General features: G+C 63.2%; 5 protein-coding genes across 11 annotated transcripts; 1 reads left to right on the forward strand and 4 right to left on the reverse strand.

Annotated features, from left to right (window-relative positions):
* Positions 1 to 14,009: 14,009 nt before the first annotated feature.
* On the reverse strand, positions 14,010 to 34,577 carry MICALL2 (MICAL like 2; the record flags this gene model as incomplete). 4 transcript variants are annotated; one of them, XM_082669987.1, is made up of 17 exons in its annotated part: positions 14,010 to 14,208; positions 14,561 to 14,607; positions 15,163 to 15,277; positions 15,828 to 15,901; positions 16,015 to 16,105; positions 16,217 to 16,316; positions 16,426 to 16,490; positions 17,052 to 17,216; positions 17,640 to 17,794; positions 18,645 to 18,738; positions 19,596 to 19,861; positions 21,501 to 22,274; positions 22,493 to 22,605; positions 23,266 to 23,423; positions 24,243 to 24,384; positions 26,543 to 26,591; positions 34,435 to 34,577. In XM_082669987.1, the coding sequence occupies 17 exons, from the start codon at positions 34,575 to 34,577 to the stop codon at positions 14,114 to 14,116; spliced, it is 2,646 nt and encodes an 881-aa protein (XP_082526113.1). In that variant the 3' UTR covers positions 14,010 to 14,113. The 4 variants fall into 4 exon arrangements, 2 of the variants coding, with proteins under 2 accessions (XP_082526113.1, XP_082526112.1); XM_082669986.1 differs by having other exon boundaries at positions 16,217 to 16,340; XR_014297676.1 differs by lacking the exons at positions 14,010 to 14,208; positions 14,561 to 14,607 and having other exon boundaries at positions 15,212 to 15,277; positions 17,052 to 17,137.
* A 9,343-nt stretch (positions 34,578 to 43,920) lies between these two features.
* On the reverse strand, positions 43,921 to 72,703 carry INTS1 (integrator complex subunit 1). 2 transcript variants are annotated; one of them, XM_082670259.1, is made up of 47 exons: positions 72,372 to 72,703; positions 71,500 to 71,790; positions 69,061 to 69,257; positions 68,835 to 68,972; positions 68,428 to 68,587; positions 68,177 to 68,282; positions 67,893 to 68,079; positions 67,663 to 67,808; positions 67,425 to 67,566; positions 66,992 to 67,168; positions 66,319 to 66,427; positions 65,617 to 65,737; positions 65,116 to 65,193; positions 64,355 to 64,512; positions 63,623 to 63,719; positions 61,286 to 61,377; positions 61,046 to 61,106; positions 59,792 to 59,989; positions 59,402 to 59,531; positions 58,966 to 59,145; positions 58,726 to 58,875; positions 58,159 to 58,338; positions 57,977 to 58,081; positions 56,794 to 56,961; positions 56,606 to 56,717; positions 55,548 to 55,709; positions 54,697 to 54,843; positions 54,299 to 54,397; positions 53,930 to 54,054; positions 53,307 to 53,561; positions 52,676 to 52,835; positions 52,295 to 52,435; positions 51,955 to 52,129; positions 51,739 to 51,865; positions 50,883 to 51,013; positions 50,302 to 50,389; positions 49,983 to 50,209; positions 49,641 to 49,764; positions 48,566 to 48,699; positions 47,986 to 48,178; positions 47,340 to 47,467; positions 46,947 to 47,059; positions 46,103 to 46,153; positions 45,162 to 45,232; positions 44,702 to 44,793; positions 44,430 to 44,539; positions 43,921 to 44,251 (listed from the first exon to the last, which is right to left on the reverse strand). In XM_082670259.1, the coding sequence occupies exons 1-47, from the start codon at positions 72,427 to 72,429 to the stop codon at positions 44,136 to 44,138; spliced, it is 6,510 nt and encodes a 2,169-aa protein (XP_082526385.1). In that variant the 5' UTR covers positions 72,430 to 72,703; the 3' UTR covers positions 43,921 to 44,135. The 2 variants fall into 2 exon arrangements, with proteins under 2 accessions (XP_082526385.1, XP_082526384.1); XM_082670258.1 differs by having other exon boundaries at positions 46,103 to 46,216.
* A 16,572-nt stretch (positions 72,704 to 89,275) lies between these two features.
* Positions 89,276 to 100,535, forward strand: MAFK (MAF bZIP transcription factor K). Of its 2 annotated transcripts, none has more exons than XM_082671249.1 (3): positions 89,276 to 89,359; positions 97,092 to 97,171; positions 98,008 to 100,535. In XM_082671249.1, the coding sequence occupies exons 2-3, from the start codon at positions 97,136 to 97,138 to the stop codon at positions 98,440 to 98,442; spliced, it is 471 nt and encodes a 156-aa protein (XP_082527375.1). In that variant the 5' UTR covers positions 89,276 to 89,359; positions 97,092 to 97,135; the 3' UTR covers positions 98,443 to 100,535. The 2 variants fall into 2 exon arrangements, with proteins under 2 accessions (XP_082527375.1, XP_082527376.1); XM_082671250.1 differs by lacking the exon at positions 89,276 to 89,359 and adding an exon at positions 96,350 to 96,441.
* Positions 100,536 to 103,079: 2,544 nt separating this feature from the next.
* Positions 103,080 to 110,928, reverse strand: TMEM184A (transmembrane protein 184A). The gene is made up of 9 exons (XM_082671590.1): positions 110,699 to 110,928; positions 109,860 to 110,147; positions 107,152 to 107,317; positions 106,553 to 106,643; positions 106,371 to 106,446; positions 106,171 to 106,262; positions 105,246 to 105,415; positions 104,577 to 104,774; positions 103,080 to 103,849 (listed from the first exon to the last, which is right to left on the reverse strand). Exons 2-9 carry the CDS (start codon positions 110,067 to 110,069, stop codon positions 103,590 to 103,592), a joined length of 1,263 nt encoding a protein of 420 aa, XP_082527716.1. The 5' UTR covers positions 110,070 to 110,147; positions 110,699 to 110,928; the 3' UTR covers positions 103,080 to 103,589.
* Positions 110,929 to 118,396: 7,468 nt separating this feature from the next.
* PSMG3 (proteasome assembly chaperone 3) lies at positions 118,397 to 120,344 on the reverse strand. 2 transcript variants are annotated; one of them, XM_082670369.1, is made up of 3 exons: positions 120,330 to 120,344; positions 119,445 to 119,682; positions 118,397 to 118,887 (listed from the first exon to the last, which is right to left on the reverse strand). In XM_082670369.1, the coding sequence occupies exons 2-3, from the start codon at positions 119,658 to 119,660 to the stop codon at positions 118,735 to 118,737; spliced, it is 369 nt and encodes a 122-aa protein (XP_082526495.1). In that variant the 5' UTR covers positions 119,661 to 119,682; positions 120,330 to 120,344; the 3' UTR covers positions 118,397 to 118,734. The 2 variants fall into 2 exon arrangements, with proteins under 2 accessions (XP_082526495.1, XP_082526494.1); XM_082670368.1 differs by lacking the exon at positions 120,330 to 120,344 and adding an exon at positions 120,292 to 120,321.
* Between the last annotated feature and the right edge of the window lie 15,237 nt (positions 120,345 to 135,581).

Consider the following 135,581-nt stretch of genomic DNA (forward strand, 5'->3'; position numbering starts at 1 on the left):
TGGCCTAAGTGGCACAGGTGGTGTCAGCACCACAGCCACGCAGATCCCCTGAGACCACAGATGGGCACCCACTCTGGCACCTCCGGCAGTCCTGTCCCGGCGGGCCACCTCCTCCCGTGGGCCTGCATGTCGGGCCTCAGTGACCTGAGGACCTGCCCCACCCACGTCTCTAGAGCCCCTCTCACAACATGGGCCAGACACGAGGGGCTCAGAATCAGAGCACGGTGGGCTGAAGCCCGGGAGCTCTGCCTGCCCACGGCAATCACAGCTCAGCGTTACGCGGGAGCTGGTAACTAAACACTTGGGCGTCGTCAGACACCCCAGCACCGTGCCTGATGAATTAATTACGGGAACACTACACCCCCCACTTCTCAGCCTCCCCACTGAGTGTGGAGTGGTAGCCCTGAGCTCTCAAGTGGGGGAGACATTCTAGGACAGCAGATCCCACCCTCACGTCCTCCACAGCCCTCCGCAGGCCCCCTCCCGCCCCCAGCTCCATCAGCCACCCACGCCCATTCCAGCGCCCAGGCCAGAAACCGAGGTCCTCCTGGCCCCGCTCCCCATCTGCTCCAGACTCAGCTCCGGAGCCGCCCACCTGCCCCTCCCCTCACCGTCCTCTGGCCACCCCAGCCCCTCTCCCCGTCCCCTCCCGCGCCCGAGTCCCGTCCACCCCACCCTAAAGGGCCGGGACGCAGCCACTGCCCGCACTGGCTTCCTGCTCTCCCCCACACCTCCTCCCCAGACAGCCAGACTCATGTTCTCAAAGCCCAGATCTGATGGTGGGAACCTTCCTCCAGAAACCCAGAGCCGCAGTCTAACCACGGGAAAATAGACAAACCCAGATCGAGGGGCGCCCTGAAAAATACCCGACTAGCACCCCTCAAACCTGCCAAGGTCCTCAAAAGCAACGACAGTCACAAAACAAAGGAGGCCAAGGAGACGTGAGGACGAGATGCACGTGGGACCCTGGAATAGAAAAGGGATTAGCGAAAACGAGGAAACCTAAGTAGAGCGTGGGATTAGCTACCAGGAAGGTACCAGCCTGTGTGTCTCAGCGCTGGCACCCACCGGAGGGACGTACGGTGTTAACATGGGGGGAACGGCGTGCGTGCGCAGGGACCCTCCGTGCTGTCTTTGCAACTGCTCTGTAAACCTAAACTACTGTAAAATAAAAGTTTGTTTCAAAATGAGAGAGTGTACGTACAAGGGATCTGATGAAAGTGAGGTGAAGTGTTCACAGTTGTTTAATCTTGGGGTTGGGTCAATAAGGATCTATTGTTTCCCGTGTGCTTGAAATGTCTCATAATCAAACATGTAAGAAAAAACAAACCCAGATCCAATCTGTCACCCTGGCCTGACACCCTCCAAAGTCTCCCTTGAACTTTAGGATTAAGTGCAAAATTCTTAATCCCGCCCACAAGACAGACCAGGACCCTCCCGTCCGCCACTCTGCCCCTGACATCACACAGGGCCTGGCCAGTCCCAGTGTCTGGCCACCTGAGGTCATGTGGGACCCGGTGCCTTCCCTTCCGCCCAGTTCTGGCCCCTGGACCAGGCTCCCCATCTACAACTCTGGCAGGTTCAGCCTTGGCAGGGAGAGGTCACCTCACTGGACATCACTGGTTGAGGTTCACGAAGCCCTCCCCACCCCCAGGCCTGGGTCTGGGGGCCACCTGTGAGGCAGGCATCGTTCTCCCATTTCACAGATGGGGAAGCTGAGGCTGCCCAGTGATCAGAGGGATGTGGGCTAGAGTCCAGAGTCTGTCCCCCGGACCAGGGCTCTCCACCACGCTACCCTCCCAACGTGGTTTCCCACCTGTGAAATGTTCCAGGGGCCATGAACACAGCCTCCCGCCCAGCCTGGGTGGAAGAAATTGTCGGGCCCTCGTGTTCTGGGCCCTGTTACCTCTCCCCTCTCGGGTGAAGGACACCGTATTAATCAATCGATCCATCAACTGATTAATTAAGCAAAAACTTCCTGCGCACCTAGTACGGGCCCAGCCCTGGGGATACGGCAGCAGCAGATCAAGGCCCTGCCATCGCAGGCCTTGTGTTCTGTGTCAGGGCGGCGGGGGACAGTATGCAAGCACGCACATGATGTACTGACTGGAGGAGTGTGACCGGACACAGGAGGGAGAGGGGATGCGACGTCATGGGAGGGTTCCTGGGAGACCCCCCCGAAAAACCAAGACCTCCCTGGGGAGGTGAGGGAGCCAAGCAACGACTCCAGGAGGGACATCCCGGGCTGGCAAGAGCAGATGCAAAGGCCCTGAGGCAGGAGCTCACCTGCCCTCGCTGAGAACAGCAGAGAGGCTGGAGCTGCTGGAGCAGAATGAGGGGACACGAGGAGAGTGGTGAGGGCGGCTACTAACCCCAGGGCCTCCTGGGTGAAAAGCCCCCCAGGAGGACAGCGGTGGTCACAGGCCACAAAAGACCAGGCTGCTGGAGTCTAAGGACTGGCCAGCTGGTGAACCCTGGGTGTCATGGGCACCAGCCGCACCAGGCCCATCCACCAACTTCAGAGGTGCCTCCGGTCTGGTGAATGTCCCCCCCTCCACCAACCCCACCACAGGACTGGCAGGGAAATGGAGGCCGGCAGGGGTGGGACAGGAGGGGCAGCCAATAGTCTTCAGAGTCTGCACAGCCCAACTCCCGTCGTACCAAAGGGAAACCGAGGCCCAGAGGCATAAGACCTGGCTCAGATCCCTCAGAAACTCAGAACAAGCTGCTGGGACTAGCTCTTGGGTCCCCTGCTTCCTTGGCCAGGTGTGTACAGGTTGGTAGGCAGGTGCGTGGCTTACCTGGTGGGCGGGTGTCCCAAGGCACAGCAGAGTGTTTTGGTGGGAGAACTTGGCCCTGTGAGGCCAGCTGGGCCCACCTACTTGGCTTCAAGAAAGGGACACTGAGACCCCAAGAGGGCCTGCCCCTTCCTAAGATGCTCCAGTGCACCTGGGTCAGCTGGTCCCCCATCTTCCTGCTCTACCGCCCGGGCCTGGGGCTGCGGCCCACCCTGGACTCACCCTGCCCCGGCCTCCAAGGAACAATTTACCTTTCAGAGCCAGTCCAAGATATTAATTAAGATAAATCTACCTCAATTTTGAGATTCTCTTATCATGTAATTTATCAAAATTATGTTAATTATTTCTGTAGGGCAGCAAAATTATTACCTCTTTTGTGTCTGATTTGTATTAATATTCATAATTTAATAATTCAGCATCCTGGCCATCTGGTCCTGGAGCAGCTCCCTCCCCTCCCTCAGTCCCAGTCGAAGGGTCCCCACCGCACCCGCCCAGTGTCCCTGGGACTAGACCTGCCCCTCCCCGCGCCTTCCGCCTCCAGCCCGGTGGCCACTGCCCCCCCACGCACACTGCCCCCGGCCCGCCCGCCCCCAGCGCCCGCAGGTTGGAGCGCAGGTACTGCGCACACGCCGCCACCCTCGCCTGGCAGGTGAGCCAAGCTGAATTGACATTTTCCACACTTTGTGAGTTTTACACTGTAATTTGACATAATTAATGCCTACATTACTGCTGATAATTTAGCTAGTTAATTAAACTCGGAGGAGATAATTAAGGAAAGGCCACTGCTTGGATTGCTAATTGTTTTTGTCATTATTTCAGGGGCCGACAGCTGCCGGCTGAGTCATCCTGTTTTGTCAGCTGACGGGTCATGTGACACAGGGGTCCCCGGGGGGACCCCACTTCCAGGGGAGGGAGGCACGCAGCCGGCTACCTGGCTGCTTCCCCCTCCTCCCCTCCCCCTTCCCCCTCCTCCCCTCCCCCTTCCCCCTCCTCCCCTCCCCCTTCCCCCTCCTCCCCTCCCCCTTCCCCCTCCTCCCCTCCCCCTTCCCCCCTCCTCCCCTCCCCCTTCCCTCTCCTCCCCCCCTCCACCTCCCCCCTCCCTCTTCCCCCCTCCCCCGCTCCTGTCGGTAGTGACAGCCACCCCCCACACCGAGCCCCTGCCTGAGAGCTGGCCTGGGGTCACTCGAAGGTCAGCCTGAGCAAGCCGGAGGAGGTTGGGGGGACCCCTCGCAGCCCCACATCCGAGCCCAAGGGCTGAAGTGGCCCTGGCAGCACCCCAGCCTTCTGCAATGGTCAGATAGGAGGTAGGACTTCCTGGGCCCACTGGAAGTCAGAGTAGATTATCCCACATGGCAGAGAATGACGGGGGATTGTGGGAGCAGGGGAGCGGGAGAGAGGACGGTGGGGAGGGGCTGTGAGCCCAGCTCTTTGACATTGATGGGGTGGACGGAGCTGGGTCTGGAGAAGTTCTCTGACTCTGCTCCAACCCTCCCAAGGCCCCATGCCACCCACCCACCTGGTGGCAGGTAGGTCTGAGACCAGAGGAAAGGGGGAGCTGCTGAGCTCCCCACCCCGCCACGGGCCACACTCCCTGGGACCAGCCGACAGCACCTCCTGCATACGGTCACCTGCACACAGAACAGCATGGGGTGTATCACTGTCACCCGGGGTCTCCATTTTCCAGGGAACCCAGGGCCCTGCTCGAGGCCACACCACAGACCAGATACGGGCCCTGTGGAGGGCGGGAAGCAGGACAGACGTCGAGCCCAGAACCACACTGTCCCGGATGGGCTGGGACAGCTCTGCCGCCTGAGCGGGCCCTGAGGGAGTGTGTGAGTGTGCATTCAGGACCAGGTCCTCATCTTCCCGGGCTCACAGTCTGGGTGGGAGCACACACACGCAAGGGGAAAGGGCAGCTCCACGCAGCTGGGCACCCCTAGGGTGCTCAACTTGGCTACCAGAACATGCAAGACAGAGGCTCAAACAATCCTGGTTTATTATCCCTCAGAACAAGAAGTCTACACGTAAGAAGGTTCTAGATTGGCTAATTCAGGGCTCAGCGACAGCCACGGGACGTCAGCTAAGACCCAGGACGCTTCCCTGTTTCTGCCCTGCCAGTCCCTGCTTGGTGGCCATATCTTCCCGCATGGTCCCAAGCTGGCTGCTGTGGCAGCGTGAACCTCAAGTCCCACCACGGCGCCCCACATCCCAGAAGACATCCAGCAAAGATGGGAGGGGAGCAGTGTCCCCTCCCTAAGATGCTCCAGTGCACCTGGGTCAGGTGCCCACCCTGGGTCAGGAGGCCCATTAAGACAATGATTTGTCTCTTAATTGCGGAGAGGCCTAGACACTCGAGGTTTTCTGCTGAGCCTCCTACTTCCTTTCCGCTATTGGCAAGAGCTGTAACTTGGACCAAAGGAACTGGCTTTCCTCTCACAGCGAAGCTCCTCTGTGCAGTGCTTAAGCAGTTTAGACGCCTCGCCTTGGACAGAAGTGCTCTTTTAGCAAATCCAGAACGTCCTCCCTTCGCTTTCAGGTTGGCCGCCTTCACCCCAAACTCACCTCTCTCGTATGACTTACCAAAAGCCACAAGAAGTAGTCCATTAATACCGATATTCTGAATATTTTCCTACTATTTTCACAGCCTTGATGAATTTGTGGTCTGGGATCCAAGGTACCACAGGTAACAGCTGTATCTAATTTTACGTGAGACCATCACCACGATCACCAGCTTCCCAACCGGCACAGGAGCCTCACTGCCCGGTGCGCGCTGGCCCTCCCTTAGACAATTCCACATTTGAGGTTCTGTTAGTTGTCACACCCCCACTCCTGGAAACAAATTCCAAATCATCCACAAATATCAGAAAATCTGAGTAAAAGTTTAAACAGAAAGGGGATTATTTTCCCATATGTGGTGGGTTGAATGGTGCCCCACCCCCCGCAAAACATCATGTCCACCCAGGACCTCAAAATGTGACTTTATTTGGAAACGGGGTCATTAGGGCACACCCTATGCATTGTGACGGGTGTCCTTGTGAAAAGGAGGCATCTGGACACAGATGCAGACGGGCTGACGGCCACAAGAAGCAACTGGAGGGAGACAGCCACAAACGAAGAACACCAAGGATTGCTGGCAACACCAGGAGCTGAAGAGAGGCCTGGGACAGACTCTCCCTCACAGCCTTGGAAGGAGCCAACCCCACCGACACCTTGGTTTCAGACTTCTAGCCTCCAGGGCTGCAAGAAAATTAATTTCTGGGTTTTTTTGGCCGTGCCGCACGGCTCGTGGGATCTTAGTTCCCCGACCAGGGATCGAACCCGGGCCCTCGGCAGTGGAAGTGCAGAGTCCTAACCACAGGACAGCTGGGGAATTCCCAAATTTCTGTTTTTTTAAGCTACCAAGTTTGGGGTATCTTGTTTTGGCAGCCCTAGGAAATTCATACACCATAAGAAATCCAGAGGTAGGGAGGTTCTAGGACTAGCTAATTCAATGATGTCGTGAAAGACCCAGGTGTCTTCAATGTTTCTGCCCTGTCATCCTCAACATATCAGCCATGTTCCCCCTCATGGTCACAAAACAGCTGCTGTAGCACCATGCATCCAGACAGGTATCATCCAGCAAAAAAGAGGGTGTGTCCTCCTGGTGGTGCCTCCTTTACTGGGGATGAGAAGGGCCGTGATTGGCTTGTATTAAATATGATTCATTTCCTAGGGTTGGGGAGGGGGCCATTTCTCCTGAGCCTACAGGACGGGGTGGGGTTGGGGGAATGACATCCAAACAATATAGGGAAAACCAGCAATGTCTGCCATCATGCACACCCAGGGTCCCGGGAGTGAGTGGCAGACGAGACTGCAGCACACAGAGGCAGGAGGGGAATGTTGTGGGGTCTCTGGGGGGTGGGGAGAAGGGGGTAGAAATAGGTCCCCTGTGGGTGACTGGGCAGCAGACCCTCAGCCCTGCCCACTGCAGCCTAGTCAGAGCTCGGCTTTGGGCACTGGCCACCCTCGCTGCCAGACAGCGTGGCCCCTGGACCCCCGGCACCATCACTCACACCCGCCCGAGGGAACCACGAAATCATCCGTGTGTGTCTCTGGCTCACCTTCAGGACTCAGGGCCCATCTGGGTCCCACAACTGCCCCCGGGTGCCGGAGAAGGCGGGGAGGGCCTGTGGCCTCAGCAAGCCTGGAAATTATCCTGTTAGGGGTTGCCTCGCCTCCCAAAAGATATGCTGAAGTCCCAACCCCCAGAAGCTATGAAATGGGGTCTTTGCAGGTGTGATTGGTCAAGATGGGCACACGCTGGACGGGGCTGGGCTGCAGTCCGATGACCGGGGTCCTTAGAAGAAGAGGGGAGTCTGGACGCAGACCCGCAGGGAGAAGAGGGCCGCGCGAGGACACAGGCGGACGGGAGCGAGGTGGCCGTGAGCCCTCAGGCAGAGGCAGCCCTGCCCACACCTCAACCCTGGACTCCTGGCCCCCAGAACTGGGAAAGGATAAACTTTCCCTCTTGTAAGCCCCCCAGCCTAGGGTGCTTGGTTACAGCTGCCCCCCACCCCGGGACACTCAGAATCCCAGGACCCTGCGGCCTGCGTGGAGGCCTGGATGCAGACGTCACTCCCCAGTGCCTTTGCAGCCCGGTGCGGCCACGCCGCGAAATTCTGAGTAGAGAGCACGTCACGCTGAGCAGCCCTGGGTGGGGTGGGGGTGACCGGAGCTGCCCCCATGTGTTCCCCCTTTCGCTGATCACGGGGTTCCCACCTAAAACTGCTCCCCAGCCGGGTCTGAGCTGCAGCCTGAACCCCGCTCCTGACCCAGGGCCCCGCACAGCTGCCGCCGCATCCGTCCCGACCCCACTCACCCTGCTCGCCTCTCCTGGGCTGTCCTTTCCCGCGGAGCCCCCTCTGGGACTGCAGCTCCCCGAGCTCGCCCTCCGTGCGCCGAGCCCTCAAGGCAGGAGCTGGCCTCTGGTCTGCGGGTGAAGCCCGGTGCACGGACGGACGTGCCCGTGACCTGCTGCTGGATGAGCAGGGCATGGCGGCGCGAGCCCCACACGGAGTCTCCCCCGCAGCAGGCGGAGGTTTCTCCCCCCGGGGCAGGGGTCTCGGCACGAGGGTGGACTCCCTGGAGGGTAGCGGGGAGACCCCGAGGGTTTCAGCATCTGGGGCAAGCTGGGAGCGCGGGGAGACGCCCAGAGGACCAGGGGAGAAGAAAGCTCAGAGTCGGGACACATTTTGAGAGAAAATGGACAGGGAGTGGACAGAGCGGGGTGGGGGCGGGGGCGATGGCAGCGCCCACACCCCCAGAAGCGATGAGGAATGAGGGGACACGGAGCTGGCACAGGCGGACACCCCAAAACTGGCAAACAAGATCGTGATGAGCCGCTGACGTGGTCAGTAGCCCTGCCCACCAGAGAGAGAATGCAAGCCACGATCGCAAGGGCCGTGTGTATGATTTTGAATTTTCTAGTAGTTGCATTTAAAAGAAAAGTAAGAGGGACTTCCCTGGTGGTCCAGTAGCTAAGACTCCACGCTCCCAATGCAGGGGGCCCAGGTTGGATCCCTGGTCAGGGAACCAGATCCCACATGCCGCAACTAAGGATCCTGCGTGTAGCCAACCAAATAAATAAAAAAAAAATAAGAGACGAGATTAGTCTTGATCACATACCTTAGCGAACCCGATATATGTGAAACGTGTCCATCTCAACATGTGATCAATATATGATTCTACAAGCGCGCTGTCACATCCTTTCTGGGGGCTCAGTGTTGGAAATCCGCGTATCCCCCACTCTGAGGACGCGTCTTACCTCGGACCGGCCGCACCGCAGGTGCCCGATGGCCGCACGTGTTGCGCCCGCTGTCACCATCCCCCAGGGCCATCTGAACGCCCCCTCTTCCACGGACTGACAGGGAGGGGCTCTGGCGGAACTCAAGGCTGCAGCAGAGCATCTTTTGCTCCCAGGAAGCCCAGCAGACCAGGCCCCGTCCTCAACGTCACACCTATGTTCGCCCACCAGCCCACCCTCTGTCCCCCAGCCCTGGCGACCTTCCTTCCTGGACTTCTGCCCTCCTCCCTGTGCCCTCGCTGGCCCCTCGGCTTGTCCCTCACTGTGCCACCGATTCCTGCATCTTCCCACCCCCCGCCCCCGTCCTAGACACAGCATTTTACAGCTAAAACTGCCCCCATCCCGAGCGGAGCCTCGGGCCCTGACCCCAGCCCCCCTCACACCCGCCACGTGCTCACAGAGGGGGTGGGTCCACCCCAGGCGCTGGCCCCAGAGCCTGACGCCTCCGCGCACCCGTCCTATCACCTCATTCCAGAAAGTTCTCCCTCATCAATAAATGAGAATAGAAATGGCCCATATGGAAATATTGTCAAAACCACTGATTAAGTTTCACACAACCAGTGCGAGAGCAAACGAAAAGGTTTAACTTTTTCATTTAAGGAAAGAGGAATCTGATATAATTTCAATTTGTGATGAGATAAGATGTCCTCGAGTCTGTGTTTCGATTGGAGTTTACATTCTCGCGGACTCCGTGAAGTGTCAGCTGCAGGTGAAGGTGGGGGGACGCTCGTTATTAACAGCGTAACGGCCGGGCGTTCACGCCATCGCCTTCATCGGCATCTCCTGGGCCCACCCGAGAGACCTCGTTAGCGCAGAGCCTGGAACTCCGGCCTGGGACGGGAGGGCTTGGGGAGGCACCTAGGTGGACCCGCAGAGGGGCTCTCAGGACCTGCCCCGGCCACCTGGGCACAGGCCGCTGCTGGGGGGGAAGGTAGAGGGCGGAGGCCCAGGGTAGGGGGAGCCCAGAAATCAGAGCTCCTGACTTGGGGGTGGGTGGGAGCCGAAGCACCCTGGGGGGTGGGGGGAGGTCCCAGTTTGCAGAGGCAGCGCGCAGGAGGGCGGGGTCTGCAGCGCAAGCCTGGTAGGAGGAGGGGCTGAGAGCCCTGTCCTCTGGCTGCACCCCTCCCGGGGGGTTGGGGGCCTGCTGGGCCGAGGGGATGCAACCACCCCGAGCTCACGTCCACCACCCACTGCACAGCTCCGGGTACGCGGGCTCCAGAATGCCGTGACCTGACCGCACGGCCCCAACGCCCCCTTTGGGGCTTCATGAGCCCCCAACCACTTGTGTGCACGCCCCTGGGCCTACCCCGCGTCCACCACGGGCAGGGACGTCCCTCCCAGGGCAGGACAGGCCCAGCTCGACCCCTGGGCGCCCTCTGTGGTTCGGCTAGGAAGGCACAGCAGCCCTGGGCTCAGTGGCCCAGGAGGGACCTGGTGGGTGGGAGGAAGCCGGGTCACACCTCGATGTGTCACGTAGAGACCTGGGCAGCCCTTTCTTTCCGGGCCCCCGAGAGATGCTGGGATGTGAAGACATAAGACCACACAGAGATTCTGTTTGTGGGGCGACTGTGGCTCCCGCCCGCACTCAGCCACACAGGGCTCCTCCCCTGGGGAGCTCCCAAACCGGAGGGGGCCCTCGCTGGGGGAGTCCAGGCTCTGCTCCCCGCACCTCCCAGACGGAGGCCAATGACACCAAAACCCAGGCCCCGCCCATGCCCCTGCTTCCCGGGGGGCCAACCCCTGCATCCCCAACCCAGTGGCCCCCCTCTGCCAGCTCTACCCAGCCAAGGACAGCCCTGCTGTCCCCTCCTCCTCCTGCATCTGTCCTTTGTGCTGTGTGACCCAGGGAAAGCCCTTGCCCTCTCTGGGCCTCAACCCTTTCCTCTGGGAAAGGAGGGGAGTTGGCTGGAGTGTGGGCACAGGGAGCTCAGGTGCCATCCATGGGAAGGGCCAGGCCAGCCTCAGTTGTCACAGACCGAGACCACTGCCCTGTGCACACCCCCTGGCCTCCCCCCAGGCCCTGGCTGAGGGGGGAGGCTGGGACCAGCCAGTGGGGAATGCAGGGGTGAAGGAGGCAGGTGGGGACACCCCCCGGGGTCTCACAATTACTTACAGCCGCTGGGGCCTCCTGTGCCCGCTAATCCCCGCTCCTGGCCAGGGGCCGTGTCAGATGGGGGTCGCCTAAGGGAGCCCCTCTCTCTGACGCTCTGGGGGTGGGGGCCCACAGGCTGTGCAGACCCCTGCACAGGTGCGGGGTTGACAGCAGGTGGAAACTGAGGCCGGGGACGGGGTCGCGGCATCCCGCGGGCCAAGCTCCCTCTGGGCCTGGGAGGCAGGGCCACCAGCTTTGAGATGTCCCAGAAAGCCCCGGAGCTCTTGAACCCCTTCCCGCATCCTTCCCGTCTCTCTCAGGTCCAAGTGGGGTGGGAGGGGCCTGCTGTGTGCCCTCCCACACCCCGTGGGCGCTCTGCCCACCTGAGCCCACGTACTTCTCCAGCCCCGGTGGGCCCCAACCACAGCAGGTCTGCGCCCAGCCCGGGGTTCAGGCAGGCTCTGTCCCCGGGGTCTATGGACACCCAGCAGCATCGCTATCCTCCTTCCCAGGTGAGAAAACTCGCGGCCGGAAAGGCCGGCCGAGTGGTCCAGCGTCACAGCTTGAGATGCAGGGTTTCATTCATTCACTCAGTCACTCGCCGGACAGTGTGCTGAGCTCCACCGCATGCCAGGCCCCGTCCCGCGAGTGGGGGACACAGCCCAGCTCCCTGACTGGGGGACGTGGGGTATCCATCTCCAAAGACAAAACCCCAAAATTCCGAAGGTGACCTCCAAGTGCTGCAAGCGGCCCAGGCGACGGGCAGTCCGGGGCTCAGGGGAGCCTCTCCGAGGACAGGCCTGTCTAAGGAGCCAGGCTTGTGGACGGCGGGGTTCCAGGCGGAGGGGCAGCGAGGGCAGGGCCTGCGGCACGTCTTCCTGGACCGCGGTGGGCCGCAGAGCAGAGGCAGCAGTGGGAGGCCAGGGTGGAGGGACGGCGGGAAGCCCGCCAGCTTCCCCGGGGCAGCCAGGGTTCCCAGCACCCTGAGTTCCCAGCAGCCCAGACCCTCCACACGGCCAGGCCTTAGTCCGAGGGTCGCCTCTGCCCTGAATGTCCTTCAGTTCAGGCCCCAGGCCCTCGGGGCTGCAGGGTTTGTGTGGGCGTGAGGGGCGCTGCCCAGGGAACGGCCCTCCCTGAACCCCCGCCCGGACCCCGTCCACAGATGGGAACATGGCTCCTCTGGGCCATGTCTGGGGAAAGGCCCTGATACATATTAAGCACCACCTGTGCGCACAGGCGGGCTCTCAAAGCCCCAGGAACCACTCAGCAGACAGGGGCTTGCGTCCGGCCGGGCCCCCACTCGGTGCTGTGCCCTGCTGTGCCCGGCACCCCTCTGGGGTGTGGACCCCCTTGCAGTTGTCGGGGTCCCTGGGGTGGGTGAGCACTGGCTGATTCTCTTCCAAGTTGGGGGGCAGCAGTGAAGCCAGGCCCCACCTGTACCCTCAAGGGTGGTCCCATGGTCCCCCCTGCCCTGCCCCCTGGCTGAATGGACGTTGCACGACCTGGGAACTCCCCTGCCCCTGAGGACACCTCCGTGCTTGTCTTGCCGTGACAGGGTTGTACGGGGCGTGAAGGCGCTGGGCCCCCGGTGGACAGCAAGGACACCCTGCTGGCGGCTTGGGGCCTGAGAATGTGACCCCCAGAAGGGGCTCTGCTACCCTAAGCCCACCCAGCACCCCCGGGGCGGCCTCTGGGGTCTCAGGGAGCAGCCGTGATGGAGGGCAGCGTGCGTGTCCCCAGCAGGACCAGCCCCAGTTGCCCACAGCCTAATGGGCTGGACAATACACGGTCGGTGGAATCCTCCCTGCCCTGTCTTTAAGATGCCTCGCACACCCCAGCCCACCCGGGCTCCCAGGACCACGTGGAGGGCGCAGCCCTGGGAGTGCTGCAGGCGGCCTCGTGCTCCAGTCCCATGCCACAGCTAACTTGCTGTGTGACTCCAAGGGGGTTGCCTTGCCTCTCTGAGCCTCAGTTTCCTGATCAGTAAAATGGAGCTCCTTTCCTTAGTGGCCCTCTGCTTCCCCCTTGTGGTGAAGAGGCCACATTGCCGCAGGTCCCAGGTGGGGCATGCCTGGAAGGACAGCGTGTGGTGGGGGGCCGGGGTCTCAGCTAAAGGGTCAGGCAGGCTGGTCCAGGCCGCCCTCCACGGCCCTCCTCCTAACACGCAAGTCCCACCAGGGCCTCTGCTCAGAACCGCCTGAGGAAGGAACCCAAGCTGCCCCACCTGGCCAAGTCCCTGCACGGTCCAGGCCCCCTGACCACTCAGGGCCACCCATCTCCCTCTATCACCCCATCCTCTGGGGGAGGCTCACTGTGATGGAGGGCAGCAGGCAGTTTCTGAGCTCCTCCACCATCACTGCTGGTCCAGACACAGCCACGTGACCCCATCAACCTCACAGGCAACAAGCAACCCACCGGTCACCAAAGGCTCAGAGAGGGCAGGGCCCTAGCCCAAGGCCACACAGCCGAGCAGCACAGCCATGACTGTGAATCCATCCCCACACCAGGCAGCTGCCCTCCTTGCCCCAGATCACACCCTGACCTCAAGTTCCAAAAATCCCCACCTGAGCCCCTCCAACACCCAGTAAAGGAAGCAGGAGTAGTGAGAGCTCCTGGGGCCCAACACACTCGGCCAGGACCTCCCAGCTCTGTCCCTAGCAGGCCCCCCGGGTCAGGACCCAACGGGACCACCACGAAGGGCTCTGCAGTGCAGACAGCACAGGAAGACACAGCGACAGCCGCCGTACACATGTGAGGAAGCTGGCGCCCGGAGGGGAGATTACTCTGCAGGTCTCCCGAGGGTGGGGGGCAGCGCTGCTGAGGACTCAGGGCTGGGCCGCAAGGAGACTCTGCTCCCTCAGTCCTTCCCTGCACGGCTGTGGGCCCCCACCAGAAGTCGGGAAGGGCGGTGGGCCCCATTCCCTTGCTGGACGCCAGGAACTCGGTCCCAGGGCCCAGCTGGCCTCCGTCCTAAAGGTCAAAGTCACAGATCTTGACTGCGATCCCCACATGGGGGCAGGGCCAGCACCGACTGCAGCTTCCACAGACCCGCCCTGTCCCAGTTCCTGGAAGGCTCATGTCCAGCCTGTCCATGCAGCCAGGTCAGGAACGGCTAAAATGCCCGTGTCGGAGGGCCCGAGCCAAGCCCAGAGGGTCAGCGTCTTCTCAAGGCCAGGGGCACATCCATGCTGGTGCAGAAATGGAACGTGGCCAAGACCCCTGGGCTGCCCAGGAGCACGTGACCACATGGGAGAGGGAACCCAGGCCACATGGTCAGTTTCTTTATTGAGGCTGCTCTGACCCCACAGAGAGGGTGGTGCAGGTCCCACCACCCACGTTCCTACCCCACCCGCGTGAGGGTCCTGGAGCCCCACCAGGCAGCTACTCGGGGGTCCTGCTTCTGCTCTTCGGGGACCAGATGCTGGACAAGCGGAACCTGGGCTTCTTCCTCTGCTCCCCACCACTCCTCTGCAGGTCTGGGGGACAGACACAGATGGGTCACTCGCCCACCTGATGGCCAGTGCCCTGCGGCCTTCCCTGCCACCCACAGAGCCTCCCGGGCCCCAGCAGAGCCCAACCCTCTGCCCTCCCCGGGGGAACCACCGTGCGCCTGCCCTTAGAGTGTCCACTGGGCTGGGCACGGCTGGAGAGCAAAGCAGTCCCCTCACCCTGACCACAGGGCCATCCGTGCTTCTTGGATCCCTCAAGCAATGGGGAACTCACTCCCCTAGGGTGAGCCTGCCATGTGGGTCCCAGCACCCACTCCTACAGGAGGCCCAACTCCCCCGGGGTCCAGCCCAGCCCCGACCTCCCACGCCACCCAGTCACCCATCTTCCGGATCATGTTCTGCAGCATCTCGTCCTCCTGCTGCTCCCTGAAAGAGAACGGGCCGTGAGGACCACGCCCGCGGTGGGCCTGAGCCCACCCAACACCGGGGCACCTGCCCGCTCACCCGCCCATGAGCCACACACTGGCACCACCCTCTCCCCTCCCAGGGCAGGTGCCTGCCCCCTCGGGGCCCAGCCCCTCAGCAGTGGCCTGGGGACAGGAGGGGACTGGGTGCACAAGAGGCTGCCGGGCAGGGCCTGCCCTCGGTCTCTGGCCCCACCTGCAAGGTGTACGTGGCGGGGAACCCCCCTCCCGATGGGCTCCGCCCTCCCCTGGGCCCCAAGGCCCTGCCCTCCCCCGGGCTCCGCCCTCCCCCGGACTCCGCCCTCCCCTGGGCCCCAAGGCCCTGCCCTCCCCCAGGCTCCGCCCTCCCCTGGGCCCCAAGGCCCTGCCCTCCCCCGGGCTCCGCCCTCCCCTGGGCCCCAAGGCCCTGCCCTCCCCCGGGCTCCGCCCTCCCCTGGGCCCCAAGGCCCTGCCCTCCCCCGGGCTCCGCCCTCCCCTGGGCCCCAAGGCCCTGCCCTCCCCTGGGCTCCACCCTCACCTGAGCCGGTCCTCATCCAGGAGGTCGATGATGTCACTGCGGTCATTGACGGTGTTCACGTACTGGTTCAGCAGGTCCTGCTCCCGCTGCCGATCCTGGGGGGACTTCAGAGCCTCTGCAGGGACAGCTGGCATCAGCCGGAGCCCTGCTGTCCCCACCCTGCTCAGGGACACAGTGACCCCACTCCCCAAGGGTCAGGCTCCTCCACTGGAGGAGGGGGTGGGGACTTGGGGCCTATGGTGGGCTCTTGGCAACGCCGGTTGAATGAATAAGTGAATGTATGAATAAGTGAGTGAATGAATGAATGAGTGAGTAAACGAACAGCCGTATCAGAGACTGGGCACTCGCTACCCGCCCCCTGCACACATTAACTCAGTCCTCACAACAGCTGAAGGAGGCGGCGCTAGAACTGCCCCCCCTTTGCAGGGATGAAACCCAAGCACAGAGAGGTTGAGTGACTCAGCCAAGGACACACAGCCAGGAAGTGGAGGAGCTGAAACTCCACCGCGGCTCGAGAGAGTGTGCCATGATCGCCTCCTCCTGGCAGCCACCCGTGAGAGGGCCTTGGAAAGCCGCACCCGTACCCGCCTCCTGGGACTGAGCCCCCCTCACACTCCCTCCCACCTCCGCCGGCCTGGGCTCCACACTGGGTGCGGGGGACGCACCCGGCTTGGCCATCAGCCGGCGCAGCTCCCCCTCGATGTCCAGCTGCTGCTCCTCCAGGCGCTGGTCCCTGGCCCTGCCGAGGTGACACGGATGTGAGCCCGGCCCGGCCCGGCCACTGGCCTCCCCGCGCCAGACAGGCCCATGCGGGGAGGAGCGCTTTCCGGAGGCCTCAGGGGAACCACTCACTTGTACATCAGCTCAGACTCCAGCCTCAGCAGCAGCTGCTTCTCGTGGATGAGCCGGAACCAGTCCACCATGAGGGCGTCCTCCGAGGCGTCTGCGGAGAGGGGCTGGCTGGGCACGGGGGGGCGGGCCTGCGCGGGGGCGGGGCCGGGCCCAGGGTGGAGCTGGCAGAGGGGTTTGCGGAGGGGGTCCGCCCGGGGCTCACCCTCCTCGGCCGCACGCAGGCGCTTCTCCAGCTCCACACCCCGGAGCTCCAGGGCATCCAGCTGCCTCTCGATGTCCTGCACCTGCCGCTGGATCTCCTCCTGGGGCACGTAGTCAGGGTGCAGCTGGCGATGAGGGCGTGGTGAGGGGGTGGGGGCGGGGGGCCCCCGGGGCTGAGCCCCTCACCCACCTGCACCCTAGCCTACTCACCCTGACCGGGGAGGGCACTGACTTGCCAGGCGGAACAGGGATGCCGGCCGGGCCCGAGGGCCTCCCTGGAGAAGGGGCAGGACAGGCCTCTTCAGGCACCGGGCCCAACGTGACCCAGGCGTGGTCTGGAAGGGGGCCCGACCCCCCACCCAGCCCCATCCTCCCGAGACAGCCCCTGCACCCCGGCTCCCCTGCTGCACCCGGCAGGCCCCTGGGCAGCCCCGGCTGGTGTCCAAGGGGCGAGAGCCCACAGACAGACCCAGGCCCCGTCCCCGAAGTCCCTGTGCCCACCTGGGCCCCTGCCCTCCTCCAGGTCACAGCATCGGACACCCTGCCAGCACCCCGGCCACCCTTCCCACCAGCTGCCCGGAGCAAATGCGCCATCGTCGCCGAGCGGCTGCGGACTCGGGCACCCGGAGGCAGGTGAGGCCTCTGCTCACCCTGAAAGGGCCCGGGGCGCAGCCTCCTCCAGGTGTGCGAGGCTGCTCGCCCCCAGGCTCGTCTTCCCTCCATTCTAGGCTCCGTGGGCTCCTATACATCCTGCAAATCCCCGCCGGGCACATCCTCCTAGAGGAGCCCCCTTCATCTGCACTCCAAGCAGGAACCGGGTGGCGTGCTGGGCTGACCTGGTTCACCCTGGGGAGGGGCTTTCTCCTCCTTCTTCCGGCTCCAGGCAGGGGCTTCCTTCCCCGAGGGCTCCGGCTGAAGCCAGCTGCCAGAAATGTCTAGGCTGGCAGGGACCGCCAGCTTCCTGCGGTGGGATGGGGACTGGAAGGGGGAGGGGGATGCAGCTGCCCACGGGTGGGGGACAGAGTCACATGTCAGGTCAGCAGGCCCGGCGCCCTCCCCCCACTGCTTCCCTGAGCTGGGCCCCCCCAGAGGGGCACCAACACGGGGGTCAGCCCTCACAGCCACATCCTGCCCGACGGGAGGGGTCACGTCCACGGGCGGGGGAAGGGGCAGAATCCTGACCCTCAACAGCACACGGGGAAACGAGCCCGGTAGGTTGGTGACCTGTGCAAGGACGGCTGAGTGCTAAGAACAGACACGCACAGTCACGCACGTGCACAGGCATGCACACACGCATTACACACACACACCCGCCAGGACCACCAGCTCCCCTGGCCAAGCAGGGCCACTGCCCCCAAGGAGAGGACCACCTAGACCCGGGCTGTCTGGCTGGGGACGGCTGGGGGGCTTCTGTCTGGCATTACCTAGGAGGCTGGCCCCGGCCGGGCCTGGTGTCCTGTCCACTCGCACAGGGGTCAGGGTGATGCGGACGCCCCCCTCGGAGCTCCCAGAGACCTTCTGGGGTGCATGACCCGCCCTCGGCTCTCCCAGGACCTGAGGCTCCTTCAGCTCCAGAGCCCTGAATGGAAGGCAAGAGGTCGGGGGAGGGGGGACAGGCCGCCCAGCACCCCGGCGCAGACAAGCCTGGGGGACGCATGCCAGCCCGAAGGAGGGGCCTCGTGGTGCCCCTCGGGCTCATGTCCCTGACTCTCCCACCTCCTGGAGCACAGGTGCATGTTGACAGATGCACCTACATCACAGGGTGAGCATGTGTTCAGGTACCCACAGCCGATGCACACATGGGCACCGGCCCCACCCCCGCCTGGGACCCCGCGCATGCGTGACGGACCCCCGCGGGGCACACAGGGCAGCCGCCACGCACAGCGGACCCGGACCAACGTGGGCTCAGTCGCCTGTGTGACCCCAGCGGCTGTGACCTCATCCACGGAAGGCTGCAGTGGCCTTCTCTCCCTCTCCATCCTGAGCTTTCTGGGGGGGCTGTCCCCTCCCCACAGCGAATGGGGGTCCCAGCCCAGCACCGGGGTCAGGCCTGGTGGGCGCACACCAGCGACCGTGCTCGCATTCCCCAGGGCCTCCAGACTGGTTCAGAGCAAGGATACCGAGGGTCCTGATGGACCCTCCCTGACTTGCAAGTCCAGTTACACGAGGGCGCTTGGCCTGGGTCACTCAGGCCGGCACGAGCTGGTTTCTGCTTCTACAGCTGACACGCACGGCGAGACGTGCACACAGCCCTGCTGTGGATGTCAGTTGGTGTGTGTGTGTGTGTGTGTGCTGTCACTCACCTGCAAGCACGTGTGAAGCGCCTACTGTGTGCCAGGCCCTGTGCTTGCCCCGGACACAGGCTCCTGTGTGTACAAACCCACGGCACGGGCATAGGTCCAGCGCCCAGCAGACCACCCACCGCTCACCTCTCAGCGGGGCTTTTCTTCTCCACGGGCTTCAGGCGGGCCCTCCATCCGGCTGGCCCGTCCTCCTGGCCCTCCTGGGGGCTGGCACTCGGGCCTGGGTGGGGGTGAGGGGGGGGTGGTCTGCTGGGAAAGGCTGCACCTCCCCCACCCGTTCTTCCTGCTGCCATCCCACCCTCAGGTACCCCTGTGGCCAGCCCGGCTCCCGGGAAGGAGCCACTGGCTGAGCTGGGGACAGGACTCCCCCCTGTGCTGTGTGTGCCTGGGGGATTCAATTCACTGTCCCTCTCTGGGCCCCAACGTCCCCTGCTGCCAAACAGGCAAGGGTACGGCGGTGAGCCCCAGGGATGCAGACCAGCTGTGCGTGGGGCGGTGACGGGCCAGGGGAGAGTGGCCTCCAGGCTGGAGGCTCAGCCACGGAGAGCGGGAAGAGCGCTTTGCGTGCTGCGTGCTGCCAGCTCGGTGATGCCACGGGTGCCCCTAAGAGACAGCCCCAGCACCCAGCAAGGACCAACTCTGCAGTTCCTCAGAAAGTGTCCGAAACAGCCCAGGGCCCAAGGCCAGGGCAGTCAGGGGGCTTCAGGGCCTTCAGAGCACAGGGCCACCGTCGCCAGGACAGGGCAGTGACGACAGACGCACACGGACAGCGGCGGCAAACCCCGCAGGAGAGGGGGGACTCCACAGAGTGCGGCAAAGCGGGAGGGCAGCACGCGTGGGCACCGGCCCCACCCCTACCGGGCGCCGTCACCAGGGAACAGCGGCGTGGCAGGGGCCGGGCCACGGGGCGTCCGGCGGGCGGGTGATGGTGACACAGGGTGACGCATCCCCAGGCGGGACCCCGGGAGCCAGACTGTGCGACAGCAAACCGCAGGCCGGGGAGCAGAGCGGCCGCGACGCACGGCGACAGCCTGGGTGCGGTGACCCCAGCTCCGCCCGTGACGTGGGGGCCCTTACCCTCGGCCCGCGGGGCCTCCGGCTTCAGCCTGGAGCCAGCACCTGCCCCGACGGCCCCTGAGGGTGCACAGGCTTTCCTGCCCGCCTGGGGCGGCGCCGACACCCGCGAGATGCTGCCTGCGCTCCGGGGGGCCGGCGGCGCGCTCCTCGCGGCGGGGCTAAGGGCCTGCGGAGACGCCGACTGTGGCCGCGTGGCTGCTGGACTTGCTCCTGGCCCTTCGGACCTGGGATGGAAGTTGGGCGCAGGGCCGGTGGCGAGGGAGGGCCTGTGGGTGAGGGCGCAGGTGTCGGGCATGGCTGCATCCGGAAGCCCCCCCACGACCCCCAGGCAGAAGCCCCTCGGCCTCCCCTGGCAACTGCTCCCCAGTGCCCACCCTCCCCTCCCGGGGGATGAGACGGGCTGTAGGCAGACGTCACCCTCCTGTTCAAGCCCAGTATCGGCTGACATTAACACCCCCCCAGACCCACCGCGCCCAGGGCGCTGCCGTGGGGTCTGCCCCCCGGGGCCTCCCTCCTCCACCCACCCGCCTGCCCAGGAGCAGCTGGGCCTTCAGCATGGAGGCCGAGCTCCATCCTGAGCCACATCCAGGAGGCCCGCACACGGCCACCCTGCGTCCCCCCACGTGCACACGGCCACCCTGTGTCCCCCCACATGCACAGGTGCAGGAAGTAAGGCTGTCAACAGGGCCCCCGGGCACCTCCACGAGCCAGGGCAGCTCCTCCGGGTGCCCCGGGCCCCTTATGCGACCAAGTTCTCTCCCCCTGCTCCTCCCCCATTCCAGGCTGGGCTCCTAGGAGGGGTTGGGCTCCCAGGGGGAGCTGGGCCAGATGCGCCCCCAGGGAGCACTCCCAGCAGAGTCCTTACACACCCTCACTCTCGACAGCCTCGGACAGCCCTCAGCGCTGGGGTGGCAGGCGGGCCCGCTGTCCCCCGCCCTGTGCCCTCCCTGGGAGCCCCTGGCACCACCCGCTGGCCCGGCAGGGGTCACAGCATCAGCAGCTCCTCGCCGGGAGGCCCCCCACAGGACAGGCAGCACGAGGCAGCGGGCGCAGCCCTGTCGCCAGCCCGGTGTGGAAACGTGCTGGGCGACTGTAGCAGGGCCAGTGGTGTCCCCCCAGATCCCCACCCCCCGGAAGCTCAGGGTGTGACCTGATCTGGAAGCAGGCTCTTGGCAGGTAAAATCAAGTTAGGACGAGGTCACCCTGGACTAGGGAGGCCCTGACACCGGAAACAAGCACGAAAAGGAGAGGACAGACGCACAGAGAGGAGGCCGTGAAGACAGAGGAGACGCGAGTCGAGGGCCGCGGGCGCCCCCAGGAGCTGGAAGAGGCAGAGGGAGCCCCCGCGGGCCTGTGGAGGGAGTGGCCCTGCCCACACCTGGAGCTCCGACTTTGGGCCTCCAGCTCTGTGAAGGAATAAGGTCCGCTGTTCCAGCCACCCAGGCTCCGTGCTGTGTCCGGCAGCCCCAGGACAGCAGCACGGCGACCCGCCTTCACCCCGTCACCCCGTCAGCTCCGTGTCCATTGTGCAGAAGGCACGAGGCCCTGGGCAGCCCCACCTGGGGGGCTCGGCCCACCCCCAGCCTCAGTTTCCTCATCTGTGAAATGTGTCCTCACGTAGGACTGGGTGTGGCCAGGCCCCGGGCGGCAGCGTCACTGCACCCGTGCCCCCAAGCACGTCAGGCCGGCTCTACAGTGTACAGCCGTGTCCCCGTCCTGCCGGCCACCTGGCACTCCGCTCCCTTGTCTACGTCGCCACATCTCCCAGATGAGGACACTGTGGCAGGGCACAGGCAGCCCCGCCGTCACACAGCCCCGCAGGGCCAGAGCCCAGAAGCCCTCCCCGGCCGCCCCAGCCCCTCTGGCCTCCGGGCTCGCACCCCCTGCCCCTCCTTCTCCACCCACCTGCCGGGCGCCCGAGCGCCAGCTGCCCCCAGCTCGTGGAGGGCCTTGCGGAGGAGGGTCAGTGCCTGTTCCTTGCTGCCGTCCCTGGAAGGAGCGTCCGCCACAGCTGGGGCCCCGCCAGCCGGGCCAGCGCGGGGGGCGGCTCCAGGCGTCTGGAAGAACCTCTCCCGGGCCTGCTGCGTCCTGGAGGACGATGGGGTCCAGGCCGGGGCGCTCGCTGGGACCGGAGACGCTGGCCCTGAGCTGAGCTTGGTCTGAGGGGCTGCCCCTCGGGGGGCTACCCGGCCTTGTGGTGTGGCCGGGCGAGAGTTCCGGGCACTCGGGGTCACGGCGGAACGAGGGCTGCCTGCCGGCGACGACCACCCCGTCGGAGAGCTGTTGGTCACGTGAGTGCTGGCCTTGCCACCCACGGGGCCCACCGAGAGCCTGGCCCCGGCTGGGCTCCCCGCGTGGACGTGGGAGCAGGCGGTGGCTGGAGGGTCAGCTGCAGCCAGCGGGTAACCTTTGGCAGCCGGGCTGCCCACCGCGGGCTCCCACGCGGGCGGCCTGGCCTTTGGCCCTGCGTCTCTCTGCCCGCTCGCCTCCTGGGCCTTCTTCGGGGAGCCAGGGGTCTTGGAGTCCATGGACAGGGCTCCAGGCCGCCTGGGGGCCAAGCCCGGCAACGTGGGGCCAGCAGAGGCGGTTCCAGGGTCGTGGCTGGAGCAGACGAAGACGCCGGGCTCTGCTGTGGCCTTGTAGGCCCCCGAGTGCAGCGTGTTGGAGCACTGCTTACACCTGGGGTGGGCGGGGAAACCGGAGGGGCTCCAGCCACAGGCATGTTCACTCCCGCCTCCCCAGGGCAGGCACATGCGGATCCCGGGTGCCCTCGTGCGGGTGGCGCTCACTCAACGAACACCTCTTGTCCCAGGCTCCCCCGGGGCCCTCGTCAGGGCTGCTCAGCCCATCAGCACGCACACGGGTGCACGCTCGCGCGCACGCACACACGGGCCCACCTGAAGCAGCTCCGGTGGTACAGCCTCCCATCTGCCAGGTGCCGCTGCACAAGGTGCACGTGCTGCCCGCAGACGCCACAGGTGCTGCTGACGGAGCCGACCGCGGCCTGGCCCTGCCGGGGGGAGCCATTGACAGGCCTGCCGCACCTTCCCTCCTCACAGCCACCCCGTCAGATTCCACCGTACGGACCGGAGAGCGTTGGTCCCAGAGGAGGCCCGTGCCCAGGCTGCCGGACTCTGCGTGCAGGGTCTCCAGCCTGGCCCAAGGGCAGGGGGCTGGGGGCTGACTTTGGGGGTCTCCGGGGGCCAGGAGACAGATCCTGGCCCCTCCTATTCCCACCCCAAGGTGCAGAAATCCTACCCAATCCCCAGCGCCCCGCCCCAAGTAATCACCCTGTCCCATCTCCACCTCTGAAAAGTGGGGCGACCGTACCTCATTTTGCAGGGCTGGCCTGGGAGTGAAAGACATGCCCACATGCTCTCCTGGCCCTACGGGGTGGGGGGTGGCCTAGGCAAGACACCCGCTCGGGGCCCTACTTGGCCTTCGGGGCCTCCCTGGCCTCGGTTTACCTGTCTGTACAACGGGGATCATATCCTGACCACCACTTGGGGAGCCAGTCCAGGGGGCAGCTGAGGCTGTGTCTGGGACCCGAGGGGACCCCACCCCACCCTGGGCACTGTGGGTTAGGGACATACTCAGGCCCAAGAGCCCCACTCAGTAGAAGCTGGTGGAAAACCCAAGAACCAGAGGGAGGGCGGGCCAGGGCGCTTACAGCCTTCCGCTGGACGGTGGGGTTTGTGCTGACCGGAGACAGCGGCTGCCCCTGGGCTGGGGTGGGCGAAGGCCTGGCAGGTTGGGACGGGGCCTTCTTTCCAGACGGTTCCTCACTGGCGTCTGACAGGGGCCTCTTCACGCCGGCCATGCCCCCAACTGGCACGAGACATACAGGGTCAGGGGCCCCGGCCCCGCAGGCTGGCTCTGAAAGACTCGGGGGCCACCCCTGGTCCAGGTTCCCTGGAGGCGCCAGTGCCCAGCCTGGGACCTGGAGCAGGGGGTGGGTATGGGCGGCCCCTGCTCTCTGGGGGCCGGGGAGGGGGGAGGGGTAGCCCCAGCGAGCATCCATTCCCAGCAGGGGCCTGGCCTGCCCCACCTCCTCCCGTCCCCTCCCCTCCCCTCCCCTCCCCTCCGAGAGCCCTGATCAGAGGTCAGGGAAAAGGCACTTTGTTTCTCCACCAAGTAGGGCTCTAAGGCAGGCTGGCCGTGTGCCCAGAGCGATTCCGGGGATTTCTAAGCCCGGGTGAGGCGTGTTGGGCCGGGGCGGGGGGCTGGCGCTCAGCTGCTGGTACACAAAGTGGCTGGAATCATGAAGCCAGGCCGGCCCCTCCCCTGCCCGGCCTGCTCTCAGCCACACCCCGCCAGGGCCAGCTGGCCATCAGCACCACGTGGGGGCCCCTGTGGCAGGGCCTGGGAGCCCACACGGGTCAGCCACGCCGCCCGAGGCAAGAGCTGTGCGCACAGAGAGGGAAAGGCGGGGAGCTGGCTGTCTGCCCAGCGGACAGGGAGGCGGACGGCTGAGCCTGCTCCAGCGGGGGCAATGGGAGGCCTGGGGCCTGGACCCCGCTTTTCACTTGCAGCTTTTCACCTGCAGCAGGACGTGGAGGAGGTGGCGGCACCCGGCACCCGGGGCAGTGCTGGGTGCGGGCTGGGGGGCCGGGCGCGGACCGAGAGGGAGGGCCATGCAGGACTCACTGGGGGAGCGCCCGTGGAAGTAGTTGTAGTACTGGGACACGTAGGTCAGGATGCTCAGCCGGTCGGGCACCTTCAGGGCCACCATGTCCTCGGCGTCCAGCAAGGCCGGGATGCCCAGCTGCTCCTCAGCCACGCGGAAGGCCTGGGGGGGCGTGGTCAGCGGGTGGGCTGGGAGGCCCCTCCCCACATCGGCCAGGCCACCAGCTCCCACCCCACGCCCGGAGGGAAGGTGGGAGGGGCCCGAGGCAACAGAGCCACTTGGAGCCCAGAAAGGTCTGGGTTCAAGGTTCGAGTTCTGCTCGGCCCGCATGGCCTCCCTGGCCTCGGTTTACCCGTCTGTACCACGGAGAGTACAGCCCAATCACAGGACTGAAGGAGCTCTGGGGCCCGTCCCGGTGGGTCCTCGGTAACAGCAGCTGAGGCCGCGGCCCGGTCCTGAGGGGACCTTGCCCAGCTCGGGCTATTTGCTCTGGGACTTCGGCCCCAGGTCACCGTGGAGACCCCCTCAATGGCCCCCACACCCGTAAATCTGTACGGCCCCGGCCGACACCGACCTTACAGGTCAGGGGGCAGCTTTCTCCATGGGAGGAGCCTTCCCCAGCCCAGGGGGACACCTGTGTCCTAGGAGACAAAGCCTGGCGAGGGACACTCACTGGGCAGGGGGTGGGGGTGGGGGCGGGGGTGGGCTCCCCGCCCCGGGGGAGGATGCAGATCTCTGCTGCTGCTTCTTCCCCGCCCCCGACACAGCTGATTCCTCTGCCCCGACTCTGCAGTGGCCTGTGGAGGCTCCTCCCCGCTCCCCTCCCTCCCTCCCCTCCCTCCCACCCATCCCCTCCCTTCCCTCCCTCCCTCCTTCCCTCCTCTCCCTCCCTCCCCTCCTCTCCCTCCCTCCCCTCCTCTCTCCTCCCCTCCCTCCCCTCCCCTCCTCTCCCTCCTTCCCCCCCCCCCGTCCCTCCCCTCCCTCCCTTCCCCTGCCCTGCCAGCCCAGCAGGGCTCCTGCCTTCACACTCTAGCCCTCCCCTAAACTACCACGACCCCCACCTCAATCTTTGTGCGTCTAAGACGAGGCCCCTGGGCTCCCAGACCCGCAGGCCCCAGCAGTGACCACCCCGCCACACTAGAATCAAAGCCCTCCTATTGCCTCTGACTCCTTCAAAATATCGACTTGGCCAAAAAGTTCATTTGGGCTTTTCTGTAGGATCTTATAGTAAAACCTGAACGAACTTTTCGGCCAACGCAATATACCCAGAAGCTGGCCACTCCGGCTGCCAGCGCCGGCCCCCTAACCCCACCCTGCTCTCTGCACAGAGCCTGTGGAACCGGAGCGCTCCTATAGCACAGCAGCCTTCAGAGAAGAAACCAAGTCCCCCCACACCCCAGCCTCCTCTCTCTGTCCCAGCCTCCCCGCCGCCCATCCACCCTCTGTCCCAGCCTCCACCCCAGCCACCCGCCCCTCTGCTCCTGCCTCACCCACAAGCTTGGTGCCCTCCAGCCCGAGGCTTCACCCCTGCAGCCCCCTCTCCTTGTCTTCACCCAGCGTCCCTGCCCCTCACCACGCCCCCACCCCACCTCTTCCCTGCGGCTCCCGTTCCTGCCCACACGCTAGCCGTGCTCAGCGTGGTCCGACGACCCTGTCACGGTGGACGCATCCTACTCTGAGCCATCCACGCGTGGCTCGCGAGTGCCTGAAACGCGGCCAGTGCAGCTGCGGAACTGAATGTGTCATTTTATTTCATCTCAGTTAAGTTAAATTGAACTTCCACTCGTCAGCGCGGCGGGTGCTGCCCCCAGACTCGCAGACCTGACGGGGGTGGGCATCCTGCTCACGGCTGCACCCCAGCAGGGACCACAACGGAAGCGCAGAGAACACGGGCCAAGTTTCTGGGCATCAGCCCCGTGGGGTCATGGAGCTCATTTTGCAGGGAAGCAGGGGCCGACTAGGACTTGAACCCAGCCAGCCTGAGAGCGGGTCCATCCCAGGACCCACCCGGGGGCCCTGCCGCAGAGCCACCTCTGAGCCTGCTCTGCCTTGGGTGGGAAGGAGGGTCCGGCCCTCCCCTCCCCTCCCCACCGAGAGAAAGAGGGACCAGGAGGCCTGGCTACGAGATCTGGGGCTATTCTGGGGAGCTGGGGTTGCCCAGCTCGGGACAGGCTGTAGAGCCCAGCGGCGAGTGCCCGGCCTCCCCCTGCCCATCTGTGGGCAGCAGTGACTCCGCGGCTACCCCGGGGGAGGTTGTGCCCACTCGGGTCCCTGGGACACGGGCTGGGGATGGCGCAAACCGGGCTGAGAAGGCACTCACCAGTTTGTTGTTCTCGTAAATGTTTTCCTTCCTGAGGGCATCGAAGTTTCTGGAAAATTAAAATACAAGTGTTCAAAGTAGCTCAGGGTCCAAGAAGGGAGGGGCCACAAGGGCCTCAGAGGTCATCTTGCCCAAAGGGGGAAACCGAGGCCAGGGGTGGAGCAGTGAAGGTACGAGGTCACACAACGACCAAGAGGAGGGTAGGGCTGGGCACCAGGCCTCAGGTTCTGGCCTGGCTCTGGGCCCGGGGATGCCGTCCAGCACCTCCCGAGACCTGGACCCCAACGGCCCCCACAGGCCCCCAGCTGCAGACTCCACCCCTCGCCCTGCAGAGGCCGAGCCCCACCTCTGCGCCGCCCAGTTAGGTGTAGCTGGAAGCAGGCCCTGGGTGGCCAGCTCAGGGTGGGCTGCTTCCCCCTGGGCAGCTCACGGGCCTGGTGGGTCACGGGAGGCCGACGTCCTGGGGTTGAGGGGCTCCTGTGGGCGGAGCTCCACGCTGCCCACCGGTCAGGGCGAGCCGGGCCCTCGTTCCACTTCCTGGTTCCCACTACTTGCTTTATTTACATGAGGCGCTGCTGTGCTCAGCTCCTTAAAGATACCAACTCGCACCCGCGGGCGCCGTCAATGCCCGCCTCTCGCAGATGAGGCGATGTGGCACAGAGAGGCTCCGTGACTTGCCTGAGGCCACACGGTGGGAAAACAGGACCAGAGCAGGGCCTCGGCCCCAGCGTCCAGGCGTTTGGGGGTCGAACGTGCCCACCAGGTGCCCAGCCGTCCTCCCGAGGGGGCAGACCCTCAAGGCTGAGAATATTAGAGCCCCCGGTGCCTCCCACACACGCTTGGCCATAGGGGTGCAGGGGCCCCCGGCCCGGCCAGAATGGTAGGCCTCCCCGGAGAGGCCAGGAGCACAGCGAGCGTTCCGAAAGGAGAAGCCCAGCGCCAGCTCCAGGCCGGTCCCGGCACTCCACACACACGCCCCGCACAGCACACCCTGGAGGACGCTCTGACCGGAAAACACAGCCAGACCCCAGCAGGCGGCCGGCTCGGCGCGGGACGTCCGGCTACACGGCCCAACGCCTTCGGGTGGGCTGGTTAGATACAGATCTGTCTGTCTGTTCATGTGCTGGGCGGCAGCCTTGCCGCTTTGGGGTCAGCTGGCTTGTTCCGGAAGCCTCGTGAGACAGGAGAGAGCTGGGGGCGGGGCAGGGGGGCCACATCCGACTCAGCCCGGCCGTGCTGTCTGACCCGGGCGGGCCCCCTCTTCTCTTGGGGCCTCAGGGGCCCCGTCTTACGAGGGTGACCACAGCTTCTCGTGGTGAACTCGAGGGCGCTGGCTCAAGGCCGGGCAGGTGGCAGGCAGAGGGGGAAGGGGAGACCTTGCGGCCACCTGGCCTAGGATGGCCCGGCTCCCAGCCCTGACCGTGCACTGACCCCACCTCCCTGACTCTGCGACACCCCCGGGAGGCCTATTACACAGATGAGCAAACTGAGGCTGGGGCAGCGGCTGGCCCCTGGCCACACATTGGGGGTGGGAGGAGGACAGGGGCTGCGGTTTGCCCACCTCCCGCCTCAGGGGCCCCATCGGCCTCCAGCTGCTGTCCATCAACCTGCCCAGCTCTTCGGGAAACCTCCCAGTTTCCGCCTGGACCACCTCCCAGGTAACGTGTTCCAGATGTGAGACCACCCCAGGAGAACAGAGGGTGCTTTGTGCCCGGGACAGGACGGCGGACAGACCCGTCTGCGGGGGACAAATGACCGGAGGAGTGGGCGGGTGGGCGTGGCAGCCCGACACCCAGCGACGGCCTTGGGCACGTGGAGTGGCTGGGCTCCGTCCGCCGCCCCGGGGGCTCTCAGCCGTGCAGGCCCCTCCCTCCTCAGCGACTGGGGTCTCGGGAGCGCCTCTCCCTCCCTCCCCCACCACCCCTTTGAAAGCTCAATCTCTTCTCCAGACCTGCCCAGGGTCACTGACCGCAACGGCCGTGTCCTCAGCAAGATGCCGGCGCTGGAGGGCAGGATAACAAGGTCTGTTTTGTCTCCAAACAAGGAGGAGAAGGAAGCCCTCTGCCCCCCGCGGTGGCCTCGGTCCCCCCGGGGGCCGCAAGATCTTGCGATCTGGGGCAGCCAGCTGCCCCCAGCGCCCTCTCCGCCTGCAGACCCAGAGTGAGGGCCTCAGGGCTCAGTGTAAACTGGGGCACCCACGACGCGGTGCCAGCCCCCCGAGCAGGGTCACAGGCACGATGGCCAGAGGGTGCAGAACTGCCCTTCCACTCAAGTTCAAGGAACACAACCCTCAGCACCAAAGCCAAGCCGCCTCCCAGGACCCGCAAGGCGCCACGGATGGGCCGGGCTGCCCTGGCCGGTCCCAGGACTACCACGCCCCTCCCAGCCTGAGCTCCCTCCGCGCGCCCCGGGGCCTTGGCTCGCTGCTCCCTGTGCCCAGAGTGGCCCTGCCCATCTCCCGAGGCCGGAGCTCTGAGGTCAGCGGAGACGGGCGAGGGGTCAGAGCTGCCTGGCAAATCCCTTCTGAGCGCCAAGGAGGGGCCCGCCCGTCCCCGTCAGGAAGTCCACAGGACCAGGTTTCCGCCAGCAGGCGACCCCCCGGTGGGATGGGCTGAAGTGTCCCCCAAAAGAGGCCCGATGGAGTCCTAACCCCCACGACTTCAGGACGTGACCTTATTTGGAAACAGGGACTTTACAGGATCAAGTTAAAGTGGGCCACTGGGGGGCCCTAATCCAAAATGACTGGTGTCCTCACACACAGGGGAAATTTGGACGCAGAGATGTGCAGAGAGAGAGGACGAGGCAGAGGCCTGGGGAGCAGGCAGCGTCTGCACACCCAGGGCGGAGGCCCCAGAAGGAACCAGCCCTGCTGACACCCGCCCTGGGCTCCTGGACGGAACGGGTGGAAGACTCCTTCTGTCGTCTCAGATGCCCATTTGCAGGACCGTGATCAGCAGGCCTCGCGGGCTGACACCTCGGGCTGACCTCAGGGAGGTGGCCGGCTTGCGTTTAAGGCCTCGCGGGATCAAACTGCGTCAGCACCTTCATCCAAGAACCTGCGCACCGGCGGGCGGGGACCCCGGGCACCTGCCCCAGGTAGATCATTTTTTTAGGTGAACTCCTGTATTTAAAATCAGGTGTGCTCTGCTCCGACCCCACGGTACCTGCCTGGGGCCAGGCACACGGCTGGCACTCGGAACGCTGCTGAGGAGGTAGTCTGTCCAGGGCTTGCTGAGTAGGGGGCCGTCGGGGCCATCTGTTTACCCTTTCGGCACCGGCCTAATGAATGAGCTCACTGGGTCTGTGCGCCCTGCCCTGGCCGGCGCCGGGCCTGGCTGACAGAGCCCGAGGCACGCACGGCCCCTCCCGGCCTGCTTCCCGCCGGCCACAGCTGACCAGGGCTGCTGACCTCCTCCTGCCCCCAACGCCTCGGGGGCTCTTGGGAATGTGTACCCCCTTCCAAATTCCTGGAGAGCTGACCTCACGCTGTTTATTTCCTGGAACTAAATGCAACTACATGGGGGTGGGTGCTGGGACTGGGGGCGGAGTGGGGTGCGGGGGGAGATGACAGAAGCCCAGCCCCTTTTCCGGGCATCCCCAGCACATCTGGAGTTAATCCCACCGGGAAGGGCAGCAGAGAGGGAGAGGGAGAGACAGACAGACAGACAGAGAGGCTGAAATACAGATGGAGGGAGACATGGGTACCAAAGTGCCCAGAGATGAGACGGGAGAGCCCACAGGGCAGAAGTGCGAGGGCGGGGGGGGGGGGGAGGCGGGGCTCAGGGACAGAGACACCAAGGCAGACACCCTGCAAGAGGCCAGGGGAGAGGGAGGACAGAGCCAGGGAGGAGTGGACGGAGGAGGTACCCGAGGCGAGGCGGGGAGGAAAGGGCCCCCCTGCTGTAGGCCTTCCTCAGGCTGGCGCAGACCCCGACCCCGACCCCAGGGCCCAGCCAGGAGGGGTCAGCCTGGGGCTCCTGCCGTGGCCTAAGGGGGAGTCATGGGGGCGCCGGGCCCGAGCCCCTTCGCAGCCACAGGCCCTCAGGCCAAGAACAGAGGCCTCTGTCCCCAGGCGGCTTCCTGCTGGCCACGAAGCCAGCGTCGGGGGGAGGCCAGCCTGTATCTGGGGCCCAGCCCCCTCTGCTCTGGCCCAGAAAGCAGCTTCTGGGTGCGGGCCTCCGGGGGTGAGTCTCCCACGACGGGTGCGTCTCCAAGAGCTGCCAGGGAGCCACCCCCAACTTGTGGCCCAGCCTGGCGGGGGCCCCAGAGCTGCAGGGAAAGGTCAGGTCACCCCCCACAGGACTGAGGAGTGGGGGAGGCCCAGCGAGTTTACACAGAACCCACTTCCTAAGCCCCGACCCCTCCGCGGCTCCCACAGAGGGCCGGGCTCCAGCACCCCTCCCGCCCCAACGGCCCTGGAGAAGGAAGCCCAGCCCCTGCCTCTGGGAAGGGCTGCGGCCCTGGCCCTGGCGTCTGGCCTGCCCACCCTCCTCCCACCCTCCCGGCCTCCTGGAGCTTCAGTCCCTCCTGGTCTGGCTAGAGGGGAAGGAACACTCCAGCCCCACAGGTTTACTGCCGGGAGCAGGAAGGCTGTGTTTGTTTTGAGCGGTTCCTGCTCTCACCTGGCTGCTGGGCTGCTCAGGCGGATGTGGCGTCACTGGGGAAACAGACCCTGCGGGCGGGTGGGCACCTCCAGGCCCATCTGAGAAACCTACAGCTATGGGGTGGGCCCCTACAGCTCTGGGGTGGGCCCCTACAGCTCTGGGGTGGGCCTGGCGGGCCAGCCAGGGGTGGGGATGGGCCAGGCGGATCCCTGGGTGAGCCTAAGACCCGCACACCTGTCCGTGTCCCCGGTGGTGTGGGGCAGGGGGGGCGACCACTGCAGGGCGCAGGTGAACTCGCAGATCCCGGTGGACAGAGCCATTAGGAGGACAGCCAGGCAGCTGGAGCTCCCACCCGGCGGGCTCAGCGCCCAGCTCTTCCTTTCACGGCCGCTCCCCTCCACTGGGGGCCAGGAGGAAACAGGCTCACAGGAGCAGAGAAAGGGAAGGACTTCCTGGTGGCGAAGCTAGGAGACAGGGAGACAGGATGTCCACTTTCCTGCTGCCGGAGGGTCTTCACAGGATGGGGGGGTGGGGTGAGTGTCGCCGGGTCTGAGCTCGGGGGCTCCCCCCGGGAGCACGGCCACCCCACGAGGTTCCTGCGTGTTTCCTCCCCCCGCGCAGCACTGGGGGCCGGTGGGGTGGCTCAGGCTTCTCGGTGTGACCACCCCTCCCCCAGCCACCAACTTGCCCAGAGGCATCGCCGGGACCAGAGGTGGCGGAGGGGTATCTAAGGCATAGACACAGGCCCGTGACATGGGCCCACACGCACGGGATTCGATCAGCCAGCATCTGAGGAGCCCCTTCTGGGCCCCGCCACGTATGGGAGCCTGACTGGTTCTCCGCAAACTGAGCGCCTTAGAATAACAGACGTTTATTCTGTCCCTCCCAGCCTGGAGACCAGAAGTCTGACATCAAGGTGTGAGCAGGGCCAAGCTCCCTGCGGAAGCTCAGGGGCAGACTGTGTTCCTTGTCCCTCCCAGCCTCTGGTGGCCTTCCCTGACTGTGGCCACGTGCCTCCATGTCCGCCCCCGTGGCCTCCTCCTCCCCTTGCCTGCCGCTCCCAGGCACCTGCAGAGCCCTCACCTGGCAGCAGCGGCCGTACTTGCTGGGCCCCAAGCAGACCTCCCTTATCCACAGACCTCCGACTGCGTGCTGTCAACTACCGAGCACTTGTCACGAGCCAGACGTCATCCAGGCACCGGGGACACAGCAGTGAACAAAGCAGGCAGACGTCCCCACCCTCTGGAGCCGAAAGTCCAGTGGGGGCAGGTGACCAATGGCCAAGCCGGCAGTGAGTGCGATAGCTCACTGCCGTGTGCGAGGGTGCGGCCGCCTCCTCCCGAGTCTTCCCTGCCCAGCCTTCACCACCTCGGGAGCTGCCTGGAGCTTCTGTTCCTTCATCTGTTTGCTGTCTGTACCCAAAGCGTCACTCCCTGAGGCAGGGGCCAAGGCCACCTGGTACAGCACACAGTGCTGCGTATACAGCAGGCACTCAATAATGGTTATGTGAACTGCTGTAAGACACCAGCTTGTGCCAACATGTGGACACACCCACATGTGCGTGCCTGTGATCACCCGCGGGCAGTGCGTGCTGGGACAGGTGCGCGCGCGCGCGCACACACACACACACACACACACACACACACACACACACACGCCTCTAACCCCAGCACAGCTGGGGACAGATGGAAGCTCCCAGGGCTCGGAAAGGCCCCCAGTCTCCACTTACACCCGCGCGGCGTCCCGAGGTGCTGGCCTGGCAGAGGGCGGCGCCCTCCTTCCCGCCCACGGCAGGCTTCTCCCGCTGACCCGGTGCGGGCTGCCTGGGGTCAGCCACCAGCCAGCCTCCCGGGGACCCTGCCTGCCCCAGGCTCCGCTGCCAGTCCGTCTCCCAGTCTCCATGACCCCGCGCCCCGGCCCCCCACAATCAAAGCTCAGCTTCGGGTGTCCAGAGGGGAAGCGCGTGCTGCCCCGACATCTGGCTCTGAGGGCAGCTGAGGCAAATCGAGGCAGGGAGCAGAGAGGGCTCCCCACACACATTTCACCACCCCAGGCGGGAGGAGGAAAACCCTGCAGGCCTCTTTCTTAAGACTAGCTTCCCCGTAGAGGGCGGTGCTTGGGGACAGTCCCTGGGGGTACAGCGGACATCTGGGTGCAGGGGAGGAGCCCCATGTGCCAGCCCTGGCTCTGCCGGACATGCTCTGTGTCCTGAACAAGGCTGTCTCCTCTCTGGGCCTCAGTTTCCCCGTCTGTACAGCAAGAGGCCCAAGGGCAGCATTGAGAAGGTGCTGCCTCTGGCTGCTCCCAGCCAAAGCCCTCCCTGGCAAACACGCTCCACCCACCCCTGGTTCCAGCCAGGACTTCTCAGGGGAACACTTTTAACATTTAACAAACAGCATACTTTTTCCAGGAGGCGTCTTCCAAGGACACCCTTCCTGAGCGTCCATCCGCCCAGCCCAGGCACCCTCCCTGGCAGCTTTACTCATTGTGAATTCTCACGAGGCAGGGGTGCCAGGGCCTCACAGCACAGAGCTGTCCCAGCAAGCCGGGTCCCAGTCACAGCCAAAGAGCGTTTGCTGAGTGAATAACAGACGGAGCGGGTCCAGGGCGGGGACAAGATCTGGCAACAAGGCAGAGCCAAGCTCCCAGCCTCGACCCCTAGACCCTCCGGGGGGAGACGACCTAGCCCCCTCCCCTCCCCACCTCCCAAGGCTCCCATCTTATGCCCCATCACCCTAGGGTAAGGAGGCCCGGCCAAGAGGACCTGGGGGGTGGGTGTCTCAAGCTTCCTGCTCTGCATTGGCCCCTCCCCCACAGTGACCCTGGGCTGCATTCCTAAAGGTGCCGGAACAGGCTGGGGGACGGCCAGTAAGTACCACACAGTAAGACCCGCGTGCCCCCCAGCCCCTGATCTGGCAGGAGGTCCCAGGACAGTGGGGATCTCAGAGGGCCCAGAATATGCTGGCCCTTTCCCAGGGAGACCGACGGGGAGGGCTGGCTGTGGCCGGAGCCCAGGACGCTGGCCTGAGTCATGGACTGACTAAGCCAGCGGGGGCGGCCGGACGTCCTGGCTCCGGCCCAGCTCCACTTGGTGGCCGGGCAAACTGAGGCCCTGCAGGGGCCACGGGGCGGGCGTGCCTGCAGGGTCCGGCTCCGCTCGGCCCCGGAGCGTCCCACCAGGCCCGGGCCGGGAGTTCTGACCGCGGCCCATTGCCCCGCCCCCCGTCCGAGCAGCCCGGCCTCAGTTTCCCCGCCGGAGGCCGGCGCGCGGGGAGCGGGCGCACTCACATGAGGTCGGGCCGGTGGCGGTGCAGGATGGCGCAGAAGGCCAGGCCGTCGCGGAACGACGTGGTCATGTTGGTGATGCTCACGTCCCGGTAGCCCTCGCACTGCTGCCGGCACCACTGCTGCAGCGCTGTGATGGCCGCCATGAGGGCAGCGGCGTCCGCCCGGCCGGCGCCGGCGCTCCGAAAGTGCGCCCGGGGGCTGCGGCCCGGCCCGAGCCCGGGGCAGACGAGGAGCCCGCCTCAGAGCGCCGGGAGGACTACGAGCCGGCGTGAGCGCGCCGGGAGTCAGCCCGCCAGCCCCTGCCCCCGGCAAGGCCGCGCCTCCGCCACCGCAAGGCCCCGCCCTCCAGGCGCCGCTCCTCCCTGCCACGCCCCCGCCACACAAGGCCCCGCCCCATCAGGTCCCACTCCTCCTGGCCAGGCTCCGCCCCGGAAAGGCCCCGCTCCCGAGCCAGGGCCGGCCCAGGCCCCACCAGGCCAGGGGAAGGCTCCCGCCTCGAACAGGCCCCGCCCCCTATAGACCACGCCCAAGGCCCCGCCCGCCACTCGCCTCCCTCCCTCCCAGGGGTCCGCGGGAGGCTTCAAGACTGACTTTCTTTTCAAAGCCTGCGCCACCCCACCCTCCTGGAGCAGTGCGGTCAAGGCCACTTTACAGACGGGGAAACTGAGATCTGCCCGAGGTGCAGCCGGGCAGGCCGGCCGGTGGCCCCCACCCCCGCCCGGAGCGCAGCAGTAACGCCCGTCGCATTTCTGGGCTTTGAAAGGACTTTCCCATCCGCCCTCTCTTGCCGGCGGGCATGTGAATCTCCCGGATTCACGGAAGAGGCGGCGGAGGCTGGGGAAGGGGCACGGTGCCCGAGGTGGCCCTGCGGCTGGGGCAACTCCCTCCAGGAGTCTCCCCGCCTGCGGCCTGTGCGCACGGGCTGCTCCCTGGGCCTGAGGCCCCTCGTGGTTCTTGGTGTCCCGATCTGTTCCCGTTTTCCACTTTGAGCATGTGACCCAAGTCATTACAGAAGAGTACCTCTTGTGGGAACCCCAGTTATTGGGCTGCTCCCCTCCACATTCTCGGGGAAACCTGTCTGTGGGCATGGGACAGACAGCCAGAAACACTGACACCAGACAAGTGAAGTGACCCCGCCCACCCGGCCGCAGGCGCAGGGCTTGTCCAGACAGGGCCTGGCAGGAGGGAAGGTGGGCCTGGCAGGGGGACAGGATGGCTTCTGTGCCCACTTGCAGGAGTGGAGACAGTCTTCCAGTCCAGAACCAGCTCTTTCCTGCAGCTGGACCCTGTGGTGGCGAGCTCCCCGTCACAGGGGGCAAGCAGGTGCTAGACAGGGAGCCGCTGTGACCTGGGACTGTCACTGGATGCTGCCCTGACCTGCTGGGGTTTCCCAGCTAGAGGACAAAGGGCAATGTCCTGCCAGGTCAGTTGGACTGGTGGCTAGTCCCAGAACCAGGAGCCAAGTGGGTTTTCCTGACCCCCAGGGCAGCATTTAGGAGAACTGGAAAAGCTGGTGAGGTCGGGTAAGGCCAAGGTCAAGAAGGGTGGGGGGGTCGGTGGTCACAGGGCTGGACGAGAGGCAGACAGGGCGGGGGGCTCAGAGTGAAGAGGACGAGGTGGCCAGAGCTCTGATTCTGAGGAGTTTAAGCTGCACGCTTGCCCCCACTGGCCACCACGTGGCCACCTCTGGGGACAGTGACTTGGGAGGCGGCATTTGTGGTGATGTCCCCATCAGCACCTCACACATAGCACATCCTCTGCCGGCCCTGCTCCTCTCCAGGGCCCCCCAATCCAGGACACCCCCAGCCTGCCCACTTCTCCCCACTGCGGCCACCAACATCTTGCCCCTGGCCACTGGCCAGTCTCCCTCGGCTCCCTCCCGCCCTCTGACCACCAGAGTCCACCCCTCCCCAGCAGCCAAGGGATCTTTCTAGAAAGCCAGTTGGACAAGCCCTTCCTTGCTTGGCCTCTGCAGCGCTCTGAATGAAGTCGTCTGGGCCCCTTATCACATCTCCAGCTGCTCCCTGGCCTGCCCTGCCCTGCTGGCCTCAGAGCCTCCACCCCTCTTGCCTCCTGCACTCAGCCACTCCTGGTCCTCCCAGACCTCCAACCAGCCCCACCCACAGCCGGCCCATGGCATCCTGCCAGCTGCTGGGGCCACAAGCCTGGGCAAGCTCCTTGGCCCCTGTCCTCTCACTGCCCACATCCCATCCTGCAGGAAGCTGACCACTGCCACCACCTCCACAGCCACCAGCTGCTGTGAGCCTGGGTTTCTACAGGAATCTTCTAACCATGGCTCTGCCTCTGGCTTGCCACCTGCAGTCTATTCTCAACACAAAATCTTTGATGACCACGGGAGCCAGAACTTGCCCTGCCACTTCTCCAGCCCCTCCTCCTCACAAGGAAAGCACTGTCCTCAGCATGGGCCATTGTTACCTCTCCCATCTCCCCTCCTATGGCCGCCCCAGGACCTCAGCACTCGCCATTTCCTATGCCTGGTCCGATGTTTCCAGCCTCCCTTGCAGGTCAGTGGGGCTGTTGTGGCTGAGTTCTGGCCAATGGAGGTGACGGATGCACCTCACACTCTAAATCTTCCCCAGTCTGCTGGCCGGAGGCAAAGGACCTACTAGATGATGGGGCCACAGGTGGACGAGCTTGGACACTGCAGGGTCAGGCAGAAGGTCATCACTGACCGGGGACATCCAGATTGGCCTCTGGGTGAGTGAGAAATGCAGGCTGGGTCCAGTTGCTGGAACTTTGGGACCTGTTTGTTACAGCAGCTAGCATTCTTACCCTGACTGATACACATATACAGATAAACGCAAAATTGCCCCTGTGACAGTGCTCCAAGGGACACGCCATGCCATTAGATGGTGAAGAAGGGGCCCTTGTCTTGGTCCAGAGGCCGGAGATGGCTTCCCTGGGGAGGGGACATGAGAACTGAGACCTGAAGGGTAAGTGGGAATTGGCTTGTCACAGAGGAAAGGGAAGAGTGTCCCAGGCAGAGGCCCTGCAGCAGGAGTATCCGAGGAATGGAGGAACTGGGCAGGAGGCGGGGTGCGGCTGGAGAAAGGGTCGGGAGGGCTTCTAGCATTTTCACACCCATTTTCTCACTTAATGCTTAAAGCCACTCTTTAAAAGTGGGTTGACGCTACCCATTCTGCAACTCAAAAAATGAGGTTCTGAGGAGAGAGGAGACCAGTGGATCAGCCAGGCAGAGCTGGGACCTAGGACCCGGCATGGTGGAGGGCCCGAGAAAGCCGGGTCAGCCGTGGGCCGCTGCCCTGCCCGAGTGGCTGCCGTTGTCTGGGTCAGAGCTTCCAGGCCGGGTGGTCTCAATTTCCCCCGCTCCTGCTTTCCAGCACGTGTTCAGACCCCTCGGTGATGATGGGGGCCCCTCCCCGGGAGGAAGGCTGGCAAGGACATTGCTGGGGACCCAAGGGAGGATCCGGACCAGGGCAGCACTGATTTGCATCCAAAAAGCCAGCTCCTGGAGGATGCGCCGCCTACTGGGCCCCTAGGATGGTTCTTGGTGGTGGGAATGGGCACGACACCTTGGAGTGGTGGGGTGGGGTCTGTAGACCCTTTAACTGGTAGACTGAACCCCAAGTAACAGATTTGACCAAGGCTGATGGCCTGAGCTGGAACATAATCGGAGGCGCTTGTCCAAACACAGCAGACCTGGCGGTGCCCTGAGCCTTCAAGGCAGAGCAGGGAAACCAGGAGAGGCAGTGGGGGGGGTGAGAGAAAGAAGTGGGGAGGCATCCACCCATGCGGCCCTTCCCACAGGACTTCTCAGAGCCTTCATGCCCTCCCGTGCACCGTGACTCCCAAGGGAGCGGCCACGCTACACAGGGGTTCCCAAACTGACTTGCCCACAGAACCTCTGCTGCAGGGGTGTCTCGGGAAACGAGTGCCACACAGAACAGAACCGGAAGCCCTGGCTTGTGCAAAAGACATGCTCGGACTCCAGCGGGCAGGTCCGGGTTGGCAGCCTCGCTCAGCAGCTTCGCCCTGTCACCCTCACTTCTCTGAGCCTTCACAGCAAGGTGGGGGCCCTCATCCCCAGCAGCACCAGGCTGAGCTGTGGAAAGGCGGCTCCCTGCCGCAGTAACAGTGTTACCTAGCCAGGTAATTGGGATCGATGCCGCCTGTCTTTACATTGATTGGTCTGGACCAGTTAAGGATATCATTCACGTCCCCACCGCACCCTGAGCACCTCACCTTTAATAAGTAAGGGAAAAAGGTAAATAGTGCTATCTAGGTTTGGTTTTCCTCAAGCTCTATCCATGAAAAACAATTAATTTTCATGGCCACTGTGGTTGTGAGAGGCGGATGCTGGAGGGTGGTAAGCAGAGCCCCCCTGAGGGATGCCAGCCCCTTGCCGCCTGCAGCGGAACCAACTTGGGGGGTCACGCTGGCTTCACAGCAGAGCATACGAGGGGGGTCCCCTCATTCCCCGGTTCCCAAGGCCATGGTTGGGTCAGCCAACGGCTCACGCAGGCGGCTGTGGGCGCCCGCACCGCAGGCAGGAGGGAGCTGGGAGCTGCGACGCCCCATTTTAAGGGGCCACCCGTTAATTAATTAGGCCCAATGAATAATGCATGCCGCCTCGTGCATATGTATACGGCGCGCTATGGATGGTATACGTTCTAGTCCGAACACCTCACAAATAATTCACAACCCACCCCTTCCCCGGGCTCCGGGGGAGCCTGGCCGGTGCTTCGGCTGGGGCTCGTGGGTTGCTTCCAACAGCCAAATTTTACCTTTCATTATAAATGGCTTTGCTGGGCATGTCGGTAACTTTTACATTTCCATCCACTTTATTATTAATGGCTTTCCCGGACTGTAGCAGCCCAACGCTGCACGCAAGGCGTTATAAATATTTGATCCGGCATCTATGGTCGGCCATTTATCATTTATAACGGGTTACAGAAACATTATAAAACATTTACTGCACACTTACAGATCATTTTCGGCTACCATGACGATGTGTTACAGATACATTATTAATCCTTCTCACGCCATTTATAGGAACCTTTGTCATGGGGCCTGGCCCTCCTGTCCCATTACCAGCGCGCAGGGGCTGGCAGGGGCGCCAGGGAGCAGGACCAGGGCGGAAGGAAGCCTGGCCCTGCCTCCAGTAGCTGTGTGTCCTTGGCCAGATCACAGCACCTCTCTGTTCATAAAGCAGGTCACATGACAGGCACCCTTCACTGAGCACTTCCTCCGTGCTCACGGTCCCCTGAGACTCAGGCGTTATTTTCACACCCCTTTTACAGATATGGAAGCAGAGGCGAGTGGTTTGCCCAAGGCCACAGTCAGGGAGCACTGAGCTGGCCTCAGAGCCCTGGGGTGCCTCCAGAGTTACCTGCCCCAGGTCCGGGGGTGAGAGGTCGGTCAAGGCTGCCCCTGGCCTTGAAAGGAGCAGGACTGGCAGCCTCCAGGGGTGGAACACAGAGACTCGGGGTGAGGGCACCCGGAGTGGGAGGACCCAGGGTGGGTGGCCTGGGGCGGGGGGACCTGCGCTCTGGCCTCTGACCTGGTAGCTCCCCAGCTCCTGCCGCCATGTGCTTTGCCATCCCAAAGGTTCTCCTGGCTCCCGCTCTAGCCTGTGGGCGCCTGGAGCGGCGTCTGTGATGTGGACCCGGGATGAAGGGGTCCAGGGGGTCTTTGGGACCCAGCGTCTCGGGAGGCCCCCAGGAGTCTGGCCCAGATGTGCCAAGCAGCTGGCAGTCAGCAGCTGCTTCCTCCATCACAGGGGTCAGTGGGGCCCTGGGCTCTGCAGCCAGGAGTCCCGCCCCATCCCACTCCTCTCCCTGCATGTGGCCTGTGACCACTCACTGGACAAACGGCCGCTGAGCCCCCCAGTCCCCTCCAGGCCACACTTTATACCCAGAGGGCACAGACAGGAGACCGGGGCTGTGGGCCCACCACCCACACGTGATGAGAGCCCTGGGCCCCGACGTAAGCTGACAAGCTGAGTCCTCACCTGGAAAACTCCTGCTCACCCTCCAGCTCCTCCTCGATCCTCCACCTTCTTGAAATAGCCCTTCCCAACTCCCCCAGGCACGAGCCTTGTGGGGTCTGACCTCTGGTCCCCCTGGGGGCCCAGCCTGGGCCTGGACTGGGGAGAGGGCTCCAGGGTGAGACCCGGACTCCAGTTCTGTCCACCTGTCCTCCTTCCCCAGGGAGGGATGGGGCGGGCAGGCTCTGGGAGAGCCCTCAAGCCACACCTCTGCCTGCCAAGACACCCGAAGTAACCCCACCGTGGCCTGGGTCAGAGTTTTAAGTGGCTCTGAGGGAGGAAACCGGGGAGAGGGGAGGGTCCTGGTTCAGGACCCCTGGGCAGTTCTACCCTATGTGACCTTGGACAACTAACTGGGCCTTACTGCCTTCATCTGTGAATTGGGGCCATAAGCCAGCCCTCCCAGGGCGAACGTGGGGGCCCTGGTGCTGGGAACCCTCATGGGGAGACCTGGGGGCCCTGGGGCCCCAGCTGCCCACGCCTCTCTGGCCCTCTGCCCGGCTGCTGGCTGTCTGGCCTGTTTGAAGGTCAGGGTTCACCCCTTCCCAGGACTGAAAGTGAAGGAAACAGGCGCGCTCATCACCATGGCAACGCCGCACCTGGTCCCACCCTTCCCCACCTGCTGACGCTGGTTGATGGGGTGCCCTTTGATCCTCCCTGGGGGGCCTCCCCTCCCCCAGAGCAAAGGGGACTGTGGGGTCCGGGCGGGACGCCTCGTTTTGTCAGTGGGTGAGCGCAGTCCCTCTTAACAAGAGGGAGGCTGAGGCCCAGAGAGGGGAGCTCGGCTGCCAGGGTCACGTGCCAGGACAGGAGCCTAGGTGGGCTCCGCCCCGCCCCCTCCACCTGTCCTCCTTCCTGACACTCAAGGAGCCCCTTCCCCAACCTGACCTTGGACGGGTCAACTTCCCAGGCCTCGCAGGCTGTGAGCCAGGCGAGAGCAGCCCCTGTGGAGAGCCTGGGGCTGGGGGCTGGGGAGGGACACACGGCTGACCTCACGTCTTCGCCCCGGCCCCCCCACCCGACCCCACCCCGCTCCCGCCAGGTCCGGGGCTTTGGGCTCCTGGAGATTGGACTTCGCTTCCTCCCTCGCCTGCTCTGCACACCCCAGGCCAGGCAGACCCCGGCTGGATTGACAACTCCAACCTCCCAGCGTGGCATAGAGCGACAAACTGAGAACACACAGCGCCTGCGGGGAGAAGGCACCTGACCCTGAGTGCCAGAAGCTTCCTGGAGGAGGTGCCACAGGAGCTGAGAGCCGAGGGAGTGGGAGCTGGCACAGGGGGCAGGGAGGGGGGAGAGCAAAGACCCTGTGCAAAGGCCGTGTGGCAGGAGAGAAGTGGCAAGCTTGGGCTTCGCAGTGGACGTGGCTGGGTGCTGAGCTGAGGCAGAAGAGTTGGGATCCAGAAGGTTCTACCTGCTGTGCTCCTGTACCTTGGGCCTCCCCGCCCAGCAGCCCAGCCCCACTGCGCTCTGCGGGGCACAGGCTCCGGGTCAGGCCCACACAGGGAGCTGGCACTCCAGCTCCCCACTCACGCTGTATAGACAGGAGCAGGTCAGGTGGCCTTGACCCCGAGGGGGCTCACCCGGCCTCCACAAGCCCACACTCACCCCACACACATGCACACCCACGCCCCTGCCCGCCATCCACTGGGCCCCCTGGGCCCCTTCTCTCCGAGGCCCTGGGCTGGGCGCACCTGTGTAAGATGGAGCCGGCCGGATGGTGTTCACGGCAACGGACACCATCCGAGGAGCGCTGCCCTGCACGCCCGCTCTGCCCGCGCCCTCCACGCACCACCGCCCATTCCCACGGGCCGTCCCCAAGGGTCCCGCTGCGTCCCCCCACCTGCCTGGCAATGCTGCAGCGCCCAGGCTGGCAAGGGCGGGTTCCGTGGGTACCGCCCGCAGCCCTGCCAGGATGTCTGCCTTTGCCCGCAGAAAGGTGGAGGGTGGTTGGCATCCCCACTCCCCCAGAGCCAGGCCGCGGCCCACCCCCAGGTTCCCCCAGGCCTCGGCCCTGACACGGGTGGGACTGGGCAGGAAGGTGGTCCAAGGGCTCTCCCAGAGCCTGCCTCTCTGCCTGCTGGGCCCTCACACAGCCCAGTGTCACGGGTGAACTGCCCCAGCCCCCAGCCTCCCAAACCCCAGGGGGCTTGTGCGCCCCTAGCTCTGGGTGAGGCAGTGGCACTTTGGGGCATGCGGGTGTCCCAACAGCTGTCACCCAAGCCCAGATGGGCAGGGCCGTGGCTTCCTACGAGTGGCATAGCACTTCCTGGTAGGGCACCCAGGGCAGGAGGCAGGAGGGGGCCCTTCGGCTGCACGTCCCTCTCTGCAGGGACTGCAGTGGGGCAGGAGGTGCCAAAGGCCAGTTCCACGTGCCCCTGAGCAGGAGCCACACGACGGGGGCCAAGAAACAAGCCAGGCGGGACAGGAGGGCCTGGGGCTCCACCACGGAACCGGCAGGATCTGGGTACCGAAGGGCTGTCGTGCGGGCAGCGGCGTGGTGGCCGACCCGTCGGGCTCAGGGGAGCAGGGAGGCTGGCAAGGCCGGGGCCGACCAGGGGCCTGTGGGGCTAGGGGCACAGCGCTGCCCCTGGTGGGCATGGAAGCAGTGACCACCCCCCACCCAAGGGTCTGTCCAGCCTCAAGCAGGCGGGACTGAAGAGCCTGGGTCTGTCTTTAGCCTCAGCGCCCCCTGGTGGCCCCAGCTGAGGAGCCGGGTAGACAGGGACCCTGCGGGGGGAGGGGGGGCGCGCACCGGAACCCGGGCGCCAACGGGAGCAACGGGAGGGAGGGGTGGGATGCCATCTGCATCCAGCCTGGATGGGGCTGGGACGGCATTGCCCCGAGAGACGAGGACACTGGCCTGGAGAAACCAGTGCCGCCTGGGGGGACCCCGGGGCCCTCACTGGAGGGAGCACTGCCCCCTGCCCTCCGAGTCCCCAGGCCAAGTTCTGGGGCAGAGCCCCGCCCCTGTCCCCTGCCCCAGCACCGCAGCTCCGCGGGGGATGCGCCCCTCAGTGGCTGCACTGAGCCAGCCCTCACCCCGCGGCCAGCACGCGGGGGGCTTCCTGGAGCGATGCCCGAAGCTGAGGGTCTCGGGGAGCTGAGGTCCTTTCTGACTGCTCTGCCGACACCCAGCGAGCCCCACTCCCTTCGGGAGTTGACGAGGCCGAGCCCGTGGGCAGAGAACTCAAGGGCAGGGGGCACCCGGGCACTGTCAGCTCTCCCCCAACCCCGATGCTGCCTGAAAGTGGGGAGCTGGGTGGAGGGCAGGGAGGAAAGGCCGAGACTGTGCCCAGCAGGCGGGCGCCCTCCTGTCTCCAGATGGACACTGCCACATGCCTGCCCAGGAGCAGGCAGGCTGGCCGGGCCCTGGGGGCAGGGCTCCAAGCTCCCAGGTCCCACTCACTCCCGGGGTCTCCAAGGAGGCAAACCACACAGGCAGCAGCATCGCGGAGTTCAAAACGTTTCATTTAAACCCAGCCCCTCGTCTCGACCCGCTAGGATGTCAACATCCCCTCCCAGCTGGTCTGTGCCCCCCGTCACTCCGCAGGTGGGACAGCTTCTGGGGCAGACGGCGCCCACACTGCTGGCCGGGGTGGCTGGGCGTGGGCTCTGAGTACTGGCCCTGCCTGCCTTGGTGCTCCCGGAGGAGACCACCAGTGGACCCGGCTCACATCACAGCCTCCATGTGCAGGATCCTCAGGGCCTCAGAGATCTGGGCGCTGGTGTCCATCTGGCCATACATGCCCACCAGGAAGGCCCGGTGCAGCAGCACGGCTGCGTGCTCTGGGGACAGACGAAGACCCTGTCAGGCTGTGCTGCCCTGACATCCTGGCCGCGGCGGCCAGGTCGTCAGGCAGCTCTCAGAAGTGGAGCCTCTGGTCTTTCCCCAAGAGCCCGGCCCCGGGTACCGAGGCCTCCGGGGGCACCGGGGCCTGGGTGGGTGGGGTCGGGGCAGACTCACCCTGGCAGAGGAGGGTGTACTCCGGCAGGTTCCGGAGGGCCGTCTGCGCTACTTCGAAGTCCCGGCTGCCCAGGCAGTACATGAATGTGGGCAGGAAGTCGGCTGCGATGCTGGAAGAGCCACGTGCTCAGGTTGGCACCTCCCCCCGTGCCAAGACGGCCAAGGCCCCGACGCCTCCCCAGAGCCCCGCGCCGGGCCCCACCGGACAGGAGGAGTGGGAGGCCTGGCCCAGGGCACCGGGCGGCCCGTGGTGGCAGGTGACGCCGGCTCACCTGGGGTTGCTCTGGATGGAGCGCAGGGCCAGGCTGAAGGCCAGGCTGCGGCAGGACTCCTCAGCTGAGCTCATCAGCCGCTGCAGACTGGTCTGCGGGGGCGGGGGCGGTGTCAGCAGGGCCACCCTCCCGTCAGGGGACCCCGCTCCCTAAGCCTCCAGCCCCCTCAACACCCCCGTCGCTGGGCCCTGGGACCTCGGGACCCATGAAGCACACAGGAGGCCCAGCGCAGAGCGGAGGAGCGGCCGCCTCAGTTCTGGGCGGGACTGAGCATCTGGGACGGGGCCGCAGTCAGACGTGGCACCCGCCCCAAAGCCCAGCCGCTGCGGGCTGAGCTGGGTGCCCAGCAGGAAGGAGTGTGGGGGCGGCGTCCCTGTTCGGGGCCCAGCGTGCCTTTGCCCTCCCGCCCCAGCCCCTGACACGTGTCCCAGTTCCTCCGGGCACATGGCAGCTCCCGCACCGAGAAGAAGCCCAGGATCTCGGGTCTCCGCCGGGACATCTCGTCCACGTCGCTCAGAACCTCCAACAGATCTAAGACGGGTAGAAAGCGTGTTGTTGAGGGCCGGGCTGCAGCTGCTGGGCTCGGGGGCGAACCTGTCCCCCACACAGCCCAGAGGTAGGAGTGGTGGAGTCCTGGGGCCAGAGCCCGCTGCCCCACAGCACACCTGCCGGGCAGGGACCCTGGCCCGGCCTCAGCACAGGCTCTGGTGGAGGGACCTGGTTCTACAGGTGTAGCACGGCTGCTCGTAACGTCAGCGCCACTGCCTCCTGGAGCTTCCACAGCATCCCTAGTGCTTGCTCAGGCCAGGGGGCCCCCAGCACCTTGGGACAGAAATCACTGGGGGTTCCGCTGCCTTCCCAACTACCGAGCCAGCGACCCCAAACCGGAGGTGCTGGTCGACCAGGCTTTCAGAGGTTTCTGAGGGGCCCAGGGATCTGTATTTGCACCACGCTCCCCGGATGTCTGCCCCGGCTGCCCCGAAGCCACACTGCAGAAACATGGCCCTGCCCCTCCCCGCAGGTGGCCACCCAGGCCCTCGGCTCCCCCGTAGGGGACCAGGGGCTGTCGGCCAGCTCCCCGCCAGGCCCCTCTTCCTCGGTATCTACGGGGACTCCAGGGGGCTCCCCAGCGCCAATGGCCAGCAGAGGAGCCGCCCCCAGTCTCCAGCCCCGCTTCTCCCTCCGACCCCCTCTCTACCCACCCCTATTCCCACTCTGAGGAAAGAGTCCAGCCCCTCCCGGGACCTGGCAGGGGCCCTGCTGTCTTCTGGATGCCCCCCCACCCCCAGGAGAAGCCTGGACGGCCAAGGGCCGCTGTGGGACCCAGGATGCTGCAGGGACAGAAAGGGAGGCCACCACCCACCGCGGGGCCGACTGGGGGAGCCAAACCCCCAGACTTACCCTCGACCGTCTGGCCCCGGGAAAGCCTCTTCACATAGGGGGCCACTTCAGCTGCGGTCAGAGGGGTAAAGAGGGAGACGCTGAGCAGAGGCAGGGGGCCAGCCGAGCCCTCGTCTGCAAGACAGGAGGCCAGTGCTGTCGGGTGGAGACGAGGACGGCCCGCCCCAGGCCACCGTCCAGAGGGCCCCAGAGCCCCGGACACACTCGACACCGAGGCCGTGGGATCCACGTGCGTAAGCGAGGGGCAGCCTCGCTGAGCAGCGCCCGGAATCACACCAGACCCCCGAAGATGCGGCCCCTGCCCTGGGCTGAGCACGGTGCCTGGTACACAACGGGCGCTCAATAAATGTGCTGGAACGACGAGCTGCTGGGAGCTGCCCGGGAGGCGCGGCACTGCTCGCTCGAGCCTCTCATCCACCAGACGGCGCGTGGCCTTCCCTGCTGCCCCGGCACACGGCAGGTGTTCAATAAAGGCGCCTGCGTGCCGAGCGCTGTGCTAGGCGCGTCCGTGGACGGCCCAGAGTCACACTCGACGCCAGCGACTTGGCAAAAGCAGGGCGAATGGCCGTGAAGGGCCCTGGGCCCCGGGCACTCGGCCCGCTCACAATCCACCGCACGCCCGCTAGACACAATGCTGCAGGCGCCGGGTCGCCCCACTGCAGGGGCCCCCGGGTGGGCACGGGGACAGAGAGCAGAGGGGCCTGGTTGGTCCCACAGAGGGCAGGTGCTGTAGGTCTCGCTGGCCACAACACGACTCGGTGCTTTGCGCGTGTCACGGCCCCAGGGCCAACGATGCCCGAGGGACGCCCAGGGCAGTGCAGCCCGCAGCCCCGGCCCCACTCACCCTCGCCCTCTTCGTCCAGGCCGCGGTCGGCCCTGCCGTCCCTGCTGGGAAGGCTCAGCCCCGCCAGGAGCGACTTGAGCATCACCAGGTCACTGCTGTCGAAGGACAGGTCACTGGGGGAGCAAGGTTCTCCGTGAGCACCATGCCACAGGTGGGAGGCAGGCAGGGCCCCGTGGGCAGGGGCTCAGGAGGTGCCCCGGGGGCCGAGGGAGGAGGAAGCCAGCTCAGAATGACCCCGGCGCAGACCCAGCATCAACAGCCCTGCCGCCCCGGGCCCCGGCGCCGTGGGCAGTGTCCACCCCCGCCAGCACGCCCCTTGGGAGCTCTCAGCCCTGAGCACCGCCACGACGGGACCCTGGCCGGAGAGGAGCCGTGCCAGACGCGCACACTCACTGGAGCGCGTCGGAGTGTTTCTGCAGGAAGGCGATGGCGGCCGGGGCATTGCAGGTGATGTACTTGTGGGTGAACTGCACGAACTTGCTGATGAAGGGGGCCAGGTGGCGGGAGGACTTCCTGTAGTTCTGCAAAGGGAAGCGCGAGGGGGAAAGCATCCAGGGCCTGAAGCATCCCGTCTTGCCCGCGTCGCTCCCCCTGGAGCCCCACAGTACACCCTGGACACCGCCAGCACGCCGCCCTCGCCGGGCGCATGTTAAGGTCCCTAAGGGTCAGGAGCGGCCTTGTCCCTCCTGAACCCTGAGGAGCGTGGGGTCTCCCCAGGCACGTGAGCAGCTGGGGGCCTTCCCCGGGTGAAGGTACCAGACAGGCAGGTGGCCTGGCCGTGCCCGATGCAGCCAAGGGCTGTGCCCTCACCCAGCCGCCTCAGGTGGACAAGGGGACGGACCCTCAGTCCTGGTCAGGAAGACCGGGGCTGCCAGAGTCGTGGGACCAGAAGGGGCACGAGCTGAATGGGGAGAGCTCAGAATGGTGGAGGGAGCAGGCAGGGCGAGCAGGGGCACCGGCTGACAGGGGCACAGGGAGAGGGACCGGGCACCCGACCCCTGGGGACGCCCGGGCCCCCGAGGGTGGGTGGGGCACCCACCAGCAGCAGGCGGAGAAAGGAGAGCAGGCAGTCCCATAGCGCCCCCTGGTGCTCGCTCTGGAACACGTGCGGCTGCAGCAGCTCCAGGATGCCCAGCACGTGCAGGAAGAAGGTCAGGTGGCTCTGCTGCCGGAACTCCTGGAAGTTGAGGTGGCTGCGGCCGTGCAGGAGGGCGGCGATCATGGGCAGGTGCCTGGGGGCGACGTGTGCGCTCGGTGGTCCTGGGCCATCTCCCCCGGCCCCCCTCCCCGCCCCCCGCTCCAAGGGCCGACATCAACTTGCACTTGGAGACCACCCGGAGCCCGCTAACCGCCACCGTGATGTCCTGGGCCACTCACCTGACCCACCCTCTCCCGCGTCCACCAGGCCCCTACCCCCGAGACTCAGCTCAGTCAGGAAGCAGCCGAGGCCCTGGCTGCCCGTGGCGACACCACCACGGTGTCCGTCCACCCGCTCTTAGCCGCAGAGCCCGCCTTACAGGAACGCCTGGTGTGGGAGCCGCTCCAGGCTGGGGCGGGGAGGGCACCCTGACAGCGAGCTGTGCCCACTCGGGCTGCAGGTGGGACAGGCCAGGCGGTACCTGAGCAACAGGATGGGGTGGGCCACAGCCAGCTTCCGACAGGCCACGTTGGCATCGGCCACTCGGTTCTCGGCCGCCCGGGAGTCACTGGTGTCCGCGAGGAGGGTGACGAAGCGGTGAATGAGGCCGTCCAGCTGGGAGGGACGGGGGTGGTCAGAGCCGGGGCCGCCTGCAGCCCTCGCACCCTACCTGTCCGCCCCCCGCCGAGTCCGCCGCCCACCGCCGCAGGGGCTACGATGGGGCTCCCCGGGCAGTGTGCGGGCACCTGCTCCAAGGCCCCCGGACCCCAAGGCCCTGGTGTGGCCCCTAAGGACCTGTGCAGCGACCCAGAGTGTTCCCCCAGTGCCTTCTGCTGCTCCTGGGGCTCAAGAGGCTGTGGCCAGAGCTCCCAGCCAAGCTCAGCACGTGGTGTGTGAGGTCACCCTCTCCACACAAACAGGATAAAAGCCCCGTGTTAGCTTGGACGAGAAAAACCAACCTTACTGATATAGCATAATTCCAGGTGTGCAAAACAAGTAACACACGAAAGTGGAAGGAAGCACAACTGGAAAAACATCAACTTCCCTCCCCGTCCCGGGAAGCAGGGCAGGCGGCAGATCCGACTCCAGGGTCCAGCCCAGGGAACACGGGCAGGGGGCCCACCAGACCCCCCTTCCCCCGCCATCACCCAAGGGAGGTGAAGGCAGATGCCACGCAGACCCGCGCACGGAGGCCCCACGCTGGGCCAAAGGCCAGCGCCACGGCAGGCAGCCAGGAAGGGATGGGGGTGCTGGGCCGCATGCAACACCGTCACACACGCACCACGCGGCCTGCTGTAGTCAACGGTCCCTTATTAGGGAACGAGGGGGGACACCCACTCTCCTCTGCTCCACACCCAGAGGACTTCTTGGAGCAGGAAAAGATCGTTTCCAGGCCCTTCGAGAGGTCGGACAGGCGAGGGTGGCAGGGCAGGCTCTGCCCTCAGACGTGCCATCGGCACTCACCAGGGGCCTCTTCTGTCTTTCGGTCCGAGAAAAGGCATTTCTACCTCCCAGTGAAGGACAAAGGCGGCCCCGATGACCCCGTAGGGCTTTACCCTGCAGACGCTGCTGCCGGCGGCCCCTTCGCTGTGCAGCAGGACGTCAGGCACAGGCACCCGGAGGTCTGGCCGCTGCAGGTAGAGGTGCACGAGCAGGTCTCGGCAACGCCTGCCCAGCACGCTGCGAGAGACCAGAGACCAGACTCGGGGTGGCCGCGGGACCGGGGAGCCGCTGTTGCCACTGCGTGCAGAGCTGGCGTGCCAGGCCCCTCAGCCCTACCGCACCCCCACTGGCGGCCTGGGCTCGCTCCCACGGTGCTCACGTCTGAGCCGCGGCCTCCCACCACAAGGGCAAGGGGACGGGCGGGGGCCCCGGAGCCCGGCGTCCAGCACCCTCACCTGTCAGCCCACTGCGGGATGCAGCTCGTCAGGTGCGCCGTCACCTTCCTGACGCCCTCGTCGTCACCGCGGCAGCAGCTGAGCAGCAGGGGCAGCCGGGCCTGGAGAAGGCTGCAGGCGCTGGCATCCCCGTCCTGGCTCCTGGCCTCTGCCTCCGCCAGGATCAGCTCCGCCAGGCCGATGAGCTCCGGGGCCTGGACGCGCAGCACCAACTCCTCCCGCCGCTTCTGCAGCCGCACACCGCCAGTCAGGCCCGGGCGCGTCTCGCCACGCCCGCCCGCCACCCCACCCTGCGGGCAGGGGACGCCCCAACACCTGCCTGAGGGGTGCGCTGGTCCCTGCCCTGCCAGATGCGAGGCATGTGGATGCAGGCCCAGAGGAAGTCCAGGGAGGCCGAGGGGTCGAACCTGGAGGCGGCGGGGCGGCCTGGCTGAGCACCAGGCGCGTCTCCAGGCGGAGGGGGGGTGGGGTGGAGGGTGCCCAGGTCAGCCGTCAGGGGACGCGGGCCGCCCCACCCGACCTCTCTGCAGCTCACAGTGGCAAAGCTAAGGTTGGCCCCGCCCCGCCCCACGCTTGCAGCCGCGCACAGAGGCCCCTGGCACCCCCGCAGCACAGCACGGACGCCAGCCATTCACACGACCGGAGGACAGTGAAGCCGACTGTCTGCCTGCTGGTCACCCGGGGAAGGGACACCGGGCCAGGCAGGAGGGCCTCGGTCCCTGAGGACGCCGGGGGAAGGCTGCTGGATCAGAGCCCCCCACCGAGGCCCCCGACACTGCCCTCCAAACTCGGCTCCCGGAGGAGTCTGGGCAGGGCGGCTGCCGCGGGGCACCCCAAGGCCCACGCTGCCTGTGGCAGGAACAGACCTGCCGGTGGGGGACAGAGGTCTGGGGGACTCACCTCTGCTCCCGGTTCTTGCCCAGCAGGATGTGGATACACTGGTGCAGCGTGGACCAGTTGGACTGGTGCGTGAGCAGGGCTAAGAGGTAGGGTCGGAAAGACGGCACCTGCGGGCCAGGATGGCCTTTGCCCTGGGAAGGGAGGAAACCTGGGATGGTCCCTGCCGGGCTGACGGCTCTGCCGGGTAGCGTCAGCAGGTGACAGCCCACGTGTGCCAGCACAGAGCAGAGGAAGGTGTCCGTTTTGGGGCAGATCCGAGGCTCCCGCCCGGGAAGCCACCCAGCCCGGCCGGTCACTCTGCAGATTAAGCACGGGCTGAATCGAATCCACTCCTCAGAGACCAGGAGACACGCGAGCAAAACCCTGGGTGTGGGAACACCTGGGCAGGCGGGGGGCGCGGGAGCGTGACCGCCGCTCTCAGAAGCGCAGACCCACCAGCGTGCGGCGGGACCACGGGCAGGGGATGCCCAGCCCCTCCCCGGCCATCTGGTCAGTGTTTCCTCACCTTCCCCACAGCCAGATGAGCTGGGGGACCCCGCCACCCCCGCAGAGCCCTGACATGGGCTCCGACCCCTCTGAGGACCCCACCCCCCGTCAGGGGGTGCTGAGCTCCACTCCCCCCACCACCTCGTGCCCTGTGAGGACCTGAGCCCACAAAGGACCCATCCACCCACCCCCCGCCCGCCTCCGTGGCCAGATCTGGCCAGCTGTGGTGACCCACTCAGAGGAAACATGGGACCCGTCTGGCCACTGAGACTCCGGCATCGGATCTGCTGGAACTGACAGAGAGCCAGCCCCACCCTGGGGCTGCCGGGCGGACTGTGGGCCCAGGGCGCCGTGCGCGAACGAGGCCCACCTTGCTGCTCTGGGAGAACAGCAGCCGCTGCTGCAGGTCAGGGCAGCTGCTGATCACCTCGGGGTCCAGCATCTCCAGCCAGTCGACAAGGAGCCCCGAGCAGGGTCCCAGCCACACAGCCTCCAGGCTGCAGGGAAGGTGGGGTGGGCTCAGACGCGGCCGGCCAGGGCCGCCCCCCGCTCCCCCTCCCAGCCGGCCCCCGCCCCGCCGGCTCACCTGCAGCCGTCAGAGTCCTGCTTCCCCAGGGCCGGGGGCTCCCCCTTCTCCTGCAGCAGCAGTGAGCTCACCACGGACACGGGCCCCGAGGCCGGGAAGGCGGAGGCAGCGGAGAAGATCGCGGCCAGCAGCTCCTCCAGGTGAGGCGACCTCATGGCAACCAGACCCCGGAGGACTGAGGGTGGGGCAGAGAGGGCCCCTGTGTCACTCCAGCTCGGGGGGCCACCAGACGTGAGGACAGAGAGCCCCGCCCCTGGGCCCTGTTCTGGGGGCGCCCAGAAGAGGGACCTGCGTGCGAGGCAGCGAGGCGGGGTCTTTGTGGCGCCCGGGGCCCGAGTACCTTTGCTGATAAGCTCGGGCTCCACGTCACACCCCTCCCCAGACTTGAGGGTGGCCGCGATGGCGCGGATGGTGGAGCTGACCACTTCCGGGTCCCCGCGGAACGTCAGGGCCTCTGCCAGGTGCAGGAACCCGCTCCGCACTGCAGGGGAGCGCTGTGTGACCCACGGGACTCCTGCCAGGGGTGCCGGGCAGGCGACTCCCCTCGGTTCCCACACGTACGCTCCCCCCTGGGGGGCCTTCCCAGTGCCCCGACCCCCAAACCGCTGGGCCCCACTCACCCTGACGCCACCCGGGGCCCATCTGGGAACAAGGCCCCGGTCCCCCCGACGCGATGGCAGAGAGCCCAGGACCCCCGCCGGCACCATTGACCCTGCCTCACCATCGCTGATCCGGCGCCGTGCCGAGTACTGGGCGGCAAACAGCTTGAGCTGGGCCTGCAGAGGCCCGGCCTCCACGGCGGGGCTGTCCAGCCACTGCAGGGTCTGCACGAGCACTTTGAGGAAGCGCGACGAGAAGCCGGTGTCCTGGGGCACACAGCGCTGGGGACAGCGCAGCACAGCTCAGACAGGGCCAGGGCCGGGCGGAACCATCCCGCCTGCCACAGCGGGGGCCCCTCCAGCGCCCATAACCACAGCCCATGAGGGGTCTGCTGTCGCCTGTCCTCACAGGGCTCAGAGAGAAACGACCAAGGAGGTAGCACACACGTGGGCACGCACGGGGGCAAGTAAGGCGAATGTGGCAAAACTACCGAAACCAGGTGGCGGACGTGCTGAAAGCCCAGCACGCTCCTGCCCTGCTCCCGGGAAGCTTCTGTCACAGAAGCGGGGGACGTACCCCCAGCTCCGCAGCAAAAGCTGCGTCTCTTCACTTAGGGGCAAGAGCCGGGGCCCGAGCAGGCCTGGCCACAGGAGCCCCGAGCCTGGGGGGCGGGACGGGGGCCTTGGCCACGCGAGGCAGAGCCCAGGCGCGGGGACTCGGGGAGTGAGGCGCAGGGCTGTGCCGGGGCCTACCTGGTACTGGCAGAGCTGGCGCATCAGAGGGCAGGCGAGGAAGTGGTTCTGGTGCATGACCATGACCAGGGCGCCGCCGTGCGGGGAGTTCAGCAGGGTGGCGAGGGCCTGCAGGAGGCGCACCGCGACGCCTGGCACCTCGGGGCTCCCCTGGCGGACTCGCGCCAGCTCCCGGCCCAGGGCCTGCTGCAGCGCCAGGGCTACAGGGCGCGCACTGGAGCTCTGCCACCGCGGGCTGGGGCTCAGCGGGAAGATCTGGAGAAAGGCATCCATCAGGACCACGCGGCTGGCAGGTGGGGCCTTCCCCAGAGCCCACACCCCGACCCCACAGAGGCTGCCGGCAGTTGGCACTGGCGTGCCCGGTCCCCAGCAGACTCTCCAGAGGGGCGTGGGGTGGGGGCCAAGGACTGGGACGAGGCCCGTGGCAACAGGCCCAGGAAAAGAGCGCGTGGACCTGTGCACACACGTGCGCATACGGGCGTGTAAGCGTGAAGATGGGAACCGTGCACCGCTGCTCTGCAGCGCCTGTCACTGTGAGGAGGGGGCAAGAACACACGTGCCCAGGGAACCCCTGGCCATAGATTCCAGGCGGGAGGAGGGACCAGGGAGGAGGGGGGCCGTACCTGCAGGAGCATGCTGGCCAGGTCGTCCTCGGGGCCCAGAACCCGCACCTGTGTCACGGCCCGGGGCCTGCCCTGGCCCGGTGGCTGCTCTGGGCTGCTTTTGGGTTTCGGCGCCTCCGTGCTGTCTGCAGGGAAGGAGGAGCAGGGCGGCTGAGAGGCCATCACGGCCAGCTGTGGCGGGGACCATGCCGACCACAGCCAGGCTCGCCCGGCGGCCCACCGCCCAGAGAGGAGTGGGCTCCCAGGCCCTGCAGAGGGCTCTCTCCCCGGGACCCCCAGCCTCGCCCGTGGGCCCATAAACAGAAGCCCGGACGCCGGGCAGAAGCAAACGCTTCCCGAGTGGCCGTGCGAGCCGGGATGGGTGGGTACCTCGCCGGGCGGGCAGGGAGGCTGTGAGCAGGGAGTGGAAAGTCTGGCCTCCGGACGCCCCTCGCTCGTGCTGGACCTCGACCAGGTGAGCCATGTAATCTGCAGGGAGGCAGCCACGGGTAAACACGGGCCCCCAGGGAGGAGGGAAGCCCTCCGCATGGTGCCCACAGAGCTCCAAGCCTCCCCAGGACCCGGGAAGCTGGGCGACAGGGCCTTTCTGCAGAGAATCAGGCAGCGCCCGCAGCTCCCTCCACCCTCCAACCCGAGGGGTGGACGCAGCTCCACCTTCCTGCTCGCAGCCCCTGCCCTGGGGCTGTTCCACTCCACCCCCAGCCTGGCTCTCCAACCGCAGCCGCACGGCGGGCCCGGGGTGCTCGGGCGAGGACCCCGGCTCTCACTCTTGTCCATGATGTTCTGCTCCAGGGTCTGGGGGTCGTGGGCCACCGCCTGGTCCAGATACTGGAGAAGTTTGCTCATGCTGGACACCGGGATGCCGAAGGACTGCACGAACAGCAGCAGCTGCTGGGGCTCCAGGTCCTGCAGGGCTGAGGGTGGCTCTCACTCAGCCACTGCCACCCGGTGACCCCGGCCCGCGGGGCCTGGCGGGGCCCAGGGCCCAGAGGGCAGCTCCAAGTGTGGCTGCTGGGTCCTCAGGACCCACCCTGCGTCCTGAGGCTGCGGGCCAGCCCTGCGCTCCCTCCAGCTCAGAGTCAAGGCTCCCCTGAGTGTGTCCTGCTGCGCTTCCCCAGCCAAGCCACCCCCCAAACTGCCCGGCCTGCCACCTCTGCTGGATACCACGCTGACCACGGGCGGGTGCCCGAGGCCACTCTGCACCCCAGAACCAGCTCGGAGGCCCCAGCCCCTCCTCCTCCCCTCCGAATCCCTGGACCACTTGGTCTTTTTCGTTCCTCCTCCAGCACTTCTCACTGGAGGCTCTCAGCCTCCCCGCCTGACCACAAGGGCCTGCGGGCACCTGTCAGGGCACTGACAGCTCCACAAATGTCTGCTGAATAACAGACGCCCCGGAACCCCCCCGAGGCCCCCGAGCTGTCCTCTCTCACAGGCCACAACTAGAACACACCCAGGCCCACAGCAGGGGGCAAGGCCTGGTTCCCGCCCCCCCCCCCCCCGCCCCGCTCGAGCCGCGCCCAGGCCGTACCAGCGTCCACCAGGCGAGGGAAGAACACACACCAGGCCCACAGCAGGGGCAAGGCCTGGTCCTCCCCCTCGAGCCGCGCCCGGGTCGTACCAGCGTCCACGAGGCGCGGGACCTCCGAGCGGATCATGCGCAGCTTCAGCCAGTCGGGCAGCAGCAGCGCCTCTTCCGACGTGTCCACCAAGAAGGCCGTGGGCAGGGGCTTCTTTTCTGGGAACCAGATGTCCAGCAGCGCCTGGAACTCGCCGTCACCAGCTTCGGGAGAGACAACAGGGCAAGCACCAGGGCCGGCTCAGCGAGGCCTTCCCAGACCTCGCCACCCTAGGAGCTCCGGCCGCACTGAAGGCTGAAGGCCAGGCCAGCGTGTCCTCGGTTTACAGGTGCGAACAGGGGCTTCAGAGGACGGAGAAGAATCTAGCCAGAGCTGAGCGCGGCCCAGCGGCAGAGGCTCTGCACAGCTGACTTGTGTAATCCTCACAATCGCGGCGCCGCCCCGCCCCAGTTGAGGAAACGGAAGTGCAGAGCTGGCCAGGCTGCCCAGGGGACGGTGTGAGGCTGGGGCCAGCAGGCTCTCTGGGCTCTGTGGGCTTGGCCAAACCGGCTCCTTCCAGGGCTCAGGCTGCACAAAGCCCCGGGCAGCCAGTAGGCCAGGCCAGCACAAGGCCAGCCTCCCCTGGACACAAGTAAGTGGCAGAGCAGCCCACAGCGTCAGCCACGGAGGAGGGAAGGAGAGGCTGCCAGGCAGAGAGGTTCCAGGAGGCCAGAGGATCAGCCGGCTCTGGACACAGCCCACGGCCAGCGAGCCGAGGGCCACACCCCAGGCCTGTGGAGAGGACCTGGGGCTCACTGCTCTGGGCACCAGCGTCCCCTCGGCTGGAGAGCCCCATGCGGACACCTCCACCTCCAGAAACCACAGTGCAAAGAGCAGCAGGCACAGAGGTGCCCAGCAACACCCGCGTGCATCTCACGACGACAGGACAGCGAGTGAGCGGAGGCGGCGAGGAGTCTGGAAACCCCCGGCCTGTGGATCGGAAGCGTCGGCGGTGCACGGGGTCCCGCCACGTGGGGCTCTCGCGTGCGCCCCCAGGACGGGCAGGGAAGGGGGTCCACCTCCACGGGAGACCCAGCCCCACCGCCCGCGGGCTGCTCACCGCGGGGCGGCCCCAGCGTCAGGAGGATGACCATGGCATGGACCACCAGGATGTGCATGGTGGCCGTCTCCCCACTAGTCCAGCGCAGGAAGACCTGGTCTTGCGACTCCGACTGGAGGGAGAGGAGCGGGGTGAGCGGGCCGAGGCGAGGGCCGCGGGGCCGGGCCCAGGGCACCCGCCTGCCTTACCCAGCTGTAGACCTCCTCGCCCTCCTTGCTCTTGCGCATGCGCTGCACGTAGCGGGAGAAGATGGAGAGCAGGGCGGCCAGCACGGCGTCCGACTCGGCGCTGCAGGAGCGCTTGGAGAACAGGTGGGACATGATGGTGGAGCGCTCCACGATGAGCCGGGCCACGTCCTGGGGGAGCACGGCGTCAGAGGGCGTGGGGCCCCCCTCCAGTCGTGCCTGGCCAACAGCCCCGTCCCCTCGGAAGGCCGCCCCGATGCCACGTCCGCTCTGCACAACCACCCCCCGCCACCGGGCAGCAGGCCGATGACGGACGGAAGGGCCCCACACGCAGAGAGAGCCCCGCAGCCGCGCAGGGCTGTCAACTGCCGAGCGGGCGCAAGGGGCAGCAAGAAGTGACAGGCTCCCTGGAGAGGGCCGGCCCCGCTCGCTCGGAGAGGAGAGCGAGGCATGGGGCACGGCGCCATCTGCCCTCGAGCGACAGTAACACACGCTTCTCAAGACCCGAAGGGAAAGGCCGTCTGCAAACAGCCGGACACCACATTTACTTGAAACCTGCAGCAGTGACGCGGGGCACGCACTCTCTGAGCCCTGTGAGGACAGTCTGGCCCCTGGACCAGACTCAGAAGGGCGAGGCCTCCAGCCCCAGACTTTAATTATTACTGTCCAACCCCTCGACGAGGAACCCAGGCTTGGACAGAATCCCCCTGCCCACCGACCTCTGTCTTCAGCCCGTTCCCTCACTCCGTCCACTCACTTATTCTACAAAGACCCAGGGCCTCCAGAACCTCCATCACTGTCAGCTGACACGCTAACAGGGGAGCAAGGTCAGAAGAAAGACGGCCAGAAAAGAGGAAGACGAAGTAGAAAACGGGCATGTACTCAGCTCACAGGGCCTCCCCAGCAGGGAGCGGGATGCGGGCCCCAGCCGCAGACTCCTGGGCTGGCCTCCTGCCCCTTGGCCTCCTGGGTTGGCCAAGCCACGCCTCCCCCAGCCCAGAGCCACAGAGGCGACCAGGCCTGGATGATCACAAGGGCACTGGGGGCTCCTGCCCTCGATCCCTGCTCCGGACAGAGGGTCACCGGCAAGGCAGCTGGGCGCTCAGAGCCCAGAGCCGAGGTGTGGCCCTGCTGGCCCTGCAGCCCGACTGGGCTGGTCGGTGTCCCCCAGCCCCGCTCCCCTCACCAGGGCCAGGTCGCTGTGCTGGCTCTGCTCCTCCACGGGCGTGTGCTGGGACAGGTAGACCAGGTAGGCACTGATGGTCTGCGGGTCCGTCTCCATGTGGATGGCCTGGGGAGTGGGGGGGAGGGAGGGCGTGTGAGCGCATGCCCGGCAGTGCAGCCCGCCGCCCGCCTGAGGCCCCTCACCTGCTGCAGCGCCAGGGCGGTGGTGGTCCTGACGCTGTCGAACAGAGGCAGCCTGGGCAGGTCTCGCAGCAGCCACTGGTAGCCCTGCAGCGCGTCCGTGTCGCCCAAGTCCTCCTCCGTGGGGGGCTCCTTCTCCTCCCCGTCACGCAGGCTGCCCTCCGAGAGCACCAGGGACAGGCCCTGCAAGCAGACACGCGCTGGTCTCGGGGCCACCACTCCCTCAGGGCCACGCGCGAGGGCCGCTTCCCGGCAGAGGCGTGGTGCGCCCGGAGCGCCCTCGCCTGGGGCGGAAGGGGCGCGGGCCGGCTCCCCTGGAAAACCGCCGCCAGTGCCTCGGGAAACACGGCAGGCGGCCACTGAGCTGCTCTCGGGACGCTTCCCAGTACCACCCAGGGAGGGGGCCCACACGGGGGAGAAAGATCTGAGCCCTGCGCAGCTCGTGACTGCAGCCCTTCTGTGCCCAGGACTCAGCTAGAATACAAGTCTGCGTGAGCAAAAACTCCCATCTTAACAAAAACGGGGAGAGCAGGGGTGCGCAGGGAGGAGCGGGCCAGACGGCCGCCTCACCTTCGTGGCCAGCACCCGGGAAGCCACCTGGGAGGAGCCGAGGCGCCGCAGGAAGTAGTCCAGCACCTCACACGTGGTCTGCTCGTCGGCCCTGGGGCCCAGCAGCAGGTCCTGCAGGCGGCCCAGCAGCTGCCGCTGCTTCTGCTGCCTCTGCAGGGACAGGGGGCCCTCAGGGTGGGTCTCCAGGGCCGGGGGCGGGGGGGTGCTGGGGCGGGGCTGGGGGCGGGGCGGGGCGCCCACCTGCCGCTTCTTGGCCTTCTGCTCTCTGCTCTCGCCCTCCTCCTCCTCCTCCCCGGAGGCGGGCTCGTCGGCAGCGTCGTGCAGCAGGAACTCGCACAGGCACTGCACGGGCAGCACGTCCAGGGAGCCCTCGCTGGACTGCACCAGGTCGGCCAGCCAGGGCATGGACTGGGAGGAAGCCTGGGTGGGGCGGCAGCCACACGGCTCCTTCCGGCTAAGCCTGCCGTGGCCCCCCGACCCACCTGCCCGCCCCCAGCGGGGATTCCCGAGGTGGCCCTGTGTGTGCCCAGGAGCCCGTCGCCATGTAGCCCTGTCTCCGGGTGTGCCCTCTTGTGGCCACGGTCTCATCTAACGCCGCAGCGCACTGACGCCCCTAGAAGGTTCCCCGCCCGCCCGCCTGCACCAGCCTCCTCTGCCGGACCACAGCGGGACTCACCTGCCTCTGGATGATGTTGAGGAGGAAGTCCGGGTTCCGGCTCCGACACAGCAGGTGCCCGAGGCGGAGGGACTGGTTGAGGCCTTTCACCTGATCCAGGACGTGAGGGGGAGGCCTCCGGGGCGGCCCTCTGAAAGTTCCACATGACCCAAGCGTGTCGAAGCCGCAAGCGCACTGCTCCCCAGTCGACAGTGCCGGGTGAGGGCGGGGCCGCCTGCCTCTCACCTGTGGGCAGCTGCCCGTCTTCCCTGAGGCCCGCGGTCCCTCCCCTCCCAGCCCAGCCACGGGGGGCTCTCGGCTTCACCATCGCCAGCCGCGCGGAGAACCAGGACAGCGGCCCCGCCCGCCCCTGCCAGCCCAGGCCCGGCCCGAGCTCCGCGCAGTGCATACTGGGGCTCAAGGCTGGTGAGCTGGGACAGGAGCAGGCTGCTGCTCTCAGTGATGGTCTGCTTGGTGGATGCAGCGGCCAGGTGCCCCTCGAACGCCAGGATCTCCTGCTTCTCCCGCTGCGAGACCTGCAGCTCTCGGGTGACCATCTCAGTCCGGGTCTCCTCGTCCGTCAGGGTGCACGGTGGGTATGAGTAATTGCTGGGGACCAAGCAGGAGGAACCTGTCGCCGGGCCACCAGAGGCTGGCTGCCACCAGGCGGCGCTCAGGGTGGGGGGTCAGAACTTAGGACGGCATCCCTCGCCCAGGCCCAGCTCGAGCCGTCAGGCTGCGGAAGGGACCCGGGGGGGTGCGTCGGCAACATGGTCACAGTCAGACCCCCATGAGGGAGCTGGGCAGCCCTCAGAGCCCACAGCCGGCCACCCTCTCTTCCCACACAGCCGAGTGCTGGCGCCTCCAAAATCAGCCAACGTGTGTCAGGATCCTGGACCCGAGCGGCGTCTGTCCGGGATGGCCACACGGGACCCCTGGACCCTTTCCAACAGGCCAGGTGGCCCGGGGCGCACAGGGCACCCCAGGCCGACTCACGGCTTCAAAGACACACGCGGCTTTCTGGGGGCACGAACAGCTGGACTCCTGTCCGTGTTCAAAATCTAACCTAGCTTCCTGAGACAGCCACAGGACGGCCCTGCCACCCAGACCCCACGGGTGCACCCAGACCCCACGGTTCCGACACCCCACGGCCTCGGGCTCCGCTCCACCTCAGCCAGTGTCCCGCAGCGACCCTCGCTGCCCCCGAGTGCGCCGGCAGGCTGCACCCATCCCCGCTGCAGGAGCACAGCACACACACGCCACCCGCCCAGGCGCCCACACCGCTTCCTCAGCTCGTGGCTCGCAGCGAGCATGGTCACAGCGGCCCTGGCATCTGCTGCCCGCCGCGTCCAGAGGCAGTCCCCTGCTGCTGACCCCGTCTCCATCCCGCCGCACCCTCTGGCTCTGGACCCCTCCGCTCTACGCCTCCCATGTCACAGCATCATCAGCCTGACCGTCCCCACGCCCATGGCAACACGCGTGCCGCCCAGGAGGGCCCAGGGCCCCACAGCACATGGCGTCGCTTGATCCCACTGCCCCAGTCCAGCGAGGGGGCAGCCCCGCAGAGTAGGGAGACCGCAGAGCAGTGGGAGGCCCAGCGCGCCCCGCTCCCAGCGCAGCACCGGTGGGCCCGCCCTCCCGGTCCCAGAGCGGCGAGCCACTTACTTGGTCATCACCATCTCCATGAGCATCTTCAGTGTGGGGTACTCCTCCCAGGCGGCCAGGCCTAAGGAGCAAGGCGACAGCAGGTGGTAGCTGGGACTCCCGGCCGAAGACCCACCCCCTCCCACGCCCATCCTCCAGTGCCCAGCCAGGCTCTGCTCCAGGTCCTGACATGCAGGACGCCCAGAAGAGGGAAAGGTCAACACCGGCCCAGGGGACCACGGCTGGCCAGAGGGGGCTCACCAATGTTTTCTGGGTTGAACGCGGCGACGACCAGCAGTAGGGGCCACGCCTTCCAGTAGAGGGTGGAGATGGCGAGGTTCGGAGGCTGGTACCTGGGACATAAGGTGTCAATGGCTCAGCCTCAGGTCATGAGGTCCTGGACGGGAACGGGTCCAGGCCATGGCGGCAGCCGCTTCACAGACCCGAACACCAGCACTGGAGCCTCAGTAACTCCTCTCTGGGACTTGCACCCCCAGGATGTGCATGGCTGGATCCAGCACACCGCTCAGGCCCACACCCCAGCTCTGGGCTCCGGGACATGTGCCCTACTTCCCTCAGCCTTGGCCTCCCAGCCTACAGCACGGGAACAGGGGGAAGGTAACAAACACTCGACAGTGTTAACTACTGTCGTTATTCTCTGCATCAGAAAACCAGAAAACACCCCGGTATCGGTCGACGTGTAACCATAACTTTCAAAAGTCACACATCGTGCTGTCGTAATAACAGTCCTTTCAGATGACGCAACAGAAAGCAGCTGAGAAGCTGTTAGGAAAAATGAAATAAATCCGACGTGACGACTTGGCAACACTCCCCAAACTCGTCCACGGCTTGGACGCAGTCCCCCCACAATCCCGGGTGGAAATTGACCAGATGACCCTAAAATTCACATGGAAATGCGAGGACCCAGAAAAGCCAAAATAATGTTGAAAAAGAATAAAACTGGAGGACTCACACCTGCCAACTTCAAAACCCAGCACAGAGTTACAGGAATGGCGACAGAAGTGTGGGCGTGAGGACAGGCACCTAGGCCAATGGAACAGAACTGAGGACCCAGAAATAAACCCGTATGTCAACTGATTACCCACAAAGGACAACGGTCCATCCGCATGAAACAACGAAGCCACAGCCGCACCTCACACCATACGCAGAAATAAATTCACACCGGGTAACGGACCTACACGTTAAGGCTAAAACTATAAAACCCTTAGGAGAAAACACAGGAATAGATCTTTGACGCCTTAGATGAGGCAATGGTTTCTTACGCGTGACGCGCAGACCCAAGAAACCAAAGAAAAATAAACTGCACCTTATCAAGATTAAAAAGCTTTTGTGTCTCAAACGGCATCAAGAAGGGAAATATCTACAAATCACAGGTGTGTGAAGGGTCTCCCTCCAGAACCCATAAAGAGCCCTCACCATCCAACAACAAATACTCAAACAACCCAGCTTAAAACTGGGCCAAGGACTCAGACAGACATCTCTCCAAAGAAGGCGTTCAAACAGCCACAAGCACGTGAACAGCTGCTCGACGTCACTAGCGATTACAGAAATGGAATCAAAGCCAAAATGAGGGACTCCCCTGGCGGTCCAGTGGTTAGGGCTCTGCACTTCCACTGCAGGGGGCACAGGTCTGATCCCTGGTCAGGGAACCAAGACCCCACATGCTGCGGCCAAAAAAAAAAAAAGCCAAAGTGAGATGCCACTTCACACCCACTAAAACGACTAAAATAAAAAGATGGACCCTCGGTCTCAGCAAAGATGTGGAGAAACAGGAACCCTTGGACCCTCTGCTGGGAAAGTGAAACGGTGCAGCCGCCGTGGGAAAGTCGGGTGGTTCCACAAAAGGTTAAACACGTGACCCAGCAATTCTACGCCTGGGTATCCTCACGAGAATTGAAAACATACATCCTCACAGAAACGTATCCGTGGAGTTGCCAGCAGCATGGTTAACAACAGTGGAAACAACCTAAGTGGGCGTCAACCAGCAGACAGATCAACAAAACGCAGTGCCTGCGCTTGGCCACAGGGAGGGACAGAGCACAGGCGCAAACTAAAAGTCGGAGGGACCCCGCACACGTGGCGCTCAGTGGAAGGAGCCAGCCACACAGGACCACGCGCTTTATGACTCTGTTTACATAAAGTGTCTGAAAACGTCCAATCCACAGGGACAGAGTTGATTCGTGGGGTCTAAGGCCTGTGGGTTTGGGGGCGGGGGGACGGGGAGCCACAGTTGGCGGGAACAGGTTCCTTAAGGGGACGTGGTTCTAAAGTTAGGCTGGCAATGGCTGCACAACCCCACGAACGTACTGAAAGCACCAAGTCACAAGCTTCAGATGAGTGAAGCATATGAGAAACGAGAACCGTGTCTCAGTCAAGTGGCTTCAGGAAACAGAGCACGAGCTCATGCTGTCTAGAAAACACCGTGAATGTGTTCACACACAGGGAACAAGCATCTAAGTGACAAAGACCAAAAAGGGAGCAGGTCAGAGACCCAGGCGACGGCAGTCAACCAGGCCTCAGGTCGTTCGCCGCGGCCCAGCCTCATGGGTGTCTGTGGACGGGCCCCTGGAGCCTTACCCAGGCGGGAGCTGGATGTTCTCCGGGTGATGGTAGGTGCACAGGTTCAGAACAGCGTCGATCAGCTGGATCCTCTCCACCTTCAGCACTTCCACGTCTGAAACCCAGAAAGCACACACGGCTCACTCGGTGGATGTCCAGGCCCAGACTCAGGCTGTGGACATCAGAGAGCGAGGAGACGGGGCAGGGGGGGCCGGGGACGACACGGGCACAGGGCAGGATGCAATGACACGCAGCCAGCGTGAGCTGGCCTGGGGAGCCGGAGCACGTCTCCACCACGTGGCACCCGAGCTGGAGGGGAGCAGGCAGGACTGGGGACAGCACAGCGCAGCTGGGCTCGGGGCAGGGCCGAGACGTGACCACACCCGTTTCTGGAGCAGAAGCGCTAGGGCAGAGCCCCCGGGGAGGCAGCGAGCCCCGCCACACTGAAGGGTCAGCTCCAGGCCCATCGGCAACGGGACACACGTACGCTCTAGAACAGGGACTGCTCTGCACAAGGCCACCGCAGTGGCCCGTTAAAGACGCGAGAGACACACACTCCTGACGAAGTTCAACCACACGGGAATGGGCACAAGTCCAGGGTGAGCTCCAGAATTAGCCTAAGGACTAGGTTGCCGTCCAAGACACACGCGCAGCCTGATGCCCGATGCCCATGAGGTCAGCAGCGGGGGTGGAGCCCAGTGGCAGGAGGCCATCACCCACAGGGGGCGGGACAAAGCCTGAGGCCCTCACCGTCGGCCTGCACGGCTGCAGCCCGCTTCACCAGGTGGTCGGCCAGCTCCATGGCATCGGCGGGGCCCAGTGGAAGCTCCCGTGACAGCCCGATGACCAGGATGCGCATCAGCGTGTCCTCCAGGATGGGAACCTCTGAGCAGAGGCGGAGGAAGAAGCTGCGGGCACAGCAGGGAGAGGCTGGGCTGGCGGGAGCCCACCCCAAACCCGCCGGGGCCGCCCACCCCCACGGCGGGCGAGGAGGGAGCAGCCGCCCACCCTCCCCGTGGCCACTTGTGCCCGATGCCCCTGTGGACCACACCCCGCCGTCCCGAGGAGGAATGTGAGGGGAGCCCAGCCTCGTCCCGCAGCCCCCGAGCTGTGACACGAGACGGGCATGGAGCACAGGCGGGTGTGAGATGAGCACGCTGACCGGGCCCACAGTGGGGACAGATGGGAGCGGCCTGTCAGCACAGGGCAGGGTGTCCCCAGGCTCAGGGGACAGAGCACGACACTGGCTGAGGGAGGAAACATGCGTGTGCAGCTGCTTGGAAGCGAGGAGGGGCAGGGAGCTGGGGAGTCCCGGGGCACAGGCACCGGCTGAGTCCCCGGGAGGGTTGCAGGTGACGTAGCAGAGACACCACACCCTTGGGAAAAGCGGCACAGGGTGTGCGAAGTGGGACAGGGACGGTGACCCTGACCAAGACCAGACAGTCTCTGGGCTGCTTCAGTGAGCCTGGCCTGGGCAGCCCTCGTGGCGCAGGGCCGGAAGGCATGCTCACTTGCGGTCACTCTCGGGTGGCCAGTTGTCCCATTTGTAGTAGGTCTCGGGCTGCTCTGTGAAGAGCACCTTGTGGAGGCTGCAGGGTGGAGAGAGCCATCAGGGTTGGAGTAGACAGGGCCCCCCACCAACCCTGTCAGCCCCCACGGGCTGCGAAGCTGCACGTGCGGAGGGGCCGCCCGATTCTGGAGCTCGGCAACCCCATGGCCTCTGCAGGGCCTCCAGCCACCCCCCAATAAGGCCTGGGGGGCTGGCAGGTGACAGAGCCCCCAGCAGGGGGCTCCCAACCCTGGTCAGACGGGACCCCACCTCCCCTTGTAAGAGAAGGCTCTGCCCGAGGCCCTGACACCACACAAGGGTCGGCTGCTGCCCACCGGCCCCTCTGGTTCCTAAGAGGCTAGTGCCAGCCGGTGACCTGCCACCTATGTGTGAGCCCTGTCACTCGTCACCGGTCAGACCAGGGAGTGGCTGCTCATCCCGCGCAGAAGAGCAGCGGCCGCACCAGTGCACGTAGTCCTTGGGGGCCAGCTTGCTGATGGAGGGGACGACGGTGTGCAGCCACCAGACGGCGTCCCGCTGGATTGCGGCGATCTGGTTCTGGAAGGAGCGCAGCACCTCCAGGTCTGTGGGTACAAGACAGTTACAGAGCCCGCACGGCAGCCAGAGGGTCTAGTTCAAGGCCAGGCGCAGCACAAGCATCCTGCACTGTCTGCAGGTTAGGAAGGCGGACCTGAGATGGAGTGGGGAACTCGGCTAGGATAAGGTTCAGCGAACACCTGACCGTCCTCACAGGCCCAGGGCAACTCGGGGAACTGAAACCCTCGGTTCCAAGTGTCCTTCCAGCCAATCGCTTAAGTGGCCTGTGCAGCCAGGCCTCCCCAGGATCAGCCGCGACCCAAAGCCGGCTGGCCCAAACACCACCGCCCTGCTTCCCCACCTACCCCGGCCCAAGGGCCACAAGCCCGAAACGCCTTCACAGCGGCACCAGGACCCACGTGAACCAACCATCCAAGCAGACAACGGGCCTGGACCAGGAGCTGGTGTTCTCAGCCCACATGGGAGGAACAGGAACCAGCAGGTTCCACAAGCTCCCTCGGTCTCCAGGAGCTGTGCCGTGGGGGCGCCCCTTCCCGCCCCCTGCCTGGGCCTCGGGGACAGCCTGCAGCCACGGAAGCACCCACCACTGCCAGGCCCGGAGCCTTACTCTTTTTCTCTCCTTTGTCCCAGGCGATGCCGGCCTCCTTCACCTGGGCCGTGATGCCCAGCATCATGGACACGGCCAGCACGTCTGTGATGTGCACCACGAAGCGCTCCTGCAAGCACAGCCCGGCTCAGCGGGGTCTGCGTCCCTTGCCCAGGCCCTGGGCACATGAGCCGCCGGGACAGGAGGACGCTGGACGGAAGGAGGCCTTGGGACCAAGGACCGGCCAGCAGCAAGGCCAGGCCGGGCCACAGGGAGGAGGCTCAGACAACAGAGCTGGACGAAGCCCGCCCTCCCGAGAAGAGGCCCTCCACCCCCGGCCCCAAGTCCTGCTCTCCAGCGGCACCTCCCGCTGCCCCCAAACACCCCAAAATCTGCGGCCCTCTGTGCACCATCTGCGTCGCCCTGGCTGCTCACGCCGTGCCCTGGCCTCCCCAGCCCCGCCGGCTACAGATCTGCCCACCTCCACACCCAGCCCCGAGGTCACCGGCTCCCCTGGGGGCACCCGGCCAGTCCCTCCTTGGACCTCGCAGGATGCAGCCTCCGCTGCCTCCGGGCTGGGCCACCATGCACACGGGGCACCAATCCCAGCCAGGTGCACTCCAGACGGCACAGGGGAAACCGCTGGGCGGGACCCGAGCACTAGGCAGCCCGCGCGGGCCTGGGGGCTGCCCACCTTGAACTCCATGTCCAGGTACTGGGGCTCCTTGCGCTCCTGCATGAGCCCCAGGCAGAAGGCCTGGAAGTTGATCTCGTGCTTCGTCTGCTTGATGATCTCGCGCAGCAGGGCCCGCGAGGCCCGCAGGTAGTCGTCCTTGTTGGTCAGCAGGTCCTGGAACACCATGGCCAGGAACTGGGGGACAGAGAGCGCCAGCAGCTGCCGGGGCTGCCCACCAGCTTCCGTCCTCACCAGGCTGCAGGAGGTCTTCCCAGAGCCCCCGGACGAGGCCCCCGCCAGCTCCCGCTGCACGCCCAGGCCCGGCCCCTGGGCCCCCCACCCCCGAGCCTCTCACACACGGCTTGGCACCACGCCGGCCGCCGCCGTGCCCTCGTCTCCAGCCTGGGCGCGGGGCGGGGGTCGCGGGCGTGAGGCCACGCCGGGCTCCTACCTTGGGTGCCAGTGCGGAGCTGTGCTGCAGCACGGCGTAGAGGGTCTGCATGTTGTTGGGGTTCCGTGCGTTGGAGAGCTCGTTGAAGATCACGAACTTGATGGTGGTGCCCAGGTTGTCCTTGTGCGCGTTCAGCAGCTCCCTGGACGTGGGCCAAGCACCGGAGTGGCTGCGCTGCCCCCGCCTGCCGCCCCCCCGCCCCGCTTCCCCCCACCCCGCTTCCCCCCGCCGGGCGCACCTGACGCAGAGCATGTAGTGGTTGAGCAGGACCTTGGGCTTCAGGCGGATCTTGATCAGGTGGGAGATGACGTCCATGTCCTCGGGGCCGTGCGTGCCGCAGTTCATGCACACGGACATGAGCAGGTCCTGGGCCGGCCGGGTCAGCTGTGGGGCGGCCGGGGCGGGGGCAACGCGTCAGCCCCGTGGCCTGGCCCGCCGGCGGAGCCCCGCGCGCACGGCGCCCCTCACCTTGGGGTTCTGCAGCCACATCTCCAGCTTCTGCACCGCCATCAGCCGCACCTCCTTGTAGCCGCAGGTGGAGGTGAGCAGCCGCAGCAGGTTCCGCGAGACGTTGTCAATGGGCTGCCGCCGGGTGAGCTGGTCGCGCAGCACGTCGAGGACGTACTCCTCCACGCTCTCCGCCAGCTCCTCGTACCTAGGCCAGAGGGGGGAAGGCAGGCGGGCGGGAAGGCGGGCGCGCGGGCTCTCTGGGGGGCGGGGCCTGGCAGGGCGGGGCCGCGCAGCGCACCTACCTGGGCATGGGCTGGCCCTCCTGATCGGGGCTGAGCTTCTCCTCCGCGATCAGCAGCTCCGTCTGGCTGTCCTCCTCCTCGGTGAGGGAGGGGTGGGGGCTGCTCCCTGCACACGAGCGCCTCGTGGATACGTGCGCCCAGCCGGCCCTCGGGCACCCACGCCCCCGGTGGTGCCTGGCGCCGTGGAGGGAGGCGAACCGCCCCGGCCCCTCCCGCGGGGAACCCCGGCCCGGCCGCCCAGCCTCTCTCACCAGCACTGAGTTCCCCTCCGCTGCGCCCCGCCTCCCCCTGCAGGAGCACGCTCTTGGGGGGCATCTTGGTGTTAAAGGCCGTCTGGATGTTGTCCACAAAGGTCTTGCAGTGCGGGCTGTCCACCCAGATCCGCTCCCCCAGGGAGTCTTCAATGTACACCTGTGAGGACAAGGCCTGCACCTCCTGCCTGCCCTCTGCCACGTCCCAGCGGCGCCACGGGAACGAGCGAGCCGGGTGCTTCCCCAGGGCCCCAGCGGACAGGAGCTGGGCCGCCAGACACAGCCCTCCAGGAAGAACGCGTTCAATTGCCCCTCTCTCGCCCCAGGGCTCCAGCGGCGCAGCCCACCTCCCACGGCCCTCTGCCCCCTTCACCGCAGCAGCGACCTCCTGGGAGAGGCCCACTCACCTTGACAAAGATCTCGGGCCAGTTCTCATCCTCCTCGTACGCGGCCATGAGGAGGCTGCAGGCCAGCACGGACACCAGGCTGTTCCCCTTGGCCTTGAAGTTGATGGAGGCGTCCCGCCGCAGGAGGCTGCACAGAGCCTGCAAGAGACGGCGTGGTGGCCGGGGAGGCCCGTCTTGCCCCCACCTGCCCCTTCCCGGGACGGAGGAGGGGACGCCCGGCCCTCACCTCGATGACCCCCTCCGTGGCGAAGATGTTGGGCTTGGTCTTGGCCAGGTACATGAGGCTCAGGTACAGGGTGCTGTCCGGCTTGGCCCGCGTGACCTTCAGCTGCCTCACGGCCCCGCACAGCACTCCCTCCAGCCTGTCGTCGTTGCCCTCCAGCTCGGCCGCCTCGATCTCGTCCAGCAGCACCGCAGGCGGGACTGGCGCGGGAGACGGGGCCCTGTCAGGCAGGCAGCTCCGAGCAGAGGCTCGCGGGGGCCCCAGGCCACGGGCTGACTGGGCCAACCACCAGAGACCGGCCGGCGAGGGTCTCAGGGCTGAGCCGGTCTCCCAGGAGGCCGACGCCGGGCAGATGCTGCCCCGACCCGCGGGAACGACCAAGACCACGAAGGGTCGGCCTTAGCCAGGTGCCACCACGGCCCTCTCGCCACACCCACACGGCTACCCCAGGGTGATCTGTTCTTGCAACGCCTACTTTCCTACAAGTTGGACATTTTTTCTAAGCTTTTAAGTTAGCCAGCACGACGCACCCGCAGCCTTCCTTCTCTTCTGTCGTGGCCGCTTCTTTGCCGTCCCTCCCTGGGTCTGTCCCGCAGAGGCTTTTCTGCTCTGTCTTTGCAAGGAACCCACTGGGGGCTTCGAGCCTCTTCCTACACAGCTGCCCTCTGCTGTGCTCTCCACTCCTTTCCTCTTCACTCCCTTGCGCGCGTCCTGTCCCTCACCTTCCTTCTCCGACGGGAACCGCAGCTCCGGCACAGCCCCTGCCCGCACTTGAGTCCCCGCTCCTCTGAGGGTCCCTCTCGGCCGGGCTTCGGCTCCAACCCACGTTTGCTCTGCGCTGCGTTTGGGACTGTTCCGTTCTACCTATTCTCCCACTTCCCAAGGGGTTTTTTAGGATTGTGTTTTTAGATACCCAAACAATGGAAGGAGGCATTGTTGCTGACTTCTAACTTAACTGCACTGAACACAGAGAATTCAACAGGAGCCCCTGAGCGCCTTCTATGTGCCAGGGAAAATGACAGATAGGCAGGAAACATGGACCAGAGCTACGGAACGTCCTGGCCGTGGAGACGTCCCAAGCACCACGTGCTGTAAGTAGCTCAGTCAGCCTTTTCCCCGTTCTGCTGAAGGTGTTTGTAGAATACGCTATCGGTCTGGACGTGCTCTTCAGAATCGCAGTCCATCCAACCTTCAGAGCCACCTTTCTGAGAGTCACGCAACGGTAACACAATACCGAAGCACAGCCAGCCGCGCAGAGGGCCGTGGCCTGAGTCAGGACTCGGCCCCGCCAGCGCTTCCAGGCCTGACGGGCACCAGCCGCCAGGGGAGGGCCCTGAACCGAAGGTCTGACTCAGCTCCCAAAGCACTGCTCCAGCCCCGTCCTCCGCCTCGGCTCTGGCCACTGCGTGCCCTGTTCCCCAAGCACAGGTCCCGCTCCAGGACGCGGACCTCCCCTCAGTGGTTTCTCCTCCAACAGCCTGCACTGCCTGTTAAGATCCCATCCAGCCTTTCAGGCTCAATTTCACGCTACAGTTCCCTGATGGGCCTTCCCTCTCCGGAGGCTGTCCCGTGAGCACCTGTACGCTCAACACCTGGGACTGGTATGATGTTTAACAGACCTGATCTACAGGGCATCGTGGGGCCACTAGAAATAATCAACGAAAAGATGGTACAGAAAAGTAAGGGAACATTAGGGGCACACAAAATTAAAAGCTCTCGTGTAAACAGCGGGCTTGTGGATCAGCTATAATCTGTCTTTAACGCTGTCGTATGACCTTTCCAGCTAGGAGAATAAGAGCAGGGAGGTAAGGCCTTCATTGTCAGGAGCCAGGAGAAAGGAGGAGGCAACACAAACCTCCTTATCCCGGGGGGAGAGGGGTCCTCACGAGACGCACAGGCTACGAGAACAGCACCTGTCTGCATGTGCTGCCCTGTACCCCCCATGCTCAGAGCAGAGCCTGTCACAGTGGAGCGAGCCCGTTCCCAGAGGGCAGGCGCTGGCGGCCCCCAGGAGTGCATCAGTCTCACATCAGCTCCGCCCCTGGAGCTGGGACAATGGAAATCCGTACAAGGCTTTCCAATCCAGGAGGCCCTGGCACATGCCCTGTCTGCTTCAGAGAGAAGGCCACCGAGATGCGCGCCGTCAACGCTGCTCCCGCTACGTGGCAGCAGCCCATTCGGGCCCCAGACCTCCTGTGCCGTCTTGCCCTGAGCGACACAAGCGCGTCCCATCGCTGTCACAGAATCTGAAGCACAGTGGGGTGAAGGCACCCTTACGAGAGGTGCTTTGAAAAACAAACTTGCAGATGGCTCCTGTCCTCCATGCTCCAAAGGACCTACACTCCACCTACAGGGCTAAGCCGGAAGTGGCCGTTCCAAACCCCTGGTGCACAGACAAGGCGTGGGCTACATTCTCTGGGGGACGTCAGGGGCTGACTTTACCTTCAATCGGGACCACAGACGGCTCCTTAATCGAGGGAGAGATAGCACGTTTCTCTGCCACTGCGGCCTCAGCCAGGCGTCCCAGGGCACTCAGAGGGGGTGTGGAGGAGAGTTTCGGGCGCTTGGTGAGCCCGGTCAGGGCCGAGGCGCCCGCCAGAGCAGCCGCAGCATCCCGCTTGCGCTCCGAGGGCAGGCTGGAAGGGGCAGGCTTCAGCAGGGTGGATGCCGCTTTCGATTCAGTGGCCTGACCCTTCGAGCCCAGAGCAATGAAGTCTCCTGGAGGAGGGTGCCCTGCAGAGAAGAGACATGGAGAAACGGGCACCTTCACACAGTGGCCGAGGTGGAAGGGGTGTCCGAGACCAACTCCAACCTCCTGTGATTTCCGAGGGGATTAAACAAGGGCTGGGGGAGGCAAGAAACCAGTCACCCAGCAAGTCCACGGCAGAGCTGGGACCGTATGACGGGAGCAACGACAGCCAGCCACACGGAGCTTACTACACACCAGGCCACCTCTTGTGGACGAGTGTCAGTCCCCTTAACCCTCAACGAGTTTCTGGAACAGGCAGCATTACTCTCACTTTACAGGTGAGGACAGCCGGGCACAGAGAGGTTAAGTAACGTGCCCAAGGCCACACAGCTTGGAGTGGCAAAGCGCGGGGCTGAGGCCAGTCTGGCTCCAGCCTGCTTTTAGCCACTGTGTTTGTGCTGCCCCCTCCTCCCGGCTCGCGACTCCCAGAGCCGCCGGGACCAAGGGCTGCCCTTCGAGACCCCATTCCTGGAAACCGCGTTCGGCTCGGAGTAACGAAGCCGCGACCCGACAGAGGAGCCAGGCGGGAAGCCCCGAAGCCGCGCCGCCGGGAGAGGTCGCGCACCCGAAGGCTTGGCCGCAGCGCTGGGCCTGCGGACGGTGGTGGGCTTGGCCCGGTTCATTCTGTCCCCGTCCCTTCGCCGCTGCTCGCTGCCGACGCCTCACTCGGGAGAAGACCAGCGCAAGTCAGTCGTCCACCGTTCGCCCATTCATTCGGATCCACCGTCCGGGGTTGGGGTTCGGGGCGAACGGCCAGCCCCGCCGCGCGCAGCCACTCCCGAAGGGGCCGCGCGACCCCGCCTCCCCGCCTCGGACCCCGGGAGGGTCTGTCTCGCCGGCAGCCGCTGCCCAATCACTTCTAGCGATGGCCCATCGCACCGGCTCCCCGCCACCGCCACGGCCGCCCCGGAACCGGAAGCTGCCCTCGGAGCCCGACTTCCGGAACACCCGGCAGCAAAACAGCGCGGCGGGGGTTGGGGGGAACGGCGAGGAAGCGAGAGGGTCCGCGGGGCCTGCAGCGCTCTCTGGCGGCGGGAGGCCGGCGGGGCCTCGCAGCCGCTGATCTCTACCTGGCGAGGCGGACGCTGTCACCCCCTCCTGCAGGTGAGGCTGACCTTAGAAAGTGACGTGCCCAAGGACAGACAGCCAGGAAGGGTGGCCTCGGATGCTAACCCCTACGTGCTGGAACTTTAGAGTCCTCTCCCATTTGTGGGTAAAAGGGCAGGTTCTGGTCCCCTGGTGGGGTCCAGGAGGGAGCCCAGCAGCCGCGAGCGGGCAAAGCCGGCAGAAGGGCGGGGGCCCAGGTGAGGCCAGGCCCTCATCAGAGCAGCGCGGAGGGCATCCATCAGCCTCGGTTTGCCGGCCTGCGCAGTGGGTCACGGTGATATTCACCAGGTCTGCTCAGTGGCAGAGGATTTGGGGTCCATGCTCAGACCCTCGCGTCCTCCTCTTACTGGGGGTCTTCATGCCGTCCCGGGGCTCTGCACCCCGCCACTTGCAGCGGGCAGCCTCCCTCGAGGGCAGCCCTGATGGGTCCCTGCAGAGCGGAGCGGGGTCCCTGCGCGAAGGGCAAGGTGCTCCTCACAGAGCAAGTGCGTCAGAAAGGCAGCATCGCAGACAAACGAAGCCGGACGTGGGCCAAAGCTGTGAAATGGATTTTACTCAGTAACGACTGAGGCGGGGAAAGCGCTGCGTTTTAAAGGGAGAAGGAGGGGGTGGGCCCAGGTGAAAACTTGCAGCGGGTGACGTGATGTCTGGGCGTGACGCTCGCGGGCCAGAGGCCACCGGAGGCTTTAGGGCAGGCGGCCTCACCGACTTCCAGCCACTGAGACTCGGCCCAAGAGCTCAGGCCATGCTTGCCTGCAGCCTGGCGTGCAGAAGGGCCCGACTTCGGGAATGTGTTCCTCGTCCTCTCTCCACCCTGAAGCCCCCACCAGCCACCAGCCAGGATAGCGCGCCATCTTGGAAGCTCTCCCACCCATCGCAGCGTGGAGCAGAGACAGCCCTGCCCAAATTGCAGACGAGCAAAACCGCGATTGTTATTATTGTAGGTCACTAAGGTTTAAAAAACCTTTTGGGGACATAATTTCAAACTTATGGAAAATTTGCAAGAATAGTACAAAGAATTCCCATATATCCCTCACCCTGTACCCTAAAGGTTAACATCTTACTATCTTTGATTTATTCATTTCTCTCCGTTCGGATTTTTTTTCCTGAATTATTTAAGAATTGCAGAAGAGTCCCCTTAACTCCTAAATTCTTGAGTGTATATTTTCTAAAAATAAGACATTCTGTTATGTAACAACAACAGTACAATTATCAAATCAAGAAATTAACATCAAAACAATACTCTTCATTATGCTAAGGCCTTATTAAGACTTTGTCGGGACTTCCCTCGTGGCACAGCGGGTAAGACTCCATGCTCCCAATGCAGGGGGCCCAGGTTTGACCCTTGGTCAGGGAACGCGATCCCGTGTGCTGCAACTAAGAGTTTGTGTGCTGCAACTAAGGAGCTGGCGAGCCACAACAAGGAGCCTGCCTGCCACAAGTAAGACCTGGTGCAACCAAATAAATAAATACATTTTTTTTTAAAAAAAGATTTTGTCAGTTGCTCCTATAATACCCCTATGGTGGGAGGCCATCCAGGACCCTGCAGTGCACGTCCCAGAGACCCTTTCGTCTACAGCAGTCCCTGAGTCCTCCTTGGTCGTTCACGACCTTGACAGGCCTCGTTGTCCAGGACTGCTATTCTGCAGAATTCCCCTCAATTCGGGTTTGTCCAGTGCGGCCTCGTGAATAGGTCCAGGTTACGCACTTTTGGCAGGAATGTCGTGGTGATGCTAAATTCTTCTCTGTACATCTTATCAGGAGCTACATGATGTTAATTAAGCCCATTACTGGCAAAGTTAATTGGATTACTTGGTTAAGGTGGTGCCTGCTGGATTTCTCCTTTGTCAAGTTACCACTTTGCCTTTGTAACAAAGAAGTGCGTGAGAGATAAGTGGGGCAGGCCTTGAGACTGGACAGCTGTCTTCCTCCCCCCCAAACTTTCACCAGCTCAGTTTCAGCGCCCTGGGTGGCTTGAGCCAGAATCAGTGATGATGATGGTGGTGATGGTGATGGTGATGGTGATGGTGGTGATGGTGATGGTGGTGTGTGATGATGATGCTAATGATGGAGATGGTGATGATGATGCTGATGATGGTGATGGTGATGGTGGTGTGTGATGATGAGGATGATGGTGATGGAGATGGTGGTGATGGTGGTGATGATGTTGGTGCTGACCGGGAAGAGGTGCTCTTCTTTCCCTTATTCCTTCTGCATTCCTGAGCTGGCATTCTAATGTCAGGAAGAGCTGTCCTGTCTTCTCCATTTATTCACTTATTTTTCCCATCGGTTTGGACGCTTGGCTTCTCTATTCAGCAGATCATAATCCTTTACTCTTACTATTTATTTGATGCTCAGATTGGCCGAGGTTTGGTCAGCGGGGGCCTCACCCAGCAGGTTCCTGCCTTCTTTTGATGGGACTCTTGAAACACTGCCTTGCTTCCCTCCCTTTCTTCCTTTTCAAAGCCACTAAGTTTTGAGGTTGTTTGTTACACAGGAATGAATAACTGATATAGATGGCTCAGAGGGAGAATGGAAAGAGTGAAGGATAGATGAAGGATGGAGCAAGGGAGGTGACACTCAGTGAGTGAAGAATGGTACCCGCCACCTGAGAGGGGAAGACAGGTGGGGGGAGGACGGGTGGGGGGAGGAGCACAGGGGTGGGCGGACCGCTAGGGGATGAGTTTGGGTGGATGCGTCAAGAAATGCCCCCTCTGCATCAGCCTCCTGGCGGCCTCCCCAACCTGCCCCATCAAGGCTGCCCCTGGTGGCTCTGGAGAGACCCTCCTTTCAAACCTTCGAGTGGGAGCTGGTCTGTGGCTGCTGCAGACAGCTGAGTTCTAGAAAGACTGTCAAAGAGAGCCATCAAACCAGGGCCAGGTTCCAGCAGACACTCTGCCCAGTGCTGGCCTTCCTCCGGGGGGCGTGCAGCTGGCCCCCATGCTGTGTGAACTCACGACCATCATGGGGAGGGGGGGGACGTCTAATGAGAGGCTCCATTCTGTGAGCCGTGCCCAACCTCTGACCCAGCCACCATTCCTAGGATTGACCCCAACTGTGCAGAAATGTAGGCACCAGGTTGATCTTCTAGGAGATCCAGTGTCCAGCCACCTGGACTGATCAGTGCAGCCGTGGGGCATCCCGACAACACACTTCTCAGAAGCTTCTGCAGAAGGACCACATGGACCCTTCTGTGATGACACAGCCCAATCGGTGGTGAAGAGAAAGAAGCCATTCGTGCACCAGCATGTAGGAAGTGACCACATCCATCTGAAAGTGGGAAAAGTCTGGAACGAAACACACCCAGTGGTCCCCATGGTTACAGGGATGGGCGGGGCAGCCATGCAAGCCGTCCTCTCTGTGTGGTTCATTTTTGCAATTATGTGAATGTCCCAGAAAAAGAAGTTTCCATTAGGGAATGAAGAGCAGTGTGCTTGCCCTGTGGGATCCTCCCGCAGGGGCTGCTCAGGCCCCAGCCTCCCTCTCTGTCCCAGGACGGGACAGGCATGGTCCAGGCTGGCATTTACGGTGCGGGTCCTCCCCGGAATGCTTCCTCCATCCTCTTTCTCATCGGACACAACCTCTTCTTCCTTCCAAACCCAGCCTCCCAGCTCAGTCGCTTCCTCTGTGAAGTCCTCAGGGGTTCCCCTGCCAGGGCAGGTGGCGGCCACTCTCCTGCTGGCACCTTCCCACAGCGATTCCCATGCCTGTGCGGCTGTGCTCGAGCAGTGCCCCCAAGGAACAGCACCTGGCCCTTGCAGAATGCAGCCTGCCTGCCTGCCTGAATGTTCTGGACAAGCCCCGAGGCTGGGGTCGGGGTCACGGAGGTCAGAGGTCAAGGGGTAGATGGAGGGATCTTTCCCTTGGGAGATTCTGGGGCAGCAGCAGGCCAGGGACTCAGATGCACAAGCGGCATCGGAGGACTGTCCCCCACGACGCCGCCCGTCCACCCGGAGGATCGACCACGCCTGGTCCGGGAGAAAGGAAGACGCTGCAGAGGGGCAGCGAGGGGCCACCAAGCAGCCCACCCAGGATTCTGAGTCCCGCGGGGCCCAGGAATCTGCGCTCCACAGTCTCCCTGAAGATGCAGGGTCCCCAGACCTCCCTGAGACCCCACTGCGTTAGCTTCCTGGGGAAGCACCTCAGGCTGGGAGGCAGAACCACAGACATTTCCTCACGCAGTCCTGGAGGCTGGCCGTCGAGATCAGGTGTCCCAGGGCCACGCTCCCGCCAAAGGTCTGGGGGAGGGTCCCTCCGGCCTCTTCCAGCTCCTGGGGGCCCTAGGCTCCTGAACTCGGGCCGCGTCCTCCGTCTCTGCTGCCGACTTCCCAGGCCTCCCCTCTCTGCATGTGTCCTTTTCTCTCCGTGGATTTAGGGCCACGCTAACCCAGGATGAGCTCAGCTCGAGATCTTTACCCGAATTATAGCCACAAAGACCCTATTTCCCAACAAGGTCCGTTCTGAGGGTCCTGGTGGCGTGTGTTTTGGGGCCTCCTTCCCACCGACAGCAGCTGCAGGACCCCGGTCTGCATGGCCAGCCGCTCCCCCTTCCATCCCACCCAGCACCCCCGCCTTCTCGCCGTCTCTGGGACACACCAGGCTCCTGTCTCAGGGCCTCTGCTCGGGCCCTTTCTATGTCAGGAAGCCCAGGTGCTGCCATCCTAGCTCCCAGAACCACAGCCCAGCCCCCTATGGGAACTGCTGCGCCCAAAAGCTCCCTTTAGAACACTGGCCGCCCCCGAGATCCTATGACTTACCTACCGTCTCATTTTTAAGGCCTGCTTCCCACCTGACTCAGCCCCCAGCAGCACCTGGCCTGTGTGTCCCCTGCCCGGTGCAGGGCTGCAGGCCACGCTCAGTCATCGTGGGCGGGGTGAGTGCACCAGGTGTGCAAAGCCCCAGAGCAGAGGGAGACCCTAAGCAGAGAAGCCACCACGGTCGGGAGCTGGGTGCAGCCTGGAGGGACACGTCCGGCGGGCAAGCCCAGGCCTCTGACCCCTGCAGCCCCAGGTCATCTGTACTGTGACCCGGAGCCACGCAAGAGCCTTGCCCCCCAGGCTCCGGACCTAGCGACCGCGTGAGGGGCACACATGTCTGCCGGGCCCCCCATGGCTCCATGGGGGGAAGGAACCCACCAGCGCCAGGGCTGGGGTTGCCGCAGGTGGGCATCAGAAGTGAGAGGGACCAGCCCAGGCCCCCGGGGGGGCGGTGCGGAGGGCAGGGCTGCAGCTGTGTGTGTCTAACGGCCTCTGGGCAGGAAGCAGCTGCTCCCGGCTGGGGACCTGGGCCCCAAGCTGGGCTCCAGCCCGGGCGGTGTCTCCGGGCTTAGGTCTCCTTGCCCGGGTCAGGGGTCCCCAGCCCAGCCAGGCCCGGCCCTTCCCAGCACTCACGGTGGGGGGAGTGGGATCTGGGTACCCCCTGGAGCGGCCACAGGGGGGCGGGGGGCTGCTCGGCTCCCAGTTACCTGGTCTCCCAAATTTAGAAACTGCCTCACCCGCACTGGAAGCCCCGTCAGCCTGGTGCCTGGGTTTCAAAGCCATGAGTCAGTGTTTGTGGGGACTCAGACACCCGCAGCTGGGCAGGGGCAGCGGGTGCCCATCTGCTCTCACGTGGAGCGTTCGGGAATTTCCTCCGGGAATGAACAGTCCTGTCCAGAGCGCGTAGCCCTGGATCTGCCCATGTGATGCCGCTGCAGGGGGGCCGGGCCGGGAAGACGGGCGCCCCGGGCGCCCCCGGCCTGAAGCCGGCTCTGGGGGCCAAGAGCTGGGACTGTGCCGGGCAGATCCTGGCCGGGAGCGGAAGCCCCAGGGGCCGCCTCTGGCCGGCGGTGGGGAAGCGCTTTCCAACAATTGTCTGAAAATAGAACGGGCTGGCTCCCGAGGAAAGGAGTCCCTGCCCCAGGAAGGGACCACATGGGGGCAGGAAGCCTGCCGAGCAGGGAGGGGCTCCCCGCCTCCCACCCGGGGAGGCCCCGAGGCCTCGGTTTCTCGCTTGGGGAAGTGGAGCTGAGGAAGCAGGCCTGGGGTGCAGCCCGCCCCCCGCCCCATGCGTGGCGCAGAGGGCGCGCTTCCTGCCAGACCCCAGCTGTGTTGCTGCTTTGCCCCCTCATCCAGTGAGGGCCGGAGGCCTGGCACACTCTGCGGAGTTCAGCAGTCCCCCCACCCGAGCACCCAGGCCCCCAGGAGCAGGCTGGGCACTCCCGGGACGAGGCTGAGCCCAGGGCCCACTTCTGCTGCGAAAGCAGATCCACCTCGGCACACAGTCCACCTCGGGACACGCTGTTTCCACGCCTTCTAGAGACCGCGACGGGGCAGGAGGCTCGTGGCACCCACAGAGAGCAGGGCACAGAGGAGCCAGCTGCCCCTGAATGGGGGCGCGGGAGTGCAGAACCCTGGGGTTCCAGGGAGCACAGTTGGAGAACCAGTGCAAGGGGACTAAGGAGTAGGGACCCCCAGGCCCAGCCCCGCGTTCTCTTCCATCCTAAGGCTGCTGCAGCAGGATAGAGGGCACCGCGACAATGACTGCATCCCTCCGGCCTGTCCGGGGCAGCCCGGATTTCACCTCTTACGTCTCACTGTCCCAACACGCCCTCAAACTCTCCCCAACACCGCCAGTGGGGTGGCGATGCAGGATTTAGTTTCCTTGTTTGCGTTTGTCAAGTTTCCTGCAAAGAGCATATATTAGGTTTGAAATCAGAAAAACACCCTCAAGCACTTTTTTAAAAATAAATTTATTTATTTATTTATTAATTTTTGTCTGCGTTGGGTTTTCGTTGCTGCAGGCGGGCTTTCTCTAGTTGCGGTGAGCGGGGGCTACTCTTCCTTGTGCTGCACGGGCTTCTCATTGCAGTGGCTACTCTTGTGGCGGAGCATGGTCTCTAGGCACACGGGCTCAGTAGTTGTGGCTCGCAGGCTCTACAGCGCAGGCTCAGTAGTTGTGGCGCATGGGCTTAGTTGCTCTGCAGCATGTGGGATCTTCCCGGACCAAGGCTCGAACCCGTGTCCCCTGCATTGGCAGGCACATTCTTAACCACTGCGCCACCAGGGAAGCCCTCATGCACTTTTCTTAAAAGCAAATACATACATAAATAAAAGTCCCAGAGATTCTAACACACATCCCAGTCCCACTTTTCCCCGTCGACACTTTTCTTCAAGAAGCACCGCCACAAACTCATACCATGTCATGTGTTTGAACTTTGGCTCTGAAATTAGGGACAGATGTTCCCAGGTCGTCTTGGCCCACCATGACGTTCTCAAGCTGAGGAAACGCCTGCCAATGGAGGGAGAGGAGGCCCAGCCTCCAGGTGGGTGACTTCCAGACTGCGTTGGTCATGGGAGGGATTATTCACATCCCGGGTTATTATCTCTCCCGGTCCAGGGCTAACTGGGCTCAGCTGGGCGGTTCTTGTGTGTGTGCATGGTGGGGGGAGAGGCAGGTGCAGACGTGGGCCGCAGGTGTCCGCGTTTCGTCTGGCCGCAGCTGGGACCTTCGCGGTGGCACCTGCGTGTGGCTTGGGCTTCCTGACTGCATGGCACAGGGTTTCCAGGTCAGGAGGTCTGAGAGACAGAGCCAGGCAACACGATAGTAAGACGAATGTGCTTGGTCTCCTTCCAGCATTCCTGGCACAGAGCTCAAAGCCCTTGGAATTTCCTGAGGGACAGGGCTGTCTTTGGTTATTCCTAACAAGCCCCTTTGGACCACACCTGAGTTTATGCTAATGAGGCGACTCAGGATGGGGCCCCTAGCCAGCTGCTGGTGGAACCCACCCTGTGATGAGAGGGTCGGAACTTTCAGCTGCACCCCACCCACCCCTGACTCCAAGGAGGGGAGGGGCACTGGAGATGGAGTTCAATGGCCAATGGCCAGTGGCTGGATCGATCTTGTGTACATAAAAATACTTGATGAAAACTCTAGAAGGAGAGATCCTAGGAGCGTCCGGGTTGGCGTACACAAGGTGTGCGGGGAGGGCGGCTGCTCCAGGAGGGTGTGGGGCTCTGCGCACGCCTTGCCGTGTGCGCCCCGTCCATCGCGCTCTTCCTGAGCTGAAGCCTGTGCGGTGCACCTGTCCTGAGAATAATGATTTCCCACGTTCTGTGCTTTGTTCACATAGTGAATTATTGAACCTGAGGTCAGGTTCACGGGAACCCCTGAATCTGTAGTCAGCCAGGTAGACTGGAGGGAGCCTGGGGACCCGGGGCTCAGAACAGGCCCCTGAAATTGTGGGGGGACCTCTTGGGACCGAGCCCTCACCCAGAGGAGTTACTGGTGGAGTTGAATCGAGCCGTAGGATGCCCCGTTGGTGTCGGAGAGTCACAGGCTTGGTTGGTGTTTGGAAAAACCAAGCAGTCCCTTTTATGACCGACCTGCCTGGACGGTGCAGCACTTCCGCCGTCCTCTGTGGGTCAAAGCTGTCACGAAGGCCTGGCCCGGTTTCCGGGGAGAGGACACTCGCTCCACTAGTTGGAGGATGATGTTTCCGGGGCCGTCTCGGGGCACACGGCGCTACAGTCGTGAAATCGTGACTTGGCGATTGGCCCGCTGCGGACCACGGCATCCGGTCACGAGCCGTGCCCTCGGGTTGGTGGACGCGTGGGCTGTTTCAGTTTGGGAAGGTTACAAACAAGGCCAGAATAGACACCCGTGCACAGGCCTGTCACGTGGACCGACTTCACTGCACCCAAATACCCAGGCGCGGTCCTCTGTCCTCCTTAACTTGGAGGTGACAAAGCTGTCTTGCTGGGTTCCTCAGCGGGGGTTGCGGGGCGGGGGGTGGCTAATGAATACAGCTAAGTGCCTCACCCTGCGTCTGGGGCAGAAAAGGACTCAAAGCGCAGCTATTAATATCCTTGCTGTTGTGGGAGGGTGGGGAGAGACAGGTGACTTGCATCTCCCCCGAGCAGTTCCGTCACATTTTGTATCGGATAATTCTTTGTTTTCTGGGGCCATCCTGTGCCTTGTAGGACGTTTAGCGGCATCCCTGGCCTCGACCCACTAGGTGCCAGTAGCAATTTTTTTTCTTGGTAGAACAGGGGGAAGAACCATTCAGAATTTACTCTTAAATAGCCCACAGCATCTGCAGGGAAAACTACAGGCGTTTCTCCGCAGATCGCACATACACAAGGCATTATTGGCTTCACAGGTGAGAGAGCCTCTGGTGTGTTCTCTGTAACAAAATCCACATCACCGTGTAAACAGGTACCATTGTCGTGTTCACTTACGATTCCAGAAGGAAAGGCACGATTTGGCAAAAAAAAAAAATAATAATAATAATAATTTTGTCTTTGGATCCTAAAGTCAAGTGCAATTATTGAGAGATGCACTTCTGGCAACAGTCTTCTGTCACTTCTCCAAGCTGTGACAGCCAAGAATACAAAAATGTGTCCTGTCTCGGCCAAGTGTCCCCCAGGCCAAATCATCCTGGATGAGAACCCCTGCCCTCCAGCGTCTCTAAATTCCAAGGGCAGGAAAGGCTCTTTATTTGCAGAATAAAAGGCACGTCTCCTGGGGTGAGGGAGGGAACGCAGCTCGGCTCTCCCTGCCCCAAGGGTACCTGGTAAGACCCTGGTATCAGAGCCGTGGTCACTGCTGGCCCCCCCCTTTGTAATTCACAGGCCCTAAGACAAGGGAACGAGCAAGTTCAGTGACACACTGGTGGCCACGAGCACAAGTTTGCCATCACCTGGGTCTCAGGTGTCCCGCCTGGAAAATGGGACCAAGTTGCATCTGTGTAGCCGTCAGTACCAGTTTGAGGAGTGGCTGCAGACCCCAAGAGCAGCCAGTATGTCCTCGCCAACTGGCCGCCGGCAGTTGACGGGCTGGAAATATTAGGGGGAACCCCACCCGGAGGTGTGGCGCTTTGCAGAGGACACGGCTGTCGCCGGCAGTCGGGCAGGGGGTTGCAGGGGGAAGGGAGGTTAGGAATCTTGACAGAACTGTTCTCAAATTGTGACTGGGAATCGGCTATATTATTTAATAATACATGAACACACAGTAATCATAATCATGATAACGGGAGTCTTTTCCTCTGAGAACAGTTGGCCTTCTACAAAGAGCTCCCCTCCCCCCATGTGATCCTCCAAGTCAATCCTATTCCCAGTTCAAGGGTGCAGAGACAGGCCCAGACGTGACCACACAGAGGAGCCTTTGGAAGCCAAACTCTGCTGCTTCCCTCTCCGGGGCCCCTCGCTCCCCTCCTAGATTTGAGATGCCCAGGGGCCCCTTTCCCCTTGGCTAGGGGAGGAGGAGACCCTTTCAGGACTCAGGGCTCCAGACCGCTCCTGCCCACCACCTCCTTCACCCCAGAAGCCAGGAGGGGATAAGCGGTCAGGCTCACAGCCGCCCCCCAACCCCTGCCACAGCCCTGCCCCCCGGCAGAGGTCCGGGCTGCAAGAGGCACTCCCAGGAGGGGCCTTGGCCTTGGGGAAGCTTTCTGGAGGGAGGGACAGGGACGGCTGCAGCCCAGCAGGGCCCTGAGAGCAGGTGCGTTGGTGGCACAGTGGAAGGCCAAGGAGGGGACCTGGGCTCTGCCTGGCCAGTGCCCTCCTCCCCGAGCCTCAGGTCCCTCATCCTCAAAGGGCAGCCGTGGTCAGCGCTGGGCAAGGGGAGGGCACCGCTGGCTGGGCCAAGGGCAGGAGTCATTTGTTCTTGGGTCAGCAAACATCCCCCCGCAAAGGCAGCCCCGTCACAGGCGTGGGGTGCCAATACCAGCCCTTCAGTTCCTAGAGACCCCCACTGGCCTGCCCATGGAGGGGTGGGGCCTGCAGCAGGTGCCCCATGGTCCGGCGCATCCAAGGTTCCAGCCCCCTACCTTTCTGGGGTCCGGGACTCTGGGGACACCTGTGAGGATCCTGAGGGGTAGTAAGTGCTGGGAGCCCCTCGCGGCTAGAGCTGCCCCTCACCTCCCTGCTGAGTAATTGATCTCGGGGCCCCAGTGTCCCTCAGTTTCCCTGGACCTTGGCCAGGGCCCCCTGAGTCTGCCCACGGCACGCCCGACCTCCAGCTCTCAGGAAGAAGGGGGCGGGGTGGACCCTGGGCCGGGAGGGGGGGCCCAGGCTCCTCCCTAAGAACCAGCTCTGCCCAGCTGGGCGATGGGCAGGTCTGTCTACCCCAGGCGTGGGCCGTGATGGCCACAAGGCTCTTCCCAGGGCAAAGAGGAGCAGTGTATCTGGGTAAGCAGCGCTGTCTCTGCCATAAAGCCGTCATCAAAGCACCATTTATTAAGGCCAACCAGGGACCGGTGCTGTGCGAAGGTCTTCACAGCCATCTAGAAACTGCACTCTCACACCAGTCCTGTGAGGTCGGCATAGTTCCCTCCATTTTATTTCATTTTTAATTTGATTCTGTAGTTTTGAATAGCTAATACATTTCACGGTCTGGCAGTCAGAATGACATAAGGAAGTTGACACAGCAATCTCGTTTCTATCCGCGCCCCATCGTCCCCCAACGGCCAAAGGCAACCCTTTTCCTTAGTTTCCTTTTTATCCTCCCAGGCTTCCTTCTGCAGGTACAGACATGAATACAGTCGCTGGCCCTCCACGGATACCGAACTCTGAGGGTGCTCAGGCCCGTTACATAAAATAACACAGTATTTGCATGAAACCTGTGCACATACACTTTCAATCATCTCTAGATTACTTATACAATACAATGTAAATGTCATGTAAATAGTTGCCAGTGTGTTGCAAACTCGAGTTTTTGCTTTTTGGAACTTTCCAGATTTTTTTCCCGCAAATATTTTCAGTCTGAGATTGGTTGCATCCCGGGACACGGAACCCAAAGGTACAGAGGACTGACAGTATACATTTTTATAACCCTCCCTTCCTTACGCTAAAGGTAGCACATCACACCCCCAGTTCTGCACCTTGATTTCTCATTTACAACAGACCCCGAGGTCTTCAGTATCAGTGTACGGGGATCTCCTGCATTCCTTTTGCATGGCTGTGTACTACTCTGTCATACAGGTGTCCCACAGTTTATTTAGCTGGTCCCTTGATGAGGACAGCTTGGTGGTCTCCCCTCTTCCTTTATTATAGCCGCTGCCCCAATGCTGAGCTCGTACACCCCAAATTTCACATTTGACCAGGTGCGTGTGTGGCACAGATTTCCAGGAGTGGGATGGCTGGCTCAGAGGACAAGTAAGGTCCAAGGTAAGTATGGAAGAAGCTGCCAGATGCCCCTCCTGCGCCCTCCCCAGCAGTGTACTTGAGGGCCCGTTCGCCCAGCCCTGCCATCAGAGGAAGTGGTCTGACTCTTGGATTCTGACAGATGAGCGATGGCGTTGCAACGCCATTATCACGTGTGTTTTCTCTTATGCCAAACATCTTTCCTGTGTTTGTCATTTAGATGTCCTTTTCTCTGAAGGATCCCTTTGTATCCTTTGTTCCTTTTTAATATTTATTTATTTCGGCCGCACCAGGTCTTAGTTGCCGCACACGAGATCTTCGTTGCGGCATGCAGACTTCTTAGTTGTGGCGTGTGGGATCTAGTTCCCCAGTCAGGGATTGAACCCCGGCCCCCTGCATTGGGAGCGCGGAGTCTTACCCACTGGGCCACTAGGGAAATCTCTCCTTTGCTCCTTTTTGTTTGTCTTTTTCTCTTACATTTCTAGGAGCCCTCTGTACATGAGGAAGACAGTCGCAGTCTATACTTTGTGTTGTGACTTGCTTATGGTGATTTTTGCCTCAAACCACTTTTATGTGTCTGGATTTTTAATCATGATTAGAAAAAACTTTCCCCACTGCAAAGTTTGAAAGGAAGTCACTCACGTATTCTTCAATATTTTAATGCTTTTTTAATCTTATTCTTCTTATTGTGGTGACACACACATAACGTGATATTCACTATTTTAACCATTTTCAGTATTTCAGTTCAGTGGCATCAAGTATGTTCTCATTGCTGTGCAACCACCGCCCTCCATTTCCAGAACCTTTTCATCATTTCATGGTTTCTTTTTAAAAATGTTAATTCTTTGATCCATTCAAAATGTATAATACTGCTGTACCGTGTGGGTAAACCGTGGACCCAACTTTATGTTTTACTAAATGGTTATCATGTTGTCTCAACATCATTTATTTAAAAAGCCCATCTTCATTTCATTTTATCAAGCCCATTTTATTTTTGTATTTATTAAAATTTTTTTTTTATTTTGTATTGAAGTAAGTAGAGTTTTTTTATTTATTTACTTACTTTTGGCTGCGTTGGGTGTTCGTTGCTGTGCACGGGCTTTCTCTAGTTGTGGTGAGAGGGGCCTGCTCTTCATTGCAGAGCACAGGCTCTAGGCGTGTGGGCTTCAGTAGTTGTGGCTCATTGGCTCAGTAGTTGTAGCTCGTGGGCTCTAGAGTGCAGGCTCAGTAGTTGTGGTGCACGGGCTTAGTTGCTCCACGGCATGTGAGATTTTCCTGGACCAGGGATCAAACCCGTGTCCCCTAAATTGGCAGGCGGATTCTTAACCACTGCTCCACCAGGGAAGCCCCAGAGTAAGTAGAGTTGATTAACAATGTTGTGTTGGTTTCAGGTGTACAGAAAAGTGATTCAGTTATACATACACATGTATCCTTTCTTCAAATTCTCTTCCCATTTAGGTTATTACAGAGTACTGAGCAGAGTTCCATGTGCTGTACAGTAGGTCCCTGTTGGTTGTCTATTTTATTTTTCAAAATATTTGTTTAGTTGGCTGTGCTGGACCTTAGTTGCAGCATGCAGGATCTAGTTCCCTGACCAGGGAGTGAACCCAGGCACCCTGCATTGGGAGCACAGAGTCTTAACCACTGGACCACCACAGAAGTCCCTGGTTATCTATTTTATTTTATTTTTTAATACATTTTTAAAAATTTACTTTGTTTTTGGCTGTGTTGGGTCTTTGTTGCTGCACGCGGGCTTTCTCTAGTTGCGGTGAGCGGGGGCTACTCTTCGTTGTGGTGCACAGGCTTCTCATTGGGGTGGCTTCTCATTGCGGAGCACAAGCTCTAGGCGCGTGGGCTTCAGTAGTTGTGGCACGGGCTCAGTAGTTGTGGCTCGCGGGCTCTAGAGCACAGGCTCAGTAGTTGTGGCGCACCGGCTTAGTTGCTCCGCGGCACGTGGGATCTTCCAGACCAGGGATCAAACCCGTGTCCCCTGCATTGGCAGGCAGATTCTTAACCACTGCACCACCAGGGAAGCCCCTGGTTATCTATTTTATTTTTGTTTTCTTTATTTTTATTTATTTATTTATTTTGCAGTACGCGGGCCTCTCACTGCTGTGGCTTCTCCCGCCGCGGAGCACAGGCCCCGGATGCGCAGGCCCAGCGGCCATGGCCCACGGGCCCAGCCGCTTCGCGGCATGTGGGATCTTCCCGGACCAGGGCACGAACCCGCGTCCCCTGCATCGGCAGGCGGACTCTCAACCACTGTGCCACCTGGGAAGCCCCTGGTTATCTATTTTAAATATAGCAGTGTGTACACGTCAATCCCAAAGTCCCAATCATTCTCTCCCCAGCTCCTTCCCCGACGCCCCCCCGCCCCCCACCCCCATAACCATAAGTTCCTTCTCTAAGTCTGTGAGTCTGTTTCTGTTTTGTAAATAAGTTTGTTTACCAAGCCCATTTTACAGTCGAGGAAACTAAGACCCAGAAGTGAACCGATACGAACGGCTCCAGCACAGGTGTGATCTCTCTCTCCCAGGTCCACCTGATGCAGCCTCTCCAGGCCCTGCTTTCATGGTGTTGATGAAAGTGCTCTTAGTTTAGACAGTGCTCTTAGTAACCAAAGGTTACATGAAGAGACTGCGGTCCAGTTAGGGAAATGAGAACAGTGAGGAGAGAGTCAGTTACACTGATCACTCACTGCGGTGTCCTGCTGAGAGGGCCACAAAGCAACAGCCTCTGAGGACAGAGGGTGTGGGCTAAGGGAAGGGGAAACACCTTTCAAATTCCGGCTCTGAAAACATCCTGGAGAGATGGGCTGCTGCTGCTGCCGCTGTGTTTATTGGTAGCTGTTCCTGTTGAGGCCGGCAGCAAACTCCAGTGGGCCTGGCTGCCCCACGAGGCCAGGGCGCCCCAGCAGAGCAGGTCACTCAGAAGGAAGCCCACCCGTGGTACCGACTGCAAACCTCTCAGCACTTTCTCCCGTTCCCTGAGCAGCCTGAGATGGTGGGAGGCCTGCCCCCCTCTCCCAGAGCCTTGGCATTTTTCCCTGTTCTCTACTCAGAACTCAGACTTGTGGCCTCATTATTATTTCTGAGAAGGATCCAGAAACCGTCCAGGGGCTTGGCCTCCCATCCAAGTGCTGGGGAGGGGGTAGTGGGCCAGGCCGTGTGACTGGACGGGTCACCTCCCCAGCTTTGTCCTCCATCTGCAGCACGCGGAGGCTCTCCTCTCCTGGGGTGGCCCTGACCTGAGGCCGGGGAAGCATCCTGGTTCTGCCTTTGCAGAACCTGCAGGGTCTGTTTTCCCATGGCAACCATCAGCTGGGCCTTAGGTGGGCACTGTTCCAAGGGTCTTGGACCCCTAGACATAGAGGTTATGGGTTGAAGCCGTTTATCACCATTTTATGTTGTTCTCTTTCCAATAGAAGAGAAGTAGTTCTCTTTACGCACATCTTGGTCAAGACGGGAAATCAAAAGAAAGATAGGGGCGCCTATCAGGAGGGGACGCCAGGTGCCCTTTCCTCATTTGTGGGGCCGGCCTACCCCACAGACAGGGAGGTGTGTGTGTCCCTGGACCCATCTCCTCTTGTGATAAGACCACTAGACCGTCCCCAGACACGGGCTTCCGCTGCGATCACTCCTGGGGAGGGCGGGGTCTCCGAGGGCCCTGGTGAGGCTAAGGGATGCGCGGGGGTGGGCGGTGGGGTGTTCAGGGTTAGGGTTAGGGGAGGCCAACTGGAGAATACGAATGTGGAGTCCAAACAGGAGCCTGCCCTTCCCCCGAGCTGAGAGAGGGCGAGCTCGAGGGAGAATGGGGGTGCTCCCGGCTCGGTTCGACGTGTGGGGACGACTGCCGCCACGTGTGGGGCGCAGGGCACGCCGGGGCCGCCACCACGCAGCGCGCGCTGCACCTGCGGTCATAGGTACCGCCCGCCCGCCTTGCACAGGTGGGCGCGGGGGCGGAGCCTCTGGGTGGTAGGAACCTTGGGGCGGGGCGTCGGCGCGCGGCGGCGGGCGGTGCCTCGGGTGGGCGGTGCGCTGGCGCGCGCGCGGCGGGTGGGCGGGGGCGGTGCGCGCGGTGGGCGGTGCGGCGTGACGCGCGCCGACGCCGATCCCGGAAGCGGTGTCAGATGCTGGGGAGCCGGGCGGGCGGGCTGGCGGCGGGCGGTGGGCGGCGGGGGGGACTTGTTGTTCTTCGCGAAGTCCGAGCCGGAGCGCGCGGCGGAGGCGGTGGCCGACGGGGAGCGCGAGAGTGAGCGCGAGCGCGAGGAGAGCGCGTGCCCGCGAGGAGCCGCCGCGCGCCCGCGCCCCCCGCGCGACGCCAGGTGAGGATCTGCCGGGCAGGGCTGGGCCAGGGGCCTGGGGCCGGGGGACCGGGCGGGGGGCGCCAGCCGCTGAGTCACGGCCCCCTCAGACCCGTGACCAAATTGGGCCGGACCCTGGGACTCCGACCCGGCCGGCGCACCTGCCGTCAGGTGTCCCGTCCCGAGCGCGCCGCGCGGGCTGGGGGCCTTCCTTCTGGGGAGGGGAGCGCGCCCCCGACCCCGGACCCCAACCCCGTGTCCGGAGGCGGCGGGCGCAGGGCGGGCCGGGAGAGGGCCGAGTGGGGAGCGCGGCGTTCCGGCGGGCCCGGTGCCCCCTCCCGGCTCGCCCCACCTGTTTTGCTCTCAGGCCCCGGAGATAAGCTCCGGGGGAAGCGGGGGCCACGTGCCGGGGAGCGCGTGGCGACCGGGGCGACTCGGGCCTCGCGCACCTGGGCGCTGCCCGCCTCGGCCGCGCGGTCCCGCCCCGGCGGCGCTCAGGCCCGGCCTGCGCTGCCCGCGCCCGGGTCCCCGCCGCGCCGAGGGTGGCCAGGGCGAAGAGAAGGGGCCTCGCCGACCGGGTCGCGGTCCGAGCAGCCGACCTGCCGGGGCTCACGGAGGGAGGCCTCGGTGTGGGAGCTTGGGGTGGGGAGGGGGACGGCGAACGCGTCACTTCCCGAACCCCATGGCTCGCGGCTCATTTTTCTCCTCTGTGAATGGGGTGTCTCCATCCCTTCTCACTGGAAATGCGGGTCCTTCGGTGCCTTTTCCGAGTTCAGGACACAGGCGATGTGTCAGTAGTCTGCCTGCTTCCACACACCTTCTCCGGAACCCGGGAGGGAGGGAAGTGTTGGGCTATGGCCCCGGGTCTGCGTTGGAAAAGCACATCGCTTTGCCCTCCGTCTCCTGTCTCCCGTTGTAGTATCCTCACGCGCCACGTGTCCTGGAGTCTTCACCCAAGCGGCACTTGCCCACATTCTGCCCACATTCCCGGAGCACTCGGTTCGGGTTGCTGGAAGTCCCCTGATCTCTTTCGTGTGTTAATGATTACGCTCTTGTTTACCTTCCCCACGGCCCTGGTAGCCCAGGCAGAAGGGAGCTCTTCCCCTAACAGTTCATTCAGAGTTGACCAGCACTCATCACCCCCTTGCCAGGTGCCTGGCCTCACTCGGGGAGCTCCCGCGACTCGCGTGCCCACACCCAGCCCATAGTGACAGATCAGTGGCTCCCCCGCAGTGTGGCTTGGCGGCCCCGCTGCCCTCCCCTTGCCCCTTTATTGGCATTGGCGAGGTTTTCCCGCACAGCGGTTGCTGCACAGGTGTCTTAATGAAGTACGGCTGTGTGCCATGTGTGCTGTCTCTGGAGCCCGGTCTCGAAGACTCATGTCTTCAGGGGGATGGCGCTTTTTAAAAAAGCATTTGTCTAAGCGGGGCGGGGGGGGGGGCCTGGGAAGCTGAAGGTGGGCTGTGCCGTGGGTGGGGCACACCTGCAGCTTGTTGCATCCTGGATGGTTGACACCTTTCGGAGAACTTCTCTCCCTGGGTCCAGTAGGAATGTTTGAGTCTGAGCTCGGTAGAGGGTGTCTGCTTTTATGACTTAAAGCTAGACGTCTCGCTCTTCCAAAATAAAACATTTATTAACTCAGAACCACAAGTGAGGCTTCTCCCCAGAGCGCCTTTGCCTCTTGTGCTCGAGCATAGCTGGCCTTTAAGGGCTGGCTTCCAAGTTCAGCATCGCTCACTTTCAAGGTGGTTGCTAAAAATGGGAGTTGAATCGAGGCTACTGGGGAAGTCGGCTCCGGGGCTTGCTGCGTCCCAGCCCTTTTTCCAGCCCTGCAGCTGAGGCTGCCTCGGAGCCAGGTCGTTTTCCGGACCATTCTTTGTCCCCCGCGGTGCATTCTTTCACTCTCTGGCTCTGCCGTCGCTGCGGAGTTTGTTTACAATCTCGGGCAACCTAGAATTCCTGCCCGTGTCCTGGCTGTTCCCGAGTCTAAAGGTTTCTGGACGGACTTTCTGGATGTCGGGTCCAGTCCACACGGGAAATGGAGCCCCGGCCAGCTGGGAGCGTCCTCTGTGTGGCCGCTCCTCAGAGCAGTAAACAGTGACTCACCCTCCCCTCTGCTCCCCGCCCCCTGTTCTCTGCTAATGGAAGATGCATTGCTCCGCTGTTTACTTTTGCTTTTTATAAGTCACAGACTCGTCATGTTTCCTCTTTCTTACAGTGTCAGGAAATTGAAAGTGTCATCTTAAAATTGTAGGATTCTAGAGCAGGTAGAGATGAACCTGTGTGGTCTCAGTCCACACACACACACACACACACACACACACACACACACTCCATTTTATGTGAGGAAACTGAGCCCCGAGCCTCCTCGCTGGCCTGTGGGGCGGGGTCCCGTGTCCGGGGTCTGTGCAGCACCTGCCTGCCTTTCTGCGCTGCCTGTCTGGGTGCCCTGGGCCAGGGGGCAGAGAGGAGACGGGGTGGAAGCCGCCCCAGGCCCCCTCCCTTCAGCGCAGTGCTCACACACTTGCTTATGCAGCAGACCTCTCACCTGCCAGGAGTGGGGGGAGCAGGTAGGTAGGAGGGTCCGCTGCTCTCCATCCAGCGAGGGAGGCAGGGCTTGGACACAAGGACCAGGTCTTGGGCTCAGCCGTCGACGTGTGCTCAGGAGGGGGCACCCCCCTAACCACAGGGAAGGCAGGGGAGTCTTTCTGGTGATGCCAGGGTTGGGGGAGGGGAGGGCAGGGGGCTCAGAAGTGGGAGGGTACCCAGCACAGATTTGGGGGGGGCTGGCATGGTGACAGGTGGTCAGGAGAGAGGCGGGCTCAGGAGGGACTCTGACCAGGGGGGCTCCCTCTGCCTGCTTGGAGGGGCTGCATTTGAGGGACCGAGATAGGAATACAGACGAGACGCAGGGGGCCTGGGCCCAGGCGGTGCTGTAGGGCCGGAGCGTCTACAGGGTGATGCAGGCCGAGCCTAGCAGGTGGGCATGGAAGGAGGGGTGAGGCCTGGGGGGCCATCATCACCTGAGCTGGAGACCCAGGAGGAGGGCAGGTGTGGAGAGAGGGTGAGCTCCAGGGCCCGTGCAGGCATCCCTGGCTGGACTTGGAGGTTGGGCTGGTTGGAGCCCTGCATGGCACAGCTGGGCTGGGGGAGAGCAGAAGCCAGAAGGGGACCCCCCGGGGGCTTGAGGGGATCAGGGCCTGGCCTGAAGCTCCGTGGCAGGAGCAGAGGGTCACGGGGCGTGGCGGGTGCGGGGCGGCGGTCCGCCTGCTGTCAGCCCGGCAGCTGCCTGAGTCACCTCTGGACGTAGCCAGGATGACACAGCTTCCTTGGGCTGCAAAGGCAAGGTGACCAGACGTCCTCCGAGGCAGGCAGACAGTCACGTCTTGCCGGAGGGCGGCCAGCCAGGGCCAGCCTGGAGGCTGGGTGCAGGCCGGGCTGGTGGGGTGCGCGTAGAGGTGCGGCAGGACACACACCCCGTCTTGCGGAGCTGGGGCTGGGCGGTGGGAGCCCTTCTGGTCCTGGGACCTGTCTTCAGCTCGTTCGTTCGTGGGATGAGTCGATGTGTGCTTGTTTGGGAGATGGGTGCCCGCTGTGCGGCCAGAGCGGGGGCCGCCGCCGCACGGTGGCTTCTGGCTTTGGGGTCCGCTCTCGGCTGCGGGAGTGGGAACCTGCCCTCCCTCCTCCTCCCCCTCCTCTGACCTGACACCCTCGAGGCCTGGGAATGGCAGGGCTGCTCCGTCCGCTTGTCTTGGGCTGAGGGGCACAGGCACGGGCCGCACAGGAGCAGTGTTTCGAGGGCCCACCCTGCTCGGTATCAGAGACGCGGCTTCTCACGCGCAGGCTCACGATCTGGGCAGGCGGGCTAGTCGTCCAGTCTAGGCGCGAATCTGAAACTCTAGAACCTCCCTTGCTCCTAGGTAATCCAAACCCGGGGCTGTTCGGGTGGGTCAGTGCTCCTGTCAGCCACTGGCTCCCCTGATGGAGAAAATGTCCCCCGGGCCCTGGACCCCGGCCCAGCCCCTCGAGGGCCGGAGCACACGGGGGACGGCCAGGCCATGAGTCACCTCAGGAGCTAGGTCACAACTGAGGAAGGGGTTTGTGAGAGGGAAGGTAAGAAGTGGTCCTGGCCCAGGCCCACCTGCCTTCCGGAAGAGCAATCCTGAACTGTCAGACCTGGCCGCCCTGCCCTGCCCTGTTCCTAATGGGCCCGGAAGGGGAGGGACGCCCCAGCCCCTGAAGGCCCTCCAGACCACGCGGTCACCTGAATTGCCTCCATCTAGTCTGCTGGGGTTCCCTTTTCCTGGAGAGGAAGCCTTCTTCCGTGTTCAGCTGTAGGTGAGAATGGAGTTTCCGGCTTTGGGTTGAAAACCAGCCTTAGTTAGGCTGACGGTCGCCTGGAAGGTGTTCTGGGGTAGAAGTGCTGGCTGCACGCTGTCTGGCCCAGCAGCTCCTTCAGGGCTTGGGGAGGGGGCGAGCGGAGGGCAGCCCCGCCATCCAGGCTCCCAGCCCAGCGCTGGCCACCGAGCTTCTGGGGTGAGCCCACCAGGACGAGCCTAAGGGCTCTCTGCACGTGTGTCGCCAGGTTCTGTTACTTGGCGGCAGTGCCCGGGCGTCCTTCCTTGTACGGGGCTGTTGAAAAGACGTGTGGGGTGACCAGGCTCAGATGCGGCGGCGCTGGGCGCCCCTGCCCGTGCCCAGCTGCTGTCTCCCACCCCAGCCGGTTCCAGCCGAGTCCCAGAAAGCAGTTCGTCCTGTGTGAGCTCTGCTGGCCCATGAGGTTGCCTGATGTTCCGTGGTTCACAAATGCCCTTTTAGGGCAGTTGTTTCAAAATCAGGTGTTTTATAAACTCTTCTTCACACCTACAAAACTCTTCTCCGAACCTCTTTCCAAGAGCGAGCTGTTGTTTTTCTGAAGTCAGAAGTGACGTGAGGTCGATACTTTGTGTGTTTTGGGTGTTGGGCGAGAGGCGAGTAACCGTGCCGCTCCTGTCCCTGTGCCGAGTCTGCGGAAGGGCCCTCTGCCCCTGGGCCTGACTTTGGTGTGAGCCCCTTGGGCAGGCACCGGGCCGGGAGGAGCAGGTCCCTGAGGAGGGGGCGGAAGCCAAGGCAGTGGGGGTCATGATGCTGAGCAGGGCGGTCGGTGTCTGCTCCCGCCCCGGACTTGCCACCTTTCCGCAGGGCCGGGGTGCTGGTACAGGCCCTGCAGCCCGGGGGGTTGAGAGCGCGGCCCTCGGCCGGAGTGTCTCTCACGGCGTCACCTGCGTGGCCCAGCTGAGGACATTTGGCACTGGGGCCCTTGGTTCTGATCCCCTCGTTTTTCAGAAGGGACGATCGAGACCCACAGAGAGAAGGGGGTCTGCTCCATCACCCCCAGAGGGAGACCAGCCCCTCGGCTCCATATTTGCACACATTCGCGCCGTCTGCTTGGACACAGAAGGCCTGAGGACTGAGGAAAGGTCCCTGAGGTCAGACCCCGGCTGGGACCCCAGCCGGACCACTCTCTCCCGTCTCTGCCGGGGCTCCTCGCCCGTGGTCCTGGGCCCCAGTAGCCCAGGTGGTGGACGAGGTGGGCTCAGAGCCGGTGGACGTAGCCTGAGGGTCTGCCTGGGCGACCTTGACCTGGTGGACAAGGGCGCCTAACGCTCGTGGGACCTGTGCAGAGGGCAGGGGGCCGAGCCCACGGGGTGCTGAGGCCCAGGCCTATGCACATCCTGGGAATGGGCGACCCACCAGGCAATGTCACGGTGGGCAGGTCCCCAGGGGAGGCGTCCCTGCCCTGAAGGTGCCCGGGTCCTGGCCAGGCCGGTACGTTACTGAGGGTCTGCTCGGGGTCCGAGCGTAGCCCCCCCTGCCCCCCCCTTCCTTTTCCCACCGGGTGGGAGCTGGTCCGGGTGGGTGGGCGGGGCCTCAGGCTGTGGGAATGTGAGCCCAGCTCTGTAAACAGCTGGTGACTCACCGCCCAGCTATGCCCTGGCGTGCTGAGAGCGAGCTGGAATGATAGCCGCTCGTCCTGGAGAAGTTTCTCATGGCCTCCCAGCCGCCTGGCCCACCAGCCCTCCTAGTGGCTTCTCCAGCCCAGCGTTGACCCCTGCACCGGAGGGAGGGGCAGCCCGTGGGGCACTCTTGGGTCCCCCCAGATGCCAGGGGTCAAGCCACAGTCAGGAAGCAGCTCTTACTTCCCTACTAGGATTGCCCCAGGAGCGGCTGCATGTCTGTCTCGAGCACACATGTAGCTGCGAGGAGAACAGAGGGGCACGGCTCCCCCCGGAGGCCACACTGGCCCTGCTGCCGTCCTGCTCTCCCGCACCAGCGCCCGGGAGAGTGGCTATGCTGCCGGGGCCGACCAGGGGTCCAGAGACCTGGGTGCTGAGACCCTCTGGTGGTGAAGGGTGGCGGGCCGCGGAGGCAGGGTGGATGGGAGGAGGGTCCAGGCAGTGCTACAGCGAGGGTCTCAGGGCTGCGGGAGAAGGCCGTCCCCAGGTCTCCCTCACCTTGAGATGGAGGCTTTGCTGTGGCTCCATCTCTGGCCCCAAGACCCTCCTTGGGTGTTTCTCTGCCGTTCTCTCTGCTCAGTTCACCTCATCCGGCGTTCGGAACTCGGGGGGCAGACCCCGACCCTGTAAGCTGGAGACACGGCGCACCAGCGAGTCGGGCCGGTCCTCCGCATGCCTCCCCCAGCCGCAGGCACGAGGGGCCTGCTTGCTGCCCCACAACCTGCGCTGTCTGCTCGGCCTGCCCCAAGCCATTGTTGCTGTGGGCTTCTCTGTTTCCATGACGACCATGGGGGGTTGGCTACTTCCCAAGGTCGCCATGGCAACTATCAGAGGGGAATCATGCTTGGGATGCTTTGGCTGGCTTTTTCATGAATGATTAGAATGTGTGACACAATGCAGACGCGAAAACGAGAAGGGCGGGGCGGGCGGCCGGGGCTGGCGGGCGGCAGAGACGGCTCCCGCCAGACGGTCAGTGAGCTCTGGAGGTCCCTGGTCGCAGGCTGGCTGGCGTAGGGAGCCCCCGCCCACGCTCTGGGCCTCAGGTCATGGCTGTGGGGCAGCCTAGGTGAAGGTGGTGATGTCACAGCTGCAGTGCCCTTGGCGGAGGTAGGTCTGTTGGGGAGGGTGGGGCCTGGCCAGGGCGGGCACGGGGCTCCCCCCAACCCGTAATTACGGTGAGCTCAGCAAGCCAGGGGCTCCCCACCTGGCCTCTCGGGGGGCCAGGGGGGCCCAGAGTGATGGGGTCTTGCCAGGGCAGGGGCTGTCCCTGGGGCCAGTGGCGATTCACAGGGGCTAGGTGTGGCCTTTGGGGAGGGGGCTTTGCTACGGCGCACTTGGACCCCTGAACATGGCGTCCTGCCACAGGTGCAGACGTCTAGCTTGGGGCCGGAGGCAGAGCAGGAAGCGGCCGCTGCTTCTGCCCGGTGCCAGCCCGCGGCGCTGGCGCTCATGGCCCGGGCCCAGTGGGCGGGGGCAGTGTGGGACAGCCGTGGCTGCCAGGCCCCAGACAAAGTGCACGCAGGCCGCTCTCGGGCCGCTGCTGGAGTTGGGGGTGTGGGCAGGTGTCCCTCCGGGCCCCCTGGGCAGTGGCTCAGGACCCCCAGGATGCCCCTGCTTGCAGGGTGCTGTGACTGGACAGTGCAGAGCGGGGAGCTGAGCCTCCTCGGGGCATCCCTGCAGGGGGTCGTCCCTGCTTTGGGTCACCTGTGCCCAGTCAGGAACTCATCACACTCGCTTCTGTGCTCTGTGATTTTCAGTTACCATTTCCAAGCGGTTCTGTCCGGGTGACTGTACCCAGGTTATGACGACTAATCCCAAAGCGAACAAGGCGTTGAAGGTAAGGGGGTGGGATGGGCACAGGCCCGGGAAGGTCCCTCCCGGCCCCCGAAGCCCCTGTCCCAGGACCGCCCTAGAGTTGAGGAAGGAAGCCTGTCACCGGGCGTGGGGAGGGGCCGTGGGCTGGAGGAAGTACCTTTGGGAGAAGTGATGCTAGAGTCGCGGGCTGTGGCTTCGGGAGACGCCGGCCCTGGCGCCTGGGGGTGGAGGGGTGGGTGCCTGCCGGCCAAGACGTACTTGTCAGCCCAGCCCCGGACGTGGGCAGGGTGGCGTCTGGTTCCGCAGAGCCCCTGGTGGGGTGCCCGTGAGCGGGTGCTGCAGCTCTGAGCCTGGTGCCGTGGGTCCGCGCCAGGCGCTGCCTCCCTGGGGCTGGCCGTTTCCCTGCTTAGGAGCAGAGCTGGGTCTGGCCGGAGTTAGCTCTCTGTGCGTCTGTGGGCTGTGCCCTTCCAGGCGCCTCCTGGGGTCCCGCTGGGTCCACGTAGCCTTGTCCCACCGGCCTTGGCGGGACCTAACGGGCCTGAGGGGTGCAGAGGGAGGGGTTGCCGCCAGCCCCGCACCAGGCACTGGAGAGTCCCGGGGCAGCACAGCCGGGCCGCGGCCTCGTGGGGTTTGGGCGACAGAGGGCGACCGGCTCTCGGCCGGGCATGGCCGACAGCATCCCTCAGGGGACACCCTGCCCCGTACCGCGTGCACGATGCCGGGCGACACCACGGCGCCCGTCCCCGTTCCGGGGTGGAGGCCGGGCCGGCCTGGGGCGCAGAGGGGAAAGGGGCCGAGCCCTGGCGCCCGTGGCATGTGTTCCGGTCCCCGCCCCGACCACGAGCTGCGGCCCCACAGGTCAAGAAGGAGGCGGGCGAGAACGCCCCGGTGCTCGGCGACGATGAGCTGGTGTCCATGTCGGTGCGGGAGCTGAACCAGCATCTGCGCGGCCTCACCAAGGAGGAGGTGGTCCGCCTGAAGCAGCGGCGCCGCACGCTCAAGAACCGCGGCTACGCGGCCAGCTGCCGCATCAAGCGCGTGACCCAGAAGGAGGAGCTGGAGCGCCAGCGGCTGGAGCTGCAGCGGGAGGTGGAGAAGCTGGCCCGCGAGAACAGCAGCATGAGGCTCGAGCTGGACGCCCTGCGCTCCAAGTACGAGGCCCTGCAGACCTTCGCCCGCACCGTGGCCCGCGGCCCCGTCACGCCCACCAGGGTGGCCACCACCAGCGTCATCACCATCGTCAAGTCCGCCGAGCTCGCCTCCGCCTCCGTGCCCTTCTCGGCCGCCTCCTAGTGCCCGGCGGGGGGCGCGGGGTGCTGGTCGAGGGCCCCACGGGGAGCGGACCCCTTCACGCCGGAGTCAGATCGCGGACCTGTGCCGGGCTCGGGCCGGGGCTGGAAAAGAGTAGGTTCCCGGGGGCCCGAGTGCCACCTGCTCTGCACACGCACGCGCCCACGCGGCCCGCCTTCCCCCGGGCCCTGCTGCCTCGCTCAGGGCCGTTTCCAGGGCTCTGTCTTGCACTGGGGGAGTTGGGATGTGTGGAGGGAAGGTCCTTGGGAGGTTCGCGGCCCAGACGTCTTCCGCCCCTCCCATGAGCAGCGCGTCCGTCCCCCGCTCGGCCCCCCGGCCGGTGCAGGACCCCCTCACCGCCCTGGGTGCCCCAGGAGGAACCGTGCCCCAAGGGGTCCGAACACCCGGGATCCTGTGCCCCGTGAGCGGGTGGAGGAAGGGCTGCATGTGCATGAGAGCGTGTGCGAGCCTGTACACACGAGTGCGTGCAAGCGCATGTGCACGTGTACCCGTCCTCCCGTCAGCGTGCCAGTAGCGCTGGGGACCTTGGGGAGTGGCTCGTTAATGGGGCTCGCGTGAGCCTTGGGCTTTCCCCTCTGTGTTGGGTGACCTAGGGCAGGTCCCCATCGCGGAGCAGCAGCCGCCTGGCCGGGGAGGCGGAGCCCTGTGTTCCGTGTGGAACAGGTGTGAAGGCGGCGGCGGCAGCCTCAGGCACGGGCCACGGAGCTGGGCAGCGGCGCCCGTGGTCCTGCCCGTGGGTCCTGCTGCTGGAGGAGGTGAGAGCAGGGAGGAGGGTGGGGTTGGAGAAAGAGGAGTGTGGACGGTGGGGGGAGGTGACGACGGGGGCGGCGCTGGGCTGGAAAGGTGGCAAGGACCAGCTGCCGGGAGTGCTCGGACGGTGTGTCGGCAGAGGACACGGGGACTCTGCAACCTTGGTGCTTAATCATCGCCTGGACCCTCCACCCGCTCTTCCTTTCTGGCACTCGGAGCCACTGATGACTGGGGGGCCTTTGCTGGGGTGTCCTTTCCCAGAGAGCCGCTGCGGGGCTTCCCGCGTGGCTAGGCAGGGGCCGCCCCTTCCTGCCCCACCTGGGAAGATGCCGGGGCCGAGGGGTGGGCGGCGAGCCCCGAGCCCACCACAGGCCAGAAGCCCTGGGCCCCAGCTCGTGGTTTCCTCTTGGCTTGCCTCCGCGCAGGGTGCCAGCCGTCCCGTCCCGGGAGGAGTGGGGGGAGGGGAGGGCCCCAAGGGCTACAGCCAGAAAGCGCGCCCCTGTCCTGGGAGAGGGCGCGGGGTCTGGGGCGTCTGGGTCCTTCCGGAGCCACGGCCGGTGTGTAAAGAAGCTGTTGATACCATAGCCATGGTAGGTAATCCACATTGGATGTCAGTAAGGACCACGGGGATATTTAAAAGAGAGAGAAGTATATATATATATAAAATTATATACATTTTATCGTACAGATTTTCATACCTTTTCTTCCTATTTGATACTGTAAGCCTCTCTAGGGCAGAGCTGCCTGGGAGTGTGGGTGGGAGCGGGGCCACCGCCCGCGCCTGGCTTCTTAAGCTGGCCGCGCTCGCCGCCCACCGCTGCCCTTGGGCCGCGCCCCGGCCGGGTGCCCCGCGGGGAGGGCGGGCGGCCCGGGCTCTCCGAGCACCCGATCCCGCAGCCGCCACTCCCCGGGACCAGGCCTGGGAGACCAGCGTGATCCCTCCCCCTCCTCTCAGAGCGTTGAAATTTCATTGTCACAGTTTTAATATATGGATGTTTTAATTTAAGAAAACAGGCCCAGCCCCCTGGCCGGGGGGGCTGGTTTCCCGTCCCCCGTGCTTCCGGTTCGCTCCCCCGGGCGACAGGGCCCTGCCTAGCCCCGCTCCTGTTTCCCGCACCTCTGGCCTCTCAGCAGTTTCATTTCAATATTTATTTTTGTGCTGCTTTCATCATGGTATAAATTATTGAGAAGAGCCCCTGTGTCGTGGCCCTGTGGTGTGGCGTGCGGCCCGCGCCCGCGCGTCCCCTCCCGGCCACACCTAATTTATTGCTGTACCTCTCCGCGTGACGCTTTTGTACCTTTCAATAAAGAGTTTTCTGGTTTCACGTTGTCTTGCTGCACGGTTGGCGCTTTGGGCCAACCCTCCCTCCTTCCCTGGCCCAGGGGGGGCGCTGTGGACCGCTGCCTGCGCCGCCCCCCATCCCGGCCCCCGTGGCTGGAGCCCCCCCGGGGGTGGGGTCGCCGTCAGATGCTGCTTGTGAGTGGGTCTCCAGGGCTGCGCGCGGAGGGCTCAGGCAGGTGGAGGCAGGCGGGCTCCCTTTCTAGGTGGTGGGTGGAGTTCCCAAGGCCCCTACTGCCCTGACGAGGAGCCCCTGTCGGTGGACGCGGCCCCCCTTCCCAGGCGGGGGCTCTAAGGTGAGCTCGCAGTGGGTGGGAGAGATGGGGTCTGCCTGGGGCCGAGGGCAAAGCCAGTAAGCAGACTCCCCTGAAAGCCAGAGCCGGGGGCCCGGCCAACTGGGCCTGCTGGCGGGGGAGCGGGCGCCCTGTCCTCGGGATGCTGCCCCCTCCTTACCCCCCTGACCTTGGAGGGTCAGGTGGGTCAGCACTTGGTCTTGGCCTCTGAAGGAGGGTCAAGCTTGCCAGGAGATCTGCTGCTCGTTGGGGTTTCTGAACACGGGCAGCCCTCCCGCCCCCCCCTCCCCGCCGGGCTGACTGGGGTGGCACCTCGTAACCAAGGGACTGTGCTTCAGCGCCAGCCACTGGGCTTGAGCCCCACCCCCAGCTTCCGTGTGGCCTCCGCCGGCTCCTTCCCCGCCAGCCCCCGAGCTCCCTTCTGCGGAATCAGGTGCGGGGATGGACGCGCTCGGCACAGTGCGGTCGCTGTCTTCCCCCAGCTGAGCAGACCCCCGTAGCAGCCCCGGGAGAGCCCGCACCCCAGCCTGCTGCTCCCGGGAGCCCCCTGGGTGTGTCCCTGAGACCAGAGCTGGCAGCAGCCTCTGGGTGCAGGCTGGGGAGTCACGACCCCGCCTGGCGCTGGGCTCCAGGGAGGTTGTTAAAGGGTTCCTGCCTCCAGGCCGCCCAGCTGCTCTGGGGGCCGCCACCCTGTGGCGTGGACCGCTAGGGCCATTTCACAGGTGAGAACACCGAGGCCAGAGCATGTGGGTGAGACAACTGGCCTCCGTGGCCACCCCTGGCCCCACGCAGTGCGGCCTGGAATCGGGAACCGGGTTTTCGTCAGAGATGGAGAGGTGGCCCGCGGTCCCCTCGGAGCACCCATGCTTCCCCGTCAGCAGGGCCAGGCCCGTGAGGCCGGCAGCCCCTCTGACCTGCTCTGAGGCTCTGTCCCACCTGCAGGTGTGTCGTCCTCACTGCTTGACTTTGTTATGTCGGAAGGGCCTGGCCACGGGCAGAGGGGCCTGTGGGGCTGGGACCGGTGGGCAAGCAGCCCCTCTTGCCAGCTCCGTGACCACAGGCAAGTGGTTCCACCTCCCTGGGCCTCGGCCACCCGCCCAGGGCCGTCGTGAGGACCGCGCGTGTGACAGTGCTGGCCCGGCCCTTGGCACACGGCGGGTGCTCCCAGAGCGCCAGGCCTGCCTGAGAGCACCCCAGGACCGCACGCTGTGTCGGGGTCTCCAGAAGGCGGCCCTGGCCCACATGCCCTCTGGGTACACAGCCTTGGGCAACTCAGGCCCCAAAGCAGGGCCCCTCGGGCAGCACCGCCTCCCCTGGCTCACCGCAGGGCCTCTGCCCCGCAGCCTCCAGAAAACCTCCCTCCTGGGTCAGCGGGTCTCTGGGGGCCCCGTGGCCACTCGCAAACCAGCTGTCAGACGTGGGGGCCCGAGCTGGGCCTGCCAGCCGCAGAGGGCGCGGTAAGGCAGATGGGGGGCCTCCCAGCTGGCGGCAGGGAGGAGGCCAGCCTATCTTATCAGGCAGCCGGGCTGGGCCCTGGGAGAGGCCGCTGGCCTTGAGTCCCGTGCCCCAGGCCCAGGGAACAGGGGGACAGGGGTGACCCCACTCTGCCCTGGAAACCGTACGCTGGTTCCTGCCCTGCTCAGTCTCTCTGAGACCCTCGGTGCCTTTCCCTCTCTCCCTGGGTGACGTGGGAGCCGGCGGCCGGGAGGTGTGGGAGGTCGTGGCTGGGTGGTGCCCAGGCCTTCCTGCTGCAGCGCTGCCAGCTCTGCACGCCTGCCCGCGGGCGCACCACCCCGGCACCTTTCCCCGGCTCCCGCCTCACCCTACTGAGCGCCCCAGACACACTGGACGGACCAAGGCTCACAACCCGCTGCCGCCCCTCCCCACGCGGGGCCCGGCGTCCAGGGCCCACCCTCACTCCCCCGTCCTGTTCCGCCTCCTGGGCCCCAGGCCCCCCGGGCACCAGCCCCCTCCTCGAGCAGGGCTGGCACGGGGCCTTGAACTGGGGAAGCCAAGGCTCCGGACCGCACAGCCGTGCGCACGGCGGGGCAGGCCATCCCGGCTCTAGTCTGAGCTCGTTGCCTGCCTGCTCTGAGCTGCTACTGTGGCCCGCAGCCCCAGAGTGGACGGGGACCCTCCCCGCTGCACCCAGACTTCGCATGATGGGTCTCATCTGTCCGCCTCACTGTGGTCCATTCATTAGAGCACTGACCCTGCAGGAACACAGGCCACTAGAGTCACTAGAAAACCCAGGCTGTTTATGCATAAATAAGTGCAGTTCACCGGGAAGCCGGAGCCCTCCACCCGTGGCCCCAGCCCCTCCCAGACGCCCAGCAGCCACACCGGCCCTTCCTCCACGGGGCCACCCCGCCTCCTGCACTCAGTGTGGAGCCCTCCTGCCTGTAAGGCCCGCAGCTCTGGGGTGCCCGGCCCTGCCCGGGAGCTGTCCATCCAGGGAGGCCACCCGAACCGATGGCCAGGTGAGCCCGTCAGGTCCCTGGGCTTGTCAGGTAGGCTCAGGTGCCCTCTTCTGAGGCCGAGGGCCCACCAGGCGATGGTGCGGCCCCGGGGCGCCTGGCAGGGCTACCAAGCGACCTGCTCCACTGGCCAAAGGTGGGATGGGCAGTGGGCTCCACGGGCCTAGCAGGAGGCTCCTAGGAGAGGCCTGACCTTTGGCAAGACGGTCGGTGGGTGAGGGGCCCTGTCCTTTCCCAGCGGCCTGGAGGCGGCTGCTGACCCCGGGGCCCCTACAGCTCCTCCGCGGGGATCAGCATCCTCTTCTCCATGTTGCGGCTCTTCCTGCCCCTGCTGGAGCCAACATCTGTGCCAGGGTGGGTGCTGGGCAAGGGGTCCCTGCCCTGGCCGGGTCCCGGGGCCTCGTGTGTGGCCTGCTGCGTGTACTGCTGGTAGGCGGGCGAGAAGTTGTGGATGGCGTCCTGCACGATGTCCTGCGGGCTCACGGTCTCCTTGAGGCCGCTGGAGATGCTCTGCATGGGTGCCGTGGGGGCTGGCGACAGGCAGCGGGTGGGCTGGGGTGCTCCCTGCGCCCCATCATCTTCCCCCATGCACCCGGACCCCAGGACCTGACCTGTTCCCCACCAGCCTCGGGGCTGCCTGGGCCAGGGCTCCTGCATCTCCAGGCCCTGGCTTCGGCCAGCAGAGGGTGACTCCTAGGACCCAGAATCCCAGCCCAACTTCTCCACCCCAGCCCAGCACTGGGGCTGTCCCAGCCCAGACCCCCTGCCAGAGGTGGCAGAGAGAGACCGCCGTGAGCTGGCCCCCATCCTCTCTCTGCCCTGGTGTGAACCCTTCACACCCTCGGCCACTCCAGGCTGAGCGGTCCAGGCTCAGGCCACCCCTACCCAAACGGGCCATTCTTTAGGGACACCAGCACCAGCCAGCCCTTGGCCTCTCTGGTCAGGCTGGTCCAGGCACCTGGGTATGGTTGCCGGAGCGCCCAGGCTCAGGCGCTGCGCCAACCCCCTATCACCGAGGGACCCTTGGGGGCCCAAACATCAGGTCCAGCCCATCTCACTCAGTGTTCAGCCCGCCTGCTCGCCGGCCTGCCTGGGCTCTTCCCCTGGACCACGTGCCGGTGAGGCACCTGTCTGGAGCTTGGGTCCTCCATGGGGCCATCTCCTTGCACATCAAGTCGACATTCCCAGGGCCCGTGGGCAAGACGGGGGACAGAGACATGGCGCTGGGGGGCCCGGGGCTGGCGGGGCCCCGGCTACCTGGCGAGCGCTCCTTCTTCTCCGAGTACACCTGGCAGGTGAAGGCGTAGCGCAGGGCGATGGAGGCAAAGAGCATCTCGATACAGATGATGAGGTTCTGGTAGCCGGCGGCTACCGTGCCGGCCCGCACACTGCTCCCATCGATGATCTGGGCCTCAGGGATGACCCCACACCGCTCCAGGATGGCCAGCAGCATCCCTGGGGGACGGTGATGGCCACTCAGGTGCCTGCCCCGGACAGGAGACTGGACTGCAGCCGCCCCCAGCCAGGAGTCCCCCTGAGGCTGGCCTCATGGGCTTGGCGGCGGTCTGCCGGGTCTGAGGTCCAGAGGGGCTGGGAGCCTCCAAAGCCGGGGCCTTGGCACAGCGGACGTCCAAGAACTCCCCGAGCGCCTGTCCTGACCTCTCCCTGGCCCCAGCCCTCACCGTCCCCTGAGAAGTGGGGTCTGGCGGTGCCCAGAGCCTGGCCCAGGGCCCGCTGAGGACAAGGCTCCACCGCCCCCGCATGGCCTCTCCCCCACACATTGGGCCAGACCTGCCGGGTGGGGAGCCCACCATCTCCCCCGTGCCGGGGGCTTGGTGGCCTCCCACTGAGAGGGCCGCCTGCTGAGCCGGCTACAGCTGGGGCATCTCTCTGGGCTCCAGCCCCTGCCTCGGGAGCCCCACCCACCCTGCCAGAAAGAGAGGAAGATGACGGCCTTGATGGTGAGGAACTTGAGGACAGGCTCAAAGGGCCGCAGGAGCTCCCTGGTGGCGAAGTAGAAGAGGAACAGGGCGTAGAGGGCCAGGCTCACGGAGGCGTTGTAGATGAGGGTGACGTAGAGGTAACCGCTGTGGATGCTGGGGGCCAGAGCCGGGGCCGGTGGTGAGGGTGGGCCCGCGCCCCCATGCCCTCCTCACCCTGCCAGCTGCGCCATTGGCCTGGGCCCCCAGCCTGGGCACCGGCAGTGGCTCAGACCTGGACCCTCCCTCCAGGGCCTGCAGATGGCACCCTAGGGGAGCGGCAGAGGAGCTGGTTGCAGGGAGTCGTCTCCAGGTCCTGCCCCCTTCCAGGCAAGAGCCCTGCTGCCCCTCCCCTCTCTACCCTCCCAGGCACGGGAACGGCCCCCACGTCGTGGACCCACCATCGTGCGTGGGCGCTTCGTGTGCATGTCAGCTGTATGAGCGTGTGCACATGCTCATTGTGTGTTCCCATGTGAGAGCACATGTGTCTGCACATGTGCATGTGTGTGAGGGTGAGTGCGCATGCGCGTGAGGAGTTCGTGTGGACCCAGGGCAGGGGCACGGGCCAGCGCAGAGCTTGGCTCTCTGGGCCCAAGCGCCCTTAAACCCACGCTCGCCCTCCAGTGGCCCTGCTGTGGGGTAGCGCCGGGGAAGGAGCCTATCGCTGCCTGGGCCGCGAAGCCCCGGAGCCCCCAGGGCATGTGTGTGACAAGGGTCTGTTTGCCACGGCCTTGCCCCCGGCCCTTTCCCAGGAGGAGGAGGGGGAGGGAATTTGGCCCCTGCTGAGCCCTCTGCTGAGCCCTGCCTACCTCCCCTGTGCCCCCCAGGCCGGGCCCGCCCACCCCTCCCTGCGCGCGCCAGCCCGGCCTCACTTGAAGTCCCCGTCGTGGTATTTGCCGAACGCCTGCAGGATGATGGTGACCAAGGCCATGATGGGCTTCACAATGCAGAACTGCAGTGTGGCCTGGGGGTGGGGGAGGAGAGTGAGGGGACGGGGGAGGGGCCGAGGACCCCCAGCACACTGGGCGGTCAGGGGCGGTCAGGGGGCGGCTGGGAAGGGCCGGGCACTCACCTGCTTACAGAAGCGCAGAAACCCGATGGAGTAGGACATGCCCCGAAGGCAGCAGGTGCCGTAGAAGCAGCTGGGCCTGGTGTGAGGGAGTCCCTGAGGTGTGTCCGAGGACACACCCCAGACTGGCCTGGCTGCCCACCCTGGGCGTAGGGGTGCCCGGCGGGCTCTGGGGAGATGCTCACCGGATGGGTTTTCCCCGAATCTCAGCCATGATGCCACTCTCACCCCCCAGGTACTGGAAACAGAGGCTCAGGAAGCTGTAAATGACAAAGGCTGCAGGACAGGGGTGTCGGCAGTGAGCCCGGGCGGTCCACGAGGGCACCCGGCCTGCACGAAGGCTCCCTGGCCGCTCAGCACTCCTTGGCGCCCATTGCCCAGAAGACAGCTGGGGTTCAGCTCGCGCAGCAGGACCCACTCCTCACGGGGGCTCCCGGCCGGGTTCTGGGACCACATGCCATCCCTGGTGGGGGTGGGGCCTGCAGCAGTCACGGCAGCTCTGACGCCCCCCACCCCATCTAGGGCCCATTCCATTCCACCCCCAGGCTCTGGGCAGGCCCAGCTGCAGTCTCGCCCCCAGCTTGGGAGCCTGGGAGTCTTGTATCGTGAGCACCACTAATCCCGACCGTCCTGCAGGGGCCTCGCTAAGCCAGACTCAGGCCTGGAGGGTGGGGCGCCCCGGGGCAGGCGGGGGGAGTGCAGGCGCCTGGGAGCCCCTCACTCGGCTCCGCCTGCCAGCCCAGCTTGGGGCCGCTCTGGGGCCCGGGGAGCTAGCTGTGCTCACCTTCGTAGCAATCCCGCACGGAGTCAAAGTAGACGTAGTGCTGGTGGCCCCCCAGGAGGAGAAGGCTGAGCCAGGAGTCGAAGGCGTAGATGGGGACGATGAAGAGCAGGCGGATGATGTAGCGCTGCTCATCGGGGACGGTGTAGGAGCGCAGGTGCAGGTAGATCTGGGGGGGCAAGGCAGGCCTGGGGACACGGCCCCCCACCGCCACGCGGGAGGAAGCAAGGCGGACCTCCCTGGGCCCTGCCCTTAGCGGACTCTGCGCTGGGAACGTGCATTCACTCACGCGCCCATTCATTCATTCATTCATTCAACGAGCATTTCCCCGGGGGCGGGGCATGGGCGGCAGTCACGGCCCCCTCGTGGGCATGACTGGTCTGGGGAGCAGTTTGGCATTTTGACACGGAGGCATTCAAAGGGCTGATACCCTTTGACCCTTTCTAGGGATTTATCCCACGGAACAGATTTATTCAGAAACAAAAGTAGGATTTGCGTTCAAGGACGTTCATGGTAGGGACGCACACGAGGCTGAGCGCGGCGGTGGGGCCCGTGACCGAGATGCAGCCGCGCAGAGGGCTGCCCTGCAGCCCCGAGTCGCCAGCGTGGGGAGACGCTCCGACAGAACGCAATCGGTCACATCAGGATGACAAACCGAGCAGGACGCAGGTGTGTGAAAAAGCAGGGTAAAAATGAAGGGAAAGACATCCCTGGACAAAAGGAAAAGATGGGTGGTTCTCATGTTCATCTGTATACCTTCTTAGATGGTCCACATTTTCTACGAGGACAAAAAAAAACAGTTACAGGGTCTTTGGAAGGAAGAGGCCCCGGGGAGCCAGCCAAACAGGTAGCTGGCTGTAGTCCCAAGCAACTCTGGGAGGCTTCCCGGAAGAGGTGCCATGAGAGGAGGTGGAGAGAGGGCAGGCAGAGGGCAGGCTGTGTGCAGAGACCCAGCTTCTCAGGGCCCAGCACGGGGAGTGGCGGGGGCAGCCTGGCGTCAGTCAGGCTCCTTATCAGCCACTCCCTCCCCAGCTGGTGCGGCGGGAGGGCACGGCCTGCGTGGCTATCAGGAGATGGACTTCTGCTCCTGGGCTGGCACTGCCTGGCTGAGGGCCTTGGCAAGCCGCTGTTCTCTCCGTCCTTGGTTCCCCGTCTTTAAAGTGAGGGTCCAGTCTCTCTGTCCCATTGAGCTCTGGATGGGTGGGGAGGGTGGGACTCCTCCATGGGAGTGCGGGTGGGGGCGGGGAGGAGGGTGGGGCCTGGGAAGTACCACCCACGGGGTCTCCATCAGCACTGTCCAGGCCGTGGGGCCCCAGGACGCTGGGCTCCAAACACACGTGCCCAGCTGGCACCCAGGATTACAAAAGGTCAGGGCAGGAGACAGAGGACCAAGCCAAGGCCCAGACTGTGGCTGGAACTGGCCCAGACCCAGGGCGTTGGGTGCCCGTCCCCCTTCCTGCTCCTTGTCCCACAAATCACAGCCGACACCAGACCTAAAGCCATTCTGCCACCAGGGAGGAAGGCATGGCTTCCCTGCAGAGGCAAATGCACCACCCTCCTGTCCGGTCTACCTGTCCAGATGCTCCAGGGCAGCTTGATAAGACTCAGGACAAATGCTGCCTCCTCCAGGAAGGCCTCCCGGATGGTCCCAACCTCTTCCGGCCGCTCTCAGCTGCACCCGGCCCACTAATACATTTGCCATGTCCCCCTTTTATTCTGGTTATTTGAGGCTACACCTGGACACGCACCACACAGCAGGCAGCTCTCACTGAGATGGTACCGCCCTGCCTTGGAGGCCTCTGGCCACCTGCTTCCCTGCCAGCCAGTCTCCTGGCTCACCCCTCCAACCCCGTCCCTATGGCAATGCCAGCCAAGTCATGCCAGCAGCTCTGCTCTCAGCTCCCCGCACGACAGCCTCCCCTGGCTCCAGCACCCCCGGGCTGAAAGCCAAACTCCCACATGATGCCGGAGGCCCCTCCTACAGGTCCCGGGTGCCTCCAGCCCAGGCAGCCCTCTCCCTCCCAGCTCTGCTCGTGTCTCTCTGGCGCAGTCCTGGGCTCCCGAGACCCTCCGCTGCCTGAGATGCTCGGGACCCCTCTGCCCAGCCCTGCACTCGGGCACCACCTCCTGTCACCCGCTCCCTGGCTCTCGCTGCCAGGCCTGGCACCGCTGCATCTCCCCAGCTCTGGGCCCCTCCAGCCAAGCTCTGACCCTGCTTCCACCCCCAGAGCCTGGTCTCAATCCTTACAGAGCCACGTCCCAGCCTCACCAGCTTTGCGGGGGTGCCACACCTCTGGAGGGGAAGGACCTTTCTGCTCCGGGCTACGTGAGCCTAGGAAAGACCGCGGCCTCTCCCAGCCTCAGTCTTCTCATCCGTGAAAGGGGACAGTACTGCTGACCTCAGTGAACAGGCTGAGGGGCCGACGAAATGCCCCGGGGGAAGGGCCCGGCACCTGGCTGGAGCTCTTCCCTCTGCCTGGAAGAGGCCGCCCACCTTCGGGCCCAGATCTCTCCCTCCCCTGCCCCCTCCCCTGGCCCGATGCTGCCTCCGCGAGCCCCTGGGCGCTGCCCCTCTGGCCCGAAGGCCTCCGAGGTCTGCACCCAGGCCATTGCGCTCGTGGACCCACAGCCCCAGTAGGGCCGGCCAGGGCCAGGCTGAGCTGTGGCTCACGGAGAGTGGTTCCCAAGGGAGCGCGCAGGGGAGGGCTCACCTGGTGGCCGGTGAGCACCAGGGCGGTCCACACAAAGACGCCCGAGATGCCACGGGCCAGCGCCGTGGTGAGGAAGAGCTGGGAGGTGCCCTGGGAGCTGTTCCCCACGCGGTCCACCTGCAGCCCGGTGGGCACGGCCAGCGGGGGGCTGGACTGCGGCCCGGTTGCCCACATCAGGGCGTCTCCCAGGAGCCCTGAGGCATTAGTCATCTGCAGAGGCGAGGGAGGACACAGACGGGGAGGAGGGAGGGCGAAGGTGCCCGCAGACGCCGGAAGCAGCCCCGGTGCCTGTGGGGGGAGAGAGTGGGCAGGGACGGCGAGGCTGTGCTGAGCGGGCATGCTGGGCTCGGCCACCATCCCTCCCGGGGGCGTTCTGGTCCAACCCTCCTGCCCTCTTGCCTGGGCTCTGGGCAGCCCTCTGTGTGCAGAGACCCAGGTCCAAGGCCCGGGCCTGGGCGCCCTCTTCCCTGGGGTCAGCCACCTGGGTGCAGACACCAGCTGCCTGACTGTGTCCCGGGGCGATCGGTCCCCACCTCTGGTGTCCCGGGCTTGTGGGGAGCCTGCTTTTCAGGGGCCAAAGACATCTGAGAAAGTCGGGGGGCCCCTGGTGCCCTGCCTACCAGGGGTGGAGTCCGGGAAGCAGGCCAGACGGGGTGGGGAGGCGCCCTGCACCCACAGGGCCTGCCCGAGCGTCTGGTGCCCAGCTCGGCCAGGGCCCCCGGCCACCCCAAGCCCGCTTGCTAGCCCTGGGCGCCCTGTTCCTCAGCTGCTCGTAACCCACCGGGGTGCCGGGCGCCTCCCCCCTCCCTCCAGACCTGGTCACAGGGTCCGGCACCTACCTCTCAGGCAGGAAGATCCTGGGCCAGTCCTGGGAGGCCCGGCCTCCAGGGAAGCCTGGCTGGTCATTTGTGTGGCCACATGGCCCCCACGGGCGGCCCCCGCGGGGCTGGGACCAGGCTGCCTTCCGGAGGCTGGGCCAGGCCTGGGGACAGGCGGCCGGCACTCCACTCCCGTTGGCCCACCCGAGCCTCCGAGCCTCCGGCTGCGGGGAGGTGCTGGGCGGAGGGGAGGAGTGGAGGGCTGTCCCCTCCCCCTTTGACACTCTATCCCTCCCCCGGCTCTTTGCTCAAGGCAGCTGGCTCCCAGGAACCCGCCTGCGCCAGGTGCCCTCACCTGCCTGCGCCAGAAGGCCAGGCAGCTGCTGCCTGGGCCTGAGCTGGGGGAGGGGTCTGTGTGCGTAATGGGTACGGGCTTCCAGCTGGGGTGATGAAAGTTCTGGAAGGAGACAGAGGTGGCAGTTGCATGCCATCGAGGGTATATTAAGTGCCCCTCTGAAACGGGTAAATTTATCATGAGAATTTCCCCTTGGTTAGAAAGGCCCCCGGCCCCAGGAGGTGCATTGGAAGCATTTCTGGTTTTCTCTGCCAGGGGGTGGGGGGAGGGGAGGAGGGGGTGGGGGTGAGTCACAGACAGGCCACTGGGCCTGCCCTGTGGTCAGCCCTGGGCCAGTGGGAAGGGCTCACCCCCCTGGGCCCTTGGAGGCGCCGGCAGGGTGGGGGGCCTCAGCCGTCTACCACCCTGGGGACTAAGTGCCCACACGGTCCCATCCTTGGCGCCGCCTGACCCTCCCTGCGGCCCTGGATCGTGGGGTCAAGGGGTGGGAGTCAGGGACTCCCACGTGTCCAGGGTACAGGAGGGTCCGGGGGGAGGCTGCCAGCCCCTCGGACACACCACCCCGTTCCCCCACCCCTCCGCCCACGCTGCCCCCCGGGGGGTCCCCCAGACTCGCCCTGAGGCCCCATCCTGACTCAGGTAGAGCCCCGGGACCTGGCCCGGCTCCCCTCATGGCCTCCTCCGGTGCCGACTCTCCACCTGCCGTCTCGGGTGTCACCTCCTCTCTCTCTTCACCTCTTCAACTTCCACAGGCGCGTCGGGAACCCCGCGCCTTGCCTAGCCCACGCCCTGGACACTGGTGTCCCGCGTGGGCTCCCACTTGGCCCGGCAGGGCTGGCCGGCGTGGTCTGGCCCTTCTCCAGCGGACATGAGTTCCTGCAAGCCCCGCACCCGCCCCCGAGCCCCGCGTGCCCATGGCGCCCGGACCTGCGGCGCTGCCGCTCGGCTGCATTTTATAAACCCGGGGCTCCCCTTCCTTCTCTGGCTTCCTGACCCGGTCGCTCCAGAGGCAGCCCCTGCTCTCTGGCCACCTGGGCACGCCCCTTCGCCTCGCTGGGTCTCTGCTTTCTCGTCAGCAAAGGTGAGTTTAGGGTCTGCCAGCCCCTGCCTGGGGTATGGCATGCAGGTCCCTGCAATCCCTGGAGACCCGGGACAGCACCCCCTTGCCTTCCCCCTAGCCCCAGACCCCAGACCCCGAGCAGGGCCACATGCCAGGCACAGCCGGGAGCCACAGGGCCCCCGGGGTGGGTAAGGCGTGCTTCACCGGCTTAGAGGGCACGACTGACACGGGTACCGGGTCTGGGGGAGCAAGGGACTTGGCACCCCGGTCCCAGGAGGGGCCGGGGAGAGGCTGACCCTGCGGCCTCCCATGGGGCTCTCTGGCCGAACGAGGCCCCACCCCTGGCGGCTGCTCTCACAGCCAGCAGCCACTCGGGAGAGGCGGCCTGGCCGGCCTGGCCTGATTTCCCTGCCTGGGGCTGGACGCTGACCAAGCCTCTCGCAGGACAGACCTGCCGCCCAGACGCGGGCGGCTGACGCCTCTGACCGCTGTTTACCGTGACCAGGTGACTGGGGCCCTGGGCAGCTCCCGGCTCAGCTGTGGGGTGGCCGAGGAGCCTCGGGCCAGTCACAGACCTCAACACCCCCCTCCCCACGCCTGCCCTTCACCCCAGGGACCTAATGGCCTCATTGTGGCACCGAACCTCCTTCCGGGCTCCCCCGCTGTGCCAGCCCCCCTTCTAGGCCGGCCTGCCATTTCCAGTGGCACACGGCTCTCTCCCACGGGGGACAGGCTCTCCCCTCCTGCCTTCCCTGAGCCAGGCCCTTCCAGCTCTGAGCTGCCCACTCTGGGCTCCAGAGACGGGGCTGGAGGACAGGGTGGTGGGAGGCGTCCTGACACGCCCCCTTCCCCAGGCCAGCCCACCAGGGAGTGGCAGATGGGATTTGGCCCTGGGCTTTGGTGGCGGCCCACACAATGGCCACTGACTCAGCTAATGCCACCACAGCCTGGGCCGGGGTGACTGCAGAGGCCCCCAGCACACCCCTGCAGCCTGGGGACCCTGGAGCCACTCCGCCCCTTTCTCTGGGCCTCAGGGGCCGGGGGGCTGAGGGTCCTTCCAGCCCTAGTTTGGGGGCAATTTGGGAAGCTGTACCTCCCCGTGTCCAAGGTGCTGGCCCCTCTGGGCAGGGCACCGGGCCCCCAAAGCCGGGCAGGAGCAGGGCCCTGGGTCCGACACGAGGGCTGGGACCCTGGCCTGGCCTCTCACCGTGTCTGTGACTTAGGGCCAACCGTGGGCCTCTCTGAGCGTCAGTTTCCGCGGGTGACGGCCGGCCGTGTGCAGCAGGTCAGCCCTGGTAAGAGCGGGGACTCGGGAGGCTTTGCCCACTCCTCTCACAGGCTGCTGGCGCTGGGGGCTGGGCGCGGGGTCCCGCCAGCCTCGGGCACTTGGGTGGTCTCCCTCTACTTCTGGGCTGCCGGGCCAACCAGCCCTGCCCTGCAGCCCAGCGGGACCCACCTGGGGCCTCGGAGGCTTCTCTCTTCACCCCGTAGGCCTCCCGTCCTCTGTCCTGCCCAGGCCAGGCCGAGCCCCTCCCCAGGCCTGTTGCCTTGGTCCCCAGGGAGAGCCTGTGACTGCCCAGGGCCTGTCCGTACCTGCCCGCTGCCCCAGAGCGAGCTGCCCCAGCCCTGGGGGGCACCCTTCCGTGAGGACCTGGGGCGGGGGTGCCGACCTGGGCCTGGCCCTGCTGGGCTGGCCTGTGACCCTTTCTGGTCACCAGGTGGCATCCTGGGGCCTGGCAGGCGGCAGGGCCTCTGGGGTAGAGATGGGGTGGGGACGGAGCAGCTGTGAGTCTCAGAATTTCAGGGTGTGGGCGCTTCTCTCCAGGGGTGCACGGGGCCCCAGGCTGGACACCACACCTCTCTCATGGCTGTGCGTGCACACACACACACGTGTACACACAGGCACACACACGCACAGCTCACCTCCCTGGTGGCTCCCTTGGCCATCTGGCCAGACCCCAGGTCTGTCGCAGGTCTCCAGGCCTGAGGGGGCGACCAGGGTTGTCCGGCCCCGCCACCAGGCCTCCAGGTCTCTGCCGTCCCTCCTCACAGCAGCCTGGGTCAGTCTGATACGATTGCTACTGGCAAAGCGCTGGCCTTGTCCCAGACCCAGAAAACCCCTCCCTGCTGCCCGCCCCACCCGCCCTGCCAGGCCAGCCCTACCTGCCCGGGTAGCCCGGCCACACCCTCCACCATGCCCTGCCCAGATTCGGGACCAGCCGTCCCTCCCCGCACTGTCCAGCTGGCTGTCGAGTCTCCGACACCCAGGCGTGCATCTTTCCTGGACCACTGACCGGGTGTAGCTCTGGCTGCTTCATCTCCCTGGCCCATCTGTGTAGGTGGGGGGGCTCCCACGCCCACTTCAGAGGTGCAACGAGGGTTAAACAGGGTGATGCAGCATCCGCCGCGCGTGGAGCTGGGATGTCCACCCCCCACCCGCCCCGTTCACGCTGCTCCGTTTTCCTTTCTCTGGTCCCTTCGCCCCTTGATGCCCCACATCGGGGAGGGCCCTCCTGACTGTTCGCTCCCCCACCTCCCCCGTGCTCCGGCGCCCCCCGTCTTCCCACAGTCCTTCTGGAATTTACGAGTCCCCACACAAGACCGGGGCTCCCCTCTGCTTCTGGCTGTGATTGCAGGGCCTCGACGACAACGCCCATGCCTGCTCTGAATTCGTTCTGATCCCGGCCATCACTCTCGTCAGCTACCCGGCACCTGCTCCTGACGTCCAATTTCACTGCAAGGCGCAACGCCAGTTTATCCAGCTGGGCCCCGCGGTCACTGCCTTATTCCGCGGGTTATTTGTCATAATTGGTTCAGGTGGATCCAGGGCTCTGTCAAACCCTGGATAAGCTGCTCAGACTGGTAACCATGGGCGGCCGCCCTCCTGGCCTCTCTTGACCGCCGAAGGTGCCCACTGGCCTGCCCCTGACTCTGAACTGTATCCACAGGCCCATGTCCACTTAGGAAAAGGGAGCTAGAGGGAAGGGAACTTGGGGTTCTCTACTTGTAGCTCAGCAGGAAACCGTGTCGGGTGAATCATACCGCGTTGGTCCAAGGGCACGGCCTTGAAAAAGGGAAACTCATCCACCAGTCCAGGCCGCAGGGGCTGGCAAATCAGCCCCACGTTCACTATTTACGTTTGGCCATAAATTGCTGGAAGTTGTAATTACAGTTTGATCGCTGGGCAAGCACCATATGCAGCCTTTCCATCTAGAGGAATAACGATTCCCACAAAGCCGACGGCTCTGCCTGCGGAAACTGCGGCTTTCTCGGCCTCTTTACCGGAGAATGTATCTCTCCTCCTGAATTACAGCACCTGGGAGCAGAGCAACGCGGAAAGCAAAGGGCCAAATGCCTTTTCATACGAGTCACGTGCCTTGATTTATAAGGCAGAGCAGAGCAGTGAGGCGCTGGCTTCAGTGACGGAAGCCTTTGGTCTCAGCCCGTATTCTGTAATAGCTGCCAGACAGCCTCGGGCAGCTGCCAGTAAGTGCTCCTCGGGAAGGCGCTGGGGACCCTGGTTTCAATTATACGTCAGTTGCCCCACCATGTTCCGGGCGGGCAACCGTGGGACTGCGCAAATGACAGGGGTTCAGGTGTGTTTGCATCCTGGGGCCACCACTGATCACCTGGGGGTCTGGGCGACCCGCCCTGTCCTGCTGAGCCTCGACTTTCTCCACGGCCTACCTGCCTCTTAAGGGCAGTCATGAGGACTAGATGGCGTGTGCACTGCCAGGGCCTGGCTCGCAGGAGGCCCCCGCACGGAGGCTGAATCAGAGCCAGGCAGAAGCACCGAGGCAAGCCTGCCTGCAGCGTGGACAAGGCGGTTGGCCCACGCCTCAGAGAGAAAGGGGTCCAAAATGAGTGTCAGCGAGGGCCCGGGTGGCGGGTGACCGGCGTGGACTCCAGGCTCTCCGCCCACGTGAAATCCCAGACCCGCTGCTCGGTGGCAGCCACGCCTCAGTTTCCTCATCTGACATGTAGACGAGAGCAGCGGCCTCGCGGGGTCGTCGTGAGGATTAAACGCGCTACCACGACTGCGTGAAGGGCTGACCCCAGACCTCACCAACAGGCAGTGTGGGCCAGTCCTGTCGTTGTGCACTTAGGGGCCAAATCAGAAAACTACAGCTGTGAATATGAACTTAGCCCCAAGCTGGAGCCCGGCCCACGGTTCAGGTTCCCCGCTGGTTAAGCGAGAGAAGCATGTTTCCACGGACAGACACATCTGATTGTTAGATGAGGGGTGGGCCTAATTACAGGCTGATTCTGAGCGAGGAGGCTCCGGCCCGGTTGTGCTCCAGTGTCATCGGACAGTGCCCTGCCCTTGCCCCTGGCCCAGGTGCCGGTTCTCCAGGGGTTGCCTGCCCACTGGACCTGCTGACGCCCCGCACATCTCCTTTACTCCAGTGCCTGTGTCCCCACACCTGCTATGAACTGTGTCGCCTTTGGGGTCCTCACACGTGGATGGACAGGGCCTTCCCTTCTTCTCCAGTTGGTCAGCTGCTTTCTGGCTTTTAAAACTAGTGTCCGTCCAGGCCCTCCCAGTGCAGATGCCAGGTGGGATCTTCTCAGGAGAGACTGGACTGAGAGCAAGCAGGGAGGGAGGTGCAAGGCTGTGGAGACGTCACACCGCAGTCCCTGAGCCGGATTTGGCCACCAAGGAGCCCTGTGTCTCCTGGGGTGGGTCTGCCTGTTTCCCTCAGTCGGGGGTCGGGCCCTGGGCCCCTCAGGCTCCCCGCACAGGAGCCCGCAAGGTGCCGAGCCTGCTCGGGCATCAGCGCCCGCTCTGGGAAGTCTGGCGGATCCCCGCGTGCGACTCCCTGGCCCTTCTGATGCTGAGGCCGCCTGGTCACCGCGTGAGCCTGGTGTGCACCTGTGGATTTACCCGACTGTCCCCAGAGGGGACGTGAGCTCTACAGGCTGATGGTCCCCCTCGGGAGGCTGCTGAAGGAATGAGCCCTTGAAGACAGCTTTCCTCCGTCCCACCTTCAACAAACTCACTAAGTTCTTTTCAAGTTGGACCAGCAGTGCAGCCTCTCCCATCACCTGTCCTCAGCAGGGGTTTCTAAAATCAGACTCAGGGGCTTCCCTGGTGGCGCAGTGGTTGAGAGTCCGCCTGCCGATGCAGGGGACGCGGGTTCGTGCCCCGGTCCGGGAAGATCCCACATGCTGCGGAGCGGCTGGGCCCGTGAGCCATGGGAGAGGCCACAACAGTGAGAGGCCTGCGTACCGCAAAATAAATAAATAAATAAATAAATAAATAAATAAAATCAGACTCAGGATTCCAGAGGCTTTTGGTTCCAAGAAAACCAAATTAAAACATCCCTTTCTGATCTCATAAACACTCGGATCCACCCCCGGTGTTCCCCGGAAGGGCATCCTGGCTGCCCACTCCGTTTCAGGATCCCAGCTGGTCTCTGCTTCCAGACCCCGGCTCTCACCTCAACTCTCCTGCTGCCCCTCTTCTCTCACGAGACTAAGAGTCAAACGGCACAAAGATTTACCGGTCTGGTCTCTAGTACGACCAGTGACTCAGGTCACCACATCTGGAGGGATGAGGGAGCCCAGGTGGGTCCCAGGCCTGGGCACCTACAGGCCGTCTTCTGTGGCAGACACGCTGTCCTGAAGGCAAGCCTCGCCTCGCGCTTCCACCAACCCTTGGGGTATCTCCAAAGGGCAAACCCAGCCTGACTTGGAAGCCTTCAGTAGCTCCTCGCAGCTCAGGATCAAGTCCCAAGGGCTCAGCAAACACAGAAGGCCCTGGCCACCTGTCCCCAGCCCTCGGGCTTCACGTTCAGCCGGCCCCCAACACCCTACAATCTGTGCTTCTCCCGCCCCCTGGCCTTTGCTAGAAACACCCTCCTCCCGCGTCAGGATCCCCTTGCTACAGAGCCTTCCCTGGGCAGCGGGGCCCTCCCCAGCTGACCCTGTGCCCGTGGGGTGACGCACGTCTGCCCCCAGCCTTCAAGGACGTGGCTCCGGAGGCCAGGGTACCAGCACACAGTGAGAACTCGAGCAGCGTCTGTGGAACGGAAGGCTCAGAGAAGTCACGGGCAGAGGGGCAGGATGAGAGTGCGAGCAGAGCCGGATGCCGGGAGCCGAGCGTTCACCCAGCAGGTTCTCTTCCCCGCTGTGGCTCACCACAGTGAGCGTACACTGTGCCTGAAGGGTTCTCTTCCCCGCTGTGGCTCACTACAGTGAACGTACACTGTGCCTGAAGGGCTCTCTGCCCCGCTGTGGCTCACCACAGTGAACGTACCCGTGTGCCTGAAGTTTGGCAGCGTTGTTAAGGACAGCGTTTTGGGATATACACATTTATTTTTAATAAAAAAAAATTTCCCCCAACAATTCGTCTGCACACTGAGGGCCATGACTCGTTCCGCCAATTCTCAAACATGTGCAACTGTGTGGACCCAGGGAGGACCGCTTACAACGCCCCAGGACACATTCCACGTCCTCCCTCCACAGGTGACGTCAGCCCCCAAACGAAAGTCGGCCCGAGACGTGCATGTTTCTTCCAGCTTCAAGGACCAAAACCAGATAAAGGCACTCCTTCTGACTGAGGGAGGGTCTTCAAATCCTTGAGAGGGCGTCTGAGTTGCCACGTGGCCCTGCTGGACAGCAGGGGTGGTTACTCCGCGGTCACCACACCTGGCATGTCCGGATCTCCTCTTTCAAGGCCGTCACCCCCTCCATGCTCTTGTCCTTTACGGCTAGGGCGAGAAGGACTGCTCTGTTTCCAGCTTCCTGAGACACAAACGCCACCAGATTCTTTGCGAAGACGTGGATGAGAGGCTGGCGAAGGCAAGGAGAGACCACTTTAACTGCAAGAAACCTGTTTTCTTCTTAATGCCTTCACCGAGTACCCCTGAGGGACCCAGAAGGGCTTCCCACACCACCATTAAAGCACCACCCGGTAAGTCCAGCGCGACAGCGATTCAGAGTCAACAAGACTCTCCAGACACTCCAGTCATAAACACACTGCTAAGGAGCATCATTAGATCTGTCTCCTCAGTGCTTTCTGGCTCCTGTCTCTTCCGGCTATTTTTACTCTGGAAGGACCCATGTGGGTCCGCAGAGGGAAACCCTGTCAAATGTCACAGGTGATCTTTCCTGAGCGGAGTAGGCACTCACCACCATAACGTGCTATGACAGGGTCAGAATGAGGGAAGGCCTACATTACAGAATCAGCTCGTCCGGGAACAGCAGCCCCCAAGGGCAGGCGGATGCCCTCAAGTGCACGGAGGCTGCGGAAAATGCTGTCCTGGGCTGGAGGCAGGTCTCGCCTACCAGATGCTCCACATCCGTACAGACAAATTACAGGCACGGGGAGCCCTTCCCAACCACTTTACCTCGTCCTGCCCGAGAAGGACTTTAGTGGTCAGCACGGGCTTGCCGACGTCACTGGTCACATTGCTGGGTTCCAGGGAGACCAGGGTACCCATCTTCCCGAACTGGGTCACCACCACCAGGATGTGAGTGCTGAAGGCTGTACAGACCACCTGGGTGGGGACCCCACACACCACTGCAGTCTTCTCTTTCGATATCACCAATGGCTTACCTTCCATAGCTGGGACTGCTCGATGGCGCCTTCAGTTTACGTTAAAAAGATAGAAAAAAAAAAAGAGTCAATCGATCAATGGCAGGTAGCCCTGAGGCTCCAAGAATAAGCAATATTGGGCATTAAAACAGAAACACAAGTAGGCCCATTCAAAAGCCTGTGCCTCTTCATCCATACAGGCTTCATTCGCCCGGAACTTTCTGGATCCCTTAACTAGACACGTATAAACAGACAGGCGGGATGTCAAAATACACTTTCGCCTCAGGAGGCAGGTGAGAACTCCCCTTCCCCACGCGTCGGCCCCCGCCGTCCTGCATCACTGTGACCCCCACCGCATCCCAACGGCTCTCATTTGAGTCTTGGGGGCCTCAGTCGTGCCATCGCGCGGGGGTGGGGGTGGGGGGAGTAAGCGCCGCAGGTGCAGAAACCCGGCGGAGCGGGTGGCGGCGTCCGCGTCACCCCTCTAGTCCGCACACTGAGGTTTCGTTTTCTGCGTTTGGGGAAACCATCGGCCCCATGGGAGAAGCAGCACCCACCCCCCCCCCCCCCACCAAGGCGGAGGGTAGAGGGCGGCTGGAGCCGCCCGGGGCCAGTGGGGACGCCCACCCCCTCCTCCCCCGTCCGGCCCTGCCAGATACCCAGCAGCCCCGCCGCCCGCCACGCAGCCCGCACTCACCGCGCCACGCCCGGAAGTGACGCACATGGGCAATGCGGGCCCGCCCCCCAGCAAACCCCGCCCTTCGAGCCGCAGGCCTGCGCGCTCGCTCCACCGCCCCCCGGAAGTGCAGCCTCAAGTCTTCCGGTCCCGCCGGCCGGCGGCTTCCGGTCCCATCGGCGGCTTCCGGGCCCTGGGCAGCGGGCTTCGGTGCTGCTGGGCAGGGACGGGCTCGGCGCCGTGTCAGCGGGCAGGACCTGCACCCCCCCCCCCAACCTGCAGGCCTCGGCTCCTCGGTTCCAGGCCCTCAGTCGAGGGGCCTGGGGCTTCCCCAGAAGGGGGTCCTCGGGCCTTCCTGCCGGGGACCCTGCAGCTCTTTGGTTGGGGAACCTCAGGAATGGGGTCTCGGGCCCCTTGGCCGTGGGCTCCAGGACCCTCACAGAAGCACAGGGAGCTGAGAGAGAAAAGCAGGGCCGGAGGGCAGTTAAAGCGCTGAAAACATTCCACTCAGGACCGTTGACATAGGGCACAAGAGACCTCAGTCATCCCCGAATACCGTGTGGACTGAAAAAACAATGCACCACCTAAAAGTTGAGAGTTACGTTTTATTCGGTGGACAAGACTGAGGACTTAAGCCCGGGACACAGCACCTCAGATAACTCAGGGACTGTTCCGAAGAGGTAAGGGAGGACCCAGGGTACTTAGGGGCTTTGACAACAAACACCAGGTAGTCGGAACGTCAGAAGATGCTGTGCATTACAGAAAACCAGACACCTCGAGTTAAGGGATTTAGTGCTTTTCTGTGTATGGGAAGATGCCAGAGTCTGGGCTCACTGAGATCATTCCTTTGATGTGCACCTCAGCTGTCTGGGGCCAGTATCCTTTGCTTTCCACCCTGAGGAGTCCCCTCAGGGTGCAACGTCCGTGGGCTGTGACGGGATGGCTTGTAGGTTGCAACATCCTTTGTTTACTGTTATGGCAGATGACATTTTTCACTTAAAACCGCAGGGGCCGGTGGGAATTTACAGCCAAGGAGCAGCGTTAGTTAGGTCAGTGGGTGGGAAATTACTAAGAGGAAACATCAGGGGGTTGGGGGTTTCTAGCCAAGGAAACCTAGCAGGATTCTCGCTGAAGGTAGGCCTGGGCGGTATCAGACCACCTGGGGGTCGGTGGGGGATGAGGAACCGACCAGACCTGGGGGGGAGGGTATCAGATATGGAGGATGGCGGGGGCAGTTCTTGCTAAAATTGGAAAATGCAGAAGTCCAAAAAGGGGAGGCCTGGTTGAAAAAGAGTTTGGTGTAGGAGAGAATCTTTGTCAGCGTCATAACAAAGGCTTTTTAAGCACTCTAGGCAGTGCCAGGGGCTTCTGCCCTCGGAAGCCCATCTGGGATATCCTCCCATGTCCAAGGGCAAAATAAGAATAGGTGACATTTATTTGGCACTTAGTATGTGCCAGGCGTTGTTCTAAGTGCTTTCTTTTTTTTTTAAATTTATTTATTTAATTTATTTATATTTGGGGCTGCGTTGGGGCTGCGTTGGGTCTCCGTTGCTGCGCGCGGGCTTTCTCTAGTTGCGGTGAGCGGGGGCTACTCTTTGTTGCAGTGTGCGGGCTTCTCATTGCAGTGGCTTCTCTTGTTGCAGAGCACGGGCTCTAGACATGTGGGCTTCGGTAGTTGTGGCTCGCGGGCTCTAGAGCGCAGGCTCAGTAGTTGTGGCTCACGGGTTCTAGAGCAGAGGCTCAGTAGTTGTGGCGCACGGGCTTAGTTGCTCCGCGGCATGTGGGATCTTCCTGGACCAGGGCTCAAACCTGTGTCCCCTGCACTGGCAGGCGGATTCTTAACCACTGCACCACCAGGGAAGCCCCTAAGTGCTTTCTCTATAGTAACTCATTTAACCTTAACATCCCCATTAAGTAGAGTTGTTATTATCCCGGTTTTATAGACAAGATGTTCAGGTTCAAAGAACTTGCCCAAGGTCACAAAGCTGATAAGGGCTGGATCTGGGCTTCGGACCTTTACCCTTAATTACTGGTCTCTCAACGCAGCTCCGGGTAAAGGGGAAGACGAGGGACAGTGCTGCCCTGTAGCAGGATGATTTCTGGTTCCTCCCAGGGATTCAGAGAGCCCCCCAGCCCCCCGCATATCTTCCCTTTCTCCACGCTGGAAGTGGTATTGGCAGGGTGGGGAGTCTTGCCTGATACTGCAGTAATTTGAGCCTTGAGACTCTTCCTGAGGGGATGAACACCCTTCAAAACCGCACACCCAGAAGGCTTTCTCTCCCGCTCCCTGACAGGCCTGTCAGGGCACATTCTACCCCACCCCCAGCCTGGTCTGTCCATATCACTTAACCCCTTAGGAAGCTTTGGGACCCCTCATGTCCTTACCGCCTTTTCTCATGATGTAATTAAGTCAAGTGAAGCATGTTCATTCCACAATGATTTCTGGTGGCCTAAAAGAAAAAGGCAAGTCTACAAAACATTATCAAAATAGACATAAAAACCAAGAGGAAACTTGTTTTTTGAGCTTTCTTGCAGCCAGTTCACAGTGGGAAAGGTTATGAGTTTCGTGGTTCCAATACTCAAAAAGGAAGAAACATATCAATTTCTCAGGAGAGTCTAATTTTTTGTTGGTTCTAAATTTAAACACACATCCACCCCCCCACACACCCCAAAAGCCAATTGCCAATGTATTGCCATGTGAAACCTCTAAAAGGTTCATTTACTTTTATTCACCAATTCATGCATTCTCTCTCTCTAGGCAGATTGGTACAAGAAATCTGACCCTCCCCACACCAAAAACAAAAACAAAAAAAACCCTAAGTCTGAAATAAGCTCATCACTTTTATAAAAGAGATGTTGGAAGAACAAAGTGGATGATGTTTTGATGACACTGGCTGTTTTTTGGTCTAGATCTTCGATAAAGACTAAGTTTGGAGGAAACGAGGTGCGAAGGCTGTCCTCGGGTGAGGTGGTGGCAGTCCGGGGAGGAGGCTTCTTGGTGGCCTAAGTGGATGTGTGGGCAGAGCTTACACACTTACAGTAGTGGAGCAGGTGCTCACTGCCTGCCACTGACCATTCTCCAGTGCAAGATGGAAATCAGACTGGAAAGGAAGGTCCCTTAAGTGAATTCACTTAAAATGGGAATCAAATAGCAATGATGTCAATGGTGGGGCAAAAGATTTTGAGAATTTATCGTGAGAAAGGAAAAACGGGGGGAATATCTTGCATTTGTCTTGTATTCAAGGAAACTTAGGTTCTGAATGCAATTATAAGTTAATTTGTAGAACCGACAAGGAATTAATCAAGTGTTGATTTGGCAGGCTCGTAATTTTTCCAACAAATTGTGTGATGGCTCTCCACATTCTCCTTCACATCGTGTGATTTTCTCAGGTGCGTTATGAAGAAAGAGGATCAGTTGCGCTAAAATATGCAAGAGCGCCTTCCACTTCCCCAAGAGCCTCTCTCTGATATTCGAGTCACTTCTTGTGGGAGCAGCAGCCTGTCATTACCTTGTCACATTCGTGGTCCTCAGCTGCACGGCCAGGCCCTCCCACTCTTGCCAGTTGCTTTGGGCTAGATCTGAACATCCCTCAGTATTATTCCATTTATGGACTTTCTGAAATCTTGCATCTTCCATAAGATTTACAATTCGACTTGATTTGTACTTCCACAGCCTCACAACATGATTCCCAGGCCTTTCAGTGTTGGGTGTGTGTGTGTGTGTGTGAGAGAGAGAGAGAGAGAGAGAGCGAGAGAGAGATTCTGGAGCGATACAGGGAGGGGTGTTGGAGTGGAGCCCAGTTATGTAAATGGTCAATTCATTCGTGAAACTCTCTGTGCTATGAGAATATCTGTTTTCCCCTGCAGCCTCCTGACTGCAGGTACCCAGGTAGCCAAAACTTGGACCAAAAGGACCTCCTGGGTAGCACAGTCTCGGAATGGGTAAGGCTTTGCCGGGGTTTGCCTGAGTCTCGTAGAGGCAACATCCTTCTAAGTTTTTGTGAGACACGGTAATAGGTGGAACCACTTTATTTTTTAAATTTAAAATAATTTTTTAGCCGCGCCTTGAGGCCTGCGGGATCTTAGTTCCCCAACCAGGGCCTGAACCCAGGGCCTGAACCCAGGGCCACGGCAGTGAAAGCACCGAGTCCTAACCACTGGACTGCCAGGGAAGTCCCAGAACCACTTTATTTATATAAATTAATAATCACTGTCACTTCTCTTGGCCGGTATTTTAAGAGGCGCTGGGTAGCAGTTGTCGGGGATTACATTTGTGATGCAGGCCTGAGACACAGCCATCAGATATTTTTGACATTTAGATTATAGATATTTTGGAATGAGTGAGGGAAGCTGTATCCGTACGATTTTTTCAAGTGTAGGTGACAGACACAGATGTGAAACCGTCTTCTGCCCCAGAAGGAGCACAGATGGGCTTTTCTGTGGGCTGAAAAGACCCAGAGAGTCGCGTGATGTCTTTCTCCGCCTCTCAGCTGTGCGGGCGTGTGGGCCCTACTCTCAGACGGGCTGCCCCCCGGTAGAACCAACAGCCTCCACACCGCAGGAGCTGTCCCTTCCCCATATACCCAGTGACAGTCCCAGGATTGAATCTCCCTAGACCAACCTGGGTCGCGTGCCTGTCCTTGAACCAATCACTGTTTAAAAAAAAAGTTACTGTTGGGAATTCCCTGGCCGTCCAGTGGCTAGGACTCGTCGCTTTCACTGCTGTGGGTTCAGTCGCTGGTCGGAGAACTAAGGTCCTGCAAGCCGTGCAATGCGGCCAAAAAAAGAAAAAAGTTAATGTAAAAGCAACTTCCCATGCATCTGGGAGTTTAAAAAATAATTCTAAATAATGTATGTCAAAGAAGAAATCGTAAGTGGAAAGTACCAAATATTTAGACCTCCCCACTGGAAACCACTCGTCTACTTTCTGTTCCTACGGCTTTGCCTGTCCTGGGCATTTCCTATAAACGGGCTCACCCTCTGTGGCCTTTCATTTCGGCTTCTCTCCCTCAGCCTTCGAGGTTCATCTATGTTGTGGCCTGTGTCAGTGCTTCGTTCCTTTTGGAGAAACCCATTCTTGCTTGTTCAGTAATGGGGAGGATTAAATGACATCCCATTTGCAAAAGGGCCTCGTTTAGGGCCTGGCACATACAGCGCGCTTGATAGAGTCTCCTTCCGTTCGTGGGTTGTTGGAATCCACTGGCAGTGCCCCACGCACAGGCCCTCGTGTGATCAGTGGCTCCAGCCTCTCCACGCCCAGGCTTTTGCAAGGAGCAGAAAGACCAGGAGGGCGATGTAAACCCACCTGCCCAGTCCCCTAACCGTTAGGGCTGTGCGGTCCTTAATGCCACCATCCCGTCTCTGGAGAAAGGCTGTGATGATACCGAAGCTGGGTCTTTCTGTGACAGGATGTAAATTCCTAAGCCGGCACGAGAGCTGCAGAGGCAGCGAGGCCCAGCACGGCGACCGGGGTCAGCCTCAGGGCTGTCTGCAGATCTCCCTCAGCTCGGCAGCCCTGTGGCCAAGGGCAGAGAGTCTTGGTGCTTGTGGACCCTGGTTGCTACCCCCAGCCTCGCCACTGGCCTTCCTCTGCCCCCAGCGGGTGCGACCTGGTCTTGTGGCGCGGCTGCATGCCCAGCAGTCACCTGTGTGGCACAGTGTCTGTGCGCTCAGCGGTCGCAAAGACCTGTGACTAAGCAGCAGCACGGAAGTAAGACAGTTCTAACCAGGGAGCTCCGGGACACAGAAACGACCTTTTACTGCACCCAGTTATCTAGAAAAAGATAGTGAACAATTAATTTTTTATAAACCAGGTTTATCCAAGTTGAGGGAAGGGATAGGATATAAAGATTAAAGGCAACCCACTGAAAATCACATATATTTTATTACGGAAACAAAACCCTGAGACTACGTGAAATTCGAAATTTTCCCGAGGGAAATGAATGAATACCATTAAAACTGAGCCCAGTTTATAAGGGTCCAGGGAGCTGTTCACCCGGAAAGGGCGTAAATCCTCTTCCCAGGGAGCATTTAAAGATATTTCTGAGAAGCCTGCTGCCCAGGGTCAGAAGTGAAAGCATCACTTTCCCGTGGAGGCCGGTGGTGCCCTGTGGGGCAGGCGCTCGCTTTGTGGCCTAGGGGTGCCCTGAGCTTTGGAGTTTTATGTCAGCAGGAGTATTTTTGTTTAACGTCACATGGTCAACACAAAGAAAATGCTCTATTTTGGGACCTAATTCCAGCAGGGCACAGAATTGAGAGTTTAGCTTGTCACTTTGTTTTCTGCCGAACTTAGTCAAGCTCAAATATTACAATCTTTCTGTTCCTGGAATGAGGCTTCCTGCCCTCGTTAGAAATATTGAAAACTGCCTTGTACCCACATCTTGCACTGTTTGTTTAGTTCTTTAATAAATGAAACCTTAATCCATGTGCAATTTCTGAAGGCCTTTCTTTCAATATTTTAAGAAGTTATTTCCCCTGATAAGAAGCCGTCTTGTTGCCCCATGTCAAGCCAAACGACAAAGCCTGCCAGGCTGGTTATTGTTCGTACTTTTTTCTTTTACAGGGAGAGGACGGAAAGCCAGCGTGCAGCTTTGATAAACGTTTGCCCAATTGGATCGCATTCAAGTTGGTGTGTAAAGCAGTGGGTCCAGAGTGGTGGGTGGGGCTAGGGAGGGGGCAGGATGAAGTGGAAAGAAACCCAAGCCCTGCCCCCAGGCCCTGGCACTAACTTGCTGATGACCTTGGACAATTCCCTTCCCTGCTCCGGGCCTCTGTTTCCTCATCTGTAAAATGGGCAGATTGGCCGGGTGGCCTCCAGGTGCCTCTGATCCATTCCTCTGTGCTCCTGCCCTCTGATGGGGACAGGGCCCTGGGGGATGGACTGGAGTTGGTTTTGTCTGAGCAGGGAGGGAGCGGAGTGGGCTGGGAGGTCGGGGCGGGCCCGCCTTCCTGAGGGCCCATTCTGTGTCTGTGGGCTGGGCCCAGGGCCTGTACCACATGGAGGTTCTGAGAAGGTAGATTGGGCACAGCACATGGACTTTCTGACCAACAGAACTTTCCAGGAATGCCAGGGCCTTCCATGGGAGGTGGTGATCGCCCTCCCTGTGGAGGCGTTGGGACCAGGTGGTCATCGGGGCTAAGGACGGTACCAGGATGTCTGCGCTGGGGAGACTGGACTCGAAGTGTTTTTTGGTTTTTTTTTAAATTTATTTATGTATTTATTTTTTTTTGGTGTTGGGTCTTCATTGCTGCACGTGGCCTTTCTCTGGTTGCAGCGAGCCAGGGCTACTCATCGTTGTGGTGCGCAGGCTTCTCATTGCAGTGGCTTGTCTTTGTTGTGGAACACGGGCTCGAGGCACATGGGCTTCAGTAGTTGTAGCACACGGGCTCAGTAGTTGTGGCTCGCAAGCTCTAGAGTGCAGGCTCAGTAGTTGTGGCGCATGGACTTATTTGCTCCGCGGCATGTGGGATCTTCCCGGACCAGGGCTCGAACCTGTGTCCCCTGCATTGGCAGGCGGATTCTTAACCACTGTGCCACCAGGGAAGCCCTGGACTCAAAGTGTTTTGAAGGCCTTTCCAAATCCCAGCGTCTGCGGTTCTGTGTGTCGAGGTGGACTGATGACCACAGAAGATGTGGCTAAATCCCACTAGAGTGTCCCCAGCGAAACACACAGCTAAACTCAACAGGGTCCGGCCACACCAAGTGTGGCAGGAACTGGGAGCAACTGGAGCGTCGCTGCCTTGCTGCTGGGAGGGCCAGTCAGGGCAGGCACTGGGAAAAGCAGTTTAGCTGCTTCTCATAAAGGGGAATATACACCTACCATGTGACTCAGCAATCCCACTCCTGGGTGTTTACCCAGGAGGAATGAAAATTAGGTCCACACCAACAATTAGGTTCATAGTGGCTTTCTTCATAGTGACCAAAAACGGAACACAACCCAAATGTTTGCAGCAGGTGAACGGGTGACAAACTGGGGTCCATCCACGTGATAGATCATTACTCTGGGCATGTGACAGTGTGGAGGGACCCCAGAACAGTACAAGGAAGGAAGGAAGCCAAGCACAGAAGGCAGTGCGCTCTGCAAGTCCATTCGTGTGACGTTCTGGAAAAGGCAGCATTATGGATCAGTGGTTGCAGAGTGGGGGTGAGGGGCAGGTTTGAATGCCAATGGGGGGGCCCAGGGGATGAGGGATCTGCTGTGTCTTGGCTGTGATGGTGTTTGCAGGGCTGTGTGTTTGTCTACACTCTTGGAACCGTGTGTCGTGCGTGAATCCTAAGCTGTGTAAATTGAAGAAGGGCAAGTAAACGATTCAAGCAAAGAGCAGACAAACGACAGGAAACTCTCACCCCAGCCCAAAGCAGGCGCCGCCTTTGAATGCAGGCCTGCCACTCCCATTAGGATGGCTAAGTGCACGCACAGATGTAGAGGAGGCACGTGCTGGCTGGGGTGTGAGGAATCGGCGCCCTCGGGCACTGTTCACGGGCTGTAAAATGGTGCAGCCATGGCGTGAAAGCCACGTGGCAGTTCCTCAAAACACTGTGATCCAGCAATTCCACTTCTGGGTTTGCCCAAAAGAATTGAAAGCTGGGTCTTGAAGCGATATGTCAACATGCACACCCACGTTCACAGCAGCATTATTCACTGTAGCCAGAAAGTGGAAGCAACCCAAGTGTCCATGCACAGACAGACGGACACACACAGTGTGGTCTGTCCCTACAGTGGGAACTCATTCAGCCTTAAGAAGGAAGGAGATCTTGACGCCTGTTACAACGTGGGTGAGCCTCCTTTTTTAAACTTGTTTTTTAGTGGTTTGAGAGACGGCAATTTTTAAAAATTAATTTATTTTTGGCTGCGTTGGGTCTTCGTTGCTGCGCGCAGGCTTTCTCTAGTTGCTGAGAGCGGGGGCTACTCTTGCAGTGCACGGGCTTCTCATTGCATTAGAGCCCCGCGGAGCACGGGCTCTAGGCACGCGGGCTTCAGTAGTTGTGGCTCGCGGGCTCTAGAGAGCAGGCTCAGCTGTGGCGCACGGGCTTAGTTGCTCCGCGGCATGTGGGATCTTCCGGACCAGGGCTTGAACCTGTGTCCCCTGCATCGGCAGGTGGATTCTTAACCACTGCGCCACCAGGGAAGTCCTGGATGAGCCTTTAGAATGTTGTGCTCAGTGACCTAAGCCTGTGTAGGTGCCGAGGGTCCAAGGGCCCTGTCCTGTAGCCCATGGTGGGGAGGGGGGCAGACACGGAGCCAGGACTGACAGGTGTGGCGAGACCGGGGGAGCAGTGTGGGGCTGGGGCCCAGGTTCCAGGGCTCTTCTCAGCTGGGTGCCGCCAAGCTGTCCTCAGGAAGCTGCAGCTCAGCCGGGTCCCAAGTGGTGTCTGGGGAGTGGACAGCTGAGAGATGGAACAGGTGGGCAAGCGTCTGGCGCTCGGAGGTTTTGGATTCACTTTTTCACACCTAAGTCCCGGTAGATGGAGTCTTATTTCTTTTCTTCTTTCCTGAAATTTACTGATACCGTTGTTGTTGTTAGAATAGCTAACATGTTCATACCCTACAATATCCCAGTACACAGAGGGATCCAGGGTGAAGCCAGCCTCTGTGCACAGCAGGTATGGCCAGTGTCCTGCCCAGGTGCTGTCACCTCAGCTCCTCAGTGCTCACAGGTGTGCTTCCCACTGCCTGGGCCTGCACTGCATCGCTGGGGGCTTTCTGTGAAAGTGCTGAGCTCGCTCATCCATCCATCCATCCGTCCATGTGTCCATCCATCCGTCCATGTGTCCATCCATCCGTCCATCCATGTGTCCATCCATCCGTCCATCCATCCAGGGGTGAAATGTTTGCTTGGTCACTCAGTCAGTGAACATTTTCTGTTAGGAGCTGGTGTGAGGGGACCCCCAGTTACCACCTCACTGCAGAGAAGTGACCAATGATGAGCAAACAGCTGAAGGTCAGGGCAGTCAGGGAGAAACAGGAGTAACTCCACCCCGACAAACGGAACAGGCAAGATTTCAAAGGAGGTTGAAAGCAAGGTGGAAATACTCCCCTAGGAAAACAACTTTGAAAAATAAGATGGACCTATAAACAAAGAGGTCCTAGAAACACAGGGCCTACTGCCTGGTGAAAAGGTCAGTCATGACACTTTGTTACAGACGTGACATTTTGGCGTGGTGGGGGTGAAGAATTAGTTGGGACTTTTATCAGTTTCCATGGTCACACATTTCTGTACTATTTGAATTTTTAGCATATTTCAGAAAAGAAATAAAAATGGGAAAGAAGGAAATGTACTCCTGGCCGTGGTGGCAGGGGATTTTGCACCGTGTAGACGCACCCAGAGCCCCCAGGCGAACCCAGGCCGGGATCTGAGTTGGGTCTGGCAGGAATGAGCTGCAGGGCGGCCCCCAGCCCCAGGGAGAGCTGGGTGGGGAGTGCCTGCGTTACCAGAGAACACCTCTGGGGGGCAGCAGAGGCCACAGAACGCTCTCAGCGTGCGGAGCAGGGACAGGGCTGAACCCAGTGTGGGTGGAGGAACGGAGGAGCCCTGTTCTCCTCTGCGCCGGGGAAGGGGGCGTCCTCCTTCCCTCGAGCCTTCCCACCCCCATCCACGCTAGGGCAGGGCTGGCCCCCTGCCTCTTCCGCAGAGGCCGGGAGCCAGTTCTGTTCTCCGTCTCTCTCCCCTGCCCACCCCTCTGTCTGTCTCTCTCCCCACCCCCACTCCCACCTGCTTCTCTGCGTGTCTCCCTCTCCCCATCCAAGGAGTCATCTAATGACAAACCTCTTTGTCCTTCAAAGGTGTCGACATCTGTCATTTACGTCACAGGCACTTGCAGAGCTTGTTCTGAGGGCCGGACCCTGAGCTATGCACTGTAGGGCTAGCAGGAAGTCCAAGTCCAACCCCAACCCCTGGGGAGACCGTAGGGCACTCACAGCTAACAGGATTATAAATCAGACCACAGCATGAGCGTTAGAGATCAGGACTAGGGAATACAAGCTGGGCTGGACTTCAAGGCCGTAATGAAACACAGAGTGGGTGTGCATGCTGGCCACTGGGTCCTCCACAGTCGCTATGACTGGGCCTCAGGTTTAGCTTTGAGCTTCCTGGTAGCCACAGAGAAAAGGGAAACAAGCTCAGGCACCAGGTACCTACCTCCCTGCTCGTGGTCAGAAGCGCCAGGCTGTCCAGACTCCACAGGGAGGACTGTCTGTCCTCTCCCAGGCTTTCTGGAGGGGCCACTGAGGTGTCAGGGCGACACCTGGGCACTCTCACTGCCCCTTGCTGGGATGTAACCCCAAAGCATCACTCAGACAGCACAGGAGGGTTGGGGGGATGGAAAGCAAGGACCCAGCCTCCCCCGGGGCTAAACCTTGAGGAATTGAGGGCCTTGACATTCTCTGAATAAATAGCGGGGCTCTAGGCCAGGTTAGGTTTATATTTTTATAACTTAAAAAAATTGAGGCATGAAGTACATGCAGTAGATGCACTTGGTGTGCCGTCCTGAGTTTTGACAAACGCGTGTGATCATATAACCATGACCGCGGTGCCCCATCTGCCCAGTTCCCTCCTGTCCCCCAGCCCCCGTGACCCCTGGTCTCTTCTCTGTCCCGTAGTTTTGCCTTTTCCAAAATGTCATCTGAACAGAACCCCGTGGTATGTGCTGGCAGGGCTGTTGAGGGGGTGAGCTGTGCAGGCATGTGTGTGTAAGTGTTTGCATGTGTGTGTACCTGTGTGCGCGTGTGTTTCCGGTCCCTCCTCGTGCGCCGGTGGCCCTGTCCGCCCACCACCCTCTCTGCCTGACTTGCCACCTCCGCTAGGGATGAGCTCCCTTGGGAATGAACCTCCATCCCTTGTCAGCTGACAGTCCCCCCTTGTTTTCAAGTGGTTCCTAACTGCCAGCCTCCAGTGAAGGGCATGTCCCCCACTCCACCTCCTGGGCACTGCTGGGCACTTTCGTAAAGACACACGAGTGACATCGGAAAGTGAGGCTGTGGTGCGGGGACCCCGTGGGTACAGCCCCTGGAGGGGCCCTTGTTCTGCTGTGCCTCGTGTCCGTCCTCCCCGCGGGACGCTGGGGGCGAGCGGGGCCATGCGGGTACCTCCGTCCTGGCTCTTGGCATCCGGCTGTCCTGGCGACCCTCCAGCGTGAGAGAAGTCAGACCTTCGGGGGTGGGGGGCACACAGTGGGGGCTTTTTAATTCATCCAGGTTGTGGTTCTGCTGAACCCTCCCGGGCGGCCAGTCAGCTGTCACCAGCGATCCCCCGATGTCCCCGCCACCCGCTCTGGGGGGCAAGCTCTCTGCGTTCCCGCTCAGCTCACCTTCCCCGCTCCCGCCTCCGCGGCTGGCCAGGAGCCCCGAGCCCCGCTGTGGCCGCTGGAGGAGCCGAGGCCCAAGCCTTTCCCTCCCCACAGCGAGCGTCAGGCTGGCTGTGTCCTGGTCCTGGGAGGACAGCAGGTTTTGCAGAGCGCGGCTGGGATGCTGGCGAGGAGACTGGCAGTGGCCTGCCCCTTACTGTTACGGTTGCCCACACGCTGGGCCTCGCGTTGCCTCGGGCCCTTAGAGGGGCTTCTCCATCCGCCGCGTGTCCGGGGAGGCTCCAGCGCCCCTGCACAGGGCTGGGGGCAGGGGAACTCACTCTGGGACGAGGCCCTGCAGAGCAGGCCCCTCCTGGGGAGCCCGGGTCTGGGTGCGGGTGGCACTGCAGGGCGAGGAGGGGGGTGGGTCTGCCGCCAGCTCCTGCCCACCCCGCTGCACATCAGACTTGGCTGCATCCCCAGGAGGCAGTCCGGCAACAGCCTCCTGCACCTTCTCTCCTGTACCGGAAGGGCGTCCCTGCTCGCGGCCTGCCCTCTACCCGCTTCTCTCCCGCCGCCATGGGTCTGGTTTCCCTCCGCAGCCCCCAGGGCCGAGGCCCCTGAAAGCCTGCGCTCTGGGAGCAGAGTGGCCTGAAACCAGAGACATGAACGCCGGGGGATTTGGCTTCAGCTCATTAGACGCCATGAACCCGCCTGCCGAAGGATCCCAGCCTGCGCCCGCCTGCCTGGTCTGTTAACGTCGTCCGGGCCTCGGGCTAATTTGTTTAGCTGTGCCAATCGGTTGAAGGTTGATTCAATTGGACTAGGGTTATTTATTTGTGCCTGGATTTGCTGAGTGTCATTGGAGGTACGTGAGGTCTTCATTACGGTGGCGAGATGGCTTCATTAGGGTGACGGCCACTCCTGCCCTCCCCTGACCCCCCTTCTCCGAGCACCCAGGCCCTCTCCCGCCTAGGGAGGGCGTGGCAGCCTTGGGGGGCTGGTTCCCTGGTGCAGCCTGGCTTGGGGGGTGAGCACTGCGTTGAGGGTCCAGAGACCCAGGTTCTGATCCATGCTCTGCGTTGACCACCTGTGGCTCTGCTCAGGAAATGGTCACTCCTAAACGAGTTTGGGTGACCTGCTCTCCTGCAGTCATCCCCCCGGAAGGACCCTAAAGGCATCCACCTCCCCAAGCCTCAGTTTTCCCATCCACAAACTGGGAACACCCGTCTTCCCTCTTGCCGCCTCCGGGGTGGGCTGCCTAGTCTGCAAGCCCCTGCGACTTGTGCACTTGGCGCCAAGGTCACAGGGAGGGCAGGTGGGGTCCGCGGGCCGGCAGAGCGCGCTGCCCAGAGCTGGGCTCTCTCTCCAGGCAGCTGGGAATGATGGATGGATGCGGGGCCGCCCTGGATGAGCAGACCTGGCAGTTTGCCACTCTCCTGCCCGGGGGTCAGACGCCGGCTGGTTCCTCTTCCCCGTCCTGTGTCCTCCTAGCCCGTCCTGGGCATCGACTCTGGGGCTTGTGCCTGGGGCCGTGGGCGGGCAGGTGGGAGGCCCCATCCCTGTGACAGGGCTGCTCTCCGGGTGCCCCCCTCCCAGCCAGCAGGCTCTCTGGCACAGAGCAGGCACCCAGGATAAAAGAGTTCTGGGTGGAGCTGGAGGGCCCAGGTCACAGGCTAGAGCGACTGAGGTCAGCGGAGGCGAGCGAGGGGTGGGGGTGCCCGCCAAGGAGTACCTGCCGTGCCCCGAGATTGCCAAGAGGGCTGGAGTGCTGGCCGTCCTTCCCCATCGCTGACGTAGGAGCCCAGAGCAGGGCAGGGTGGGCAAAGCGTCCGGGGGAAAGATCCTGCCCACGCTCCCCACCCAGCAGCACCCCAGAACCAGCGGGCTTGTCCTTCCATCCCTTCCAGGAGAGGAACCAGAGCCGTAGCCAAGCGTCCCCCTGGGTGGTATTTCCTAAGCGAATACCCTGTGTTCTAAGAGCTCAGTGGGTCTCAGCAGCTTAGGCTGATCCCTTACCTGAACCTGGGGGAATCTGAGGCCCAGAGAGGGGAAGGAGTGCCCCCAAGGTCACACAGCGCACCAGGGGCAGAGCAGGGACCACCGCTGAGGGCCACACGAGGAAGAGACTGGTACTGACCCAGAGCCAATCCCTCCATCTAAAGACATCAATTTGTTAAGGCTCAGAGAGGTTAGGTGACCTCTCTAGAGAGCTTGTCCGGGGCTGCACAGCTGCTCCACTGAAGAACTGACTGCAGACCTGTCTGCTTCTACACCCATCCCTGTACCTCCCTGTGCAAGACAGGCATCAGGGCTGTTCTGGGAAAGACTTGGGGATCTCCCTGGAAGCCAACCCTGAGAGGAGGGTCTGAGAAGGAGTGCTGTCATGGGGAGGTCCTCTCAGGGCAGGGGGGACTGAGTCAGGGAAGGGTACATGTTGCCCTGTGGACAGCTGCGGCTCCCCCCTGCTCAGGGCCCTGGGCGGCCCTGTGGAGCATCCCTCAAAGCCATCCCCCTCCAGGTACTGGAGGTATTTCTACACCAACTCCATCAGGCGCTGGTGAATGTCTGTGTCCTGGACCGTCTCCTCCTGGGATGTCTCATGGTCCTCATGTCACCAGGAGGAGACACCAGATGGAAAAACTGAGGCTCAGAGAGTCTTGACTGGGTCAGAGCCCAAAGCAGCCACACCAAGAAGCCTTCCCTCCTTTTCTCCAGCTGGGTCCCACCCCTCATCAGGCTCCTGTCCCACCAGGCCGTGAGCCCCCCAGGGAAGGGTTTGTTTCTAACTCACCTGAATGTCCCCAGCTGCCCGCATGCTCTGGGCCCCAGGAAAGGGTCAGTCGTGTCCTGGGTCGGTATCTGGATGGTCTGTCTGACTTACCGTGTGTTCCAGTTTGCTGTATGACGAACCATACAACAATGATTTTACTATAGCTCATGACTTTGTGGGTCAGGAATCCGGGCTGGGCTCGGGTGGGCGGTTCTTC

The sequence above is a fragment of the Grampus griseus genome (assembly GCF_964374135.1).
Source record: "Grampus griseus genome assembly, chromosome: 14".
Lineage (NCBI taxonomy): Eukaryota > Metazoa > Chordata > Mammalia > Artiodactyla > Delphinidae > Grampus > Grampus griseus.

What these genes read in the sequence shown, in the direction of transcription:
- MAFK (XM_082671249.1), top strand. Translation starts at nt 97,136, where the DNA reads ATGACGACTAATCCCAAAGCGAACAAGGCGTTGAAG. An exon ending in AAGCGAACAAGGCGTTGAAG is followed by an intron (nt 97,172 to 98,007) that starts GTAAGGGGGTGG and finishes GCGGCCCCACAG; the next exon opens with GTCAAGAAGGAGGCGGGCGA.
- INTS1 (XM_082670258.1), bottom strand. Translation starts at nt 72,429, where the DNA reads ATGAACCGGGCCAAGCCCACCACCGTCCGCAGGCCCAGCGCTGCGGCC. An exon ending in CCGCCCTGGCGCTGCAGCAG is followed by an intron (nt 58,082 to 58,158) that starts GTGAGGGGCCTC and finishes CCCACTCCCCAG; the next exon opens with GCCATCCACATGGAGACGGA. An exon ending in TGGCCAGCATGCTCCTGCAG is followed by an intron (nt 53,562 to 53,929) that starts GTACGGCCCCCC and finishes GCCTTTCTCCAG; the next exon opens with ATCTTCCCGCTGAGCCCCAG.
- PSMG3 (XM_082670369.1), bottom strand. Translation starts at nt 119,660, where the DNA reads ATGGAAGGTAAGCCATTGGTGATATCGAAAGAGAAGACTGCAGTGGTG. An exon ending in TCCTTCTCGGGCAGGACGAG is followed by an intron (nt 118,888 to 119,444) that starts GTAAAGTGGTTG and finishes TGCCTTCGCCAG; the next exon opens with CCTCTCATCCACGTCTTCGC.
- TMEM184A (XM_082671590.1), bottom strand. Translation starts at nt 110,069, where the DNA reads ATGACTAATGCCTCAGGGCTCCTGGGAGACGCCCTGATGTGGGCAACC. An exon ending in CTTCCTCTCTTTCTGGCAGG is followed by an intron (nt 104,775 to 105,245) that starts GTGGGTGGGGCT and finishes ACCGTCCCCCAG; the next exon opens with GGATGCTGCTGGCCATCCTG. An exon ending in GAAGAAGGAGCGCTCGCCAG is followed by an intron (nt 103,850 to 104,576) that starts GTAGCCGGGGCC and finishes GCCTGTCGCCAG; the next exon opens with CCCCCACGGCACCCATGCAG.